We start from the raw sequence: 144,179 nt of genomic DNA on the forward strand, positions 1-144,179 counted from the left end.
TTTTATGTAACATTTGTATCTCCACTAAGAGCAAGTTTAGTATGTGGACTCAGTCACTATATCTGTATACACTGTAAGGCATCCCTCCATTCCCAGGAGTTTGGGGATATGATGTCAGGATTTTCCATGTTGTCATTCTCTAATGTAAATTGTATGGCTTCCATTCACATTTCCAAAGAACAAAAGAAAATATGTGGCAATAACCTAGATATATAAACTCCTTAGCCAACCCCATGAATAACTTAATACAGTAGTTGTAATGGATATATACATAAATATATCAAAAAATGTTCTGCTGGTTAAGGTTTTGTCCTTTAAAAAATTACATTACAGAAATTAGACATTGAAAGCTAATTGTTCTTTATTTCTTTTTACATTCAAAAAAGAAACACATGTCAGTTTGCATTCCTTTGTGTTGAAATATTCTTGAATTACATGATTTTACTTGTGACCCAAACAGGGCTGAACATTTACTTTACTTTTGGTGCCTTATTTGGAAAATTGAAAGATTGGGAAGATGAGAAACAGTGCGGGAGGGAGTAGATTTCTAAGATCATGGTATGTTTTTCTCTGATTAAAATGTTCCATATCTTTTATTTCTAGGGGAATTAGAGTCCACATAAGTTTGAGGTAGGTATTACTTGTTGAATGCTCAAAATAACATTATGCACCTTACCCCTTGTGTAAATATATTCCAAGACTCTATATCTTCTTTGAAAAGTAATTTGAAAATGCATCTATTTGACAAACCTGGAGCAGTTACTGTCTGCTGCTTAAATTTCCAGTTACAAGGGAAAAAGTGTCCTCTGGCAGCCCAGATTGAATAGGGGAATACAGGAGAAAAACATGGTAAGATAGGGAAAAACATGGAGAGAATCTTTGTAACTCAGAAATAAACTTGTAGACAGTGAAGAGTCTGTTTCACTCCAAAGGAGAATCTAAAATTTGAATTTACATGAGAGGGATTGGGACATTATTCTCTGAGCTCTCACTTTCTGATTGATTCCACTTTTAAAAGCTTAAGGGTTTCAACTAATTAAATTAAAAGCAAGCCAGAAAAAAAAAAAAAGAGAGAGAGAGAGATTGAATGCTTTGATATTCCATATCCAAGGATGCTGATCTGCCTTATTATTTTTGGGAGAAGATTAATGGGAAGAAAGCCCTTTGCTTCACTCCATTAGAAAATCCCATGACTAAAGGTTGATAAAATTTGAATTTTTATGTTTGGAAACTATTTTAAAATAATTCAATTTGTGAAAGACAGTATTTTATATTGCCTCATCCAGTGAATCCTAAGGCATATTTACCTTTGTTTTTCATTTAAAGAAGTTTTGAAACAACTTAAGACTTTCAGAAATATGGAACTAAGTATTACATATTATGGAAGTATGTATCTCTTATTCTTAAAGAAATATCTGTTTTCTCAGTGGGGAAAGGACTGTAACTTTTCTTTCCTCAAATAAGGCTTCTTATGGTCAAGGACCCACAAATGAAATTATTTAGTGTTTTTTTTTTTTATATACTCACACAGTTTAGTAGAATTTGATAACTATTCAGAGCATTCGTTAAATTCTATTTGGAGTTCTGGTCCTACAAAGTTAACAAGACGTTATGATGTCACTCTAGGAATATTGTGTGATAGGATTCATACAATCAGGATAAATCAGATAGTCTACCTGAGTCCAGGTGTGGAGGCTGCAGTCACTGAATTGAATAAGGACATGTCTGGTAACTGAAGGATTGTTCTTGATGATTGGAAGGAAACCTTGTCTTCAGTCTAAGGTTGTTTAAGGAAACACAGCTGATTTGTTTCCATTTCCTTTTCCTTCCTCCAGGCTTAAAGAACACTAGGGTAAATAAGTTCCTAAAACTCAGATCGACTGGGCAGAGAGAGTTGGTGGAGCACTCTGTGAAATACTGAAGATGATCTTTTTTTTCCTATTTGTGAGAGTCAGTGATTTTTGGAGTCTATCCTTTGTATTTATGTTTTCAAGACTTCAGTGAGATTTAGCAAGATGTTTAAAGCTGGGGCTGGGGTAGAATAATTCTTGAGAATTTAAGTTTAATTTCATACCCTATACAGTGGAGATTAGCATTCCAAGCCTTGCTTTCACAGAGAATCAGAGAGTTATTATGTGATATATTAGGGATCATCCTCCACACAGCAGAGAATCCCTGGCTTCCTGCCATGTCCTGAAAAAAGGGGGAATGCCACGGTTATTTACAGGACCATTTTTTCCTTTGGGAGGTTTTGTTCTAGTTCACCTTAGCTCATTACTGATTCATGGGCTGCTATTTTGGCTGAATGATGATGGAGGAGCAATATTAGGTGAGAGGCTAACCAAATATGCTGTAGGCTTTTCCACCATCCCTATCCTTATAGGGTCTTTGCTGTCAAAAAAATCCCAGTCAAGATAATGCCTTCCTTTCATCTCCTCCATCCATCCCCATGAATACTTTTCTCCTATTAAGGTTCACTTGTAAAAGAACTGCATTCACTATTAATGTGTCTGCATTTGCACTTTACAAGGTACTCTGCTTTTATTAAGCACCAGTCTATGAACTGTTTCATGTATGTGCCCAGAAGCCCATCCCTTTTTCTGCTCCCCACTGGCAGTTGGCTTTGACTTAGTGGGGAGATATGGACCCTTCCAACATGCCTAGCTCAAGTGGAGTCTTTGACCAGATGGCAAAAATACTACAGCTTTGAAGACACTTTGGCTGCATCATTAGACCAGTTTGTAATTATTTTATGGTTAGCTCAAGGTATTGAAACCACCATTTCTGAAAGTGGACTTAGAGTTATCTTGGCAGATAAGTGTTTGTTTATTGAGTCTTATTGCTTTAAAATTAGAGGCGACTTTTTTAAGAGAAATACTTTGAGGCTAATCCCAGCTGACTTCTGAGAGGTTATTCCTCTGAATAATAGAAACATAGACTTATAATATTTACTTAAAAACTGTGTTCAGGGCTCAGCAGATAAGGGAGTTAGTTGTACAGACAGTCCGTGGCACTTATATAGTAGATAATAGAATAAGAATTATTGGCTTATAGAAACCAAGTACAGGCTACCATTTTGCCTGGTGTTACTGATTTGGACTATGCAAGCCCAAACTTATTCAATAGAAGAAGAGCGTTTTTCTGTTCTTCCAAACACTACACTACTTTGGAACTTTTGTTTCATTCAGTAGCACCAGTCTAACCTACTATATACTGATAGAAAGTTAGAATATATATATAGTTATAGAGCTACATCTACAGCTACATCTATATAACATTTGTGCCCAAGAGTGATTTAATTAGCTTGTATGATCAATTCTCACTGCTAACAGGTCAGATGGGTGAGTGTAGGTGACAAAGGGAGAAGGGTTACAATATCAAATTATTGCACACAAAAGCATCTTTTTTTCAGCATCACCTTGATTTATTTTCCTAGTCTTTTTTCTTCCTCAGATGGAAAAATAATTTCATTAAGAAAACAAATATTTCTGCCAAAGCAAAATAATTTCATGTTTTAATGCTTTTCTTTTTAAACAAGTCAACATTGAACTAGGACATGCTCTGACCCCACTCCCCTCATTTTGCTGACTAAAATTTTTTTTAAATCCATTGGCAGAAAAAAAGATATTTTCCTCAAATAGGATGATCATATTTTATTGCTGCTTTGTTTAGTAGACATTTTTCTCAATTGGGAAAAAAAAGTCTAGGTGAAAAATTACCTAACAAGAGAAGTAGTTTACATGGTCATAACATTTAAATTGCTGCCAAAAATGTAAAAAAAGATTTTAAATGTAAAATATCACATAACTTCAAAAAACTTACCTCAGTTTTCTATCACTTATCATGTACTATAAGTCAACTTTCTAAATAGGATTATAGTCCTTTATTATAAGCCCCTAGTTGTACTATGGTATACATTTAAAAGAATGCTACTACAAAATTTTTCTTTTCTTTTTGTTTCTGCCTATTGTGTACTTAAGCTATAGATAATTTTTGAATAAAAAGCCTACGGTAGATATAAATGCAATAGTTAACTGATCCTGTTTGCTGATGTACTTTTCGTGGTCCACGGAAGGTGGCGTCTTTTAGTCCAGCATCTTCTCCTGTTTCTTGCCTTCCTTTTTCTTCTTCTTAGATTCTGCTGTGATTAAAAATAAAAGAAAGAGAAGAAGAAGCATTGCATTAGTAAGCTATGAGGGAGGGAGCCACTTGTCTTATAAATGGCCAGGAATGAAATGATTAGATACATAGAAAAAGTACGTGTGTATTGGGGTGGGGGGGCTCTGCTTTTGTGCTTTTGTCAGGAGAATGCCTATGAGAATAGGCAGGAGTAATACAGCTTACCTCCCTGTGTGAACGCATATAAATGCCTGTTATCTTACTGGTTGCCCCCATTTAATAAACAACATACTGTCTGGGGTTCCTACTTAGAAAATACAAACACAGCCAGAATCTCTGAGAGAATAAGCCAGATCACTGCTCAATGGAGAGCTACAAATGCTTTCTTAGCCCTTCATTTCCCACATTCCCTTTCCATGGAGAGTTGATAAGCATTCTTTACTGACAAACATTTTCAAAGTGCTTCCACTCCTTATTTGCCCTCTGTTTATACATTTAGCCAGCTATTCATATACAAAGGACCACCTTTGAACCTACCAGACATGGAGCTTTGACTCTACAGAGACTCCTAGCCTTGGATGAAGCAAGTGGAATGTACCAACCTGGGCTAAACCAGGTGAGTAAAACTATGAGGATTTAAATCAAAAGACTTTATCCTTTTCCATTCAATCATCTGCCTTCTCCCTTTTCCTAAGCATAGGAGAATGCAGTATAGAATAGAATATGACAGCTTTGGCTCCAAAGATAAGAATGGTCAGCATCACCAGGCTAAAATACTTCCCCCATTTGGTCCACAATAGTGGCAGAAATGTATGGATTTGGGGCTGGAGCCAGACTGCTGGAGTTTAAATTCTGGCTCCATCACTAGTTACTATAAGACTGAGAAAGTTAATTTGTGTATCTGTGTCTCAGATTCCTCACTTGTGAACGGGCACATTAATAGTACCACTTCGTAAGGTTCATATCCAAATTCAATGAGTTGTATAAAATCCACTGAGAACAGAACATGGCACAATGACATGTGCCAATAAAGGTAAGCAGTCATCATTAGTGTGATAAGAGACTAAGAACAAGAGGTAATTTCTCTGTAAGATTAATACTCTTTGTCATCACCAAGACATGTGCACTGAGCAGGTTATTGAATGTGCTAAGCAACAGAGGAATATCAGGACACAAACAATGGCCAGTAGGGATTAGGGCTTTGTTCATCAGATCATATGACATGTGTCCAAGAGGGTCAAAAGGCTTATGATGAGAGGGGACATGACACCAACCACAAATGGTGTACAAAACCCAGCTCATACTTAAATAGAGCTTGAGCTTTTTGCATTCTTACCAGCTCTTCAGATAAGTTCCAAAGTCCATTATATATTAGATGAAGTAGTATTTCTGTACAAAGTAATTGTCCTAAACTTCCTTTACTCAAGCTTCAAGGGTGCAACATACACAATTAGGTCAGGAGTTGCTAAAATTTTGCTAAAGTGCTGCTCACAAGCATTCATTTTGTTCATGTGTATCCTCAAATTTTCCCCTCTCCATACTGAAGTAACAATTTTTTATTCTTTCTATTTTTACTTGTCATTATAAAAGTCTCCCTTTTTTTAACCTATTAAAGGTGAGATGACCAGAACTTCCAAGTTTAAAGATACCTCTAAGCTCAAAGAAGGTTTTCTGTTCAATTTCTGGACAAGTAATGTCTGAACATTTAATAATTCCCGCTCTTTGGTTGACATTTGAAGTAACAGCTGTATATTAAAATGGTATCCTCAGGGAATAATCTAAGATGACAACTGAAATATAACTTTGATTTCCCTTGTCTGATTTTCTCCAGATCCCTTACTGGGGAAGCCTTAGTAATTTATAATCCTCTAGCTCTCCAGTAGAGTGGATGTTTGGGGCAATAATTTGCATATTTTGGCTAGCATGTCCCTATTTCATATGTAAGTAAATGGATCCCATACCAATCAGGTGTTTGTAAAATTTTATTTCATAACACTTAAAGTTATTCTGAATATTGAACACTATTTGATCCGACTGATGTAGGTTGTTCATTTCAGGGAACACTTTGGGAATGGGAATCTCTCCTCAGTTCTCCTTGGTAAAGGCAAGAGCACATCCTCTCTCTGTTACCTGAGCCTGACATTTATTTTATATTCATCAATTAACAACTGGCTAAATACCAAGAAATCAACCAATTGCCATGTAATCTGCATAACATCAATCAGTTTATTTTTTTGATGCAACTGACAAGTCATCATGGCATTCCTTTGACACACTATACACCTTAAGTCCACTCTGGGTTCAATATAAATAGGAAAATGAGGAGCCTCAGTAAAAGGTAGTGGGAAGAAGGAAGAGTTTGTATTTGCATAAGGTCAATTTGATTTCTCACATTGTGACTTTTACGTACATTTTACTGACAAAATGAGCTTTGTCACTACTTGTCTCTGTGGTCTCAAAAACTTGTGAACATCCTCTCAAGCTTTATCCTGTCTACATGAGGGTTTTTAAATAGTATCATGGAATCTATGATCAAGAAAGAACTTAATCCAACTCCCCTGTGTAATTGGTGCAGAAAGAGAAGCCAAAAGAGTGTCAGTGATTCCTCAAGGTCTACAATGATCCAGCAGTAGAATCAGATGAGGTGCCGTTCCCTGACTCTTGGACCTCTTTGCACAGCACAGCACCACATCCATTAATCATCACATCTGTAGTAAATGCCCATTGGTCTTATTTTGTGCTTATATGTTGCCCATTGTTCAGATCACCTCCCTTTACTAGAATCTCTACACTTAACGCTTATTTCAATTCCCCCAAGCACATCATTCCTTTTTCTCTCTCAGTCTTTGGCCTTCAAACCCACTCTTTATTCCATCAACTCCACACTTCCATGACCACCTCCATCTTGTTAATGCCTCCCATCCTTCAGGAACCACTTTTGACACCACTTCTAGTTTGTTAAGCTCTTGATCTGAGAAGCCTATTATCTTTATTTCCCCAGCAGAGCACTTATCTCTAGTACTGTAGTTGTCACCAAAGTATAAGCTGTGAGAGGGCAGAATCTCTACTACTGTTAACCCCGTAGCCCACAGCATGGTACCTAGTGCATTATAGCTGACTAGTAAATCTTCAGTGAACTAAATAAGTCTGCAGCATGGCAAGAACACATGCCTCATTGGCTTACCATTTTCCTTATGTACTCATTTTCCTTATGGAGGTTCCCTGAATTTTCCTTGGTTATTTCCACCTCAGTCTTTACATATTATGTTCTTTTTACCTGAGTGTTTTTATTCCTACTATCCTAGCTTTGCTTGGCCAACATCAACTCATCCTTAAGATCTTCAGTTTCACTTCTTCAAGGATGCCCTTCCCAAACTCCCAAGCTAAGCCTATTTCACCCATGGTTAGACACTTCCATTGTGCCTCTCATTGCTAGTAATATTGTATTGAATTATTTAACATGCATTTTCCCTTCCTACGAGGGTAGAGACTATGTTTGCCTTTTGCATCTGTGTCTTCAGTGCCTGGTACATGATAAGCCTGGTACATGAAATGCAAAAAAATATTTGTTGCATGCAGAGTGAAGAAATAAACACTTGAAGGGGAAGTAAAAAGAGTCAACTCATTAGTACATAGAAAAGTAGTATTTCTCGAGGAAAGTAAAAAAGTATAAATTCAATCAGAATCTTGTAATATTTCAGTGAAATATTTAAAGTTCTTCTTTAAATATTCTTTGAAGAATTTTTTACAAAGAATAATTTACAAACATATATACATGAAATTTATCCAAGCTTCTCAACATTTTTCTTGTCTTCAAAGTCCTGAATTAACTCTGTGGGTAAAAGTAGTGTCGATTTTAGTAGTCTTTCAAGGTTATGGTGAAAGAAACCTTTCCTCTAAGCATGAGGGTCACGAATTGGCCTAGAGCAGGGGTCTAACTGGGTAAAACAAAGTGCTTTATAATAAAGTCATACAGTGGCTACTCTCAAAGGTTTTAAGAGTCCATGTGATCATTGTCCTGACTTGAAAGAGTAGGGCACCTTAATTCACACTGAAAAGAGCCAAGTCCAGGGAAAGCAGTACACACTCACCATACCTCAAATAACACCCCAGGCTACTGTCACTCTTCCCCACCTGGACTGAAGTTGTGAAGCAGAAACGGGTGCAAACAGGAAATGAGCCATTGTCAAAACGTGAGAGCGAAGGGCTTGTTCTGTTCCCTTGAATGATCACTCCCGAGACATTGCTGCACCGGAAACTCACAGTGGTGCCCTTGGTGTGCTTTAACTTCCTGGGTTTCCAAACTTTCATCCTTTCTTTGGCCAGTTTTTGAGTTGATGGAGGAAAGTGCTTATCTCTCTCTCATGGTATATATGTAAAACTTTGTATTATTTGAATAGAAGCAGGATTTTTTGTTTGAGATATATTTGAAAGTGTTCAGAAAGCACTAAGACTTTCCTAAAAAGGAACACTCTAAACAATTCGGGATCTTCATATTGCTATGAATGACAGCACCTGGAGTGCCATCTTTGCCATATTCTATGTAGAAAACTCAAAATCTAGCCAGGAAAATTCTTTCAATGCATAGCAACTACTGATCGTAAAGAATAGAGGCAGTGAGAAGAATAAGAATAATATGAGCTATGCTAGAATAAATTCTGAGCTCATATATATACTTTAAAATCTGAATAGAAAACAAAATCTTGATGGACTCTGAAGAAATAAGTGGCACGGCGGCCATGTGTTTAGTCAGGCAATGAGGCTACAAATTCTGTTAGGAACGTCCTGAGAACCAAGTCTTCACCGAGAGGATTGGTTCAGACTGATGTCTTCCATTTACCAGCTCTGTGATCTTGGGCAAATCAATCGTTCTGCATCTGCTTCTGTAAACTGAGGATAATAAAACCTGGTATATCCTCCTCATAGGGCCATCGTGAATATCATATGAGATGATGACCTCTAAGATCCCATTTTACTACTACTAAACAAAAAAATTCATATAACAAATATTTACTCTATATCGACTACCTATCTGGTGCTGTTCTAGATGCTGGGATATAATAGCAAACAAGACAAAATTCTGCTCTCACAGAGCTTACATTACAAGTACTGTTCTCAAGGTTGCTTTATGTGAGGGTCTTTCAAAATTGTAAAGTACTCTGAAAGTGTATATTTATATTAAAGATCACGGCACCTATTTTTATGGCTTCACTCCGTATTTCTCTTGGTACACCACAGATGCATGTGATGTAAGAGAATTAATTAGTAGGAAGAAAAAGTATGTCTATAGTAGATTTGGCCTGAGGGGGGAGAGAGTTCCTCTTCTCTGAGTTATTTCATTCTTCTTAAAAAATATTAGTTAGCTTTTCAGTTTTAAAAGTAATACCAGGGCTTCCCTGGTGGCGCAGTGGTTGAGAGTCCGCCTGCCGATGCAGGGGACACGGGTTCGTGCCCCGATCCGGGAAGATCCCACATGCCGCGGAGCGGCTGGGCCCGTGAGCCATGGCCGCTGAGCCTGCGCGTCCGGAGCCTGTGCTCCGCAACGGGAGGGGCCACAACAGTGAGAGGCCCGTGTACCGCAAAAAAAAAAAAAAAAAAAAAAAAAAAGTAATACCAGCTTATATAGAAAATAAAGAAATATATGGTAAAGAAATTACCCATGGTTTCACAATATAAAGATAACACTTTTAGCAACAGGTTCTATTTATGTTTCCTTTCTATAAATATATGTAATATATACATTAAACTAGGAACGTATTGACAGTTGATAAAGTATATTATACTAAAAGTTCTATTGTATTCGTTTTCATGCCACTGCATATATTCTGAAACATGACCAAGTAGTATTCCTTTATGACATGCCCACCCTTATTTTTTGTAACCTTTCTTCTTTTGCTGCTCAGTTGGCGTGTTCCCACTTTCTGTTATTATGAATAATGGTGCAATGTGTGTTTTTACAGACAAATCATTGTATGTTAAAATTCTGCCTTAGTATAAATTATTAGAAGAGGATCTACTTGATCAAAGGACAGAGTGTTTTTAAAGCTCTAGGTATATACTGGCATAGTTCTTTCTTGAAAGGAAGTACCAATTTAAATTTTTATCAGCAACCTATATGAGTCTATCACAGCAAACTCGTTCTCAAAAGGCAAATAATCAAACAGGATGCATCATCTCTTTTCCATCTATTCACAGGCCCTTTTAGAAATGGGATTGCCATGTGGATGGTACAAGTAAACACCCACTTCCGTATCCAATATTAGGGAAATATGGAAGAAATAAGGTTGTGAGTGAGCATTGAAAGACATCAGTTTAAAGATTTTTTGAACACCTTGAGAGGAAATGTTATTCTATGAAGCAGAAGAGTTGAAAATTCTGGGATAAGCTAATCTCATTTTCTGAGCAAAATGTCTTGGTTTGATTTCTCTCTTTCACATGATGTATGGGGTAGATGGAAAACATAAGAAAATTAAGAGATGACAAGATTTGAGAGGCGCTTGAATTTTAACTGAGTCAACCTCTCTTTGTCACTGATTCAAATAAAATGGCTTTGGGTCATTAAATCGATGGGAGGAACTATTGATTAGACTAGGAAGAAGAGATTTGTACCTTCTAAGAGGTAGAATTCCTATATGAGGAAGCTATGAACACTCAGAAATGGACACTGGAGATTCAGAGGTCAAGATTACCAGCAGACAGGGACAGCGGGAGGCGTGCCATAGAAAGCCCTAAAGCTAACCTGTGGAGACTCATTCAATAAATCATGAAAACTGAGTGAAGGAAAGGGATCAGATTACTGACAAACAGTAACATCGCAATGTAAGTAAGTCCAAAATCTGGATACCACCAACACCCTTTTAATGCTTCATGAACCTATTTAAAGGAACTCACCTGTATTTAAGAATTAGCTGCCTAGTCACCTGGAAATATCTAATTCCTTGCACCATGCCAGCTGTGTCTCAGAACTGATAACAAGGCTTGCTGAATTGTAAATGTACAGCTCAGTGATCCACCAGGGATCCAGGTACTAGTTGGCTTGGCTTCCCGGCATGGCACCATTCATTAAACTTCCCAATATTAAGTGGCACAATACAGGAAGAAATTTCTATATATTTAAAAATCAAAAGTATAATCTGTTAGATTTTTGTTCTTAAGATATTATTCACAGATATGGTTTGGTCCAACATCTGTGTAATGATTTGTTGTTTCCTCTTCGATTTCTTATTTTGTAATGTCACTCGCTTCATTTCCTCTTTTAGGGACTCAGTGCATTTGCTTCTAGGATTATGTATGGAATACATACCTACCTCTATACATACATATCCACCTGCATACGGCTGCTACTCAGTGCTGCCCATGTGCTGACAGCTGTTCCTTCCCTCACTGTCCACCTTCCTTTTTGCTCATCAATTCTATTTCATAACAATACCTACAACTTCCTCCCAATTATCTGCCCTTCTACACATGTTTGCTTTCTGACATCAAGTAGATGTGCATAAAAGATAGTATACATCTGTGTCTAGACACAAACAAAATATGTCTGGACCCTCTGAGGAACCTCTGTTCTGCCCCCATTTACTTTGAGAGGTGACTCGGCACTTAACTGCACAGCCTCCAAATAGCAAGTTCAGCCATCAGAGCAGTGGTGAGTAATGTGGACCTAACAGAAGACTTAGTGGAGGTGAGGAAATTATTTCATCAGCCACCCAAAGCAAGCTTAGTAAAAGTCCCTAAGCATGTCAGTTATTTTCCAAAGCAACTCCCACTGGGTCAGTAGATGAAGCCCTTCTCCCTTCACCCAGAGACTCCTCTTTTCAGCCTCTTTTCCCGCTTGTCTCTCCGTTTCCTTTTCTTTGAAGGAAAATGTTGAGATAACTATTGGCTTCTCCAACCCATCTAGAAAGGAATCCTCTCTAGGATGCGCTTCCTTTATACAGTAGACATGAGTGTGATGGGGTCACTCCTACGTGCATGTGTGTACCAGGTAGAGAGTCACCAAGTCAAACCCCTCTTTTTAGCTCAGCACATTCACATTGTCCTTATGTATCAGCTACACCTATTCATGTGTTTGAAAATGTAAAAACAACTGAAAATTTTTGTGGATTTTTCCTCTGAATTCACAAGAGAGAAGATCAGTGAAGAAAGGAATCAGAGTTGTTTCATCTGTACATCCTTTAATCCAGGGCTTTCTCACTTATAGATAGTTACAGAAGGAAAACAAAAAGTTCTGTGCATGTGTGTGTGTGTGTGCGCGCGAATGCCTGTGTGTGTGTGTTTTTGTCTTTTTCAGCTTTGGCCAAAAAAAAAGGTTTTTAAGTGTTAAATAACATTGAAGAGAGGCAAATATAGCTAAAGCAAGTGAAACTCTTCAAAGAATGTGTGATTTTACATAGGTAGCTTTGAGAATGTAGGTTATGATTATGCCCGTATATTTGTGGGTACAATAGCATGCAAATCTGATACCTGTGTTAGAGTCTCGGGGTATGTATGTGTTTGGTTTGGCAGTCACTATATGCTGTCATGCTTGGTGATACTGCTGGCCCTAACTCCGGCCCACGCCTCCCAGCTACTTTGCAGAACTCTAGAAGCTAGAATAGAGTGATATAATTAAATCCACGTGTCTCTCTCTCTCCCTCTCTCTCTCTCTCTCTCCTTCTCTCTCTCTCTCTCCCTCTCTCTCTCTCTCTCTCTCTCTCCCCCCCCTCACACACACACACACACACACAGCCTTACAAGGGGGAATGAACGTGTAGGTTTCTTCTGTTCAGCAAAGCATCTGCCCCTTCTTCAGTCCTAGGCCACTCTCAACACCTTACACTTCTTGACAGTGACTTCCCCACACACAGATTAACTGCCTTCTTCTACATCAAAAGCAGAAAAGAAGAACGCTTATTTCTAATATGATATTTAAATGTTTAAAAGCTTGTTTCTGCAATAATGAAGGCATAGGTAGAAAATTTACCTTATTATAAAAATATTAAAATTTATATTGTAGCCCAAGTCAGAAATGAAATGTATCATTATAAACAATAAGTAATTCCCACTTAGCACATCATTATTTTTCTATTACCATATCTGATGTTTAATATTATAGGACTGGTGTTACTGTAAACTCAAATTATGATTTATGAAAAAGGGGAAAAGCTTGAACTCTAGAATATTTAAAAGCTCAGTAAGTACAGCTCAATAAATCATTTTTTATTCACTCTCAAATGAAATTTTTTGGTGTATATATATATATATATATATATATATGTATATATAAAAATCAGTTGTTTTATATGTAATATATATATATTATATATATATATTATATATATATATATGAATCAGTCGTTATGGGCTGAATTATGTCCCCCTCAAAAATTCATGTTAAATTCCTAACCCCGATACCTCAGAGTGTGAACATATTTGAGACAGGGTCTTTACAGAGGTAATTCAGTTAAAATGAGGTCACTGGAGTGGGCCCTAATCCGATATGACTGGGGCCCTTATAAGAAGAGGAAATTTGGACGCAGGTATGCACAGAGGGAAAACGATGTGAAGGCACAGGGAGAGGACAGCCATCTATGAGCCAAGAAAAGAGGCCTGGAATAGACCCTTCCCTCATGGCATTCAGATGGAATCAACCCTCCTGAAACCTTGATCTCAGACTTCTAGCCCCCAGAACTGTGAAAAAATTAATTCCTGTTGTCCATGGTATTTTGTTACAGCAGTGCTACCAAGCTAATACAGCAGTGAACTAGACCCCACACTAGGCTTCAGTTTTGTATACCCTTCAGGTCACCCTCATTAGTTGTAGAGATGCCAAATATACGTGTTTATTCTTATGTTTTAAAAAAATCTGTTCCCCACATTTTAAATAACATCATTTGAATATGTGACTTTGGTACTGCATACTCTAGGACTTTATGGTCATTCATGGTTTCACAATGCTCTCTGCATTAAGCCACTTACTTGTCTCCACCCTTGTCCTCCAGATTTCCAGCAGGTGAGCTACATTTCCCCATTACTTGATTCCTTCCACCCCCATCCACCCAACGCCCTGTCTACAGCAGCAGCAAAAGTTAGATCTGAGGAGATTCCTGTCGACTTCTCCACATTTCTTTAGACAGCAGCCTTCACAGCAGCTTAATTTATTACTCTTGTGCATCTGGGCGAAGACCTGAAAATAAAGTTGTCCTTTTTTCTGTAGAATGAGAATAATTCCTGAAATTATCTTTGCCTTGCGAAAGCGAATGCTGTGAATGTGTGAACCTGCGGCAAGGAGCTCTGGGCCTTGCCCCCTGTGTGACCCAGAAGGAGGACACCAGAAAAATGTTTACCTGCTTCTTGCTCTTTGGATTTCTGATGAGCTCTCTATAAATACTGTTCTTTCCTCCTGAAAAAGTCCTTTTTTCTCTTCCCTGCCTGTGCGCTGAGCAACAGCCAGCCCGCTTTGATTTCCCTGTAGGCTCCTGAAGGCTTTGCATCAGGGCCGAGCTGGCTGGAGTCACGGAGAGTGTGCAAAGTATCTCTGCTAGCAGCACTTGTTACCAGGACACCGGTGCCTTGGATCCTGGGGAAGCACCAACATCTCTACGAATCTCACAGTGGAGAGAAGGTAGCCCTGAATCCAGCCCTGGGTTGAGCCTTGGAGGCCACTGAGTGTAACAGGGTGCATTGCACTGCTGTGTCTTACTCTGGAGGAACTCAACCCCTTTAGAGGACCCCAGCTTGAGAACTGCAGCACTAAAAGTTATCATTTGCTCCCATCCAATTATTACACAAAGACAAGCTTGAGTCAAAAATTATCTGACATGACTCAATCGTAAATGACCCCAAACATGCTTATACCAATGTTTTAGAATTATCGTTAAAACAGAAACCAAAACTATTCATTTATTTTACAATACCCAAAGAGATCCCATAGGAAGCGCTCAGTTTAGGAAGAACTGGTGTAATAGAAAAGAACTCTGGACACAGTCCTGACTTCAAGTTCAAGCCTGACCCCTCACTGGCTAGTGACCTTGTGCAAGTTGCAACCTTAGTGTCCTCCTTTGTAAAATGCGAACCAAACTCCTTGGGGCTTTGGTGGGGACCAAGTGAGACAATGCATGCTAAGGGCTTAGTATAGTGCCTGTCATGTAAAGACTCAATAAATAGCAACTGCTTTTGTGATGCTCAAGAAATGCTGATGATAATAGCTAAAACCTAAAACACAAAGCAAAAGTTAGAAAGGAGAAATGCAGAAGCTTCAGGGGGAAATAAAAAGAAGGTCTCTCAACCCAGTATCTAATTAGTGCAAACATTGTTCTATTATGCAGCCTTCCTTGATACTAATTATTATATAGCTGTTTTGTGTGTGCACAGCTAATGAGCCTCTGAGCACGGAATTTACCAAGGGAGATGGAAGAAGACACACAGCATGAAGTAAACTCTACAAATATTTATAGTTCCTAGTCCTCACATCTGTCCCAGCATAGAAACAAAAATTCTTCAATAAGGATGGGAGTAAAACACCCAGGTGACTCTTCTTCCAGGTGAGTGTCTTGTGCTTTAACTGTGATTTCTGTATACATTTTTTGGCAGCCAGTGAATGAATGATGTGCTCTAGTGAGCCAGACCAGGACAGTTTAGTTGGATACATCATTCATTCATTAAGTCGGTACTATATGTTGAGCTCCTCTCAGGGACTAGGGACATGAGATGTAGTAACTTGCAAAGGGGAATGGGCTGTGGCTCCTGACCTCAAGAGGTTCAGGGTGGGGCAAGGCAGACATGCACTCATGGCAGAGACAGGGATGAATGTCTTACCAGAGGAGCCAGCCCTCGGAGAAAAGGCAGCAACTCAAGGCTCGGGAAGGGAAGTCTGGCAAGTTCTCATATTGATCTCTTTTCTAATCCTTGAACAAAACAAGCTCTTTTTGGCCTCAGGACTTTGAACTTCCCCTTGTTTCATTTAGAACATTAGTATGGCTAGCTGCTCTATGTCTTCAAGTCCAAGTTCAAAAGTTGCCTCTCAAAAGAGCTTTCCCCAGTTACTCTATCTAACTTAGCCCCCTTCCCTTTTGGTCACTCTGACACTTGGCTCTTTAGATTTTAAGACCACTTACTCTAATATGTAGTTCTAATTTTAATTACTAGTTATTTATTTTGGCCACTATTATCTACCCACCACCACCACTAGAACATAGCAGTAAGAGGGAAGGAAACTTGTTTAATATCAGCAGCACCTAACATACAACCTTTACCACTGTAGGCTCTTAATAGATTTTATAAATAAATGAATAAATTGGAAACAATGCCCAAGGACAGCATGCTGCTCTCTTTCATAGCCTTTGTACTCTGAGCGGTACATTGGGATTTATCCTCCTGTTTTTCCTATTGCACTATAGGTCCATATAGGTCATTGATTTGTCCCTGGTGCTAACTCTAGCCTATAGAACCCACTCCATAAATACTTGCTCAATGAACGAGCTGGGTTTTACAGAATGAAATGTATGAAGTATAGAAGAAGGAGAACAAGTTCCAGGTTTCTACAATCATAGGTGCAGAGAAATGGACATATAAGAGTTCATGGCCCGTTCGGCCATCTCTGGGAGTTTGATGTGGCTGAGGCAGAGTATACGGGCAATGCCAGGAACAAGGATCCGGCAAGAGCCAAACTGGATGATCACGTCCTGCTCACGAGCCAGGATCTGATTCTGTTGCTGGTGGAAGTGATGATAAAAGAGGGATTTTAGGAAGAATAAGTGGGTCTGAAATTCATTACCTTTCTTAGATAAGAAACTGAGATGCCCATGTTGAATAGATACAGGGGTAGGAGCTGTACATAATGCAGGAGATCTAGAGTCAGGCTGCCTTGTATTTAAGTCCTGGCTCCTCTGCCTATTAGCTGTATCACCTTACACTAGGCGTCTCACTTCTCTAAGCCATAGTTTCCTTATACATAAAATTGGGGATGATCATAGTAACTATTTCACAGAGTTTTTATGAATATTCAATGACACAATGTATGAGCAATGTACCCGGCTATAATCAAAACCTACTAGGCTCTCATGAAATATTACCTATAATTACTATCGTTGTAATCACCATAATTCTTTTGCCTGAAAAGGTGCTGAGGGAAACGCCCACCTCAGGAAATCCATTTGGAAGGAAGGAAACAGTCTGAAAAACACTGCACATTTATCAGGTATTTTTACATAAATTACTTCATCTTTACAATAGTGCTATGAGATATTCATTGAAGACTTTAGTTTACAGAAGACAAAACAGATATTCTAATAAGAAAGTTGCAGAATTAGATTTTCTCACTTCAAGAACAGTATCATGGATGGGAAATAAAATAGACATTCAAAGATTTCCACAAGCAGAATAAAAAAGAAATGAAAACCTTAAGGCCAAACTGAACAAGAGTGTTTCCCTCTGATCAAAAAGAACAAAATCCCCATAAGATGCCCCAGGCTGCCTCTTTCTGGTCAAATGCAAGGGCAGCAGCCATCAACCCCATCAGGGGTCTTAGAGGGGAGGGAGCCCATTCCAGGCTGGCCTACAGTGGGATTCTGTGCATTCACCTCTCTCAACACAGTTAGAAGTCTCTCAGCCTAGCAAAACTCATCCACAGAGGGCTGCATGCTCATTCCCAAGGGATGTCAGAGCCCAGAAAATAGAAAGAAATGTTGGGGAGCATCTTTTATCTTTAAAAGAACTAACAAAAGAATCTACTTAGCGGGAGAGAATCGTGAATGCTGGTAATATCACTTTACTGACCCCCTTTCCCATTTAATGATCAGTTGCTAAACGCTGTGTCCTGCACACAGCTGAATCTCACACTTAAATGGTTGCTGTCCTTTTGATTTTTAAAGATGAATTGCCAAACCTGAGAGGGCTAGGAAATCATCCAAAAAGAGAGAGCAGCGACATGGCAAAACTTTTAGAAGTAGCTGGGAAGAACTAAAAGGAATTAGGGTTATCGATAGCAGGGAAGTTTAACAAGGGCTTGGTACGAGCAGAGCATGAATTGGTGGACAGGACAGCAAGAGGGATTAACACTGTTGCCTGGACCACCTGTGACACAGACATCCATCCATGTGCTTCTCCCTCTGCCTACCCCAGAAACCATTTGTGAATACCCTTCTGTCAGGCAAACTTGGAAGCAGATATATGCCAAGCTGGCCTGTCAGTATAAAAAGGAGTTTCACAATACTTCACAATATTTATGTATCTTGTTTATAAAGCAACTAATAATTTCCAGGTCAATGATAACTCAAGATTCTAGAACGATCCAAGATGATCATTAGGCTATATCATTTATGGCACCTAGGAAAATCTCAGTTCATCTAGGTGCCTTCCACACAAGCCCCCACCTTGGCCTCATCTTTGACTCTGCATTCTGGTGATAGCTACCAGCAGCCTGTTCCCCTGGGCTGTACCTGCTCCCACAGACAGCACTGCCTGGAGGACCACAGCTTCCCCACAGAAGGGCCCTTCCTGAGTCCCATTCAGCTCGGCCATCTTCTAATTCTACAGTGAGTCCATCCTCCAAGGGGACCACTGAGAAACACTTGTGGCTTGGAGAACAGTTATTTGCCGCCCCCCCCCCCCGAAGGGTTCTCTGCTCTGATCTTTGATATAGCGCTGTCAGCCCAGGCTGGCCACAGCTCAATTATTCCTGTGCATTATTTTCAAACTGAAAAGGCTGAAATGACTCAACAAAGAATGACTGGTGGTTCCAATAAGGAAAGACCTAACTCTCTCTACAGTTGGGTACTCAACTGGCCCAATATGATTACTCCGGGCAGCTTTCTCTCCAAGAAATGTCATCAGTGCCTCTTCTAGCCCGACAGGAGAGAGGGGTAGGTCTTGATGATATACTCCAACACATACTCCCTGAAGGATCACTCACTAAGGAGCAATTCAAATCCCTTTCAGCTTCTCTTCTCATATTTACAGGCAGAGTTTGGAAAGTTATAGACATTTCCCAGACCCTCTTACAACATAATTTTATATGTGACCTACTTTCTACCATGCAGGCACTCTTAAATGAGTCTTAGAGGGAGAAGTGAACAAGTAGAAAATAAGGCCAAATTTGGGGATATTGGACATTTTGGCAAGAAAGGAGGTGGACGTGTCTGGTTTTAGGGGTACAGGGAAGGTGAAGTTTCCAGTGTCCAATTCTTAGTATTATATGTGCTGAGCAGTGGGTAATTTCAGCAAGAGGGTCTCTGCTATATCAGTCACGTATGGTGTGATTAGACATTTCTCTTGAATCTCTTGCCTTCTCTGCAATATTGTTGGATCCAAGTCAAATCCTCTGGCCCTTGTAGAGATTCTGTGAGCTATATAATACTCTCCAATCAACCCCTTTCTGCTTCACTAGCTAGAATAGATGTTGCTGCGGCTAAAAACTCTGACAGATATGGGATTTTCTTAATGAAAAATTTTAATTAATACTCTCAATCTCTTTTCCTTAAAATCTCAAGTGCCCACACAATTGCTCACCAATTTCTCCCTGCCAGATTCTGGCAGCAATTAAGCAAATTCCAGTTATAACCTTTCAGTCAATCATTGACCTTCCGCAGAGCAATCTGTCCCCATCCCCAGGAAAGCTACATTCCAATTTTGCATCTTTCAATTCTTATGCCTACATTAGAATATCAATAGTCTCCCTTCTTCTGTATACATAATATAGAAGTGAATGACTAAAACCTCTCTTCAGATTAAGTGGGATTCCAACACAAGAGAACCTTTAGATAAGGATTTCCAACCTGATATCTGGTATTACTGAAAGTGTGGACCAAGGCTAGAGAATAGAGTTTGTACAATATTGACACAGCCATAGGAAGGACCACTTCTTTACCTTCAAAAGCTAATGCTGTTAGAATGGAGTGTAATGAAGTTTAAGGCAATTTTTAACCAAAGCAAGTGGGATATTTAGTAATTTAGTAATTTCCCAAAGTTTAGATGGCAATTCTAGATATTAAGTGCCTCCTCTCCCCAAGCACGTCTTTTTTTTTTCCAGTACTTTATTTTATTTTATTTTAATTGGAGTATAATTGTTTTACAATGTTGTGTTAGTTTCTGCTGTACAATGAAATGAATCAGCTATATGTATACATATCTCCCCTCCCTCTTGGACCTCCCTCCCATTCCCCACCCCCGACCATCCCATCCATATAGGTCATCACAGAGCACCGAGCTGAGCTCCCTGTGCTATACTGCAGGTTCCCACTAGCTATCTATTTTACACATGGTAGTGTATTTATGTCAAAACTAATCTCCCAATCCATCCCACCCTCCCCCTCTCCCCCTGTGTCCATGCGTCCGTTCTCTCCTCTCCCCAAGCAAGTCTTTTAATCTTTTAGCCTTGTTAATAATCAAGTCACAACCATCATCCCACAAGGGGTATGTTTTCCTATCTCTCCTCAATTTCATGGTGGGTTGTCACAGCCTTACCAACATCTTTATGTTCCATTCTAAAATTTAAAGAGCATGTTTTTCACACTGAAAATCATGCAGTTTGCGTATTGATCCACTACCATTTCCCAAAACAAGAGGCCAGTAACCAAGCAAAAGAGTTTTATAAAACAAACAAACAAAAAAACAGACAAAAAAATCCCAGAACTGATGATGTGTTTCATGAGAAGGATAATGATGTGTGGGGAAAAAAAGGTACATTCTAGCTATAAGTTCAGTGACTGGGTTTAAAAAGGCAGAATGATGATGTCAAAAGAGAACAAAGCCTGGAGCTGATTCTGCTTCTCAACAATAGGGGGACTTGGATGAATCACTGATTTTTTTTGTCCTCATTTGTTACATGAGGGTCCTGTCAATCACAGGCAGGGTCCCCAGAAGCTCTACCATGTAATGAGTCTAGGAATTGAGATTTATCTAATATTACCAGAGTTTCATGGGTTTGTAAAACCTAGTGGCAGCACGGTGCAATTGAAAAGGCAGTGGGTCTTCTGAGTCAGTCTGACTTTGAATTTGAATCCTCGTTTCAACACTTACAAGCTGTGAAACCTCGGGCAAGCTGCTTAACCTCTCTGAGCCTGTGTTTTCTTATATATAGAGTAGGATAAATAAAATGCAGTACATAGTGTTGCTTTGAAGCTTCAATTAAGCTTCAAGTTAAATTAAATGATGAGGTAAAAAGGAACAAAATTGGGTCATTTGTAGAGACGTGGATGGACCTCGAGACTGGCCTTCAGAGTGAAGTAAGTCAGAAAGAGAAAAACAAATATCATATATTAACGCATATATGTGGAATCTAGAAAAATGGTACAGATGAACTGGTCTGCAAGGAAGAAATAGAGACAGAAGTAAAGAACAAACGTATGGACACAAAGGGGGGAAGGGGGGTGGGATGAATTGGGAGATTGGGATTGACATATATGCACTAAGATGTATAAAATAGATACCTAATGAGAACCCGCTGCATAGCACAGACAACTCCACTTCGCTGTACAGTAGAAACTAACACATCATTGTAAAACAACTATATCCTAATAAAAAAAATAATAAAATAAAATAAATTAAATGATGAGGAGTGCCTATGACAGTGCCCGAGTCAAAATTAGTGGGTCCCCTACCTCCCTCTGTCTTTTTCATGTCCTGAGCTAAAATAGGAGACAGCATTGATGACTTATTCTTTCCTGAATAAAGGAAGAAACTAAGTTATTATTGTATAACTTTGAGAAAAATTTGCTTAAATGACTTCTTTACTACAGCTTCCACCAGTCTTTGGTGGATCTAGTGTACAAAACCTTTTTCTCCTCTTTTAGCATTTATTTATTTTACAAATATTTATTCAGCACTTAACTACGTGCTGCTCCATGTTCTAAGCAAAAGGGATACAGTGGAGAACAAAATAGACCAGGTCCCCATCCTCCTGAAACTTATGTTCTGGGAGATGTCTTCTTTCATAACAGTTTTAGAAATAATGTTCTAGAAATTGTCTTCTTCCATTTGGTCATCATCCCACACATCAATATTGGGCTTTACAAACCTCACCTTCTCCTATTTCAAAGGAAAATAAACTCATGGAGGTTACCTTATACTCATATGAGATTAAGTGAGAAATCCACAGGGTATAAAAGAGAACATGAATTTAGAGTCAACCAAATGTGGACTCTGTCATTTATTAGAGATGTGACCCTGGGCAAATATTGAATAAATTAACCAGGGTTCCTCAGTTTCCTTCATACCACTATTTACCTGCAAGGATATATGGAATTTGTATGAGATAATATATGTTAAACACTTAAAGCAAGGCGTGAGATTAGAAACAGAACAATACTAATCATAATAGAGATTCCATCTTATTACTTATTTTTCCATTGATCAGAAATAAAGGAGCTATCTTAAGTGCAGAAGTTCACACAGGGGAAGCTGTAATACCCATTCATGATTATTTGAGAAAAATGGTATAAATATATGTGAAACCCACACATGCCACTTGTTACATTTTACTTAAACCAGGAAACATATGTCATGAAAAGTGTGAGTGAATCCCATTAAGAAAATCTTCTATCTGACATGTCTCCCTAGCTCAACTCGTAGGATAAGATGATTCTTTGTGCAGAGTTCCTGGTGCCAAAACAGGATTCATAGAACCCTCCATTGTTGAGAGGGAAAAGATTACTTTTAACAAAGGTATGTTAGGCACAAAAAGAAGATTACATTTTAATGACCTACGAAATGCATAACTGGTAATGTTGTGAAATACAGACCTCAGGGTAATTCCATTTTCAATTAATTATCTACCTTAATTTTTGACATAAAAAATTACAGACTGTCTACACACTTGAAATATTTTTACCACTATTTTTCAAGTCTGAATCAGACTTTTAACCTTCATTACATATCACTAAATGGGAAATGTAAAAAGGTGAACTATTCACCAGTCCAATTAAAAAGGAGCCTCACTTAACGTATTTATCAAATATCCTGAGGAGTCTTTTTTAATCACGTTCCCATTTTGTCCGATATATTCCAAACTTTTCAACATTCTCCATATTCACCCAGCCCCACCATCATCCACCACCTACTTAATCACGATCCCATTTTTTTCCTCCCCATCCATTAAGCTGCAGTTTCTCTCACCACAGGAGAGAACAAGGATGGCATGTGTGCTTCTATGTGTGTGTGTGTGTGTGTGTCTATGAATTTCACACTAGAGCAGTAAGTCTCAATTTTAGTTGATACTGAAATCTCCTAAAGAACATTTTAATTTTCAAAACGACTGATTCTGACTTAGTTGGTCTGGGTTATACTTGGGTACTGGGACTTTTATAAGTTCCCATAGAAAATTGTGTGTGCAGCCCAGGTTGAGAACCACTGGACTGGAATATAGAGATGTCTTCAATCCCTTTTCTTTTCCCACTCTATATTTATGCTGAAGATTTTGGTTCTCTGACTAGGTTAAAAATCAATTACTTTGAAAACTGTATCTGTTAGTTCTTCCAGTTTGGGGACTATCTCACTGAATAGATGAGGCCACCGATTTCCATTAGATCTGGGTAGTTGTCTCCAGGTGAGTGACATTTGTACAGTTGGCACACGAACTCAGTGCACTGACCCTAGCCCCACGTCATGCCTTCCAAATATGCACTACAACCAGCAGAGGCTTCCATGCTCTGGAAAGAGCAGCCTGAATCCTAGACATTCACCTGCAGGTCTACCCTGCTTCTAACCATCCTGAAGTTGGAGGTAACCATTTCTATGGACCACCTCATCAGAGGCTAAAAGAGTGAGGCCTGTGAAAGGGGTCCTTCCTGACCATCAGCGGCAAGTCAGCCAATCCTTCCCAGTTTCTGGGGATATTCTTGTATTCATTTATTATGGATTTCATGTTAATTTTTCTGAGTTTCTCCTTATAATTAATCTAGCCAGTATGAATTTTCAGGTCCACTTTAGAATCAAAAATGAGCAAAGGCCAAGGAGATATTTTAATGCAGAGTTCACTGAGGCCCACTGTATTCATTTGCTAGGGCTTCCATACACCGAACCAAAGAGTACATGGCTTAAATAATAGAAATTGATTTTCTCACAGTTCTGGAGGCTAGAAGTCCAAAATCGAGATGTCAGCAGGGCTGATTTCTTCTGAGGCCTTGCTCACTGGCTTGTAGGTGGCTGTCTTCTCCCTGTGTTTTCACATGGTCTTCCTTGTATGTCTGCCTGTGTCCTAATCTCCTCTTATATGCCAGTCATATTGGAATAGGCCCACCCATATATGACTTCATTTAACTCTAATCTCCTCTTCAAAGGCTCTATCTCCACATACAGTCATATTCTGAGGTGCTGTGGGTTAGGACTTCAACATTTGAATTTTGGGGGAAATAACTCAGCCCATACTACGATGAAATAAAAGAGTTTAACACCTCTTTGTCTTCCCTCCACTGGGATTCTATTTATATGAAACCATGGCCGTGATATTTGGTTTGGCTTACTTTCTCCAGCATGAGAGCAGAGTCTGACTTTCTGGGAATGGATAGAAAGATAGCTCTACGCAATTCTGAAATTCCATGATAAATGTAACTGGTAAGCTAATGTAACTAAACAAATATAAAGGCTCTAAAAAAAATATTAGAAGTACAGAACCTATCAAGTTATGTGGTAAAAAAGGAAAAATATAAAATAATTTAACTGATTTCATGAAAACTATATATGTTGATAATCTAGGAGAGACTTGATTTTTAATTTTCAGCCTCTTGATCTTTCTAAGTTTGTCCATACTTGTCAGGATGTAGTCCTGATTTAGGGCTTGAAATATATAGTCACCATGCAGCTGTCTTAATTGGCCTGTTTTGCTAAGTTGTTTATTTGTGCGAGGAGACTGTTCCTATCCCCCCATCTGTGCAGAGGACTTCAATTTGAATTCATCAATTGCCTGCTGAAAAGTACTTGTATGATGCTCAATATATGAGCTTTTTTCAATCCCTTTCTAAAGGTAATTCACCCAAGTTTTCCTTCTGGAAAATTTGAGTGTGCACATCTGAAGATCCTGCCTGAGTCCGTCAATCCACTCAGATTAAAATTATGGTTCAAAGGCAGGAACCTACCTTGAGGTTTGGTCTTAGTCAGTTTGCCACAGGGCTTGGAGATGGTGACTGTCTTCTGACAGTCAGCGTTGTGGAGGGCTCGCTTCAGGCTTCCAGTTCTGGTCTTCAAGGCAGTATTCAGGTCACATTCTCCCCAGGCCTGGAACTGGTATTTGCACTCCGCTAGAGGCAGGGTAGGACCAAACAGAAATCTGTGAGTTCCTCTTGGAGTGCCATGAAAATAGACACTTTTGTTAACTTTTTGTAGTGAGGTAATTGTAGGTTCACATGCAAGAAATAATACAGAGAGATCCCATATACCCTGCACCCAGTTTCCCTCAGTGGTGATATCCTGCATAGCTATAGTCCAATAGCACCACCAGGAAATTGATGTGGACACAGTCCATAGACGTTATTTAGGTTTCCCCAGTTTCACCTGCACTCATTTGTGTATATGTACGTGTGCACATTTAATCCTCTGTGACTTTATCACATATGTAGGTAAGAGTGAGTACCCCCACCGTTAGTATTCAAACAACTTCTAACACAAGGGTCCCTCGGGTTGTCCTTTTACAGTCAGAACTTAGCTTCCTTCTTCCTTTCCTACCTCCTTAACCCTTGGCAATTACTAATCTGTTCTCCACCTCTGTAATTGTGTCATTTTACGAATGTTATATAAATGGAATCATACAGTATGTAATCTTTTGAGGCTGGCTTGTTTTGCTCAGTAAAATTTCCTGAAGGTCCAAGTTGTATTAATCAATAGTCTGTTCCATTCATTGTTGAGGAATCCTCCATGGTATGGATATACCCCAGTTTGTTTAACCATTCACCAGTTGAAAGATATCTGGGTCATTCCCAACTTTTGGTAACCGCTAAAGCTGCTATATACATTCATGTATAGGTTTTTATAAGAACATAAATTTCCATTTCTCTAGGATAAATGCCTAAGAGTGAAACCACTGCATTGTATAGTAAACACAAGTTTAGTTTTGTGAAAAACTGCCATACTTTTTTCCAGTGTGGCTCTACTATTCTGTCTTCCCATCACCAATGTATGAGTGATCTAGTTTCTCTGCAACCTCGCTAGCAATTGATGTTATTTCTAATTTTAGCCATTCTGATAGGTGTGTAGTATATAGTGATGCCTCTTGGTTTTCATTTTTATTTTCCTAATGGAGAAAAGATGTTGAACATCTTTTCAGGTGTTTATTTGCCACCTATATATCCTCTTCAGTAAAATGTTTGTTTATGTCTTTTGCCCACTTTCTAATTGGATTTTTAGTTTTGAGAGCTCTTTATATATTCTAGGTATAAGACCTTTAAGACACACTTTTTAGGGCATTTTGCATGTAGTTCTTTAGGGTACCCATATACAATTTAAGATCAAATGTATCTGAATTTCACCATGCCTTTATAGAATTAACCTCCATTCATAAAAAGTTATAACCCCAAAGGTTATAGAGAATGAAAAATATATAGTGCATATATTCATTATCCTTCCCCATTGAGCAATAGGCCAAAGCACATTTCTGTAAACCAGTGAGAGTATTTGGGGCATTGTGTCCCACTATGGCTGAGAAAGACAAAGAATCTAGAATGTGAAAAAACAGGCAATTTGGGTGTTCAGTGGTGGGTTTAAAGTTGGCAGTGTGAAAGATTCCTTCTCAAATAAGGAGATGAGGTCAGCATGAAACTGGTAATAGTCAGTGAGAGAAAATCTGTGAAAAGTGGCTCATAGCAGCCCTGCTGGATCTGATAAGTAAATCTATGAAACAGCGTGGAGAGTGGGGAGGGAACAAAAGAGAGAGAGGGACTGGAAGTAACAGAAAGAGATCTGGAGGAGGAGGAGAATAAGTAAGAAAAGAGGAAGGGAAGATCAAAGGAATCTAGAAATAGAAGAAGGAAAGAGAGCACTGCTAGGAGGGCTCAAGGGCATATTTTCTGTCCATTTTGGTAAGATAGTGGCCTCAGTCAGGGACTATGCTGACACGCCCACCGAAAGGAAACATGCAGCAGTATCTGGAGATATTTTCAGTTGGTGCAGTTGGTGAGGTGGGGAGTGCCACAAGAAACTAGTGGGCAGAAGTCAGAGATGCAGTTATTATCCTACAATGCACAGGACAGCCCTCCCTCCAGAACAAAAAACTGTCTGGCCCCAAATTCTGGTAGAACTGAAAATGAGGGACCTGGGGTTAGGCAAGATGCTTGGTTATTTTTCATCTGATAAAATAAACTTGTTAAAATAATAAATAGAGTCAACCTCAAAAAGATGCTTGATGGGAGAGTGACAGAATTATCTCAGGGTGGAAAATTAAATCAATAGGACAGAAGGGGTGGGATTTACCTCCAAATTGCTTTTTCCAGTTGCAGGGGATCTTACATCTCTGGGTCTTCATGGTTTGTTTACACTCAGCTCCGGTCCGGGTGCCCTCCCGGGTGCCCAGCCCACAGTCCCCACTGGTGGGCACACACACACTCCACTGCCATTCTCCACAGTCGGACTTCTTCACTTTCTTTTCTGAAAGGGAGGAAGGAAAAACAATCAACGTCCAGAAAACTCTTTAACTGCTAGATATAACCAAGTTAATTCCTGAGCTCCATAATTGCATGGTTGTGCTTTTAACCTCTATCTTCAGTGTCCAGTAAAGAGTAGGAACTCAATAGGTGTTAGCTGAATGGTTGAATCAACCAATGACCAAGAGAATGGAGAAAGAAACCAAAGGAGCTAGAACTAATATTCATTTAGCTCTTACTATGTGCCAGGGACTGTGCTAAGTGATTTACTGACATCTCCTTTTAGAAGCAAACATTTCTGAAAAAGAGAAGATGATCAAAGTCAGTTAAACCTAAAAAATGAGAAAATATTCTTTGAGAAGTAACAGCTGTCAGATTAGCCATTTCAATGCATGTCAATGTTCCTTTCTCTGTCTTATAGATGGAATAGCATAAATTAAATGTGGTGGACCACAGATGTAATAGACTCTCAGCTCCACAGCCTCCTTATGATGTTGGGAGTGACACAGAAAAGGTGCTTTATCCTCTCTATGCTTCAGTTTCCTCCTTTGTAAATATGAGATAAAACTTGCTTGCAGGACTCTTTTTGAGGAAGAGTGTCAACATAAGTAAAACACTTGATTGCTGGTCAGTTTCTGTATGTTGTAGCTGTTAATATGATTATTACTATTTCAGTCAGTAGTTAATGATCACCACCTATACTTCAGGACTTAGAGTGGGGGGTGGAATCAGAGGGGATGTCACTTAGGCTCCTCTGGGAGGGAAGAAGGGAGGGAAGGAGAAAAGACAAAAATCAGGTAGTTGGATTAGATGGACGTTAATCAATGAAGAGTTTGGTGTTCATAACTGTCTTGCTTACCTGGTTTCTCTTTCTTTCCTGCTTCAGCAGTATCCACAGCTGCTAAAATGAAAATAAATGCCAGGAAGGCAGCTGCAAATTTTCGACGCTGCTGCAGGTACTGTTGAGTCTGCATTCTAGGAATAAACAGAGAAACAGAAGAAGGTGGTGTCAACCTAAGTAACTATAGTCATCCTTATAACTCCTGACAATTCCCAAAAACAGCCACGGTGTTGTAGCCCATGTGGATAATCTGAATGGACACAATGAATGGATTACCTGTGCAAGTATATGTTTGCTGTTATCTTCAGATGCATCAGTAATGACCAACATCTCAGACTTTTTTTTTACTGTTTCCATCATCATGATTATCTTATCATCATAATTCTATTATTCATTGATCCACTGAAGAGTAAAGCCCAAAACAGAAGAAGAGCTAGCACACCTTCGATCTATAGCAAAAACACTTCTAAACTCACATGTGCTGAAAATCCACTAAATTCTAGGATGGAATGAAGAGTTTACACTTACTCATAATTTGAAATTCTCCACATCTGATATGAATAAAAATCCCAGGATAACATTATGAAGACTCCCTTAGAACTTAAAGTCATTTGCGACAGCCTAGTGTCAGTATGACTGCCTTGCTAAGCAAATTTGGGAAGTCTCAGTTCAAGCCCCAGGACAGCCCACTTCTTGAAGCTACACCAAGTCATTGGCTGCAGCAAATCACCTGGCAGTCATTTATCTCTATCTGGTATGTTCATGGTGTTTTATACTTCATATAAAAATGACAGTAATAACATATGGTCATTAACTCTGAGAATTTTTCTTCCAGAAGTATAGATTGTTTAGATAATTTTACATTCTCATGAGTGTAAACAATAAAACGTCACACATATAAGGGATTGAGATCACTCTATTCTGCAATTTGCTTTTCCTCATTCAAACACATCTACGAAATGACGTCCTTGTCCGTGAATTTTTCCCCTTTCTGTGACATTGGAAATGCTATCCCTTATTAGTGTTTTTTAAATTTATGACTCTAGATTCCATTGTATGGATGAAGCATATTCCATCTATCAGTTAAAGTTAGTATTTTGGTCATTTGGTCCTTTCAATGAATCTTACATCCTAAATAGCTACTCAGCATCTCCATTACTTTCTAAAATCTAAAATTAGGTGTTTTGTTCTTCCTCTTAATGCTAAATTTTTATAACTATACTTCACTGATGGTCAGACGGAAGAGTTCCTACTGTTGCTGAGACTTTTCCTATGGCTCTCATTGGACATGAACTATATGAGAAGCCAGTCTGGATGTACTGGTTGGCAAGTCTTCTCAGAGTGCATCTACACTACTATACATATGTCACTTAGCCATGCGTCATTTACAATTATTAGGTGTAATGTGAACCAAGGTGAAGGTCTTCTGTTGTTCTCTCCAAAGGCTGTCCAAGAACATACTCTCAGTGACAAACAAACCACTTTGGAGGCGGAAACTTTTCACTTGAACTTTCTTAAAGGGTAAGTTAACTTTTAAATTCAGAACTTTAAAATTTTAACGTATTTCTTTCCAAGTTGGAATACACCTTTATGTTTCACAATTACCTTTGAATACCTGAAATATTTAGATTGTGAATTAGATGAGAAATCAGAAATTTCCATCATGAAAGCACAGCTCTTGAGAGAACTTTCTGATCAAGCAGTGGAGAGATGCTTGCACAGCCTTGTAAAGAAATGTCACTGAGGAAACATGGCCACTTGGCAGAAACAGAAAGAACTCTTCCATAAATAACACACACACACAGAGTTATTAATAGAAAGGTGCTATTGCTGGCTATTTTAACCTCAGCATTTCTAGTTTGACATTGCTAAGTTCTTACTTTTATAATTATTTTCAAAAAGCTTTCTCTCAATCAAGTTAAATTCACTTAATTTCAAGAAAAAAAAATCCCACATGGGCCAGAATTTCCTGACCAAAAATTTCTTGTGAGTCATAGAATGGTCTATTAAACAAGTGATCTTAACTATGGTGGGAGCAGAGAGGAAGGAAGGAGAGAGGAATTGGGGTGAGGGTTGAAGAGTTGGTAGAACGGAAGTGCACTCTAGTCTGTTATTTCTCCTATTGATTCAGAAAAATTCGGAATCTTAATTAGTGGGCAAACGGTTAACTTCAGCTTTTAGATGTTCTAAAGAAAAATGCATGCAATTCCATGTGCACAGGGAAAATATGTAAAGTATGTGATCAGCAATAGGTGTGAGTTGGAGAATCTTCTCAACCTCTTTTCCCTTCCCTCCTGTTTTGCCTACCATTCTGCTTAAGCCTCTATTTTGATAGCTTAAGATTTTGGGGGGTAGAGCAAATGAAAAAAAATGGTTATTTAAAAGAAGAGAGTAAGGGAGTTTAGAAAAGAGATGACTCAAATTATCCAAAAGCCCAAGTAGTATGCTGGTGCCTTGGTACCGTGGTAAAAACTTGGGTAATTAAACATGTGTAGATAACAGTTTCCCTTGCTTGTGGTATTTGCATAGTTGATTGTTTATTTGTCCTTAGCATCAAACAAAGGCAAAAGCATCTGTATATAGTTTAACCCTGCCTGCTATCCAACAGATGATAGATGAGCACGGAGGCAAGAACATTGACCTTAAGGAAGTGGTCAGGATCATGACTTACTTTTCACACGGAGGGAAATAAAACAGTGGCAGAATAAGCCTTGCTAAGTCAGCTCATTTCTTTTGAATAATTTACTTATTTTCACCCCCTCCTACTGCCATCTTGTGTTGTACTTGCTCTGACAGATTTAATTTCATAGGGTTTAATGGTTAAGTTGAAGACTACCCTAGATGTCTGTTGTCTGGAAATTATTGTTGAGTTATCTCAATCACTAATAAGTATGAAGTTCAAAGTTTCCCCTGAGTTGGTTTCTGAAACCAACTCAGGGGAAAAGTGTTAATTTATTAAATCCTGGTCACTTCTATAGAGAAATCTCTGATGAAAAGGAAAAGAGAGCTTTACTTTCCTTTAGCATTTTAATAGGATCTAGAATAGGATAGGATCTAGAATTTTTTAAGATGACTAACATCTCGTGTAAACATAAAACAAGAATGCTGGAATCTGTCTCTTAGTGATCTGTTTGGAATGACTAATATAGGATTTGAAGGCAGAAGCTTTGGCTTAAACTTCAGCTCCACCATATAATTTTTGGAATGTGTTTGGCAAATCACAACCATTGGAATCGCTGTTTTGACATCTACAAAGTGGTTTTGATTATAACAACAACTTGAGAGGTTTATTGTGAAAGTGCAAGATGTAGACACAGAGCTAACCCAGAATATCAAGAAATATATTATTAGTTGTTGAATAAAGTTAATTCACCCCTACACTCGATTACTTACTAAAAGGAAGTACTTCTTTTTATTAAGACATAACAAGCATGACACTTTAAGCCATCTAATATCTAAAATCAAAAGATAAAAATTTTAAAAAACAAAAAAAGAGACAGAGATATTATTTAATGCCAACTAAAGATTTGTTCAGCTTTCTAAGGATACAAATTTGTTCAGCCTTTTGACTTCTTAAAAAGTTAAAATAAACTCAAGGACCTTCATCCCCAGTATTTCTTTGGAGTTTGCTGAAGTAAAGAGACTCCATGTTGAGAATTAGGGAAACTGTTGATGTAATTTAACATGTATGAAATGAAAAAAAATCTAACTTTGCAACTGCATGTTATGCCTCTTGTGTGGTGAAACTGTTCTACTGCTCTCTTTATTTCAAGTACCTAGGATAGGGCCCCAGCACTTAGTTGCCACTCAGTAAAATTTTTGCCAGGAAAAATTACCACCAAAACATGGTATCAAAGAGAGGAATTAATATTCATGCTAAAATGATGTCTCAGCCCTTTGTCTATACCATGGGATGTAAAATTCACTGAAGAAATTGGGCTGGAAACAAACAGAATCTAAAGCAGTTTCATACATACAGGAATAATCAGTGAATGATTTGCAATGCTTCTGCATCATATATTACACATCATCAGACTTTTCTAGATATTTTGTGGTCTACCTGCCTAAATCTCTGTGAAAAAGTAATTTTTTTCCTTTTTATAGGTCACTTTTCTTTATTTTCACCAACTCTTCTTCAAGCCGTAATCCTCATATTGATTTATTTTCAAATGGTTTGGTCATTGCCTTAGATTCCTAAAGTCTCATATAAATAGCCATTATGTTTACAATGGAATCTTTTGCTATATCAGACCTTCACTTTGACCTTGTTAAGCTTATTTAAACACTAAACCTTGAAAAGAATGTGTCCCAAGCACGTGTGTGCATGATGACCTCAGGTACACTCTACTCACACCCCAGAAATGAGTTCAACAGTGTTCCATCTTTGATTTTAACTAAGTGCATTATCAATTAGATGGATAAAGAAGGAATTCGCTTAATTTTGTATGACTCAATAAAAACAGGCAACTTTAAGGCTGAAATATTTTCATGGCATGGTGGCACCTGCTGGGAAAATGTGATATTTTAAGACATCTTCTTTAGACATCTATTCACCGATTTTTAGAGCACCTACTAAGGGCCAGGTGTATTCTGGGCATGGGAACATGATAAAAGAATATGATTCAGCCCTCCCCCTAAAAGAGTTCTGTCTAACTGGGAGAAAAGGGAGAGAAACGATTCACTATGGTAAATATCATGAAAAGTTTATACACATAGTGCTAGCTCAGTACATAGGCTCAAGTGATAATTTTGCTTAGCAAGATTGAGTGAGGTAGAGGGCTGGGTATATTTTATCTTTTTTTTTTTTAATAGTTGAAGTCTTCTACATAAAGAAAAGAGGGAAGGAAGGGAAATTCAGGCAGAAAGGACCAAATAAGTGAATATGTGGAGATGATGTTTATAATACATTCAGTGACAGAATGTGATTAGAATAGAGTGTACAGTAGCAAGTAACAGTGGGTGGACCTCAAAAGGAGAAAGATAAAATGAGTTAATCCTGGGAGCTGTGAGGGAGGAAGGTAGAGTTATTAACTGGTCTGGAGAAGTGAAGCAACGGAAGGTCAGGGAGGGAGGAAAAGGCTGCATGTTGTATAAATGTGACTAAAACCCTAAATTACCACCAAAGGGGCAGCCACCATACTCAACAGTTCATCCAGATATCTTTAATATAGTACATTTTAAACCCTTTTGGCTTTGTTTTTATTTTTGTTTATCAGTTTTGTGGCTGTTCTATGTACTTTGATTCATTTTGGGGTGTTTATTACCAAAGTACTATAATTGGAGTCAAGAATGAGCTCCAAGACTCAAAAACTTCATACTCAAAAAAAAAAAGTTCATACACACATTTAAAAATCCCTTCTGATTTTCATTAGAAAAATAAAGCTGGGCTAAAGCAGTGATTTTTAGAGCACCGGTGTTTCCAGGAAGAGGTCAAAGGCTGCTGCCAGGTGTTAAAGGATCCTGAAAATGTGTGTTGAAAGCCACCCTTCTGTGCCCATAGCTCCCACCCTTATCTCAGCTTCAGCTGGAGCAGCTCCTCTTTAACTACTTTCCTTAGTGGCTTCCTTGTAAGTTTTCATTTGTCAAGAAAGAAAAATGTATTTAAAAGTCACTGGTCTGGCCAATATCAAGATCTACCCAGTAGGGGGTATGATGGTACAAAACAGTATTTTTTTCAAAAGGTAGAAATGGAAAAATGTCTCAAGTAGCTAATGTAAATATGAAATATATTCGAGTATGCAAAATGCCTTGCTTGTGGTAGCAAAAATAGGAATTTTACAAGTGTGTATTTTAACTACTCCATACCTTACAGTAAAGTTGGACATGATTATATCCTCTTATCAAAGATCAAACACACAGTATAACAAGTATGATTACAAATATGAGGAAAATATGTCAGAAAATCATAAGGCATTAAAAACAAAATTTTTAAATCTGTGGGAAGAGGACCTTTGGAGTCAGCCAGATTTCTTCCATATAAGCTTCGTCACTCATTATATCTATGATGTGGACAAAGCAGTCACTCCCTTTTACTCTCAGTATCCTCCTGTAAGAAAATTTAGAGTTTTATCGTGCAGCCTCGTTGTTTGTTTAAAGATCACAATGAGAGGAGACCTTCAAGATGGCGGAAGAGTAAGAGGTGGAGATCACCTTCCTCCCCACAAATACATCAGAAATACATCTACATGTGGAACAGCTCCTACAGAACACCTACTGAACGCTGGCAGAAGACCTCAGACCTCCCAAAAGGCAAGAAATTCCCCACGTACCTGGGTTGGGCAAAAGAAAAAACAGAGACAAAAGACTAGGGACGGGACCTGCACCTCTAGGAGGGAACGTGAAGGAGGAAAAGCTTCCACACACTAGGAAGCCCCTTCACTGGCAGAGACGGGTGAGGGGAAAGCTTTGGTGCCATGGAGGGGAGCGCATTAACAGGGGTGCGGAGGGCAAAGCGGACAGATTTCTGCACAGAGGATCCGTGCCGACCGGCACTCACCCGCCCGAGAGGCTTGTCTGCTCACCCGCCGGGGCGGGCGGGGCTGGGAGCCGAGGCTCGGGCTTCGGTCGGAGTGCAGGGAGAGGACTGGGGCTGGCGGCTTGAACACAGCCTGAAGGGGTTAGTGCACCACGGCTAGCCTGGAGGGAGTCCGGGAAAAAGTCTGGAGCTGCCGAAGAGGCAAGAGACTTTTTCTTCCCTCTTTGTTTCCTGGTGCGCGAGGAGAGGGGATTCAGAGCTCCGCTTAAAGGAGCTCCAGAGATGGGCGCGAGCCGCGGCTAAAAGCGCGGACCCCAGAGACGGGCATGAGACGCTAAGGCCCCTGCTGCCGCCACCAAGAAGCCTGTGTGCGAGCACAGGTCACTGTCCACACCTCCCCTCCCGGGAGCCTGTGCAGCCCGCCACTGCCAGGGTCCCGGGATCCAGGGACAACTTCTCCGGGAGAACACACGGTGCGGCTCAGGCTGCTGCAACATCACGCTGGCCTCTGCCGCCGCAGGCTCGACCCGCACTCCATACCCCTCCCTCCCACCGGCCTGAGCGAGCCAGAGTCCCCGAAGCAGCTGCTCCTTTAACCCTGTCCTGTCTGAGCGGGAACAGACGCCCTCCGGCGACCTACATGCAGAGGCGGGGCCAAATCCAAAGCTGAACCTCGGGAGCTGTGCGAACGAAGAAGAGAAAGGGAAATCTCTCCCAGCAGCCTCAGAAGCAGCAGATTAAATCTCCACAATCAACTTGATGTACCCTGCATCTGTGGAATGCCTGAATAGACAACGAATCATCCCAAATTGAGGAGGTGGACTTTGGGAGCAACGATATATTTTTTTTTTCCTTTTTCTCTTTTTGTGAGTGTGTATGTGTATGCTTCTGAGTGTGATTTTGTCTGTATAGCTTTGCTTTTACCATTTGGCCTAGGGTTCTTTCTGTCCCTTTTTTTTTTTTTTTTTTTTTTAGTATAGTTTTTAGCACTTGTTATCATTGGTGGATTTACTTTTTGATTTGCTTGCTCTCTTTCTTTTTTCTTTATTACTTTTTAATTTATTTTTAGTAATTTTTATTTTAATAACTTTATTTTACTTATTTTATTTATTTCTTTCTTTTTTTCTCCCTTTTACTCTGAACCGTGTGTCTGACAGGGTCTTGGTGCTCCGGCTGGGTGTCAGGCCTGTGCCTCTGAGGTGGGAGAGGCGAGTTCAGCATATTGGTCCACCAGAGACCTCCCACCTCCACATAATATCAAACGGCAAAAACTCTTCCACAGATCTCCATCTCAGTGCTAAGACCCAGCTCCACTCAACGACCAGCAAGCTCCAGTGCTGGACACCCCATGCCAAACAACTAGCAAGACAGGAACACAACCCCACCCATTAGCAGAGAGGCTGCCTAAAATCATACTAAGTTCACAGACACCCCAAAGCACACAACCGGACACGGTCCTGCCCACCAGAAAGACAAGATCCAACCTCATCCACCAGAACAAAGGCACTACTCCCCTCCACCAGGAAGCCTACACAACCCACTGAACCAACCTTAGCTGCTGGGGGCAGACACCAAAAATAAATGGGAACTACGAATGTGCACACTGCAAAAAAGAGACCCCAAACACAGTAAGTTAAGCAAAATGAGAAGACAGAGAAATACACAGCAGATGAAGGAACAAGGTAAAAACCCACCAGAACAAACAAATGAAGAGGAAATAGGCAGTCTACCTGAAAAAGAATTCAGAGTAATGATAGTAAAGATGATCCAAAATGTTGGAAATAGAATGGAGGAAATACAAGAAACGTTTAACAAGGACCTAGAAGAACTAAACAGCAAACAAACAATGATGAACAACACAATAAATGAAATTAAAAATTCTCTAGAAAGAATCAATAGCAGAATAACTGAGGCAGAAGAACAGCTAACTGACCTGGAAGATAAAATAGTGGAAATAACTACTGCAGAACAGAATAAAGAAAAAAGAATGAAAAGAATTGAAGACAGTCTCAGAGACCTCTGGAACAACATTAAATGCACCAACATTCAAATTATAGGGATCCCAGAAGAAGAAGAGAAAAAAAAAAAAAAAAGGGACTGAGAAAATATTTGAAGAGATTATAGTTGAAAACTTCCGTAATATGGGAAAGGAAATAGTTAATCAAGTCCAGGAAGCACAAAGAGTCCCATACAGGATAAATCCAAGGAGAAACATGCCAAGACACATATTAATCAAATGATCAAAAAATAAATACAAAGAAAAAATATTAAAAGCAGCAAGGGAAAAACAACCAATAATATACAAGGGAATCCCCATAAGGTTAACAGCTGATCTTTCAGCAGAAACTCTGCAAGCCAGAAGGGAGTGGCAGGACATATTTAAAGCGATGAAAGGGAAAAACCTACAACCAAGATTACTTTACCCAGCAAGGATCTCATTCAGATTCCAAAGAAGAATTAAAACCTTTACTCAAACCAGCTTTACAACAAATACTAAAAGAACTTCTCTGGCAGGAAACACAAGAGAAGGAAAAGACCTACAATAACAAACCCAAACAATTATGAAAATGGTAATATGAACATACATATCTATAATTACCTTAAGTGTAAATGGATTAAATGCTCCAACCAAAAGACATAGACTGGCTGAATGGATACAAAAATGAGACTCATATATATGCTGTCTACAAGAGACCCACTTCAGACCTAGGGACACATACAGACTGAAAGTGAGGGGATGGAAAAAGATATTCCATGCAAATGGAATTCAAAAGAAAGCTGAAGTAACAATTCTCATATCAGACAAAATAGACTTTAAAATGAAGACTATTATAAGAGACAAAGAAGGACACTATGTACTAATCAAGGGATTGATCCAAGAAGAAGATAGAACAATTGTAAATATTTATGCACCCAATATAGGAGCACATCAATACATAAGGCAAATGCTAACAGCCATAAAAGGGGAAATCGACAGTAACACAATCATAGTAGGGGACTTTAACACCCCATTTTCACCAAAGGACAGATCATCCAAAATGAACATAAATAAGGAAACACAAGATTTCAATGATACATTAAGCAAGATGGACTTAATTGATATTTATAGGACATTCCATCCAAAAACAACAGAATACACTTTTTTCTCGAGTGCTCATGGAACATTTTCCAGGATAGTTCATATCTTGGGTCACAAACCAAGCCTTGGTAAATATAAGAAAATTGAAATGGTATCAAGTATCATTTATGACCCCAACGCTATGAGACTAGATATCAATTACAGGAAAAAAATCTGTAAAAAATACAAACACATGGAGGCTAAACAATACACTACTTAATAACCAAGAGGTCACTGCAGATATCAAAGAGGAAATAAAAAAATACCTAGAAACAAATGACAAGGAAAACACGACGACCCAAAACCTATGGGATGCATCAAAAGCAGTTCTAAGAGGGAAGTTTTTAGCAATACAATCCTACCTCAAGAAACAAGAAACATCTCAAATAAACAACCTAACCTTACACCTAAAGCAAGTACAGAAGGAAGGACAAAAAGACCCCAAAGTTAGCAGAAGGAAAGAAATCATAAAGATCAGATCAGAATTAATTAGAAAAAAGTGAAGAAAACAATGGCAAAGATCAATAAAACTAAAAGCTGGTTCTTTGAGAATACAAACAAAATTGACAAACCATTAGCTAGATTCATCAAGAAAAAAAGGGAGAAGACTCAAATCAATAGAATTAGAAATGAAAAAGGAGAAATAACAATTGACATTGCAGAAATACAAAGGATCATGAGAGATTACTACAAGCAACTATATGCCACTAAAATGGACAACCTGGAAAAACTGGACAAATTCTTAGAAAAGCACAAGCTTCCAAGACTAAACCAGGAAGAAATAGAAAATATAAACAGACCAACCACAAGCATTGAAATTGAAACTGTGATTAAAAATCTTCCAACAAACAAAAGCCCAGGGACAGATGGATTCACAGGTGAATTCTATCAAACATTTAGAGAAGAGAAAACACCCATCCTTCTCAAACTCTTCCAAAATATAGCAGAGGGAGGAACACTCCGAAACTCATTCTACGAAGCCACCGTCATCCTGATACCAAAACCAGACAAAGATGTTACAAAAAATGAAAACTACAGGCCAATATCACTGATGAACACAGATGCAAAAATCCTTAACAAAATACTAGCAAACAGAATCCAGTAGCACATTAAAAGGATACACCGTGATCAAGTGGGGTTTATCCCAGGAATGCAAGAATTCTACAATATATGCAAATCAATCTATGTGATACACCATATCAACAAATTGAAGAATCAAAACCATATGATCATCTCAATAGATGCAGAAAAAGCTTTTGACAAATTCAACACCCATTTATGATAAAAACCCTCCAGAAAGTAGGCATAGAGGGAACTTACCTCAACATAATAAACGCTATATATGACAAACCCACAGCCAACATTGTTCTCAATGTTGAAAAACTGAAACCATTTTTACTAACATCAGGAACAAGACAAGCTTGCACACTCTCACCACTATTATTCAACATAGTTTTGGAAGTTTTAGCCACAGCAGAGAAGAAAAGGAAATAAAATGAATCCAAATCAGAAAAGAAGAAGTAACACTGTTACTGTTTGCAGATGCCATGATGCTATACGTAGAGAATCCTAAAGATGCTACCAGAAAACTACTAGAGCTAATCAATGAATTTTGTAAAGTAGCAGGATACAAAATTAATGCACAGAAATCTCTTGCATTCCTACACACTAATGATGAAAAATCTAAAAGAGAAATTAAGGAAACACTCCCATTTACCATTGCAACAAAAAGAATAAAATACCTACAAATAAACCTACCTAAGGAGACTAAAGAACTGTATGCAGAAAACTATGACACTGATGAAAGAAATTAAAGATGACACAAACAGATGGAGAGATATACCATGTTCTTGGATTGGAAGAATCAACATTGTGAAAATGACAATACTACCCAAAGCAATCTACAGATTCAATGCAATCCCTATCAAACTACCACTGGCATTTTTCACAGAACTAGAACAAAAAATTTCACAATTTTTATGGAAACACAAAAGACCCCAAATAGCCAAAGCAATCTTTAGAAAGAAAAATGGAGCTGGAGGAATCAGACTCCCTGACTTCATAGTATACTACAAAGCTACAGTAATCAAGACAGTATGGTACTGGCACAAGAACAGAAATATAGATCAATGGAACAGGATAGAAAGCCCACAGATAAACCCACACACATATGGTCACCTTATTTTTGATAAAGGCAAGAATTTTATTGTTTTAAGGATTTTTTACATAAAGTGATGTAATGTTCATTTTGAATAGGAAGTTATATGTCAAAGATACATATGTCAATTCCTAGAGCAACCATTAAAAGAAATAGTTCAGAGTTACAACTTAAAAGAGTAGAAAAATTAAAGTAGGAAACTTAAAATAAGGTTTGATTAACCTAAAATAATCAGAAAAGGAGGGACAAAGGAACAAGGAACAAATGGGATAAAAAGAGATAGCAAGAAAGTATGTGTAAACCTACACATATGAATGATTGCATTAAATACAAATAGATGAAATGTATTAATCAAAAAACACAGATTGTCAAACTAAAGAAACAAGCAATACTGAACTGCATGCTATCTACAAAAGGCACACTTTAAATATATATATATGTGTATATATATATATATATATGTTTTTTTTAAGTTAAAAGTTAAAGGATGGGAAAAGTTATTCCACAAAACCAGTCATCATAAAAAAGCTAGTGTGGCTATAGTAGTAATAGTCAATGTAGACTTCAAGTCAGGAAGAATTAACAGAGACATTTCATAATTAGGAAAAGTATCTATTAATCTAGAAGGCATAATACCAAATGGATTTATATATAATAAAATTTCAAAAGACATGAATTACTCACTGACAGAACTGAAAAAAGAAACAGACTAATCCAGAATCATAATCTAAGGTTTTAACCACTCTAATTGGTATAAGTGAAAAAAATTCAGTATGAATGAACTTGACTTGATACCAAACCCTAACAAGGACATTTCAAGAAACTATAGACCAACACTCCTCATGAACATAAACATAAAAATCTTTAAAAAATATTAGTAAATCAAATCCAGTAAATGTTAAAAAAAGCTAATAAATCATAACTGTGATGATGTTTATTCCAGGATGCAAGGCTGTTTTAACAGCTGAATGCCAATGTATTTCATTGCATTAGCAGAATTACCAGAATAATGGAGAAAAATCATGGGATTATTTCAACAGATGCCATAAAAAACCTGAATCAAATCCAACACTATTTCATGATAAAATAATGATGCACTAAAATTAGAAAATTGCTGTAATAGTTTTCTTCTTCTTCTTCTTCTTTTTAACGGGCATAAAAAAGTTACCTAAGTATGTTCAGAGTCTTTAAGGAAAGCTTCCAGAGGAGACTAATTTTGAGTTTAATCTCAAATAACAGATTAGTTTAGAGAAAGAAGAACATGCAGGCAAAGGCCTGCAGGTTTGAGTAACTGTGATATATTCCAGGAATCAATGATTAGTTAAAAATTGCTCAAGCATCAGTGAGAAAAGTTGAGAAACAGAAAAGAAACTAAGAGATGGAAGAGACTAATCTTGATGTTTCTTGCTTGTCATATATAAGGCTCACGTGAGAAATGCAATTATGTTTTACTTTAGGAAATACGGAGCTATGAAGAATTTTGAGAGAAGGAGGACCAAGACCAGCTGTGAATATGAGAGAGCACTCAGCAATCGGTAAGCAGAGTGAATGGAGGATGTGAGCCTAGACTCAGGGAGGCTTAGACAAGGGCAGTTGACATAATCCAGGTGAGACACTGAGAAGACTTACACTGTGACACTGGAAAAGGGATAGAGAGAAGACCAAAAAAGTTATTTAAGGGATAAAATTTATTGGACTTATCACATTAATTGAATGTACTGTGGAAGGAGAATCTAAGACATCTCCCAGATTCTAATCTTCAATCCAGAGGTAGGTGCCAACATAAACAATATGGTTTTAAACAGATTCATAAGTAATACACACTCAGGTTTGTCCTAAGGACAGTATTCTCAGCAACCGACATATATTAAATCTCAGAATTTGTATAATAGATATTTATATATAATATAGTTAATATAATATCTATTAATATATTAATTCGCAGACATCTGATTATTTAGGTTCTTTCACTAGCCTGACTTTTCAGATCAGTAAAAAAAAAAAAAAGCTTAAAGATGTTAAATGACTAAGGTTAAGTAAGGAAAGGTAGCAAAGATCTGTTTGGACACACTGAGTTTGAGGTACCAATAGGATATCTGAATTGAAAGAGATAGTAGTTATCTATCTTAGAGACCACAGAGTAAGAAGACACAGAGTAAGAACTGAAGACGTACACAAGACGTGAGAATTCTAATTCTTACATAAGTGAATCGGGGGTAGCAACAGAGCAGTAAGAGGCAAGCAAAGGAAGTTGAATCATGGAAACCAAGCAAACAGGAACTTTCGAGAAGTAAGAAATGATGAACAGGGTCAAATTCTAGAGATAGGTGCCTATGGGAACTAGCAACAATGAATCACTGGTAACATTGAGGTATATTTTAGCAAAATTGTGAAGTTAAATAAAAGCACATAGCTGCTTCTGAAACAATCATTAAGTTAACATTAGTTTAGAGACTGTTTCTTGGCCAGTGGGTATCTGTGTGACTCGGCCGAGTTATTATGTTAGAATAGCCTAATAAATATTCAATGTGACATAATGAAAGGCCCTGAGAACTGCCGCAGTGTAATGGAAAAGACTCTGTCCAAGAGTCAAGGGACCAAGGGTCTGCTCAGGGAACTGCTATGACTCAAAAGGACGGCAAAGACAATGACTTGTGTCAGAAATAGAATTCCATGGAACTCTTTCAGGTAATTTGGATTAAAGAAAGGAATCTTTTACTCATAAAAGAATAAGAGAAATAAGACACCATCTCACTGCTCTTGGTTGCGAGTCAAAGTGTGCTAGGCACTGGATACTTTATGTTTTTATAAAGCTCCAAGCCGCTCTTCTGAACCCCTTGCTCCACAAAGCACTCCTCTAAGGACAGCAGCATCAGCATCACCTGGGAGCTTGTTAGAAATGCAGACTGTCAAGTCCCACCCCAGACCTTCTGAACTAGAATACTCATTCTAACAAGGTCAAGATCCCCAGGTGATATTGAAAATTTGAAAACACTTCTTCTAAACCATAATTTCTTTAGGAATAAAAAACTTAAATATTTGATTACTATTTGATTACTTATTTAATTTATTTATGGTCCAATTTCTTCCAATAATTTTAAGGTACCTTTTAAAATATATACATTCTAGAAAGATGAAATAATAAAAGTAAAGAAAAAGGCAAAGGGAAAATAAGAGTAGGGAAAGATAATAGCCATCATGGATTAAAGGCTTTGCTCTGTGCTAAAAGCTTCCTCTTTTATCCTCTCAACAACATTAGAAAAGAGTCAATATTATTTCAGTTTTACAGGTGAGTAAAACATAAGTTAAAGAATCTAGGTAACTTGCCCAAGATCACAAAGTGTTAGAAGCAGAGTTTGTAAGTCAACTATATTTCAATTAAAAAAAAATAGAATTTGAACCTAGACTAGTTAAAACCAAATTAGGTCTGTGCTCTTAATCACAAAGTTGAATAGAGAGGTTAAAATACAAAATGCCCATGATGTACTCTTTTATACTTACTAATAATTTACCAACATTTGGTTCTATACTTTCTAGAAGCTGATATGGAGAGAGAATACAAGAACCACATCCGTATTTAATTCTCTGACCATCACAATGCTATTTGTGCAGTAGAGGAGAGAGCTATCACTACTTTTTTGAGGAGCTATACATCCTTGTAAAAATGTGAATTATGTAAAATCTCTAGATTACATTTTCCACTTTGCAGGAATTCTTGAATATACTTAGTGACAGTCTAAAAATGAATGACTTGAGGGCAAGTCATTCATTGACATTGAGGGCAAGACAAAGAGATCAAAATGGTTCCTTCATTAAAATAAAATTTCTAAAAGCAAAATTACAAATAATTTTACCCCCCAAAATATATGCATATGGAAATAGATAGATGTAGATGTAGATACATAACTCCTGCAAAGATATTAGAAATCCTTGTCCTTAGTATAGGTACCAAAGTGGATGGAGCTGCCTGACTTCAGAGCTCCTAGTTTTCTCCTCTGTCTGTAGTTTAGGGCCTATGCTAGGTTAGGATGGAACAGGAAAGATGAAAGAGCCTGAAGGTTATCCTCTCTACACACCCACCGCGAACCCATGAGTGATTTAAAATCCCTTCCTACACAGTTCCCACACTGCTAGGAAGTGTCCAGATGGGTACTAAGACACCTGAAGGTAAAGATGTGATGTATGTTTTCTTGGTTTAGCTTGCAAAGTCTGGGTTATTAATGCCTGGTTCCATACTAGGAACAAAGCACTAGAATAATGAAACAATTGCCCAGGAAGCCATTTGGATTGAAGTTAGCCTCTCCTTCAAGAACGGAAGAGCTGAAACTTGCCAGCTTTGATTTGCACGCCTTTCAGCTACTATTTCCAGCCAATTCAGTTCATACAGCTCCAGCTTTCATTTAGAGCTGAGCTCATTGACTAAAAAAATAAAGAAGAATGGAAAAAAAAAAAACAAGAAAAGAAATCAAGGAAAGGCTTAATTGATTATGCAGAGTGTTGCTTTGGGAAAGAGGAAAATCTTGTTAGAAGCCTAGCAAACTCACTTCATTAGGGACCTAGTGACATCTTCCAAAACCAGAACATTACATCAGGTTAGTTTAAAACATCAAGTGACATTGTAGTTTGGTAGAGATACCTCACCCCCATTCATTCTGTCTGCCTCATTCTTTGCATTCTTCATCATATTTTATCAACGGTGAAAAGTCTGCTACTAAAAAACATGCTGAAAGAGATGTAACACTGGAAACTAGAAACATTAAAATCAGGCGTTGTGATTCTGCTCACTCGCCTTGTCCTCTAAAAGCCCACTTTCTGTTTCTGCTTACATGGTTATTTTCACCTCATTTCCACATCCTCTTCTCTCATACACAGAGTTCCTTCCACTCATTCTTCTTTCATCTAATGATTCACTGAATGCACTGTTGGTAAAGGAATGTGGACATGAGTATCACATCTCATGATGGTTCGTGAGAATTGCTTCTTGTTCCTTCAGAGATCCTGTGAAGTCCTTCTGCATGGTTTCCATGTCAAAAAAGGAGGTTGTCGATTTTTTTTTCCTTTTTTTGGAAGCATCAAATGCCCCACTTACTGAACTCCATCCTTTCTAGAAATAATTAGCCTGAGGGCTAAAACTACCATTGAAATTTATAAAAGAGTGACAAAGAGATCAAAATGGTTCCTTCATGCCAAATAAAACTTATTTAGTTGTGTGAGAAGGTGGCTAATAATAGTGATCTTAGGGCCATAGAGTATCTGGGTTTCAGGAAATTTTGACACATTCTGAAAACATACCTCTTGAGTAAGACAGCGAAGTTCCAGTCAGGCAATAACTCTGTGAGGTGGGTACACTGTGATGTAACTACCCATTCCACCAGAGAGTGCTTATATTGAAAGGGAAAAAAATCTAAAATCAGTAATTTAATCTTCCATCTCAAAAATCTAGGAAAAAATTCAAATCCAAATTAAATACAGGTAGGGACTTCCCTGGTGGCACAGTGGGTAAGAATCCACCTGCCAATGCAGGGGACATGGGTTTGATCCCTGGTCCAGGATGATCCCACATGCTGCAGAGCAACTAGGCCCGTGCATGGCACTGCTGAGCCTGTGCTCTAGAGCCCACAAGCCACAACTACTGAAGCCCGCGTGCCACAACTGTTGAAGCCCGCACACCTAGAGCCCACACTCCGCAACAAGAGAAGCCACCGCAGTGAGAAGCCCATGCACCGCAATGAAGAGTAGCCACCACTCGCCGCAACTAGAGAAAGCCCACGCACAGCAACGAAGACCCAATGCAGCCAAAAATAAATAAATAAATAAATAAATTTATAAATTAAATACAGGTAAGAAATAATCAGGATCAGAATAGAAACTGACAAATAGAAAAGAGAAAAATAATAGAGGAAGTCAATGAGATGTCCACAAGAAATTCACAGAAGTTTCTCTCTAACTCTGTTCTGTAAAAATATGTGCAAATACTTGGAATGAAAACATGAACAGGATTGCAGTTAATGTGCAGGCCACTTGAAACTGGGGGAACTATCAAATTACACTGATGGTAAATTCAAGATTAATTCTGTTCTTAATGGACTACAATGTTGACTTGAAATAAATGAATTAAAAATTAATAATGATAACTGGAAAGTCCTGCATTTGAATGTATTTAAATCAATAACTTAAGCAAACAGCAATAACTTGCTTCACAGTGCTTCACAGGATACAGTGAAGTGTTTATTGGACCACAAGCTTAATATATACAAATGGTAAATATGGGTGGAAAAATGAAGCTAATGAGCAATCAGTACATTCTATTTTTAAGAAGCTCAAACAGAAAATTCTTCTTTATATGAGCTGGAATCTCTCCACCATAAATTTCATTTAATTTTTCTCAGAGGTAAATGAGGTGAATTCCTGGCAACTCTTACATAGACAATAGGATACAAAATTAACTCTGATTATAATATGTCTAACATGACGATGACATCAGGGAACAACACTCAAATAGGTTAGAGATTATTACCTTGCAGCTGCAAATTTTAACTAGATTTAAAGTAGTTGCTAACCTAGATCATATTATTTCTTTTAAACCATAAAATAATATCTTGTTCTACTAGCAAATAAATCCAGAAATTGTATATATCTATAAAACTGTGTTCTATACATCTTTCAATCTCCATACTTAGTAACTACCTAGGTACTCAGCAAATATTTACTGAATGAATAAATGAATAGTGTTTAAAAGACTGACCAGCCCAACCCAATGAAACAGCGTCACATGGTTGATGCCCTTAGGATATTGATCATTATCTTTTGAATTTCATATATAATTCTACAGGTTTGGCTATTTCGTTTTCAGGTCCGTAGTAAATTAGAAGGAAGAAAATAAATGCTATCACCAAGTACATCAGTATCCGCATAAAGATAAAAGAAAATATGGGAAAATTATTTTTAAAAACTCATATGCACATATGAGTCATTTAGGATAGAGTCAAATAGCCCCAACAACTCAGTTTTCCCTGATTGGAGCACCCAGATGTCACAGTATTGATAAGACAGCTAATATCATCAATGTACACCAATGTTTCTTATATGTAATCAGCAACATAGAAAAGTATGCACAGTAGCTTTACAAGGCTACATCTGCAAAGCTAATGAGCTGAAAGAATTAGTACATAAAGGCATAAACTCTCAGGCTCTAAAAAACACTCTAAACTCCACTATTCATAGTTAGTTGCTTCCTATGGGAGGCTGACAGCCTCAGTCTCATCACAGTTTTAGAAAACCCCCATAGCAACTTAAGTTACTAGCTTCCAGCGATTCTTATTTTCACCTCAATTATCATAACACATCAGAGCTGTGGAATGAGAACATTAACTCCAATTTATGGACATGTAAACCAAATGAACACAAAAGAAAGTGAATCAGGGGCCTCCCTGGTGGCGCAGTGGTTGAGAGTCCGCCTGCCGATGCAGGGGATGCGGGTTCGTGCCTCGGTCTGGGAGGATCCCATATGCCGCGGAGCGGCTGGGCCCGTGAGCCATGGCCGCTGGGCCTGCGCGTCCGGAGCCTGTGCTCCGCAACGGGAGAGGCCACAACAGTGAGAGGCCCGCATACCGCAAAAAGAAAAAAAAAAAAAAAAAAAAAAAGAAAGTGAATCAGGAGAAACTGAGACCAGTCTACTCTTTAAAGGTAAAGATGTTGTTTTCCACTCAATCATTCACTTAGACTGAATAAACTGATGGTGTGAATGTGTACAACACACCAGGCACCAGGTCAAGTGATGCAAATGTAGAGGTAAGGCAACTCTCTTCAGAAAACAGACACATAAACAAATTTGGAGGAGTATTTTCAGAATGAGTTAAAAATTGAAAGGTCTGATATGTTTAAAATACTATATATATATGGTATTAAATTTTTTCCTTTAAAGTGCTTTTCATTTTTAATCACTAATTAGACTAAATAACTACTAACTACTTTTCAACCCCAAAATGGTGTGATTCTATCTTGTTCAATTCTGCAAAACCACTGTGGGATAAACAATGGCAGGCACTGTTAATCTGCAGTTAATAGACTATGAGATTGAAGATTTAATAGATTGCATAACTTACCTCAAACCACACAGCTAGTTAGTAGTGAAGCCAGATAAGAAGTTAACTTGATTTGAATCCTAATTAATTATTCAATATACTATATAATATGTCTCTTCCATGTTTTATGACAGGAAATCATCAGCTATCCCATCTCATAGCTTGAAATCTCATTCTAGTCATATGTTTACAAAGGAGCATACTGAATAAACAAGACTTGTTCCCCATATGGTATAATAGCTGCTGTTCTGCTAGTAAAGTTTTTCTCTCTCCTCTCTTGACATTCCACAGTCACAATTTGTGAATGAATTCACTGTTAATCTCTACTTGCAGTGCTTCTTTTAAATAAATGCTGTTTCCAGAGGACTTATAAAAAGGAATTTATGAATTACCAAATGTAAAGCTTGTCAGCTATTTTTGGGTCGACATGGAGTTTCTTTCTGTTTAGGATGTGATCTAAGTACAAACAAAATGTACCTTTTTTCAGAGAATTTTAGAAAGAGGAGTGACCTTAAATTGATCCTTCAGCTCCTAATCCATCAACTAGAATTTATGTAGTGTTGTTATGTACAAGACTCTGTGGACATAAATAAATAAGTAAGTAAGTAAGTAAGTAAGTAACATGTGACCCTTATCCATAAAGAAAGTAAACTAAAACTTGAAGGTTTTCATGAAAATGTAAATGTAGCTCCTTTGCTCAATATGACAAAGTGTCCCACGGAATTAAAAGCCTTATGCTGTATATGCTTCTCAAAATGCTTACAATGTGGTCCATTCTGAAGCCAGGGAGACCTATTTACTAGATGATTTCTTTTCTTTAATACATTTTTCCAAATTATAAAAGGTGCATATGATAATTATTATCACCTGTGGACTCTCCCCACAGAAGACCAAATAGAAAAATCTATTAACTAAGCAAAGCTAATTTTAAACCTACTACAGTAAGGAAGATATAACCTTGACCACATCTCACTGTCTCAGAAGGAGTGGATTCGGGAGGATATTTATAGATTTGGGGGATCTGGTCTCAAGTAGTTGAAGTCAAATCTTTGAAGGCAATGGATTGACTAGGACTGAATAAAGTTCCGCAGGCCTCTCACTGCTGTGGCCTCTCCCGTTGCGGAGCACAGGCTCCGGACGCACAGGCTCAGCGGCCATGGCTCACGGGCCCAGCCGCTCCGCGGCATATGGGATCCTCCCAGACCGGGGCACGAACCCGTATCCTCTGCATCGGCAGGCGGACTCTCAACCACTGCGCCACCAGGGAGGCCCATAAAGTGAATCTTGATAAGTGAACTGTTGTTTAATATGCAAACTCTTTAACCAGGTAAGAAATCTATTGCTGGGGCTTCCCTGGTGGCGCAGTGGTTGAGAGTCCGCCTACCGATGCAGGGGACATGGGTTCGTGCCCCGGTCCGGGAGGATCCCGCGTGCCGCGGAGTGGCTGGGCCCGTGAGCCATGGCCGCTGAGCCTGCGCGTCCGGAGCCTGTGCTCCGCAGCGGGAGAGGCCACAGCGGTGAGAGGACCGCGTACCGCAAAAAAAAAAAAAAAAAAAGAAAGAAAAAAAAAAGAAATCTATTGCTCTAATGGGAGAAAAATTTGCCCAGAAAAGTAAACTATGTATTTGGATATACTGGCTTTCAGGAATTTTATGAAGCATCAAAGTTATGACTTGGTTTTATAGCCCTATCTTCCTGGCGAAATATTTCCCAGAAATACAGGAGTTAATCAGAAGCTCTGCCTGGCTTCGTTCTCAGTGTTGCTCCTCACTTCCCAGTTCACTTATATGTGAATTATGATTTGTGATTATTTTTTATACTTTAGAGGCTATTTGACCACATTCTAGGGGCCTCCAATGAAAATCAGTATACTTAATTTGGTGTGGTGACCTAAAAATCAGGAATAAATATTTGCAGAGATGGAAAGAAACATTTATTTGAGGAAAACAAAATTTTCATTTGCAATTTGGAAAATTTAGACGTATCATCTCTCAAGAAATCTAAAAATGCGTATAAATTTATTTATTTTATTTATTTATTTTTGGCTGCATTTGGGTCTTCATTGCTGCACGTGGGCTCTCTCTAGTTTCAGCGAGCGGGGGCTACTCTTCGTTGCGGTGCGCGGGCTTCTCATTGCGGTGGCTTCTCTTGTTGCAGAGCCCGGGCTCTAGGCGCACGGGCTTCAGTAGTGGTGGCACACGGACTCAGTAGTTGTGGCTCGCAGGCTCTAGAGCGCAGGTTCAGTAGTTGTGGCGCACGGGCTTAGTTGCTCTGCGGCACGTGGGATCTTCCCAGACCAGGGCTTGAACCTGTGTCCCTTGTGTTGGCAGGCGGATTCTTAACCACTGTGCCACCAAGGAAGCCCCAAAATGCATACAATATATTCATTAATACTGATATTATTACAGGATATCATTTTCAGTAACAGCACAAAAACAGCAGAATCAGCCCTTCTGCTGGTGGATTTAATTTAAAAGAAAAGAAAATAATATAAATCTGCACTTTCTCTTGCTTTCCTCCCCACTGAAACAAGTTGAGATGACTATTTATTTTGCATTTAAATGCAGGTGCTATACTAAAGCTTTGTATACACATATTCTTACTTAATAGTCACAGTGATCTTGCAAAACAGGTAGTATCATCACCATTTTACAGGTAGAAAAAACAGAATCAAAGAGGTTAAGCATCTTGCCCAATTCATATAGGTCTTGGTAGAAACATGAATTTTGTATATCAGATTTCTAGGCCTGTTCTCGTAGGACTGGTAAGAGTAGGTTAACATGACTGTCATTGTGAAATTAGAACCTCAGTAATGAAATGGGATCTCCTAGCTTTCTATCAATAGAACTCGGATCTACTAATGACTTCCACACTGGAGGGTCTGTTTTTACAGAAAGAACAGTCCTCTGAATCATTGGAAAAGAAGAACCTCGGCTTTCGGGGGTATGGCAAGCAGAATTCTAAGATGTCCCCAAGATTCCCGGGCCCTGCTGTAATATACCTTCTCCTAATTACTCAAGCAAACACTAAGTGTTGCTGTAAAGGGATTTCACATATGCAGTTAGATCCCAAATCAATGACCTCAACATAGGGAGATTATCTGTGTGGGCCTGACCTAATCACCTGAGGCCACTAAATTAGGATCATGCAGTCAGAGACAGGGGACATGTGAGGGGGATTTGGCACAAGGAACATTCTCCTGCTGGCTTTGAGATGGACAGGTCACCTGGCAAGGAGAGTGGATGGCATCTAGGAAGCCAGTGGCCTCCAGCTGAGAGCCAGCAAGGAAACAGGACCTTCAGTCCTACAACTACAAGGAACTGAAAATGACTAATAACCTGATTGAGCGTGGAAGCAAATTCTTCCTCAAATCCTCCAGAAAGAAACACAGCCCAGCCAACCCTTGATTTCAGTCTCAAGACCCTGAGCAGAGAACGCAACCACCATGCCCAAACTTCTAACCTACAGAACTGTGAGCCAGTAAATAGGTGTTGTTTTAAGTTTACAGTACTTTGTTACATGGCAACAGAAAACAAAAACAAGGGGCTAAACACTTTCATAAAACAAGTGCTAACCTTTGATTAGGACTTCAATGGATACTTCAGTTGGCTTGAAAATGAGCTTATCTATTAATAGTCTAATCAATTTTCTACAAACTCATAAGTAAATTGCAGGACCTTCAAATTCCTCTGGTCCTCTAATCATGTGGACTTATAAATAATAATAATAATAGTAATAACAAGTAAATACTGCTTTAGGGTTCAATGTACTTCCACATTCATTATATCATTTGAGCCTAACCCAGTGGAGTATACAAATGGTAATTATTAGTATCCTTTCTTACAGTACAAGAACTGAATATGTAGAAAAGGTAAGTTACCAACTGAAGGTTAATCACAAAAATTTGGGGGTGCAAAGGGGTGGCCAAAAGGTGACAAAGTCTTCTGATTTCGCTCAAAACAACTTTTTTTCTCTGGGCTGACTTAAAATATTTTGGCAAAACAACGGAGTTATGTCCCCCTCTCCAACTCTCTTCCTATTTCAAGAAATAAAAGAATAATAATTTTATATTTGAAATAATTGCTTTGCTTCCCACATCAGATTTTCCTACTCTTCACACAATGTGAGCCTTTAAAACATTTATTTTTATGTTTTTAAAAACACTTTAAAAACATGCAAACTGATTTTGTAAAAACTTGAACTAAGCTGCAAAATAACATGCATGATAACAGAAAATTGTCAATACTCAATATGGATTCACTAACTACATCTATAAAATGGAATTCTATGTAGCCATTCAAATGTGATCTATCGCTATGCACATGAAAAGTTGTAATATATATTTATTTACCTTAGAAGTGGCTGATTCCATTTATACAATCCCACTTAATAAAAAAATATATACATATACACACACACATATAATATACCAAATTTTTCACTGAGGTCCTGTGGTATGTAAGACATTTTAATTTGCTTTTAATGCTTTCTAAATTTTCTGCAGTCCTTATAAATACTGTATATTATAGTGTATTTTTGCCATCCAAAAAATACACTAAAGTCATTTTCATTTTACAAAATAATTTGATCCACACTCTCAGCCTAGTCATATCAAAGCAATGTAGTTACTATTAAATATCCAGAGTCTATATGAAGGTTGAGAATTAAATATGGAGCGAGGCTCTCATCTTTAAGAGATTACGCCTCATTCCCATTAGTGTAGCTGGGCACGCACCTCTACTTCACAGGCTCAGCATCTATAGCTTCATGACCAATGCCTACAAATCCCTGACTGTTCCTGACCACCAGTTTGGGCTTAAGTCACAAGTGCCAATTAACGCTTCCAATAGCATCCTAAACCTGGCCAGGTACTCTGAGCAAACAAACAGGCCTTGACTCTTCTTCAAGGCTCCAACTAAAGTAAGTTGAAGGGAATTTTCTTCCTTCACTTTCTCTTTCATGGGCTGTGAAAATGTCAGACTCTTTAAATGGAGCTTCCAATCAGAGTTGCTGAAACCTATAAATTTCCAGACAAAGGCAGTGGATAAAAATGACTGTGAGTTCTTTTGACAAACTTGAAAAGTAGGTGTAACTTGGCCAGGGTTTCAACCGCCCACTCTTATTGGGATTACATCCTTTGCCTTCCTCCTCTAGAGACCTAATGTCATTCACTCCCTGTGTCCCTTTGTGTCTAAGGAATAAGACTAGGATTCTAATAAAGCATGAGGACCCTTGGATCTTTGGCTGGCTCTGAACCAAAGAAAAGGCACGTGAACTTTGTAGTTTTCCACTGCCACCACTGGAAAATATTCCACGTAGGGTCAAGTGGGTAACTTTTGGCAGGGTCATCTTCAAAAAGGGAAAAATGAATAACCAAAATGTGGAATAAAACAATATTTTGACAATTAAAAAGAAAAAAACTGAATCCTTAGTCCTAACACCCTAGCAAAATTGTTTTAATTTTTAATTACCTTTAATACTTTCCTCACCTTCATATTTATTTTTACATAGTCACTTATGATACTCACAATTTTGGTTGTTATTCTCAAAATTTAACAAGTCATAGGCTTTTTTTAAATAGTTCTTTGTTATGTCTTAACTTCTATTTTTAACGGCTGCATAATTCCTACCAAGTAGATGTGCCACAGTTTGTTTTTTCCCTTTTTGTCAATTCCCCAAAATGAAGATTCATACCTAAATGTTAGGCAAAAATATGCAAGTAGCAAAGCCCCATCCTGCAGCCCACTTGCCTCAGACTAGCTCTTCCACATGTCATCCTCCGGGGAACTTTCCTTTTCTGGAGCTATTCCTGGTTCTATAAACGGGTTAACGTAAACCGGGTCTCGTGAGGAGCTCAACAACAGAGTTTGTTTAGGCCGTTTTTGCTTCACATCCAAGTCAAAAGATAAGAGAGAAAAAGAAGAATCCATAAATAGATGGCGAGGAACCAGCTCCTACTTTCTGACTCATGGGACTAGAAATAAGTAATTGAAACTGGTTTGTGCTGATATGGGACAGGCATTTTTTCATCTCCCAAGCAGTATAACTACTTACTGGGGAAAAAGCAAAATGCCAGCAGACCTAAATACCTTTACAAGCCATGCTTCATACAATCGATAAAGTTTATGGGCCAGCATACTAGAAATGCTAGTAATTAAGGGTGGAATTAGTTGTGTGGGGTGCTGAGGGAAGATAGAAATACGTTATCTTGGGAAGTGGAGCTTTGCATGATTCTACAATGCACAGCACCATGAAGGCGGCAACTGACGTCCTGACCTTACTTTTTCTACTGAATGATTTATTATAGAAATAGAGATCATGTTAAGAAAGGGAAAACAGTGAATCTTAAATGTTATTTTTATTAGATGCGATAACAGTATTGTGGCTATAATTTTTAAAGAGCTTTAATCTTGGCATTTCAGATGAAATAATAAAATGTCTAGGATGTGCTTTAAAATACTTAAGGAAAAGAGAAGTTTTGGCATACCACCCAAGGAAAAAGAGTTCACAGAGCATTGCAAGTATATCTCAATTCTGTTCTTATGTATGTACTCAGTTTTGTCGCTTTTTGTTTCCTTTTATTTTATTTCCTAGAAAGAAATAATACTCATATTTAGTCCAGTTTTGGGTATGTAAAGTCTTCCACATTTTAGGATTTATCTGCAAACTGATTTTTTTTTTTTTGGTCGTTGTTGTTGTTACTTTTTTATAGCTTAGCCAAAGGGAGTTCTTCCTTCCAGCCGTAGTTTGAGTGCTGACTATGGCCGCTTAAGTCTTAAAGTGGGCTGCTGATGGCCAATAAAGTGTCCTGGTACAAAATTTAACAATGCTTCTCTCCCTGCAGCTGAATGCAAGCCCCCAGCAGGGCACAATTGGTGTGCATTTTACTACTCACTCTCCCCCTGGGACGGGCACCCCTGTGCAGGGCACAATTTTGCATTATGTTGAATTACGTGCAACAGTCTTGGTTCTGAACATTTATGTTCTTTTTGTAAAAAATTTTAATCTCTGACTTCTTTGCTTGACAGTCAAGTATCTAGTCAGAAGCCAAATGAGGATCACTTGCTCCCCACCAGGACATCTCTTGCACCACCAAGAGAGTTTGGCCGGTTGGTAAGTTTCTCTGCCATCTGCCCCAGTCTCCAGAAAACAGGCCAAGCTGCAGTTACTGAAAAGCCCATTTTCTATTGTGTCGTTAATTTCTCCTCAGTGTTTCTAGTTATGTGTCCTTGTGGTATTTGTACACCTTGGGGAGGGTGAGGAGGCAAATAAAAATGTATCCCATTTCCATTCGCCAAACTGCTTGGATTGCTCATGAAGGTAATAGTAATTGTTTTGGTCAAGTAGGGGTAGGATTAGATGTGAATGTCATATATCTTGGCTATTGTTTCCTCTATTATAAGGCAATTCATAATTCTAAATTGGAACTCATGCTTCCAGAGAGATTGGCAAACAAAAAACAGAAATAAATTAACTTTCTGTAGGTCATACATCTGGTGATTGATGTTGGTGACTGAGTCAGTGGTATATCCCAACAATCTATACCTATCCTGTCTGATACAATAGCCACTAGCCATGCATGGCTACTGAGCACACAAAATGTGAATGGTCTGAATTGAGATGTGCAATAAATGTATAATATACATCAGACTTTGAAGACTTAGTATGAACAAAATGGAATGTAAAAATATCTCAAATATAGTTTCATTCATTCTATCAGTAATTCATTTATTCAAGAGTTGGGCAAGTGGACTAGTCATTAAAAATAGAGCAATGAATAAGACAAGCTCAGTCCTGGCCCTCATGGAGCTTAAAGTCTAGTAGACGTTATTTAAAATTGTCTTCCTTTATTGGTTGGCCTTTTGCATGAATACTCTGACTGTACTTCTGATATTCTCAAAACAGACATGACTGTAGTGCTGCTGCAATGTCAAGGACAAGGATATGTGCTAAGGGAACATCTCAACTGCCAACTGGCAAAGGTGCCATTTCTCAATGCTCTAGAGCCTCACTGTTCAATAAAATAGCCACTCATCCCAGATGAATGTTTGAAATGTGACTAGTCTGAATTACAATGGGCTGCTAAGTGTAAAATACACACTGAATTTCAAAAACAGTATGAAAAAATGAATAAAAACTATCTCATTCATATTTTATATTGAGTATATGGTAAAATGGTAATATTTTGTATATAGGTTTAATAAAATGTATTATTAAAATTAATTTCACCTTTTTCTCTTAACTTTTTAATGCGGTTACAAGAAAAATTAAGATTACATATTGGCTCTCATATTATTTGTATTGGCCAGCACTTCTCTGTACTGCTGTTTTCCATTCCACCAGTGCAAATAGCCACACCAGATGCCCTGCAGAAACCTGTGGAACAGCTGATGGAGGAACTTGAACCAAACTAGGGCACTAATAAGCTGCCTCAGCTTCTTTCTCTTTTCTTTTCTGTTTGAGGATAACTTGTACCTTGAGTGATTAGTGGACACAATTCAAATGTCTAAGCAGCGTGATGCAATGGAAAGGCAGTAGCTGTTAATCAGAAAACCTTATTTCTGCTGGTCTCAGAGTTCTTATTCACTTAATGAAAAATCAAGAGTAAATCATGAGACGTTGCAGAATCTCCATCTCTTTAGGTATAAACTTAAAAATAATCTGTTCTCAACAAATACTTAGAAAAGCACAACCTTCCAAGACTGAACCAGGAAGAAATAGAAAATATAAACAGACCAATCACAAGCACTGAAATTGAGACTGTGATTAAAAATCTTTCAACAAACAAAAGCCCAGGACCTTCACAGGTGAATTCTATCAAACATTTAGAGAAGAGCTAACACCTATCCTTCTCAAATTCTTCCAAAATACAGCAGAGGGAGGAACATTCCCAAACTCATTCTACGAGGCCACAATCACCCTGATACCAAAACCAGACAAAGATGTCACAAAGAAGAAAACTACAGGCCAGTATCACTGATGAACATAGATACAAAAATCCTCAACAAAATACTAGCAAACAGAATCCAACAGCACATTAAAAGGATCATACACCATGATCAAGTGGGGTTTATTCCAGGAATGCAAGGATTCTTCAATATAGGCAAATCAATCAATATGATACACCATATTAACAAATTGAAGGATCAAAACCATATGATCATCTCAATAGATGCAGAAAAAGCTTTTGACAAAATTCAATACCCATTTATGATAAAAACCCTCCAGAAAGTAGGCATAGAGGGAACTTACCTCAGCATAATAAAGGCCATACATGACAAACCCACAGCCAACATCAGTTCTCAATGATGAAAAGCTGAAACCATTTCCTTTAAGATCAGGAACAAGACAAGATTGCCCACTCTCCCCACTATTACTCAATATAGTTTTGCAAGTTTTAGCCACAGCAATCAGAGAAGAAAAAAAAATAAAAGGAAGCCAAATGGGAAAAGAAGAAGTAAAGCTGTCACTGTTTGCAGATGACATGATACTATACATAGAGAATCCTAAAGATACTACCAGAAAACTACTAGAGCTAATCAATGAATTTGGTAAAGTAGCAAGATACAAAAGTAATGCACAGAAATCTCTTGCATTCCTATACACTACTGATGAAAAATCTGAAAGAGAAATTAAGGAAACACTCCCATTTACCATTGCAACAAAAAGAATAAAATATCTAGGAATAAACCTACCTAAGGAGACTAAAGACCTGTATGCAGAGAACTATAAGACACTGATGAAAGAAATTAAAGATGATACAAACAGATGGAGAGATATACCATGTTCTTGGATTGGAAGAATCAACATTGTGAAAATGACTATACTACCCAAAGCAATCTACAGATTCAGTGCAATCCCTATCAAACTACCAATGGCATTTTTCACAGAACGAGAGCAAAAAATTTCACAATTTGTATGGAAGCAAAAAAGATCCTGAATAGCCAAAGTGATCTTGAGAAAGAAAAACGGAGCTGGAGGAATCAGGCTCCCAGACTTCAGACTATACTACAAAGTTACAGTAATCAAAACAGTATGGTACAGGCACAAAAACAGAAATATAGATCAATAGAACAGGATAGAAAGCCCAGCGATAAACCCACACACATATGGTCACCTTATTTTGATAAAGGAGGCAAGAGTATACAATGGAGAAAGGACAGCCTCTTCAATAAGTGGTGCTGAGAAAACTGGACAGCTACATGTAAAAGAATGAAATTAGAGCACTCCCTAACACCATACACAAAAATAAACTCAAAATGGATTAATGACCTAAATGTAAGGTCAAACACTATCAAACTCTTAGAGGAACACATAGGCAGAACACTCTATGACATAAATCACAGCAAGATCCTTTTTGACCCACCTCCTAGAGAAATGGAAATAAAAACAAAAATAAACAAATGGGCCCTAATGAAACTTGAAAGCTTTTGCACAGCAAAGGAAACCAGAAACAAGATGAAAAGACAACCCTCGGAATGGGAGAAAATATTTGCAAATGAGCAACTGACAAAGGATTAATCTCCAAAATTTACAAGCAGCTCATGCAGCTCAATATCAAAGAAACAAACACCCCAATCCAAAAATGGACAGAAGACCTAAATAGACATTTCTCCAAGGAAGATATACAGATTGCCAACAAACACGTGAAAGGATTCTCAACATCACTAATCATTAGAGAAATGCAAATCAAAATACAATGAGGTATCACCTCACACGGGTCAGAATGGCCATCATCAAAAAATCTACAAACAATAAATGCTGAAGAGGGTGTGGAGAAAAGGGAACCCTTTTGCACTGTTGGTGGGAATGTAAATTGATACAGCCACTATGGAGGATAGTATGGGAGTTCCTTAAAAAACTAAAAATAGAACTACCATATGACCCAGCAATCCCACTACTGGGCATATACCCTGAGAAAACCATAATTCAAAAAGAGTCATGTACCACAATGTTCATTGTAGCTCTATTTACAATAGCCAGGACCTGGAAGCAACCTAAGTGTCCATCAACAGATGAATGGATAAAGAACACGTGGCACATATATACAATGGAATATTACTCAGCCATAAAAAGAAACATTATTTGTAGTGTTATTTGTAGTGAGGTGGATGGACCTAGAGTCTGTCATACAGAGTGAAGTAAGTCAGAAAGAGAAAAAGAAATTCTGTATGCTAACACATATATATGGAATCTAAAAAAAATAATAATAATGGTTATGAAGAACGTAGGGGCAGGACAGGATAAAGACGCAGATGTAGAGAATGGACTTGAGGACATGGGGAGGGGGAAGGGTAAACTGGGATGAAGTGAGAGAGTGGCATGTATATATATACACTACCAAACGTAAAATAGATAGCTAGTGGGAAATAGCCACATCGCACAGGGAGATCAGCTTGGTGCTTTGTGACCACCTAGAGCGGTGGGATAGGGAGGGTGGGAGGGAGATGTAGGAGGGAGGAGATATGGGGATATATGTATATGTATAGCTGATTCACTTTGTTATAAAGCAGAAGCTGACACACCACTATAAAGCAATTATACTCCAATAAAGATGTTAAAAAAATCTGTTTTCTCTAGTTCAGATAGAATTGTACTAAGTGAGATAAATATATGCATACAAAGCCACCTGATAAACTGTAAGCCATTTTGTCATTATCATCATTTATAATAATGATCAAAATAAAATTCTTCCATAAGCAATCAAGAAAACTTTTGAGATGTAGAAGATTAAAATACCCTAATTCTGGGGAAATTCCAAAAGCAGCAAAAATTCAAATAGAAATATTAAAACACAAATGTTTAAATAGTAAAATTGGCAAAGGAAGATGTGAGTTACAGGAGTAGGGACTCCTAGTGGAGGCACGTATTATAGAAGGGTAGGGGCAATTTGGTTTTGGAGCTCACATCTAAATCAATTGCCTGATGCCAAGAGATAACTTTGTTATTACTTGTTTTTCCAATGAACATTTTCTTATACATGCTACTGATTCAAAACAGCAACAGCAAATTCACCCTATGTATATTGTAGCCAATCATTTGAGTATTTCTGCAGTAGCAAAAGGTGGGTGGTAGGTTTCTGATTTCACGCTGCCTAAGTTGAAGATTGTTGAAACAGAGGGCACTTTGTACAACTTCTGGCTTAGCAACACCAGGCACCACACCACTTAGCCCATAATTGCACACCAGTGAGACACAGAGACACGATTATTTTTCTAGGTATGTGAGCTGGTCCCAACATTCCTGGTCTCCATCAGACCCTGAAAATCAAGGCAGATCCGATGGCCTCAGAAGTCCTAGTTTGGTTGTGCTTGCTGTAGTCTGGGAAGCTTGTCACAGTGTGGATATGGAGCTCTTTCATGCTTACTTGACTGCACAAACAATTCAAAAAGTAGCCCAAGTCAGAGCTAATTTTAACCAGTAAATGCATCTTCCAGTGTGCATGACAAAGAGGCTGACATGGGGAAATGTATAGAACTGAAGGAAATGAGCTTTGCCCAAAGAAGCTTCCTTAAGACAGGGCTAGATGATAGTGTTGAATAATATTTTTTTAATAAGGCATTGTGGTAAAATAATACATGATCTTTTTTTTTTTTTTCCAGAGAATCTGTACCACCACTTTCCTCTGGAGCAGCTAGTCAGGTGAGCATGGTTAAGTTTGGCTTAAGTCTGATTTTGTGGTACGAAGGGGCGTGGGACTTCACCCACATGGAGGTGGAAAAGCCACAGAAGACGTTTAAGATACAGTGAGCAAGCCCGTCTGAATGGAATGGAGGTTTCGTGTAGTGGCACAGAGAGGGGCCTCACAGAAAGCAGATGGCACACTCACACTCATGCATTCACTGAGGAGAGTGTAATGACTGCGTTATTTACAATGATGTGAGAGGAGTTAAGTGAAACCAAGGGGAGGTGTTGAAACCTCCTGAGGTGAGCAACAAGAAGGTGCCTCCCCCTTTCCATCTGAGGTGGAAAGTGGAAGGAATCATTGTCAGAACCTCAAGAAAGCTCAAACTGTAGGAGACCACAGCCGAAGAGGACCAACCTCTGCAAACTCAGGAAACAGCCGAGACCCCTTTTTTCCTCCTCTCTGATCTCCTGACTGTGGCTTCACTGAGCAAACCCTACCAAAAGCCAGATGGCAAAGGAATCTGCTGATGTTTCCTAGAAAGTTCAGCCTGCTGGTATTCGGAGCAGAATAGAAAATACTGGAGAGGGGAATTGAAGGGACGAATAGAACATATCCCAAAGAGCTGATAAGTTAGATCAAAAGGATACTGGGTGACTAGAAGCTTTCCTCTGGTGGGCTGGGCTGGGGAAGTGTCTATGTTTCCTGTCCATCCCGCTTATCCTGTCACAAGTTTGCTCTGAATCTATTTCCCATTGTCCACATGACAGCTTACACTGCAGGCCGCAAAGAACTGTGACAAGCAGCTATTCTACAGACGTTCAACAAGAAATACCTAAATCAAGGATTAAGGAGCAAGAATGAACAAGAAATAGGCCCATGGGCAACCTGAAAAGTTCAAAAAAATAATTCTTAGGTATAAAAACATTATTGTTTCTAATCTTGAGTTTTTGAAAATCTTGAGATTTGTGTTAATCCAAATTTTGATTAAATTTTTATTGAACTAATACCAAACTCTGTATTCATTAGCTGAGTAAATATGCTTTAGATTTTCTTTTTCCTGACTCAGCCAGATATTGATCTGAACTATCCAAAAGCTTTCTGAGTCTGAGCAGACATGAGACAGAGAAAAGTGTCCTAGTCATTTAATATGGCAGATTCTTTAATGTGAATTTTTTTTTCAAATTTTCTGCTCCTTCTGTAGGTTTTAACATAAGAATGTTGCTAATTAAAGAGCTATCAACTTCTTATTATAATTCATGTTAATAAATACATGGCCACTGGGTGGCTGGCCACTGAGACACAGTGAGACCCAGTCAAGATTCTGTGCACATTCTTGGTGGCTCAGCATACCGTGTTGAGAACAGCTTGTTTTCATAGAATCCCTGCTTTATTCCTGGCCCTGTTGCCCATAATTATTGTAAATCAGGACTATTTCCTGCCTTCCTGCCCAAAATAGCAGGAAGCATCCAACTCTTTCAACCCACTTTGCTCATGGGCACCACCTCTCTGCAGGGGTTAGGGTTCACTGCCAGGAATTTCAAAAGAGCTGACTCTGTTTTGGTTTCTTATCCAGAACGTAGCTTGTGAGCAAAGAAATGAAGCAAGATCTGTAATACATCCAGGGATTTAGAGAAATGGCACAGCTTCAGGCCTGGTTAATAGCCGCGAGCCACTGGCAATATAGAGCTCTTGCTCTTTTCCAGATTCATTGTGGGATCAGTTCCAGGTGAGACTCTGTGAGCCTGTGACTAATGGGAAACAATTGGAGAACTCTGGAGTGTGTCTTATGAAGTCCTAAGAGCAAAGAGAATGTTCACTGCCCCTTGGCATTTAATACAAAATTGCACCGAGCCTTCCTATATGCCTCCTCTATGGGTCCATGCTACTTGATGGGGGCATTCACAGCCAGAATACTATTCATGCACAATATGTCTAGCCTCACGTCCAGCCTTTGATAGCCCCTGGGGGTCACTTTATTCAGGCATCCCAGTGCCTAGAATGGACTACTTCTACCTATAGTAGTTAACACTAACTGTTACTTATTGTTGTTGTTGTTTTTCTTTTTTTTTTGGTTCTGGGCACAATACTAAATGCTTTGTATGCTTTTATCTCAATTACTCTTCACTATAAGCCCACTAGCCATCCCTGTTAACCCCACTGTACAAATGAGAATACTGAGTTTTAAAAAGATCAAGTCAAAGAGCTAGGGTGCTAACTAGGAGGTGCTGTACCAGGAGTGCAAAGTGCACCTTGGCCTGCACCTTGGAGAGGCCTCTGAGGGACACAGAATAGCACCATGCATGACAAATAGAAGCATCCCGACCAGACCACCAAATATGGTGGGCAGTCATCTCCAAAGAGGAGGCAGACATTAATATAACTCAAAATCATGCTCTGGTATGAAAAACACACTCCCATCAAATGTACAACCTTTGACCTTGGACAGGGAATCTGCCCTGACTCCTCATCCCTGTTTCTGCCCTTGTGAGAGGGATAGATACCAAGAAACACAACCCTTCTAATTCTAACTTCTCTGCTTGAGAATCAGCCTTAAAGAACTAAACTTCTGACTCTTCTGCCAGAGACCCTGTCCTGACCCTAAAATCATAGGGGACCCCAAGTAAAAGGTACTCTTTACTTAAAAGGCCAGAGAAGCCCCAAATTCTACCATAGGAGCCAAAGCCTCACAAATCCCCTTCATCGGGGTTAATCCTTTCATGGAGCACCCATGCCCTTTTACCCTAAACCTTGTAGTGGAGGCAAAGTGTGGACCAAAGGCCTTAAGTGAGATGACTGTCCCCCTCTGAGGTAGCAATGTCACCTCTTCTCTCTTTAAAATTTGAATCTTCTTTCTTTCTTGATAGATAGATAGATAGATAGATAGGACATTAGTATTGCATTAAAATTCACTATTTAAACACTTTTATATCTTTTATGCCATTTGACTTAGAACTTTGTGACCATCAGGGTGGCCATAGGACCTAAGGCAGAGGTGGTTGATCCCAGCAGGATAATCTGAGAAACATAAAAATGCATCAGCTATGTTAAATGTGCTCAACAATTTTTTCCTTATGTCTTCATGCATTTATTTTCATTAATATTTATTAAGCATTTTGTAGGTATTGGCTATGGTGCTAGAGAACAGAGACTGAGAGCAAAACACAGCATGGTACCTGCCCTCAAGGAGACCACAACCTGATAGAAGAAACTGACAAATAAGCCAGCAATGATAGCGAAGATATCAGAGCATTATGGAAACAGACAAGCAAGGATCTCACTCTTCTTGGGAGCTGGGGTAAGTTATGGAAGGTGTTTCAGAGACACTAAAGCCTGGTGGACCCTGGAAGGGATGAGCAGGCATCAGCATTAGATGCTCTGATGGCAGAGACAAGGAGACACTAGGGCCTGGCAGGCCTGCTCACCACAGTGGGTCTCCTGACTAATAAAGAAGGACTATGGGGCTTTGGAGAAGGGTGCTGCAGTAAAAGCATGAAGGCAGACCTTCTCTGTGTCTCAGATTATCTTCACAGGGCTTTCATTTTTTCCTGAATTCATCAGTTCAACCCCAAGGGATCATAACTCCAATTCCTGAGCACTACTTTGCCCAGCTAAAGATTCCATTTCCAAAATCCTACTCTGAATATAGTACAAAGTTTGTCTAACCTATTCCTGCCATGTTGTTAGGGATTAGCCCTTTTATAATTTAATCCTTCCACCTGTACCTTAAACTGAATTCTCACTCGTTCCCCATTTTTAATGTTGTGGAAATAGGCTCTTCAAGGATGTTTTGGATATTTGCAAAGGAGACAGGCTGAGGTTCTAGAGAGAAAAAATGTAAAAGCTCTTGCACTGTATATGCTAAAAACGTGGCTTCTGCAATCAACACCCTTATATAACTAGAGTTTCCTAAACAATACCCTAAAGATTTGCAAAATGCGTCAGAGAGAGAAATGAACCACGGCAATTTGGGAAATAGAGTTGACATGTGAAAGTAAAGCACTCCTGCCGTTAAAGACGGACATGGTAAAGAAAGCAGGAAGGGGAGAGCCCTAAGTTACAGTGAGGAACCCATGGGTGGTATAAAAAACACTGAAGACGGGGGGATGCGGCAGGCTGTTTACAGGACCTGCACTATAAATGTCCAGTAATCCACCAGGAGAGAGAGCAGTGAGGGTTGTCACAGTACTGGAGGTGAACCAGCTCACATACGATTGGACTGGATGCCTAAAAAGAGGGAGGAAGAGTGAGCCTCTTGGTCAATTCACATAAGTAATAAAGAGAAGGGTCCCGAGTTTCTCTGAAGGAGGCCAAGAATGGCCGAGGCTTATGTATATAAAGTCAACAGAAATGCATAACACGCCTACTCAGTGCAGAACACCATGTGTAACAGAAGTTTACATTTTGGATTCTCATGGAAAAGTACCAATGAGCTCCCTGACAGGTGCAGAATAAGCAGAATTCTGGGAACTCAGATTAAAGCAAGCAAACATGAAAACTACTTTTTCTTTGAACGCTACATGTTTTTTACTTTATATTGTAATTTTAAAATATATCTTAACATTTGAAGATCAAGACCTAACAAAGTAGAGGTAACCCAGAATGCTTTACTCTTGGTCGTCAAAAATCCAGGATAAGAATCATAACGTTAATATATGTCCCTTAAAAGTTCTAGTAATTTCTTGTTTTTGTTATTTCTTGGGTTTTCAAATAACACATCTTAAAGGCATTCTTTTTAGAAGTAAATGTTATAAAAATTATTTTTGTGTAAAATAAAAATTATACAGAGATTTAAGAGAAGTCAATACAGGGACTTCCCTGGTGGTCCGGCGGTTAAGACTCCGCGCTTCCACTGTAGGGGGTTCGGGTTCCATCCCTGGTCAGGAAACTAATATCCCACATGCTGTGCAGTGCAGCCAAAAAATTAAAAAAACTAAAAAAAAAAAAAAAACTTTTTTAAGAGAAGTCAATATAATAAAGTAAAGCCTAAAAGGTCCCTACATTTATTCAGTAATTTATAATTTACTTAGAATATTGTGCAGATTTTCTTATTTGATCCCAACCATTTTGTGAAGCAAGCGGGGCAATCTGTATTATCCCCATACTCCAGAGGTGAAACCTAGTTCTCAGAGAAGCTAAATGCCATGAAGAAGTTTGACACAGCTAGTAAGAAACAAAGCAGAGGCCACATACCATGTCTGCCGGCCCTTAGTTACCGAACGGCCCAAATGTTGTTGGTATTGTAACACAATATTTAACTAATGGTAAAAAGAAGAATTTGGTTGCTTTTTTTTTTTAAATAGATTTATTTATTTATTTATTTTTGGCTGTGTTGGGTCTTCGTTTCTGTGCGAGAGCTTTCTCCAGTTGCGGCGAGCGGGGGCCACTCTTCATCGCGGTGCGCGGGCCTCTCACTGTCGCGGCCTCTCCTGTTGCGGAGCACAGGCTCCAGACGCGCAGGCTCAGTAGTTGTGGCTCACGGGCTTAGTTGCTCCGCGGCACGTGGGATCTTCCCGGACCAGGGCACGAACCTGTGTCCCCTGCACTGGCAGGTAGATTCTCAACCACTGTGCCACCAGGGAAGCCCCGAATTTGGTTGCTTTTAAAATGAAAATAGACAGTTCTGGCCATCAGGTGAAATTCAGTGAAAAAAAAATTCAGAACAGACTAGATAAAGAATAGACTTCAGACTAGATTCAAACTAGATTCAGAATAACTAGATAAAGCAAAATTCAGAATAGACTAGGAAGTCAAAAATGGAAAAGGAAGTTGAATTTACCAGCAACAATGCCAAATATCACAAGGAGTTTTATGGACCATCAGCGCACTCTCCCTCCAATCACTTCTGGGTGTGAGCTCCAGGTTAACGTTTTTGATAAGGAATTTCACAAGGTATTCAATATTGTGGTTGCTGTCCTTGACATGAAATTTTGTTAGGCAGAATGTAATAGTGGACTCCACCTTACACTTACTTGGTTGCTTTTATAATTTTAAGCCATTTCCACTTGAATTATCTCATTTTATTTTCTTGATAGGTGGTTGGAGTATATAGCATGTGCTATTTAATGGTAGGGCACAGATGCATAAATATCTCAAAATAACTCAAAAAGTATATCAGTTCTGCTCTGCTCTCCCCACTCTCAATGTAAACTGTACGCAATTTAGTTCCTTCATGAAACAATAGCTATTACTTATATGGCTTCAGAGAGAAAGCACTTGATGTTCATGTTTATTCATTGTATAGTATTTATTGTAATCATATCAATAAGGCACTGTTTCTATGGGCCAGCTGCATGAGGCATGGAAATAGCTTTGTTTCATAACACTCTCTTTGTATTTTTTTGTTGTTTTTATAATGGAATTTTGTTGTATATGGCTCTGAATTCTACTAAGTGCTTCAGATTGAAGAGTTTATTTGCACAACTTATTCCTTCTTTACTTTCCCAGCACTATGATAGTAGTTTATGGAACAAGTCGCACACCAGAATCATCAGTTATGAAGCCCAGGAAGAATTTTAAAGTTTCCCAAGTGATTCTGATGAGTTGCCAGACTTTAAAATGACTGTGCTATGGACATCCTTTTATTTTATCGTAGACTCAGGTTGAATGGTTATATTTTGAGGATTCCATCTGATTATTATTGTATTATTAGAATGAAAGCCTTTCCCCAGACCAAAGTAAAGCCTAATCGCATGAAAACTTCTCTTAGGCTGACTCCCAATTTGTATTCGGATCATTTGATATAAACCAAGTAATAGCCTAGCATGTAAAAAGTACTTAAGATGACAAAAAATTCTTAAATTCCCCTTGTTTAACATCCATTCTTTCCATACACAATTACTGAATACTGCTGAGGTTAGTACTATGTGCATAAAGATGAAATGAATAGAATAGAGACCCAGCCCTTAAAAATTCAGTGGGAAAATTACAATTTCATCCTGTTGTTAATCCATTCCTCACCACAATTATATATGGGGATGTTAAAACGCACATATGAGTGAAAAACCGAGCAAATATCACTCACTGATCTACATCTATAGAATTTCTTGCAGTTTACCCAGGAGGCAGTCACTAAGAAACTAAAACAGATAAACTTAAGGGCATATGTAATGCCAAATAGGGCCAGCAAAGGGCCTGTTGAATGCAAAGTCTTGCAAAGTCTCTAGGAAGTAAGGATAAATTTAACATGTAGCATTACCCCTCTCCCACCAAAAAAGCTTTGATGTTGCACAATAGTTTGCCACCTAGTTAAATAGTTTTAAATAAAGCTGTCTACAAGGTAGGAAGGCTGTAATCTGTATACAGGCTGCACAATATATTCCAGGTCCACCCCTTGAGAACATACAGAGAATGATACAAAGCATAATGGCCCTTGCATGGAGTCATGAAACACGATCTCAAAAAACACTGCAAATCATGTTAACTGACCCCAGGGTTTGCATTCCTCCCCTTCTCTCTGATCTTTCCCCCCTTTTTTCTCCTCTCTCCCTTTGCTTTGAGCCTTCTGACAGTCAAGTACTTGCACAGTTACTTTGGGTGACAATATGTTATCCGCAGTGGAAATCAGAAGCTTTAATTCAAAAGGTGACCACTCTTGACCTCTGACCCTGGTGCCTCCTACCCTGCTGCTCCCCTCCATTTTCTGTCTCCATGGAACTGAGTAGTCAAGTGGAAAAATGGGAGCAGGCAGAGCCTATAGCTATTCATAGACCACCCCACTCCCCTTCGCTGCCCCCCCAAAAAGAGAGAGAAAGATGAATGAAAGTCATTCATCAATAAGCAGGAGATGAAGAAGAAAGCCCTACTGGCTGAGAAGCAAGCTAAGAAGCAGAGAGGGCAAAAGAGGAGGACTGCCAGGAAAGAAAAGGGGAGGAGTAAGGAGCTGGTATGGAGGGCAAGTTGTGAGTTCACGAAAATAAAAACCCAGGGCCTGAAAAGCAGCACTGCACATTTCCCGAATCAAGTTAGCTGAAAGGGGCCAACTGTTTGAAAAATGAATGCCTAGGGCCTCCCCTGGTGGTGCAGTGGTTAAGAATCCACCTGCCAATGCAGGGGACACGGGTTCGAGCCCTGATCCAGGAAGATCCCGCATGCCACGAACAACTAAGCCCGTGCGCCACAACTACTGAGTCTGCGCTCTAGAGCCCGCGAGCCACAACTGCTGAGCCCATGTGCCACAACTACTGAAGCCTGTGCGCCTAGAGCCCATGCTCTGCAACAAGAGAAGCCACCACAGTGAGAAGCCCACACACCGCAACGAAGAGTAGCCCCCGCTTGCCACAGCTAGAGAAAGCCCACGCACAGCAACAAAGACCCAACGCAGCCAAAAATAAATAAATAAATTTATTTTTTAAAAAAAAGAACGCCTTTTACTTGTGTCACACCTTCGTAAAATAAGAATGCAGCTAAAGGAGAACCAAAGGGAGAAGGCCTGAGCCTCTGGGATTGTTCTTTAAACATCTTGATGGCACCGTTGGGAGCCAGGAGATACAGCAGCTGGGACACCTGCTCACAGAGTTGAGAACTGAGACCCTAAAATCTACACTCATCCAGAGGAAATGTTTTTATGTGTCAGAAAGCAAGTGACAGCAGATATATTATTTGTTACACATAGAGTCAATCTTTATTTCAACTATCTTGGCTGAGCAATCTGACGTCCCCAAGATCAAACTGCAACCTAAGAAAGTGGCTCAACTCCGACTGGCCAATGGCCTCACAGTCAACCAACGTCGTAACAGCACAGAGGCTAGAGAACAGAGTATTTCCTCTCAATCTAAGAATGTTAGGTGTGAAGAAAAAACAGCATTAAATTCAGATCAAAACTAGATAGAGTTCAGTGATTCTGCAGCTTTCACCATATTTCCTCCTCCCTCACAAGATGTAAACATTTAATAACTTATTAATCATCTATCTGAACACCTGTTTGTTTTTTTCCATGAGTGCCGTCTCTGAGATTAGCACTCCAAAGTAAAAAGTTTTCATTTTATGTGAATCCAAGGCAATGCCACATGCATCCAGATAAAAAAAAGTTAGGGCAAGAAAATGTTTCTGCCACCTGTGATCCATTTCTCTCCCACCAATGGGACATCACCTGCACCCATGTAGCTTGATAAGAACTGTATTTGAGGGAAGCAAAGTCCCCTACTTGCTGACATATTCCAGCTACTTTCAAATAGAAATCTAAAACCATTTTCCCAGAAAATTTGGCATTAGTCCTAAATAACTGTTGCATGTTCCCTAGTTTTTCCATCTGTCAATGATACTTTTCTGACCATCTACATTTTCTAGCACTTAGGTTTTGAGCATAAGAATACAATTGAAGGAGGTGATGTATTGTGATTAGGGAAAAAAAAAGATGAGGCTGATAGTAACACTGGCAAATTCACACGAGCTCGAGTGGAAATCTCATGAACTTCAAACATACATACTTACCACTGTCAGGGGCAAGGCCCTTGAACATCTCACACAAAATAAGACTAGAGATGAGTGTGGAAGAATCTCTCATAGAAGAAACAATCAGAGGCTCTATTGTCAGTGTTCTAAGCAAGACAGAGACTAACCTGCAGCTAATACTCTTGTGAAGACCGCCTCCCTGCATGGCTCCTTTACCTCCTCCTTTACAATTCTACAGCTTCTCATGAAAAGCCCTGAAATGGGGACTAGAATGCAGAGGCAGAGTGGATTCAGCTCCTTTTGGGCCTCTGCCAGATTCTCATTAGGTCCTGGACATGTGAGCCAATGCTGATTTCCATGGCTGATCTACCCTAAATCTGCCCTTCCTGAAACACTAGGCTTTGTCCTTCCAGTCACCGTCTCTAAATGGGGATTTGGGTGAGAGCAATACCAAGGGGACCATCATTATACACTCATTATTATGAAATTGACGGCTTCTAAGTCTTTCTGGCTGAAAGCTCTGATGGGGTGAGATCAATGGATTGTAGAATCATTGCTTTCCCTGGTAATTCGGGTTACAAATGAGTACTAGAATGGGAGGGAGGGTAAGGAGGAGGATAAAGGAAGAGTGTTTTTCCTCAAATTCACCTCACTTCATGCTGGAGTGAGAGGCCATCTATACTCACGAAAGGCTAATTATATAAATCAGATGCCCTGGCTAAGTTTCCAACCCCCTGGGAGCAGAGAGAGCTAGGAATAAATGAGGTCTTCTGCAAAATGAAAGAAACCCTTTGAAAAAATGCCAAAACCAATGGTTATACAGCTTAACTCACAATTTTTTTTATAGAAACAGAAAAATCTGGACCAAGGATAACAAAAATAGCTGAGTTTTCATCTTCCAGCAGATTTGGAAATGTACTCTGAATTTATTTACCTCCTTGCTAGTATGTACTTTACTTTGCATCGCTAAATGTGACAACTCCTGAGATGTTCAGATATCTAAATTCATCCTCAAAATAGCTGACTTTTGTTTTAGGAAGATCACATTTGTGTTAGGATGCCATGATAAAAAGCCATTGTTCAAGTAGCAGAGCTAAATAAGGTGGGAAAAATCATAGCAGTAAGAAAAAGGGATCTAGACGTTTAGTTTGGCTTTACCACTTGCGAACATGCAATCTTGGACAATCACTTCAATTTTCAAGGCTTCAGACTCCTCATATGAAAATAACTGGATTGATGTACACTAGCACCATTTGGTCTATGATGTCGCACATGCTACAAGTAGTCAATACTCAGAGGAACAGCTAAAATTCACCAGCTATCAATGGTGGACATGTCAGTTACTTTGAACATAAGAGTTAAAGTTTGGGCTTTGGTGGATGTTAACATTTCCCTATGGTTAGTCTTAGCTTCCATGAAAGTTCATTCCTTTTCCTGTCCCAACTCACTGATACTTGCATCCTGCTGGATCCACTGAAGTACAGCATCTGAGAGCTATTTAATTCCTGACAATGTAAATTCCTTTTTAGGGCAGGACAGGAAAGGTACCAGGATTCCCAAACCTGGTTCCTGGAAATTACTCAATATATGTCTCTTAGAATAAATCATTACATAAATGTGTGAATGGAAAGGCCACTTAAATATTTTAAAGAATGCTTCTAACTGGATGGAGAGCTGACTTGCTCATACTGATTTTTCTTTTCAAACAATCCATTTTTTATAATTTTTATTTCTGACCAGACCAATGCATTAAAATTCACTCTTGCCTGATTAAGAACTCAGACTAAACATACAGGCGTAAATTTTCAAAATCATAGTTATCCAGAGATGAAACAGATTATTGAGGCCATCTGGTCTTTCTCCTTTTAGTTTTCAGAGGTAAGAGGCTAAGAGAGATGAGATGAAATGTCTTGCTCAAAATCATGTAATCATAGTAGGACTGTGGTGGAGCTGAAACCAGGACCCATATTTTAGGATACCTAAGCCAATGGTCTTTCTATCATGTCATATCCTGATTCTACTAAAAGTTTCTCTTATTTGAATACAAACAAATACAATATAAAATGTATACATACTTAATATATGTGTATATGTAAGATTTGCTCTGTTCTTCATAAGTGAGAAACAGCTTCACCTGTTCATGGAACCTCTAAACTATCTAGGATTATGTTTCCTATCCTCTTTTCCCAAAGGGAAGAGTTACAAAATCCCTACTGAGGACATGCTTAGATCTTAGCAATCCTACTCCCTCTGACTTGCTTTTCTTACAGGCTGTAAAATCTTTCGTCCAGGGGGAGGAAAAACCATCCCTTACTGAACCAATTCATTGTTTGTCATTATAACCTTTATCCCCTGAGTCCTGCATGGCTTTGGAGGCCCCAAAATTGATTACTATTCAAAAGTCATAAATTTTGTTCTTTTTTCCTATCATCTGCTATATGTGTTCTCTCTTGAGGGTTGCATTATGGTTTTGTCTAGCAACTCAAATGAAGAAGGGATATAGGGAAACTGGATTTACCAGTAGGAAAAAAAAATCAGCACAGAACTATTTCTTCTATTTCACATCATTACTTCATAGAAATACATGCATTCTTAGGTACAGTCCTACATCCTACCAGTGGTGATCAGATTCTCAAATCAGTTGACCAAAACCTGTTGAAATCACTAGAAGGATTAACCATCTGCTTTCTTTCCTTTTCATGGTAGGTTATGCCAAACTGCTGATGAGTTTGGGGTTCAGAGCTTGGTAAGGCAAATTTTTGTTGAAAATATCACAAAAGGGACTTCACTGGGGTGATCTGGTCATGATCACAGTTTATATCCTAAGATAAGAGAAGATTAAAATCTTTACAGAAAACAGAATGACCAAGGATAAGATGCTCCTGACCCAAACTCCATCTCGCCATCTCTCTCTAGGACATTCCCCAGGTTCCATGGAACTGAGACACTATTCTAGGAACTATAGAGATTAGGGAAGAACAAGAAGGTTTGAATCAACTGGCTAACTCGAGATTTACTGGATTACCCTGAATTGTCTGAGATGGATATTTTGCTCCCTAACAGGCTCAAGTGGAAATTGTTACCTCTAAACCTGAGAGGATGACTTTTTCTGTTAATTCAAATGGCCCAATGAAGTTGGGACTGAAAGATAAAGAGGATGGGATCTAACATAGACATTGAAATGGATCTGAAAGCAAAGAGGGTAAGTTGGGTACAATTTCTCTGTGAACTAGGTGGTCAGGATGCCCGAGGAAATGGGTTTATATCATCCATTAGCCATGTCATACAAAGATAGATAGACCTGATTTTAAGATACAGGTGGCAATTCTGAAGCTCTACAAAATCTATTAAAACTATCAGACATTGGCAACATGGGAGAAGTGTGATGTTTTCTGGTTTGAAGGACAGGATATTAATTATTGTCTGTTTTGGTGCCAGTAGTTTTCAAAGCCAATTTTAAAATTATACAGTTTTAATCATTCTACAGTGAAAAATGAATATAAATTAGGGTGTGCAGCAATGAGGCAGACAAATAAATCCATCCATTTCTCTTTGAGGAGTCTCTGCAGTGTACATTTCTTAGGACAGTTTTACTTGCTTTTCTACCAATGAAAGAGAGAAGGGTAAATGGGACAGGAAACCAGGCAGTGCGATGCCTACTAAAATGAGAAATGGGGCTTCCCTGGTGGCACAGTGGTTGAGAGTCCGCCTGCCGATGCAGGGGATGCGGGTTCGTGCCCCGGTCTGGGAAGATCCCACATGCCGCGGAGCGGCTGGGCCCGTGAGCCGTGGCCGCTGAGCCTGGGCGTCCGGAGCCTGTGCTCCGCAACGGGAGAGGCCACAGCAGTGAGAGGCCCGCGTACCGCAAAAAAAAAAAAAATAAAAAAAAATAAAATAAAATAAAATAAAATAAAATGAGAAATGGAAGATGCTTGAAGATAAACTTGTCTGGCTTGACATCTTGTCTGGGTGGTTTGTTCTGCCCATTTGCTTTCTTTGCCTGATGCTAAGCTGAAATCTCCACAGTTTCTGAGACATACTCTTTATCTCAGCTTTCAAATTCAGTTTAAATACCTACCTTTTGAAAGATTGTTGCTATTTATTTTTTTAACTACTTCCCCATCCCTCCCTCATATTTAATGAAAAATAGAAGCTGTTAACACAGGGGAGATTTTTAAAATCTGGTCCAAGGGCAGACAAAAATGTAAGGTAAAAAGAGAGCTAGAAAATTATATTTGTTTTTTAATAAAAATTTTAAAATATTGAATTTTAAGTAGAGTCATACTCTAACTTACTGTAAAACAAATGTGTAAAACATAAATTATGGAGTAAAGGAATTAGTTGATATTAAAACTAATTCACTTACTTTTTACCTACCTCACAAGATTGTTCTGAGAATCAAATGAAAAATCAAAGATTGAGCATAATAAAAATGCTGAGATAATTTTATACTGTGGTACATGTTATTTATACTATGATATTGTTACAAAATGCTTCTAGGTATTTTACCACAGGTATTTTAGTAACACTCTCTCTTTTTCTCCCTTTTGGTTACCCATCCCTCACTCATCCTGCTGAAGCCAATAATCCTCCTGGTCACCCTCACTCCCCACTTAGGTCTCCAAACAGACTTCTTCAAGAGTCATCTGACTTGTCTATGTCTCAGTCCACATCACGTGTTGTCTTGTTCCACACCCACCCCAACCCTCTTCCAAGAAGCAGAAAATGAAAAGGAAAAAGCAGAAAGAGTAACAAAACCAAACAATTTTTTTGAAGAAAATTATATTTCCCAGCCCATCTTAGAGCTGTTTTGCAAGTGGTTTAGGGAATTGCCAGTCCAATGCACTCATAAGAGACTTTGGGAATTAAGTCATGAGGGGACAAAGGTAAAGGGTGTGGTATCTGGTTTGTGGGTGAGGATTATGACAGGACAACTTGATTCTGGAGACAGTAGCTCTGTTATTTGCCTAGTGGTTTAGCCAGAAATCCTGATTCCCTTCCTTCCTGTTTGTGACAGAAATGGTGTGATTCCTGAGTAGCAGCTTCCTGAATCTTAGTTTTTTGATTATGACAAAGGCAGCAACTCCTATAGTGACCCAGCTATGCAGTGTGTTTTTAAGAGTCATTCCCAGGAGTTCAACCTAGAATCTATTTCTTCAGCTCTCTCAATAATTGTGGGAACTATCTCTACCCCTTAATCAATCTCTCACTGCTTAAACTACCCAGATGGGATTTTGTTGTTTGCAACTAAAAAAAAATTTTTTTAAACTGACCTAAACTCACTCTTTCCCTTGTCAAATTCTGCTCTCAGCCAACCCTTCCATAACTGTCAAAGGATGAAATAAACTCTCACTAAGATTTTTTATTTCAATTCACACGCAAGAACTATTCTGAAAATTTACAAGCAAGTATAAATCTTGCCTCTATCTCCAAAAAGATTGAAATCTAGTGTACCAGATATCCTCTTTGTTTGGATTGAGAAGCTTCATTTAATCCACTTAGGAACCCAACAAGAACCCATATCCTCTTGGAACATAACCTCTTCTTAGCATTGGATGCTCATCATGCATGGTCTTACTGGACTGGCATAGATGTAGGTTTATTATTCAGCCTCTTTCATTTAGCTGCTGAGAAATCACATTAGGAAGGTAGAAGAAAGTATCTATTTTGGAGTCATTTAAGCAGAGCATTAAGCTATACAACAGAGCCAAAAATTTCAGAAGGCTATATGATACCCTAAAGATAGAATCCCAAGACAGGCCCACTCTCTAGAATAGGGTCTACTTTGAGTACTCTATTAATTAAAGCAGGTTCAGCATTATCATGACTTTTTATTCTCTTCTATATTTATTGACCTACTTTGTTCCATGTCTTAGGGCATATAGCAGAGATGAGAGTCACCATTGAGGAATCTATTGTGAACAGAAGACACACATGTATAGAGATATTAGTAGCACAATGCAAAGATGCCATTGTAGAAGTAAGTAAAAAGTGCTATAAGAATACAGACTCAGTCTCAGGAGATTTGATAGGCTTAGAAGTCAAGGAAAATTATATATACATGAATGTGCAGTATACATTATACCAATTTTTATGTTCTCTTAGGTCCAAACCCATCCTTCTATATGCTGCTTTGGGATACTTCATGATTCCTTAGTGTTTTGTTTGCAGTTACCTAGTTAATAACTTTGTATATAGTTAACCAATATTTATATTCATTCTCTCTTAAAATAATGTGTGGTTTTTCTCATGGCTGGTCCTGATTGATACAGAAATTGACAGGTATGAAACAGGGAATCAGAGCCTCATAGATGGTATTTAGGAATTGGTTTGGTTGTGTCCTTAGGTTTGAACACAGTGATGGGCTCCATGCCAACGGAAAATAGGATGCTAATAATTATGCAATGCAACGGCATCACAGTTAATCAAATGAACACCTGTGGTTGATTGTGATAAAGTGCCTACTGAAGAAAGTGCCTTGAGAGCCCAGATGGCTGATGTTCTTGACCACTGTGGCAGCCATGATAACTGTGAGGACCGTGGTGTGGGCTGGATTCTTCTGAGTACTCTGCAGTGATTAGAGAAAGAAGTGGCAAGCTCAAGTCTAAATTCTTATCAATCACAAATCACAAAAGAGAAGTTATGTGGCATCCCTAAAAGAATCTCTTATCTCTTGTAACCTCTGGGCTGACATCTCTGAAAATCAAACACAACATTTAATGGTGTGTGTTACAGAATTACAAACTATGTTGAAGTCACAGCTTCACCAGGTATCTAATGTTCAAGTCAGGACATTGGGAAGTAGAGTTCCTGATATTTGAAAAGGAGAGATCTAGCTGGACTCAGACAAAACCCAGACACTTAAACCCCTGAGTTACTCTGAATTTCCCTCTAATACTCATTACTGACAGCCTAACCTGGAGCCAACTAGCAAAACAGAAATGTGTCTGCAGGGTCGCGACTCCAGCACCACAGGGTAGACTGTAGAAGGGTAGGTTTGGAGCTGAGAGACAAGAGTCTGGAACAAATGTGCAGCTCAACTGTATAGTGTGAGAGGTAGCATGACGTACCAGAAAGACCTAGTTATGCTGTTCTGTGATCTTAAGTAAGTCTCTGCCTTTGTTTCTGCATTTGCATATTGAAAAGAAAACATTGGACTAGATTGGTAGTTTAGTTCCACTTTTGTTTTGAGTAGCAAAAACCTCTTATCAAGTAAAACCATGTATAAAACTCTACTATATAAAACATATAAAAATAAGCTGCTCTGATTATATTTTGTACCCAACTGGGGAACCTCCCCTTGCCCACTGCATCCACCCTGAGGTACCTCTTCAGGGCCCTAAGGCTCTACTGAATACAGTCAGTAAACCTCTCAACAGGATAATCTCTCAAGATCCTTCTTATTCTAAAGGTACCTGATTCTGAGATTATTCATGTCTAACGTACCTTGTTCTTAAACTGCAGTCTCTGACCAGCAGCATCATATCACTGGAGACTTGGCAGAAATGAAAATTGTCAAGGCGCTGAACTCAGACTGCCTGGGTTCACATCTCAGTCTCCCCACTCACCACTGTGCACCCTGGGAGCAAGGAGCTTACCCTCTGCTTTCATTTCCACCCCTGGAATTTCCATCCGGAGAGCCCTTCGTAGGAAGGAAGGAACTCAAATAACATAAGAAAATCCCTTGGGAGGACAAACAAGTCACGTTCCTGAGAAATTCAGAGTGAGGCACTTCCATAACTACATATGTCAGGTGACCGCATGGAAGAAACCTTTATAACGACAGGCCAAGGTCACCTCACGTTAATAAGAGAGGTCTCACGTCTTTCAAACAGGAGGGAGCTGATTTCCAAAATGACCAATGGCAGATACCAAAGGATCAAGAGGGCCCAAAAGAGAGTGGAAAGCACTTTGCTGTAGACACTGGCTGGCAATTCATCAAGAGCAATAAGCAGGGGCACTAAAGCCCTATGGGGGGTCTCAGAGGGGGTTCCCAAAGCATCACCTTTCCTACAAATGAGCCAGCTGCCAGATTTGGTAAATGTCGTAAATCTCTAAGAACACGGCTGCACTCATGAGGTAACCCAGGTGTGTGGCCACGGAGGATGTTGGAATATGCAAGGCCAGCACTGCCTGTGTGCCAAATGGGTCACAGCCGCCCCTCTGGGCACAAGTTTCCCAGGCCCCTTAGTGGAACTGCTCACAATTAACTGCTTTGTCTGTCCCCAAGCCCGCCTCTCTGTTGGACATGGGGTTCCTCTCAGGTTGGTGGTCTCTCTCTCTCTCTGTCTCCCTCTCTCTCTTTATTTCCACACATGCATGGCAATCTTAATCAGAAATCACATCAGTCCCCTAGAGCTTTTCTGAGACTATGTTAGTGAATCCATCACTTAGGATGTCAGGCTTGATGAAAAGAAGCCCTGGGTGAGTGGGGAGGGAGCAGGGGGCTGGGAATGTGGACGCAGGCTCCGGGTGCTCTCCTCGCACTGGCCTTCGGATCTGAAGTGCTTTCACCATCCTGGCCTCTGGTATCCTCAGCTCAGGGATCAGAATGTGATTTTTAGATTTTTTCCCATGTGGTTATGGAGAATATCATATAGGTTGGAATATCAAGAATTTTATAAACGTCGAAGTACCTCCAGCATCATACTTTCTTCTTTAAGCTTCCTAACAGAGCAGTGGGTGTGAAAATGTGGGTAAAGAGTACGAGAGGAGTCCCAGAGGTCCCCAGTGTGGCAATCGTGGTGGCCCAAAACTCCTGACCACATACGCAGGAGTCTCAACTTTGGGAAATCCTGTAGGCCTTGAAACTTCACTGACTTTCTTTCCATCCACCAGAAACTTCCAACTGTTCCTGTCCCACACCAACAAATGCAGTAACAGATAACCATGTGTGTCTTTTCTTTCTGTCTCTGGATTTTATAGGGCCTTACTGAAAGAATACCTTAATTAAATACAGTACAATAATTATATGTAGAACAGTGATGGCTTGCAGGGTACTGTGCTATATTTAAAAAGATAGGCAGAGTCCCTTCCTGTCTTTGCAGAGAAGAGATGCATCAACACACACTGAGTGGTATAGGACCTGCGAATAAGGGCTGACATGACTAAGTACCCTAGTAGCTCAAGGAGTGGATGTTGAGCTTGGCCAGAGGTTTAAAGAAGATTTCCTGGATAAAATGGACTTGAGCCTTTCTTCACAAGAAGCAGTCTAGTGCAGAGAGCCCACTGGAGATGAAGGTATGAAATAGACCAAGAATTTCAGCACCTCACATTTCCCATGCTGGCCCTGCTAGTAATTCCAGCAATTCCAGAGGCTTTAAAGCATAGAAATGAGTTCTTTTTTTTTTTTTTTAACATCTTTATTGGAGTATAATTGCTTTACAATGGTGTGTTAGTTTCTGTTGTATAATAAAGTGAATCTGCTATACATATACATATATCCCCATATCTCCTCCCTCTTGCATCTCCCTCCCACCCTCCCTATCCCACCCGTCTACGTGGTCACAAAGCACCGAGCTGGTCTCCCTGTGCTATGTGGCTGCTTCCCACTAGCTACCTATTTGACATTTGGTTCCTTTATACAGCGTTTTACCACATGTGGCTCCACATTAAATATTAACTTTTATATATTTTACATCTATTTTTATGTTTTTGTTATAAAAATATATTTTATACCTATATTTTACGTTACATATATTTTATGTTACATGTATTTTAATATAACATATTTTGTGTTACATATATTTTATATTTTGGGCTCATGATAACATAATTTTTAGACAACAAATGGTAAGCTCTAAGTTTCATTTAACCTTGTGTTCCATTTCAGAGACCTGACTCACAGATGTGTGTGCTATGACTGAATGAACACGTGAGTGAGCAGCATCCACAGACATCTCTGAGTGGAATGCTTCCTCTCCTTTATCTTTCAGGGCGTTCATTTCATTCACTGTGAGTTTATAAACGGCATGGATTTTGGAGTCAGACAACCAGAGTTCAAATCCAGCCTTTGCTCATCACCTGGCTGATGACTTTCAGAAATCTACTTAACCTTCCTAAGACCTCGGTTTCCTTATTTGCAAAATGGGATAATAACCCTTCAAGTGAAATAAGGTATTTGAAAGCAGTAAGCATAGCCCTCAATACATAGAATTAACTTCCCCTCCATCAGCACCCAAGTTTCTTTGTTCTCTGGCATTTTAGGGACTAGTGTCATTGTCTTTCCCTTTTACCTAACTAAAGGGAGAAGCTTCTAATCCCCCTATCTATCTACCCACCTATCTATTTCTCTATATATCCGTCCCCCCCACTAATATCTAAGCTATGTGAGTTCTGGAGTAACACACACTAGCTTTCAGACCTCGCCTACTAGCCCAAAGACCTTGTGCTTTACTTAGCAACAATTGTACTTAACAACTCTCAGCCTCAGTGTTCTCATCTGTAAAATGGGATTCATTAGTTTCCATTCTTTATAGAATTATTGTAAGGATTAATTGAAGTCATTTACATAAAGGATTTATCAGAGATCCCAGCTCAAAAAATGTTAGCTATTGCAAAGGTTAGCTTTTTCTCCCTTCCATTTCCTCTCAGGAAGCTTAAGTCTCTAGAGGGCATGAGCTGAATACCCATAACCTGAGAGTTCTTTCTTGAGTATTTCCTTAAAACTTGACATTGAAGCAAAGCACTCCCAGGGACTGAAAAAAAAAACATCTCTGTCATTTCACTGAGACAGCCACTCTCCTCACAGAGCTCATAGTTCCTTTTTTGGCTGTTCAGCTTCCTCTGTAATCACCGAAAGCTCAGGATTTCTCCCCTATAGAGTTTTGTTTTCCATTTTATCAGAATCTGACTGAGATCTCAGACTGTTTCTGGGCATCCACAAATGGTATTCAAACCTGCCCAGAAGAGGAGAAGGACAAACTGCCAAGATCTCAGGACTCAGAGGCTGGGCGCAAGGCCTGAGTTATCTTGCTGATGGGGGCAGTGCCTGCTGCGTGGTCTCCAGCCTCTCACAGCTTTGCTAGGACTCACTGACTCTATATTTTTCTACATTGAGGTTAGGGTTTAAGTGACATCAAAGGGTCAGAGGGAATGTTAAGATGGCCTAGGTCACTGTTTCAATCCATACTCAATACTACTGCCCTCTTTGATACCCCCCGGATACATAGTCCACTAATTAAGAATCCACATGGAGGAGTTCCCATGACATTCTAAAAGGCAGAAAACAAATCCCTCCCTTTTTCCAGCTCTGAAATTCCCTTGCACACATGTATACATATGCTCGACATGTGCTTGGAAAATACAAACACATGCATTCATATCTAAATGACAACCACTGAGCATCCTCAATTTTACTTTATTATTATTAATTATTATTATTTTATGCCATGAGTGAATAAGATAGTCTTATTATTTCTTTTCCTATTCACCTTTCATCATAATTCACCCACACACTCATACACAGCCCTTTCCCATGCTCACACTCACTCCTCACTCACCTGATAGAAAAAATAAAAGCCGTACGTGGGGTCTAAAATCTCTTTTTAAAGCAGAAAATTTTAGTGTCCAATTTAAAATGCAAACTGTATTTTCTAACTATTCTGTTCTGCTGTTTTCCTCTTAGAGTTTAATATCTGGCCCTTGCATTAATAAATATATATTTATTATAAGATTATGAACACTTTTACTCCATATACAACTTAAAGCTATGGCTGGGAGAGATTTTTAAAAAAAGGAAAAAACTTCTGGAATGTGTTTAGATAGGAGAAAGAGAGCTAAAACAGGAATCAGGAGTACTGTAGAAAAAAAAAATATGACGCTGGACACTGAATAGAGAAAAGTAAGTAAACTTTTATAACATCGTGGGGTTTTCCCCAAGTTTGCATCATCCATTTTCTCTTGATTTTCTGACATTAGCTTGTCAATTGAATTTCATTCCTAACAGCAGTAGCCTTACACAAACCAGCACTCTGGCCTCTCTGGGGCCCTGCAGCTCATTGTCAACCTACCCCACAGGAGACCTTGTTATTCCTCTTTAGAGGTCTGAGTGTGATGGTTATTCATCTCGCAGAGCAAGCTGGGATTGGGGGAACCCTCTGTGTTAGAACTTCTGGCTTGATTTTCTGCAGACTCAAAGTCAGCTCTGAGGTGAACTGTATGCGCTGTGGCTCTGTAATGAGCATTCAACAATGTGCTTTGTGTCCACAGGTGTCCCATTCAGAGCATCCAAGCTAATGGACAGTTAAGGAAATGACTCAACAGCTGGCAGGCCTCCCCTGCTGTTGCCAATATTGTTTTCATGCTCCAGGCGGTGCTGAGTTATAACACACGCGCAGCAAAACTAGCACAGAAGCCCACGTCCACCAAACTCTAAGGTTAATACCACGTATCAAGCTGGCTTGGGGCAGCCTTCTACCTGCCCACAGCTTGACTAAGAATCAAAGAAATGTTTGCTTGGCAAGAAGAGAATCCTTTAAACCAAATTTGGCTTGAAGTTGTTTGGCTTTAAAATAGTTTTTAAACTATTCTCTCTCTCTCTCTCTCTCTCCATATATATATATATATATATATATATATATATATGCATATATATACACATATACATGTATATATACACATATATATTTTATTCCTATTCATATATTATTAATATATGAATAAGAATGAAATGAATATATATTCACAGTTTCATATTTCACCACCTAAAAAGATAACCCCATGTCTTTGTTTATGCCCATGTGCGAACTACAAAATTCCTATGGCAGTAATGGCAGTATTTCTCTTGTCATTAATAGTGCTTATCACTGATGCCAAGTTCTTACATGATGGATGATAAAAAATGTTTTACATGTGGGTTTGTAACTTCTCTATAGCAATAGTATTTTTGCTAGGTATTTACTAAAGCTTGAGCAACTTTTTAAATGAACATTAGCATATGGTTCCCTCTCCTTGTCTAAACCCTATTTAATATTCATTTCTCAGTTGAGATACAGCCACAGCCTTTGGAATTCAAACATGTGATCCCAGATTTAAATACATGTAATCAGTAAACATAAAATATTGTTTAATGCTTAAGTCTTGAGTTAAGGTTCTATTCATAAATTTATTATTAGCGTTTTTATTTGTTTTTTTTAAAACAGACCATACGTGTAAGTAAAACAGTATGTTTAACATTAATAACTGTTTAATTTTCATAAATATATTGTACTTCAAGTTACAGAATAAGAACTTTAGACTTAGTTATTGAAATTGTATGAGATAACATTTTAACAGTTGTTTTTATCCCTGCCCAGGAACAGAAAAGAATTCGGTGGAAACTCAGTAGGCCTTTCCTGATACTCTCCTCCCTAAACCATCCCTCCTTCCCTTGACAAGCACAATCATTCTCCATCTAACTACCCTGTTTTATTTTCCTCATAACTTACCATTAACTGAAATTGTGTCTACTTATTTGGGTCTTCCTTCATCAAGAATAAAAGCATGTACCCTCTACATTTTCACCCTTGTGTTGCCGTATAGTATAGTATGTGGGCATCCTATAAATATTTGATGAGTGAATAAATGGGTAGATGTTTTCATATATACTCTATTTTAAAAATACAAAATATATAATCTCATATCATTATTTCTCAGAAGTGATATATAGACAGATATATACAGGCAGTCACTGCTTTACACAGAAGTGTGAGACAATAAAAATGGTCACGTAAAGTGAAACCATGGAAAGCAACCTTAATAATCATTGGGAATAATTATGATTGTTTCTTGAGCTTCAAAAATCTTTTGCCAAATCATTAAAAAATCTTACTATCAGAGGTAAATGTATAGGGAAATAAAGAAATATAGCAAAGCTCATACTTATTTAGTATACGGTAACTTACAACATTAGAAATGTTAAGATTTAAAGTGTTTCATTTTTTTGGTAAAATACTGATCAAGACTACTTTGAACAGCTTGCTTTCTTTTTCTCACTGTGTAAATTACAATACAGAGTGAGCATCTTTTCTATGCCTTGGCCAATTGTCATATGCCTTTCTAGGTCTGGATTGGCCTCCGACGTTTTATTCTTCATGCTTTCAACATCTTAAAATATACTTGAGAATTCCATTAAAGTGAGTTTCTTGCCAGCATCAGTCCCTTTGGGACATGTTCATCCTCTTTGTTTTCTCTGCCTTCCTCATTTATACAGACAAGCGTGGCTCCACTAAGTGTCTTAGGATGCGTAATTCAGAGCCTCTCAACTGGCAGCAGTGTCAACGTTCCCACCTACAGGTATTTCTTTGCTAACTCCATTTATGTTTCATTTGAATTTCACTTCCAGTGTTAAATCACCTCTCATTTCTTGCCTGCACATTCATTTCTGTTGGCCAATTTCTTCTTTAAATTGTCTGTTTTTGAAAAATGTCATTGGGTTTATACTGGGAGACAACGAGGCAACAATACTCCATGCTTCACTGTCTGTGCATAAAGTGAATAACAGATGCAGAGGGACCAATGATGGGCAAAGGATGAAGGAAGTGATGTGACTGGTCACTGATTAGAAAGCAAATCTGTTAATTATGGAGTGATTTGTGGACTGAGGAGCTAGCAGTTTAATTTGTACTTTATGCAATTATTTATAGTTAATATACTCAAATTTGAACCATGCTGCTGGGGAAGAGGTGCTAATTAACTAAACCGTAGTAACAAAAATTCATGCACATTGGAACCATGCAAAGCAAAAACTGCCTGTAATTGAAAGTACCATTGCTCTCCCAAACTTTCATATGACTTCTATCTCTATGTATGAGAGAAGCTACTTTAGAACCGTGCAAAATCGGGTTTTTACCCTCAGAAGTCACGTATTAAAAACAGAGGGATCATACTTTCCTTATTGCCTTTCCCTGAGGAATAGAGAGCTGTAGATTTTTGGTTATTGCGTAGGTCAAAGAAAACAAGATGTTGTAATTGTACTACTACATATTTGCATGTATTAGCCAGGATCAGAAATGCATAAATCAGTGGTTTTCAGACTTCATCATGTGTTAGAATCACCTAGATGGATTATTAAAACACAGATTGCTGACCCCACCCTCAGAGTTTCTGATTTAATAGGTTTGGAGTGGTACCTGGGAATCTGCCTTTCTAATGAGTTCCTAGGTGAAAGTGATGCTGCAGATCAGGAACCACATTTTAAGAACCACTGACTTAAGCACATTCAGAATCATGAAGAGAAAGAAAAGAATCGGGAGACTGAAATCTGGCAAGAGCACAGAAGCTAAATCAAAGTGCTTTGGGTATCTTAGACATCCTTTATTTTAGGCTTCTAGTTTTACAATTAAGGAAGTGGAAGCCTGCAAAATTCAAATTATTTAATTCAAATACAAAATTAACCAGACTTAGAGTCTGGTCTAAAACCTAGAATCTATAACCAATACTTTCTGGAAGATAGCTAGCACCATAAGAGACCCTATTCTCAATAGCTATAAGGTGAAACTATGACACACACACACACACACACACACACACAAAGAGTTTCTCAAACTTTGCTGCATATGAAATGGCCTGGTTAAAAATAAATATTCTGATTAATTAAGGTTCTGATTTCAAATGGAGGATGCAACCCCATGAGATCCAAATGCATGTGAACTGTTCTTTAAGAAAATGCTTTAGAATTGTGTAAGCCAATGTTTTAAAGCACAGAATCTATACACAGGAGAGAACAGAATGCCACATTTTTTTGGAATTAATTTTACAAAATACTTTTACAGACTATGAAAACTCCCCAAACTATCCTATGAGGTAGATGAGGCACCTTCTTGGAGAAACCTTGGTCAAGCCTCCTCCATTCTAGAAGCTTCCTTTTCCTCATCTGTATAGAGGTAAAATTATTAAAACTGATCTCATACAATTGTTCTGAGGATTAAATGAGATAAAATATATGAAGGCAATTTGTGAAGGGAAAAATATTACATGGGTGTTAGTTGTTAGCTTCATTATAGAGAAGCCTAAACAGGATATGATTTTTTTTAATATCAAGTGGAGAATCTGCAGAAAAAAGATTCTGAATTGTATTACAATAGGCTCATCCTGGCAGAAGCTTACTTATTGGTCAAAGGAACCAGAAGAGGTAAAACCTCTGTAAAATCACAAGACATCACCCTTCACAGGCCCCAAATTACCTGGAACAGGACTTGGAGACTAAATCCTAATCTGGAACAATAAAAAATATAATATATCCTAGGCTCAATGGTTTTCTTAGAAAACATCTTGTCTAATCTCTGTCCCCAAGACATTTCCTGCCTCTTCTGACTCTCCAATGAACTGGGGATTGGAAACCAGACAATTTTGACTTCCCAAGCTTTCTTTTCTTTTAGCAAAGCTGAAAGAATAATTTTTAAGAAAGGAAAATGAAAATGATCCATTTACCTCAACTCTGCCCTCACTATGAAGGAAGATCCTGGAACTGGAGAAAGAAAATATCAGAGAGGGAGAAAGAGTCTGCCTTCCCGCAGAGTGTTGAACATAAGACACTTTCTCCCTTTGAGGGCCCATCACTTGTTTTTCTCCACATATTTTAATCAATATTCGTTGAGCCATAACAATCTGGCTTCCACGGTCACTCTGGTGTTGAGTTTCATGAGTAACTACTTTTTCCACTGGCTGCAGAAGTAATGAGTCTGTACATGCTGGCAGAAGATCATTCCTTTGAGCAAAGCAAAATCAGCAGTTTCAAGGGAAGTGCGGGCATCTCAGTGTGGTGATCAGCCCACATCTAAAATGTAAACAAAGTACAGAAAGCAACTCACAGGCCAACTGATCTCTTTTGGAAGGTGTGGCTTCAAAACATTCCATGTGCATGTGAAATGCCTAGACCTCATTACAGAGTTTTCCTGAAAGCTGATGCATCCAAGGAAACCTTAAATTAAGGAGCAAAGTAATAACATATATTCCCCAGAAAACTGTTAACACAGCCTTGCCTCATTCTAGCAAAAGTATGTCGCAAGATCTCTTGAGGAGGAAGGTATAGTACTGAGCTCGGGGATTTGAGTTAGATTGGAGCCTGGTCACCACCAACCACCACATGCCTGAGGCTCCTTCTCATGAAAAGGTCTCCTAGACGTTGAGGGTGCCCATGAAGGTCAGAGACCTGAGAAGCCTGAGTCCGGCTCACACTGCGTTCTGAGGATAATCCAGTCTCTCCACAATTCCTTCTAGCCCAGAACACTCCCCTCTTCCCCCCATATCAGCTCTTTTCTCTAGATTTCTTCCATCAGTGGCACTGGAATTCCTTCAGATTGATCAACATCTCATTTTTCTCTACCCTTTCATGCCCCTACCTTCCATCCTAACATCTAGACTTCCATCCTAATGTCAGATAGCTTTTATTTTCCTTTGTAGTGTCTCCAGAAAGAATTCCTCCTAAGTACCTACTTATGTCAAGGCATCAGAAATCCATCCATCCATTCATTTATTCATTCTTTCAGACATTTGGTATCATGTAAAGCATTGGGCTAGTTAAGTAGGGGAGAGACAGTGATTTAAAATAACCGCTATATGATAAGAATGAAGTCAGGATTCACACTCTTGTCTCTACCAAGAACTCCCACTCTCCCTTATCTTTTTCAGTCTTTAAACACAAGTCAGGAGACACTTCTTCCTGGAAGCCTGCCCTGAATCCACCCCCAGCTGAATTAGGTGTCTCTCTTATGGGCTTTCAAAAGTGCCTATCTAGATCATTGCACTGATATTGCATCCATTTGCTGTTGATGTGCCTGGCCCCCAACTAGACTGTGCGCTTTAAAGACAGAGACTGTGTTGTATTCATCTCTGCATTCCTAGTACTTAACATAGAGCCCAGTAGACTGTGCTCATTGCATATTTTTGAATGAATGAATGAATGAATGGATAAAAACTATGAAAGAAAAATCATAGAAAGTTGTGAAACAGAATAAGGAATAAGTATTCATTTTTAACTAGAGGAATGAAGACAATTTTCATGGAGGAGATGGTATTTAAGCAAAGCACTGAAGCGTGAACAGGATTTCCAGAATTTGGAAAGATCAAGGGCTTGGGGGGAGGGGTGGTACACAGAGGATTACTTTTTAAAACCTAACGGATTCTCTCCACCTCTAATATGTTACTTCTCTGAAAATAATCTTTCTTATACTCTAGCAAAGTTTTGTTTTTTCCTTCCTTGCTTGTGGAGAACCTTCAGTGATGCCTTACTATCTATCAGGATAGAATCCGAGCAGATCAGCTTGCCCTTCAAGGGTCTTGCTATTGTTACCCAAAACTTTTTTCTAATCCTAACTTTCACTCCTTGGCCACCCACTGTCTGCACAAATCAGGCCCTTCTGCTCTCTGTCCCCCGGTATCTTGCTTTTTATCATCTCTTTGGCATTCCTCTTTCTCCATCCCTCACCTACAATGCCTCCCCCATGCCTTCTTGCCATAGACAATACCACTCTGTCTTTGAAAACCCTACCGCCTTCATGCAGCCTCCCTTTCCACTCCAGATTGGAATACCTTCTTCTTCTAGACAATTTGATAACCACTCGTTTACCATTTAATCATTGTATGGTTTTCTAACTATAAGCCTGCTTTGTCGCCCTTATGAGGACTGAAATAAGGTACCTACAAGCTAGGATAATGGATGGTGGCTTTTTGTAACATTCACAGTGTTCCAGACAAATATTCTATTGATGAAAAATTCTTGATAACTTAACGCACTCCTCTAAGGATGTATGAGGAGTCTTTCCTTTAGGCAGACATCTTATTATTCAGCTACCAGCAGATGGGGGTGCGTACCCTAGATATCATATTTAATTTAATGAGAAGAAATAAATTATCTATTATCAGTGTGTCTACATTATGAAATCACTAACTTTGCCTATGTTTTGATATACAAACTTGCTACTTTCCTCCTTCATTGATAGAATTATAGTTATTTTTACCTCTTCCATGCAGCCAAAGTAATGGCATTTTTTAAACTGTGTGACTAGCCCTTTAAGATAGGTGCATCTTTTTCACTGTTTTTACTCTTACCCTTGTCAAGGGCTTCTTCATGCTTTTCAGCCTTCCAGGCTTTGCCCTGTCAAACCACATCAATACCAGTCTCAAACCTTAATCGTAAACAGGCTCAATACTTCACGTAAAGGAGCGACTTCATCACACACAACAGGCTGCAGGGCATGGAGAATCCATCACCTAACCTTTCCCAGCCTCTATCCATCTGTGCCCCACTGTTGGATATCCAAGCTTGACAGTGAATGCTTTCCAATGGGAAACTGTAGCAGGATTTTTTTCCCATCCTTTGGTCCCTATTGTATGTTCAGCTGCACTGAAGCTAGCTGCTAATCAAAGCCAGAGACTCTCATACACAAACAAACAAGGCATTGTGGCCTCCCCTGGGGCTGGAACACAGCAATCCAACAAACAATTTGGTCAGGTGATAGCAGCCTGGAGGAACAGACAGAGCATTGCCCAGACATCCTCCTGTCTTCACTCCCCACCTCCCCTTCCTCAGCACGAGCCAGTCGAACCACCAGGTCAGGCAAACCGATGCTTGAGAAAGCAATGGAGAATAAAACAATATGCACTAATATGCAGTCAAAAAGATCTGGTCTGACAACAGGATTCTTTGTCCAAGAGAGTGTATTCTCTAGATCATAGTGAGGTAGAAATAAAATACATAGCATGAGAGCATATTCCTGGACACAGGAAAGAGGAAGAAGGAAGGGATTGGACCAAAATATCTTCAGATGCTCACTGGGCCCTTGTCATAGGCCAGTGGGGTGGCCGTGGAAGAGTGTGATTTAGGAGCTTTGTGGTTAGATATATTTGACCTACAATCTTAGTTCTACTTCTTACTACCTCGTGACCTTGGACAAGTTACTTAACCATTCAGAGACTCGGTTGCCATTGTTAGTAATGTTGGGGAATTGTGCTCAGAAAGGAAAAAGGAGGGAAATGCTAAGAAAAGAAAGCAAGGTCTTCAGCTTCCAGAAGTAGCTAGTGATAGAGGATGACAGCTCCTCCCTGGCCCTGGCAGTTCCTAGGAACACAGCCTCAGAGGCACTGGTAGCTTCTGAACTTTGACATACTGCCATGTGTCCCCAGAGCACATCAGGGAAACTAGGGATGCCCACGGCCAGCATGAAGCCTGGATCAAGATGTCTTCATACAACAGCAGGAGCTGGGACTCTGGGTGCCTGCACATTGATAATGGAAACATCCCTGAGTTTGAAAGACGGAGCAGAAAAGCTAGAGATGCCAAAGAAAACGATTGCTCACATCACAGTTTTTGGTTAGGGCAGCCAGTTAATGTTAAATCTTGCCAGGGTTGGTGGAGATTGCAGGAGAGAGGGGAAATTGAGTAGGAACTAGGTGAAAGGTTATCTTAATTCTATGCAATGATAAACGTGAACTGAGTACCTACTATGTGCCATTTGTTATTTGGGTAGTGGTAACGTGAAAGAACTAGAAACAACTGTCTAGCAGTACAGTATAGAACAGAGAGGTTCAGTGAGAAGATGGAGGACCACTGAAACTCAGAATTAATATAGTGACTTCCTTTAAATACAAAGGGGAGACAACCCAAAATGATTTAATAATTGAAGCATCTTCATATGGAGACCTACAAATGGAAATAAAATCAGTTAGATGCTATCTTGAGGAATCTATTATAAGATCTGCAGATTTACTTCAGGAAACACCAGTCAATATTTCCATGTCTTATCCTTTCTAGGATGTACCTTAAATGTCCCTCAATTGCACATGGCACTCCTCATTGGGTATGTCCACATCCTCATTTCAGTAAAAGTCAAATTTATCAGATAAGCCACAGTCCCATAGTTTCTCCATTTCCACCTTCTGGGAGAGAATTTTTTTACTTGCTCCTTAAAACTTTACTAACTGTCCTACACTCAACTGTCACATTTCTCACCTCTTCCAATTCAGAGGTTCCTGGCCTCCCCACAGGAACTCCAATCTCACTGCAGCATTAGGAGTCACAGTAGATACAAATATTTGAAGATTCTCAAGGGACAATGTGTGATTTTGCTTAAATTCCACCAAGAATAGAGATAAGCAATCCCATGTCGCATTAGATGAGTAGTGAAATCTATTCCCTTTTGAGGAAAACAGCCCCTAATACTTAGGCTGATCTTCCTCACCAAAGAAACATTAAAATCACCTTAAGAAGAGTGGTCACACCTTCCTCTGTTCTGTACTTATTTTCAATAGTTGCTCAAGTTCCAATAGATGATGATAAATCTGGCTATACCTTGGTATGGACTTGGAAGTTAGACAAGGAAAGGGGTCAATTTGAGATGGGAAGGAGGCAAGGAGATAATATTTGTTCTTCAAAATAAAATTAAACAATTTTTAATAGAAATGCCCAAGTCTAAACTTTTTTCTGATTTCAACAAGATATTTAATGTTACACATTAGAGGCGGCAAATGGAAGTCAGGGTAGAAAACTAACCCAGGAAGCTAACTAGTGTGTGTGTAGCTAAGCCCTGGGCCTGGAGGGATCCTATTGTGCCCATGAAAGGGAGCCTCTGGGTCTTTTCCTTGGTCTCCTTTCATGATCCCTCCGCAAGAGTGGGGGAGATATGAATGGAAACAATGGGGTGGAGAGTGTAAACTTTATGGATGAGTTGACTCCAGTGACCAGGTTGTCTAAGTCATGGCCCTGCATCCAAGATTGCTCAAGTCCTATTTGAGGCAGCAACTCTTCACTAGAACAACTGATTCTGTTTTGCCTTCAAATACTTCCTCTGCGAGGAACAAGGAGGGGACAGGCTGGTTCCTGTCCTGGAATGACTTCTTGGCATTTTTATACTAAGAGGCATGTAGAGCTTAAGAGATTTAGAAAGCAAACAACACAAATCCACTGGAGAGAAATCTCCTAACGAACCCCACCAGAGCCGGATGGGCCAAAAGGGCCCAAAGAGAGTTGCCGAGCCGTTCATCCGGAGTGGAGGAAACCTCAGCGCTCTCTAGTAGAGTTTTCTCTGAGGTCTGAAGCTCCTCTCCCCAAGCTCATGCTTGGCTTCTGTCTATCAGATTTTTGGATGTTTTCCCTAAGGTCTCAGTTCAAGTCCACTTCTCTTTCTTTTGTCTTTTTGGTTCTGCTGCCTTTGAAGTTAACTGCTCTCATTTTAACCTCTTGCAAGAGAACATCACTGGATGAGATGTTGGAAACCCACAGTTAGCTTGCTTTTAGGAAATCTGGATCTAGTTAGAGAGAAGTTGGTAGAAATCCACCTCTACCCACTTATTCCTGCTAAATTGCTTTTGATCTGTTTCTCCAAACCACATTCATTTATGACAGCCTTGAAGTGCATCTTCAAATCCCCAGATATCATATATCAGAGGGCAAACTCTGTGATCCCTAACCATCAGACTCAAACCACTGTTTTAAAAGGCTAGAAATCATTTCAGGCTCCAGTTGGTGGGAATCCCAATACTGGCATGGACAGTAAAAGCCTTCCACCCCTCCTCTACAAACAAGAGTGCGGTTGACAAACCCAAATTTGATCTGACTCACTTTAAACTAGAGCCAATCTGTACACTATTCATTCCAAATAATAATAGAGCAAATAAATAATTCCCCAAAGGGTGCCAAGCCCTGGAGTGACGTGCATCAAAGAGGTTTGCTGCCCCTGCAGGTTTCATTAGGCCCTCTCTTCTTAGCCCAGAGCAGCTCAGAAGTTCCCCAGGTTCCTGGGACCTGCTAAGGGGGTGAGATTGGACCTGGGTGGGATCAGGCAGCTGTGGCTTCCCTGGGGAGACTTTTACTCCTGGATATGCATCTGGAAGGGTCCTCAAGGTTAAGAATGGAAGATAATGTTTACTCAGCTTGACCTTTCATTTGTACACACTAAGGTCCACAAGATTATCTGTTCCATCTAAACAGCGCATCCTTTGCTGGGAGATTTTTTGTTTGCTTCATGGGATTATGTTTGTTTGTTTGCATTTTTCTATTTCCAACTTTTTAATGAGAGTCCATCAGATTAATTTACTAAGCTTTTCTTAATGATTCAAATTTACCCATGTCAAGGTAAATAAATTGAATTTCCATCTTAATTGGCCCACTTAGCAGAAACAAATGCACATGTTAATGTGTGAAAGCTATAAACATATAGCATACATCGATTACTATGTTGATCTAAAAAGCAGGACACACAATTATTTGTACAACTATTTTCAAAGGTTAAATCAGAAAAACTATAAAAGTGTATCAGAGTGTTAACAGTGGTGTCCATTTTGAGCAGGATTATAAGTCAATTTTTTCCTTCTTCATAACTTAAAAAATTTTAATATCTTGTAGCATGGACATTTTTCTAGAATGAGAAAAAATAATGTGTTTCTCCAGGTATATATTTGTGTTTTCCTAATAACAAACATAATAATGAAAAAACCCTATTGTTTTTCACATCATTAAAATTAATCAAACTTTTCACAAGTTTGAAATGAATTGAGCTGTATGTAAGATTCTGCGTTTTGCCAGAGACATTGAATTTAACAGTTAACTATATATTGTAATCAAGAAAAGAGGATGAGAAGAAAGGCTTTATATTATTGTTTCAAAACTTAAGTACCTCCACCAGTTAAAATAACGTAATAAACTCCCTGCTTTCTTTCCTATAGCAGCTTCAGGCTTCCTCATTTGATCACCTTGGACCATATCTAAAGAAATATACTGTACCCAGAAGGCAATGTTATTCTATAGAAAATATTTTTTGAAGAACTAAATTGGCCCTTGCATAAGATTCTCCAAAGCTGCAGGATATTTTTTTAAGCCAAAGATCCAACTTCTGACTTAACATGGACACCCCATCTGGCCAACTGGAAGATGCCCAGTGGAAGCCTTCGGATGTTCTAATGCTCAGAAATGAAGGTCACTATGTGTTACAACTTTAGCGATGATTCTCTGCCATGGGGAGCAATAATCCCATGGGCAGGTTTAGAACAGGCCATATTATTAGCAAATAAGGAAGGCCATTATGAAAACATTATTTTAAAGTTTTACATGGTCTCCATTTGTTTTATCCTGAGTGGAGACTTTCTCTGTCACCTAAGCTTGTTACTGAGATATGTTCCTTATTGACTGAATTTGAACTCCGAGGCAAGAGTCCTTGGCTCCTTCCTTAGGCAGCCCAGCATCTCCCAGGAAGCCACACAGATGGATGGTCCCTGCTTTACTTCCCTTATGGTGTGGAAGGGCACATCCAAGGGAAAAACAGATGTTCAAACCTTAACTAAGAGAATACTCTAGCATTCAGAAAGCGTATTACATTCCATCCTTCTCATCGTAAGAATGAAGTTTCCTAAACACTATTACGAAGGCAGTATTTGGCTCACTTACACCCTCGCAGGGGAAGGCTCCACAAGAAGCACAGGTAAGAGGCCTGAGATCACACCTGACAGAGGGCCTTGTATTCTTAAGGGGCTCAGTCAAGTCAATAGCAATTTGGATGGTGACTGCAAATTTCTTTTATAAATAATCCAACATTGTAAATATGACTTGCACATGAAGATACAGGAGTGATCAGCTTTTGCACATAGTAGGAAGTGTTATTGTCAATGACCTTCGTTGTGTGTTTCAAGCTATGCATCTCATGATTAGAGAGTTCTGATTTCTTGCCTGCTCTCCCAATTTATGGAAATAAACACTAGTGACTGGTCACTCAAAGTGAGGTCCCCAGGCCAGCAGCTGCTATCGCCAGGGAGCCTGTTAGAAAGGCAGACCCTGAGAGTCCACCAGAGACCTACTGAATCAGAATCGCATTTTAGCAAGATCTCTAGGTGACTGACACGCATATTGAAGTGTGAGAAGCACGGCTATAGTGTAAACAAAGTGCTGCTAATGAATTGTAAAAACCTAAATTTAGTGAGAATAACCGATTGAAATTTTTGGTATGCATCCTTTACAACTCTTAGGAAGCCCTATAACACAATATTTAGTAAAACAATTCATAACCATTTTAGTTTAACCTTTTTTAGAATTGTCTACTCACTTTTTTTTTCACTCTGACTCCGATTTCCTTTTCTTCACACCTGTCACACATCTTTCCTCCTACTCACTTCATCTGGTCAAACTTACCTTTCAGCATCTTAGGCAATCTCTAGGGGTCCTGAGAAAATGATAATGACAAGCAGCAGAGCTGGGGAAAGAGACAGGCAGGACTGGCTCCGCTGATTTTATTAACAGTAGCTTATGTTTAGTGTAGCAGTTTACAGTTTATAAACAGTGCATTGTTACGATCTACCTTTACCACCAGCCCATGAGGCAGGCAAAGCATCTATCATCACCATCGTCATCAACACCATCATCATGAACATCATCACCAGCTTACAGATGAAAACCCTGAGGTTCCAGGAGATACAGGGACATACTCAGCATCCGGCAGAACTGCGATGAGAAAAATGCAGGCTCCTGAATCCAAACCTGAACGCTTCTTTCCTCTGAGCTGACGGCTCCATAATGGCAGCAGGGCCAGAGCACATGGCTATGGATGTCACCAACATCAGCAATGAGATGGCTGCACCTTGGCTTGGGAGTGCCCAGTAGGCAAAATGCTCTCCTAGACACTATAGGAAAGGCCAAGGTCAACAGTCTTATTTGGGGACCTTACATGTCAAATTCCCTGGGGCCTGGAGCACGATCACATGTTCCGTGTGTTTCTTTTCAGAAGGGGTTTTGGATCTGCATTTAGAGAGAACAGTCTGAGAGTATAGAGGGCAGAAGCATTTCAAGAAGAAGAAGGTCTCAGCTAGGTTTCTGTTTGTTTTCTCATGCCAGCTGGACATGAGAAATAGAGCAGTGGGGGAGGGAAAGCAAGGGTGGACTTTCATGGGGGGGGCAGGGCTGCATCCCCATAATCAGCATTTCCATTATCCTCATCAGACTCTCCGTAGCAGTCAGACTCTGGGTTCTGTCCTTCACACTCGTTTTCTAGATTAATATTCATGTCAATCCTAGGAGGTATTAGTGCTGTCATCTTAGGGATAAGGAAATTGAAGCAAGAAAGACCACGGTATTTGCTAATGGTCACACAGCTAGTAAGAAGCGTAGCTGTGGTTTACCTTGACTTCTTTAAACTTAGAGCTCAAATATTGGAGCCTTACAGCTAATGTTTCTAATACATCACCTGCATCCAGGTGCCCTGTCACATGTCCATCTTCCTTGACTCCACCTCTTAAATCAGAATCTCTGGGGATGGGCTCCAGGCATCTGGATGCTAAGACATGACTCCAGTGATTCTGATAAACACCGAAGAAAGGAAACCACTATGCTGGGTGATTTGGCCACTTACTGTACATACACTGGAGTTTAGGTTTGACATGAGAGGCAACTGAGAAAGAAAATTAATTAGTCAGAGGAAGATATGGCATTATACCATAGAGGGGAAAAAATATCCAAACTAGGAATTTTAAGATCTTTTAAGATCGTCAAGATTCTTGTATTAAATAATGGGGTCATCTTAACCTCTTTAAATTTGTATCCTTATCAATTAAAAAAAATCCTGTTCAGCCTACCTAAGTAGAATTGTTATGAAAATATGATGAGAAAATAAATGTTATTAGTTCTGAAAAGCAAAGGCCTATAACCACAGTGAAGTTATGATGAAAATAATGTCCCAAGTGCTCAGTCTTAAGGCTTTGAGTAACACAGTTTGTTAAAGAAGAGGTAAGGTTTCCTTCTCCTTTACGCAGGTGAGTCAGAGACCATGCAAGGTCGAGAGCCTTAAAATGAACAAGGTGAAATATGATTAGGAAGACACTCCAGAGAACTGGCAGACCTATATGATGTTTGCAATTAAGGAGGTAGAGGAAAAGACAGGAGAGCCTTCTTCTAGAGGTTCAAGGTTGAGAATGGGGTCCTTGGGTTTAAACAGGAAATTGGTACCAGGTGATATATAGAGGGATTGAGTATAGAAGGCAGTCAAGGTCCTTGGAACATGAGGAAGAGCAGAGAAAATGGTATTCAGAGTCATTTACTTATTTTTTCACTCATTCATCAGATATTCGTTGAGCATTTCAATGGTCTCACTCTAGATATGCTAGGGTTCTGAGAGGAATGAGAGAGTCCCTGCCTTCTAGGGGTGCATGGTCTGGGTGGGGTGGAGCTGGTGGTAAAAGTGAGTAATTCCAAGAGGTAAATGATGTGCTTTTCCAGTGTTGGCGCTGCTGGGAAAGGAGGAACTGAAGTCGCCGGAAGGGTGGGTGGAGGGGAGAAATAGAGCGCCACTAGAGGGAGGATTTGCCTGGGAAAACCCTCCCTTGGCGCCGTTAATCTCAGACTCATTCAGTTTCACCTAAATTCCACAGCTGAAGGTAGAAGACTGGCTATCGTTCCCTCCATGTCTGTGATTTCATTGAAGGACAGTCATCTCATATCTCAGTATAAAAAGTGGAAGAAGTGGGAATAAAAGGTGAGAGATACAGAATGCTATTTGTGCCTTACAATGATGTTTTGGTTTTTAATAAGCACAATTCTTAGAATTAAGAGCCCAAGTGTCAGTTACTATGACTTACTTCATTCAAGATTAATATGTAACAATAGATTTTTTTCACTAGCTATGAAGTTTCAGAATCTAAGAACTCTGCTTTTAGGAAACTCATTATGATGATGTTTTTATTTGAAATATCACTTTATCTAAACCTACTATGAAGAAATGGCTCCGAAATAAAACCCAGTAGAAAAAATTAAATTATTTCTCAAAATATCTTAAGCATGAACTATTCACTGTATTCCCTGTTACTTTGAAGAAATAGGGATTTGTGGTGAATGTGATCTACATAATCAAATCTGCAATATTACCATAATCATAATGCCCTCTGATATGTTACATTATAGTTATCCTTCTAAACCACAGAAATCTTAACTTGTCATTTACCAAATACTAAAATAGGGAGGAACAAAAGGCTTGTTATATTTGACAATCTAGAAAGATCGTATGACATCTATGCCATGTGGAAAACTATTCCACATACAAGACTGGCAAGAAGTGCATGGAAAAATGGCCCAGTGGATAGAAAATTGAATGGGCCATAAACGTCAAGAATGGAGAACTTTCCAAAGTGAGGCTGTGGCCCAAATTCCACTCAAGCCAATTGACTCTGGAAGGAAAAAAGCTGGCTCAGCTTGTAAAGAGAAGCTCCATATCTGAATATTATTTTACCCCAGGGCAATGACATGGTTTTGTGTCAAAAGGAAACAATAGTTCTCTGATTATTCATTAGAACTGCAGCCAAAAGAGACAACATTCATCACCCTTAGAGAAGCTCCACTCAGCATCCAAACAAGGGCTGTTGGGAGGCCTGACTCACCTGATGCTTAAAGATGAGCATCTCTTTAAACGGGACTGACCTGCACGCAGGTGTAAACCAGCTTGCTCCCTGATCACCCTGGGAGGTCTCAGTTTGGGCATTACCTTTAGGAGGGAAGTCAAGGACAGCCATCCTATTCACTATGTCACCATATTAAAAAGTGTAAGTGTTGGGAGAACTGGAATTTAGAATCTGAATTCTAACTACTGGCCCTCAACCCGCCATTAACTCATACACCATTTCAAACAAGCCACCCAAACTCAGTCTCCTGAGAAAATTTTGAATAGTAATAAAATACCACATGGCAAATAAGAATATGATCAGAATTCACATGAGAATGTCATTTAAATAAGAAAGCAAGAGTATCTTCAAAAGGAAAAAAATAGTTAAGCCCCAAATACTTAATTTCTAAGATTGATTTTATTGATAAAAGTGATTAAATTATTTGGGGACCTTATTTCTCTCAAGTTATTTCCAATAATCAGGTTCTGTGAAAATTCAAACCAGGCCACTAGCTTTTCTAGAGTAAAAACATCAAAAATGTTCATTAAAAAATGTGGGTTCTGCCACATGTTGCTATATGTGAAGACTAAATAGGTACATGGAATTTTTCAATAAATCAGTAAATTTATTATACCCAATACCATGAAAAGAGGTCTAGGAAACCACAAAGTAATGTATTATAAACATAATATATTGTACTATAAGTATTTTAAATATATGTTATCATCCTCATTCTCTATAATACTGCATCGAAAAGTCAGATAATAAAAAGTCACATATTAACTGTAGTTTCTTTTCTCTCACACTCTAGCTTTGAAAATATAATACATTTGTACCGACAAGCAAGCATCTGGAACACAGCACCTAATGCGTTAAGGATGGCTTCAGGTGGGTGTTCCTTATAGAGGCCTTTCCCTAAATGATTAAAAAAAAAAAAATGTCCTAAAAGAGGGCTGGGAACAGGAGGAGAGGAAAGACGAACTTCTACAGATTTAAAATACGATTAGAGAATAAAAAGCACCAAAGTTTCTTACAGCACAAAATAATGGTATTAGAGGTTTTTTTCACGACATAATTTTTCAAAAGCCCATCCTCTAATTTAAATGAGAAAGTACAAATATTGCCACTCTAAAATAACTCATTTCCCAAAGGGAGGAAAAAAGAAAATATCCAATTTTCTTTGAATTTAACTGAACTATAAAATTTTTTTAAATGATTTCGTCTTTAGAATGCATAATTTACTTAAAAAGGAACATAATGAAGATGGAAAATAGAAGCTTTATTTTCTACGCTGGGAGACACCTCTTTTGTTTCACTCCCATTACCTTTCAATATTTCAAATATCAGTTCATCCCCAGAAGATCAAGGGGCTAAAAAGGGCTTTGCTGTTTCGTCAACTCCACACTTGCCTGAGATCATGAAATGGCTTCGTTATATCATTAGTTCGAAATCTCCTCTTGATAGTTCCTGGACCTCCTCCCAGGCCCTTCCCTCCAACACACACCGGTAGGTCACCTTTCTCAAGTTGTTAAAGCAAAATGCCTAAATAACCCTCCAGGTGAAAGCAAAAGATGCCAAAAGGCTGGAACTTTGATTTCTCTCGAATTGTTCATTCTCTCCAACCATCACCTCCCCCCACCACATGCCACTCCTACTTTTTCAATGTATCCCCCAGACTTACAGAGCAGCTGTTACCAGAGGTAGGGGTGAGTTAACAGGAGTGTAGATAAACTCAGTGTGTGTTCTGGTGTTCCTGCGTGTTCTGTTAAAGAAAAAGGTGTGTGTGTGTGTGTGTCTGTGTGTGTGTTGAAGAGGCAGCAAGTATTATGTTCTGTGTGTTAAGTAGAGAAGGGAAGGAGTTGAATACATTCCTCCCTTTTAAAATATTTTAACTTATTAGAAACATCAACTCAGAAACTAAGAATCTAGCAGATTGGTAATTAATATACCCTAGCTTTATGTGGGTGAAATAAAGTTCAAGTGTCTCTGTATAGGGCAGTTCTTAAAATTATTCAAATGAGAAATGGGATTCAAGGTGTGTCTTTTAAACTTTGGACGTAACCATTTCTAGAACCATTCCTGGGCTGGCAGGCAGGACAAGGAGTGCCCGGATGCTCTGCGAGGGACCCGCAAGGTCAGCTGGCGCTGGGAGGCACAAGCCCCCACTTGGTACCTAGAAATGCCAGCTAAGACGCATCAGCTGGCAAGCCCTGGGGCAATCCAGGAGGCAGGGGAAGGATGGGAAAATGAGCCCCGCTTGCTCAGGCTGCCTGACTTTCTCTCTCTTCTCTACCCAGCCACAGTCACACCTACTAACTCAGGTTTTACAAAGAGCAAAGCCCCTGCATGTTCTCCATTCCGCTGGAAGCAGGAACACAGTCCAAATGCGCACATAACATCACAAAAGCTTCTTTCCTTCCACCCATCTATAGGCACCCTGACCATCCTGACCAGACGTCCCCAAAATATGCCTCTGGAGCAAATCAGTTTTGAAAGCAGCCGCACCAGCAAAGACACCAGCAGCCCCTCTCCCACTCCTACCACGGTCATCCGCGGGCACCCAGAAAAGTGGCGGAGGACGAAGGGGAAGTCGATCGGAGAGCCCTCGGAGGAACCGCGCATTCCCTTCCACTTACTCGGAGTTGCAAACGTGCCGCGTGCGCTCAGGCTGCCTTTGTTGGTCGGGGCGAGGTTTTCTGCCCGGAGTCCAGGTACCCGAGTCACTGCTGCTCGCGGCCGCGCCTCTCCCTGCCGCCGGCACGCACGGTGGCTCACTGGTCTCTTTCTTCCCCTCTCCCCACTTTGGCTTTTCCTCTGCTCTGCGGCTCCCTTGGCGGGATTTTCGGACGGGAAGGCGGGGAACCAGACAGATCCTGCCTCGGAGTGGAGCACGCCCTGCCGGGGAGGGGACGGAAGGGAAATGGAGAATGGGAGGGAGGAGAGGAGCTGGCAGGGAGAATGCGAGGGCTGGGCGAGGGTGGGGGGGCGCGCCTTTCCCTCGAGAGCTGATTGGGAAACTTATTAAAAGCTGGGTTCACCAGGGGCAGTATCTCCCCACCCGCGCCGGCACGCGGATTTGAACCCAGAGGCCAGAGGATGAAGCCCTGTTTCGTTTTTAGCAGAGACAGATGCAATATCTCTTTCCCAAACTTTGTGCATGACCTCTCCTTTAGGTGGGTGCGTACCCCATTTTATCAAGTAGCGCATCTTAAATGGACGGTTGATGGCATCTTAAACTACAGTTTGGGCCCCCGGCGATTCTTTTTAAATGATACTCAGGGTGGAAAAGCAGTCTTCAAGACCAGGCTCTCATTTGCCCCCACGCCTATCGCCCTCCCCCCCGCGCAGCTTGTCACTTCAGCTGTCAGTCCCATCCCACCTGCGCGTCACCACATGAGCAAAGGACTTTTTTGCGCTTGTCACAGAGTGACAGATGTCTGAAAGTTCCCAATTAAATGCCACGTTCCTTTAGGGGGCTCTTTCCTTTTCTGGCTTCCTTGGTACATTTAGTGACCTATTTAGTGACATGCCTTTGACACCCAAGAATTTAGGGGATTAACGAACGTAGCTCGAACTCCGAGTTTTGTAAAACTCAGAGGCTGGGCTTCCGTGTCTTTCTGGAATTACATTTTTCTTCGAATGAGGAAAGAAGCTAAGGTAATATACCTAGGATTGTTTAAGTAACACACAGATGAGTATCTGTGATACAGATGAAAGTATTGCACAAACATGATTAAGTATAAAACAAATTTACCCAAACATTCTCAAAAAGGAAATTTTGAGGTTCTCCTCCACTCATCCGTTTTTTCCTGCTCTTCGTCTTGCTCCTTTTACTTCCTTTCAGCTTATCATTTGATGGCGCCCACCCCAAATGTGGTTGCAAAATATACTTCCATTTCCTATAGTTCTGAGGTAACATCCTTTTAATTCAGTTTGATAAATATCTATTAAGTGCCTTATATAACTCTTTTTAATTAATTTTTATTGGAGTATATATAGTTGCTTTACAATGTTGCATTAGTTTCTGCTGCACAGCAAAGTGAATTAGATATATATATAGATAGATAGATACATAGATAGATAGATAGAGAGATAGATATAACCCCCCTCTTTTTTAGATTTCCTTCCCATTTAGGTCACCACAGAGCATTAAGCAGAGTTCTCTGTGCTATACAGTAGGTTCTCATTAGTTATCTACTTTATACATAGTAGTGTATACATGTCAATCCCCATCTCCCAATTCATTCCACCCCCCTCCCTGCTTGGTTTCCATAAGTTTGTTCTCTACATCTGTGTCTCTATTTCTGCTTTGCAAATAAGTTCATCTGTACCATTTTTCTAGATTCCACATATAAGCGATAGTATACCATATTTGTTTTCCTCTTCCTGACTTAGTTCACTCTGTATGACAGTTTCTAGGTCTATCCACGTCTCTGCAAATGGCACTATTTCATTCCTTTTTATTGCCGAGTAATATTCCATTGTATATATATAACACATCTTCTTTATCCACTCCTCTGTTGATGGACATTTAGGTTGCTTCCATGTCCTGGCTATTGTAAATAGTGCTGCAATGAACACTGAGGTGCATGTATCTTTTTGGATTATGGTTTTCTTTGGGCATTTGCCCAGGAGTGGGATTGCACGGTCATAAAGTAGTTCTATTTTTAGTTTTTTGAGGAACCTCCATACTGTTCTCCGTAGTGGCTGCACCAATTTACATTCCCACCAACAGTGTAGGAGCGTTCCTTTTTCTCCACACCTTCTCCAGCATTTATTGTTTGTAGATTTTTTGATGATGGCCTAAGTACCTTATATAACTCTTAAAATTTACATGTACTTTGAACTCAACCTAAACCCCAAAATAAGAAACATTGTTTTGTGGGAAGTAGTTCTTAGGGACTTAGGGACTCTGAGGGCTATGTAGACAAGTGTACCATGGAGGAGCTGGGTGGGGACGAAGAGCTGTCTCTACAAGCAGTGCTTTGAATCAGTCAATCAATCCATCCATTTTTTCAAAAGCAGAGGCATCAGAAATTCACTTACACACCTCTAGTCTGTCCCCATAACCAAACTCTCCATACACCTGCCACACACCATCCTCAAATGAAATAAATGACTAAGGAACTATCTTCCTTCTACACACAGACTTCCTGTTGCCTGTTTCCCTTTTGTGATCCCATTTACCCAATGAAATACAGCAATGTTTGTTTTAATCTGATTTTACCTGTATAAATTGTGGAGGAATGGACATTATCACTTTTTATTATTATTTTTCCCAGACCCTTTACTGAAAGAGACTTTCTATATTCACTCTCACTCCATAGGGGTGAAATTTCCAGGCTATTAAACAAGGAGTTATCCATTTTCTCTACCTTCTTAAACATTATCTTAACATCTACAAATGTAACATGTTGCTACCAGTTATGGTGTTTATCTATAGGGTTGATCAAGTAAGCATGAGATCCCCACGATTTCCACTCCATTACATGTTATATCAAAAATATAACCCTTTATTCAAATAGGAACATATGAAAATTATTTACGTGAGTGGTTCTCAACCAGGAGCAATTTTGCCTTCAAGTGAACATTTGGCAATGACTGGAGACATTTTTGGTTGTCACAGCTTAGGGGAGGGGTTGTTACTGGTATGTAGTGAGTAGAGGCCAGGGATGCTGCTAAACATCCTACAATGCACAGGACAGCTCCCACAGCAAAGAATTATTTGGCCTGAAATGTTAATAGAGCTGACATTGAGAAACCCTGACAAACATTATTAACCATTGCATTTTTTTAATTAAAAATTTTTTTATTTATTTTTACTTTTTTATTGTGGTAAAATATACAATGATTTTTAAGTGTACAGCTCTCTGGCATTATGTACACTCACATTTTTCCACGACCATCACCACCATGCTTCCTAGGCTCTTAATTAGAGATGATAATGGCTGGAAGGAGCCATAATTACCATTTTTAACCACTGTATTTTAAAAATATAAAGGAAGATTAAAGAGAGTTTCTTTTTAAGAAATAGAAGTCTATGAGATTGATATTAGCCCAGCACGTACACCAAAGTTTAAGAGAAGATGTTTTCTAATGCACTCTAAAATGTGCAACTTCAAATCCAAACTTCGTCCTGTGTCACAGTCATGGGTCTGTTGATCTAAGATTTCAAGTCATTTCATTTATTTAGCTGACATTCCCTGAGCACTTAAGTTTTTGAGTGAATAGAGCCATGGACAGAAACAGATGAAAAGCCCTACTCTCATACAGCTTACATTTTTGTTTATATAAATAAACAGGCAAATGAAATTAATTAAGGAATTAAATTTTTTTAAGGATGTGATAAGTGCCATGGAAAAAAAGACCGTGAAGGAAGATGAAATCATCAGTTTGGGGGAGGAAAAACTTTCTGGTGCGAAATGTGAGTGAAGACTTAAAAGAGGTGAGGGAGCTGACTAAGCAAATACTGGGGAGAAGGACCTCCAGACAAAGGTCAGCAAATTCGAAGGTCTGACTTTGCTGGTTGTGATAGAGGACCCGTGGGGAGGTCACTGGGGCAGGAACGTAGTGCATGGAGGTGAGGAAAGTAACAGGCCAGATCATGCAAGGCCTGTGTCCACCGCAAGGACACAGGAATTCCACTTTTATTCTGAATGAGGTGGGAAGCCGTGAAGAGTGGCAGAACGGGACTCTGGTCCAACAGGGTCTCTCTGCTGTGTTGAATGGACCACATGAGGGCAAAGGTGGAAGCAGAGATCCCAGTTAGGAGGCTACAGCAGTAATCCACTGTCCAGACTTCTTCCGCGTGTCCCTGTTTCTCGTGAAGAATAACTAACCCCAAACTTACCCTTTCATACTTTCTCTGCCCCCAAAAGCGCCTGTCAGCAGTCACCTTGGTTTGCTCATGCCAGTTCCCAGCCTCTCCAGGGGTAATTAATGAGCCCCCTGCATGGGTGTTACCAGGCTAAAATATAACTAAATGCAAGATGATTTGAAGTCATAGAAATCATAACATGTCCTAAGGGTGTTTTGAAAATGAGGCCGCTGATTCTGCAGTGACAACTTCAAGGAGAAGTGTGATCAGCATGAAGTTAAAAAATGTGAAAGAACCTGCTGAAAAATTGGCCAGCAAGTCCCCTGGATTGCCTGCTTGGCAGGATGTTTAGATTCTTGATTACCACCCTGAGTTCTTCAATATGGCTAGAGGCAAAAGGACAATTCATCATGCCCTCAGTTTGACAGAAGTCCCATTAATACATTTCTCATCCTCTCTCTGGAATAGTTGAAAGGTAATTTTTTTAAAAACCTTTTATTTTTTGTCCCCTGCAACTATATTACAAAACTTACTTCAATTTCAGGTAATTTTTTAAATGATTTTACTGTTTTTTGATAAGAAAACAGAAAACTCAACTAAGAAGGGCTTAAGTAATTCAGGAATTTATCTCACAAACAACACAGGTTAGTAGACAGTGTTTTAAAGTCTTCAAGGACCCAGGTCTTTCCATCTTTTGTTTGTTTTGTTTGTTTGTTTGTTTTGCAGTACACGGGCCTCTCACTGTTGTGGCCTCGCCCGTTGCGGAGCACAGGCTCCAGACGCGCAGGCTCAGCAGCCATGGCTCACGGGCCCAGCCGCTCCACGGCATGTGGGATCTTCCCAGACCGGGGCATGAACCTGTGTCCCCTGCATCGGCAGGCATACTCTCAACCACTGCGCCACCAGGTTAGCCCTCTTTCCATCTTTTGACTCTGCATCTCCAATTTGTGAACCACTTCTCTTCAATATGGGGTCAGGGAGCTTCAGGCATATGTGGCTTAAAATAAAGAAAGCCCAAACCCCAGTGGAGAATAGACCTCTAGCCACACAGCCATAGACTCTGCCAGCAAAAGGAAAAGGTGGAAAGGATTTGGGAAGCAACCCACAATGCCTGCTAGAGTTTCTCCCTGAAATTTTTTAAATGTGCACTTTATCACTCAGTCTCTTATGAATCTAAGTAGCTTGACTCAAGCCCCTCAGTCTTGTCTTTCTTGTCAAGAACTGCTAAAAATCAAGGTTCTAAACTGGCAAAGCTGAGGAGCAGGACTTGGGCAGTGGCCTCCCCCAGACTCATCCAGAAAATCCAGCCTGAAACACACAAAGGAGCTTGATCACACGTTACAAGAAAATAAAATCTACAGACCAATATCCATCATGAGCATGGATGCAGAAGTCCTTAACGAATATCATCAAATCAATACTAGTAATGTAGAAAAAAATATAATACTGTACATAAATTGGATGATTATCCCTGGAATGCAAGTTTGGTTTTACATGTGAAAATCAAACAATAGAATTCGGGCTTCCCTGGTGGCGCAGTGGTTGAGAGTCCGCCTGCCGATACAGGGGATGCGGGTTCATGCCCCGGACCGGGAAGATCCCACGTGCCACAGAGCGGCTAGGCCCGTGAGCCATGGCCGCTGAGCCTGCGCGTCAGGAGGCTGTGCCCCGCAATGGGAGAGGCCACAGCAGTGAGAGGCCTGCGTACCACAAAAAACAAAAACAATAGAATTCACCATTTTAACAGATTAACTAGAGAAACAAAAGGAACACATTAAATATACAGGAAAAGCATTTGAAAAAATTCAACACCCATTCATGATAACAATTCTCAGCAACTTAAGAATATAAATGAATATCGTTGTTCTGATAAGACATATCTGCAGAAAGCCTCCAGCTAATGTGATACTTAATAGTGAAAGTGAATGCTTTCCATCTAAGATTAGGAACAAGGCAGGAATGACCACTCTTACCACTTTTATTCGATACTGTATTGGAGACTTCAATCAGTAAAATAAAGCCAGAAAATGAAAGAAAAATAATGAAAAGGAAGAAGTACAATTGCCTTTATTCTCATATGACATGAGTATGTACATAGAAAATTGTCAGGAATGCACAGAAAAGCTTCTAGAACTAAAAAGTGTCTTTAGCTGGATACAAATTATAAAAATCAATTTTATGTCTATATTCTCGCAATGAACAATTGGAAAATGAAATATTAAAAAGTACATATCAAAAGCATGAACTACTTTGTGGGATAAATTTAACAAAACATGTCAAAGGCTTATACACTGCAAAACAACAAACATTTCTGATAAAAGTTATAGAACACCTAAAAAAATGGGAGAGATTCGTTATGTTCATTGATTTGAAAATTTTAAATTGTTAGGATGAAATTCTCTCCATACTTATTTATAGATTAAATGCCATCCAAACCCAATCCCAAGAGGCTTTTTTATAGAAATTGACAAAGTGATACCAAAATTCCTATGGCAGTGCAAAGGATCTCAAATAGGCAAAACATTTAAAAAATATTTTTAATTAAAAAACCTTTTTTCCTTGAAGTATAGTTGATTTATGATATTATATTATTTTCAGGTGTACAACATACTGATTCAGTATTTTTAAAGATTATACTCCTTTTAAAGTTATTATAAAATAATAGCTAGGGCTTCCCTGGTGACGCAGTGGTTGAGAGTCCACCTGCCAATGCAGGGGACATGGGTTCTTGCCCTGGTCCGGGAAGATCCCACGTGCCGTGGAGCGGCTGGGCCCGTGAGCCATGGCCGCTGAGCCTGCGCGTCCGAGCCTGTGCTCCGCAACGGGAGAGGCCACGACAGTGAGAGGCCCACGTACTGCCAAAAAAAAAAAAAAAAAGGTAAATTTCCCCATGCTGTACAATATGTCCTTGTTGCTTATTTATTTTATACATAGTAATTTGTATCTCTTTTTTTTTTTTTTTTTTTTTTTTTGCGGTATGCGGGCCTCTCACTGTTGTGGCCTCCCCCGTTGCGGAGCACAGGCTCCGGATGCGCAGGCCCAGCGGCCATGGCTCACGGGCCCAGCCGCTCCGCGGCATATGGGATCCTCCCAGACCGGGGCACGAACCCGTATCCCCTGCATCGGCAGGCGGACTCTCAACCACTGCGCCACCAGGGAGGCCCTAGTAATTTGTATCTCTTAATCCCATACTCCTATCTCATCCTTCCCTCGCTCACTCTCTCCACTGGTAACCACTAGTTTGCTCTCTATATCTGTGAGTCTGTTTCTGTTTTGTTATATACATTCTTTTGTTTTATTTTTTAGATTCCATATATGTGATAATATGAAGTATTTGTCTTTCTCTGTCCTAGTTCAATAAGCATAGGTCCACATACATTGTTCCAAAGAGCAGAACTTCATTCTTTTTTATGACTGAGTAGTATTCCAGTGTGTGTGTGTGTGTGTGTGTGTGTGTGTGTGTGTGTGCGCGTGTGCGTATGCCACATCTTCTTTATCCATTCATCTGCTAATGGGCTCTTAAGTTCCTTCCATATCTTGTAAATAATGCTGCTGTGAAAATTGTGGTGCATGTATCTTTTCAAATTAGTGTTTTCATTTTCTTTGGATATATACCCAGCAGTGGAATTGCTGGATCATACGGTAGTTCTATTTTTAGTTTTTTGAGGAACCTCCATACTGTTCTCCACAGTGGCTGCACCAATTTACAATCCCACCAACAGTGTACTGGGGGTCCCTTTTCTCCATATCCTCACCAACATTTGTTATTTGTAGCCTTTTTGATGACAGCCGTTTTGACAAGTGTGAGGTGATATCTCATTGTGGTTTTGATTTGCATTTATCTGGTAATTAGCGATGTTGAGCATTTCTTCATGTGCCTCTGGGCCATCTGTATATCTTCTTTGGAAAAATGTCTATCAAATAGGCAAAACATTTTTAGAAATAAAGAACAAATTTGGAAGACACACTGCTTGGTATCAAGTCTTACTGTAGAGTAAAAATAATCAAAATTATTGTTCAGTACTGGCATAAATATAGACTTATGGGTCAATGAAGAACAAAATCATCAATTCACAAATAAACTCAAATGTATTTTAGTGGAGAAAAGATGATCTTTCCAACAAATGGTCCTGAAAGAACTGGATATCCACATGGAAAGAAATAAACTTTGACACCACAGAGAAAAATTAACTCCAAATAGACCTAAATGTAAAAGCAAATACTATAGAATGTCTAGATAAATAGTAGGAGAAAATCTTCGTTACTCTGGAGTAGGCAAAGGTTTCATAGATTGGACATAAATAGCATGAACTATTATTAAAACATTGAGAAATTGCACTTCATCAAAATTAAAATTTTGCTCTTTGAAAGCCATCATAAAAATAATGATGCAATCCTGACAATGAAAATAAATACAATTTTCCCTCAACATTTGCTGGAGAGATTTGTTCCATGACCCCCATGATACTAAAACCTACCCATGCTCAAGTCCCTTATATAAAGAAGCATAGTGCAGTTGGCCCTCTGTATGCATGGGTTCCACATCCTCGGATACAGGAGGGCCAGCTGTCTTCTCAAAATATGTGTCTGACAAAGATCATGATCCAGGATATTAAAGATTCCATATAACTCAATAATCAGGTGTCAGCCATCCTAATAAAAAATTGCCAAAAGATCTCAACAGACACATCACAAAATGAAATATGTAAATGCCAATAAGCATAGAAAGAAATGCTTAACATCGTTTGCCCTGTCAAGGAAATGCAAACTCAAACCCCAATGAGATACTACTACCTACCTACTCAAAGAGCTAAAATTAAAAATATTGACAATCCTAAGCATTGGTGGTAATATAAAAAGATGCAACCAGTTTGGAAAACAGTTTGGCAGCTGTTAATAAATTTAATAAATTAAAAATACATCTATCATATGATCTAGACTTTTCACTCTTAGGTATTTACTCAAGTTAAATAAAAATATGTATCCCACACAAAATTTTGTATATAAATGTTCATAGCATTTTTATTCTTAATAGCCCCAAATTGAAAATCCATCAGTTGTTGAATGTGTTAATAAAATGTAGTAGATCCATTCAATGAGATATTACTCAGCATTAAGAGAATAAACTACTGCTACATGGCGACAACATGGATTAACTTCAAAAACATTACACTGAGCAAAACAAGCCAGACACTTGTGAGCATATACTGTATGATTATATTATATAAAATTCTAGAAAACCTAGCCTAATCGACATTGACAAAAAACAGATCAGTGTTGCCTGCAACTGCAGTTCAGGTTGGGAGAGGTTGATAGAACCACCAAATAATCTATTGATGTGGTGATTGCATGGAAATATACATTTATTAAAAATCTTAAAACTGTACACTTCACATGAGTGCATTTGATTGTATATAACTAAAATTCTTAAATGGACCTCAAGAAAATTTTTTACAAAATCAAATAATGAGGTAGCTAGCTGTAGTGGTTAACGACATTGACTCTAGTCAGACTTCCTGGTTTCAAAGGCTGGGACTTTCACTTACTGGCTGTGTGATCTTTGGTAAGTTATTTAACCCCCCGTGCCTTGGTTTACCATTTGAAAAATAAGGATAATAACAGTGCCTGCCTCTCAAGTTTGCAAAGAAAACTAAGCTTTTAAAATGTCTAGAACACTGCTTGGTTATTAATAAACACGATATCATCATTCGCTAAACTAATAAAGAACCTTTAAAATTACTACGTAAAAATCTGGGGCAGACACTGCATTACATTGGGACTAGATCCATGTGTAAAGGAGATAATATGAAGTAACAAGTCCTTTAAATATGTACTTTCCCTTAAATAAAAGCTGTATCCTAAGACTCTCAAACGTAAACCACTTTATTTTAAGAAATCAGTTTTTCTTTGCTCATTTCCCAAATTAGATTGCTAACCCCTATTATTAACAGATATTTTGTTGATAGTCAACAAAGAAGGATGTCTGCAGTGTGTAGGTGCCTGACTAGTCAACCCTCAGATTCTGCTTCAACACCAGCTCATCTAGGCAGCACTTATGCTCGGGATACACAAAGACAAAGCAACATGTGAAGACACGTGCCCTGTCCTCAAAGAGATTACACATATGGCATTACTGACAAATGTGTATGAGTTTATAATGAAGGGTTGTTTCCTCAGTTCAGGAAAAAGCATCCACAGCAAAAGTCAGGAAAAATTAAAGAACACTTAATAGAAATGGAAAATTTTTTACTGGTTTTGAAGAATGGGTTTTATGAGTCAAGTCAGAGATGGCAATTATTCTAGCCAGGGAAGCCCATGAAGTCCAGAGAAAATGCTGGGTATGGTTTGTGGGCAATTTTGGCTGAAGCAGAGGCCAGACCTGGGAGCAAACTTGAATTGGAGTGAAGGTCACTTTGGGGCAGATCTTGAGTCTGCCTTTATTGTCAACCCTGCAGAGACGTGGCGGTGTCTGAAACTGACACGGTGCAAACAGTATTTAGGAAGATTAATCTGACAGATGTATAAAGCATGGAGACAGACTAAAAGAAAATCCTTTAAGAACTTGTCACCTTGTCAGTCTTTGATTCAATAATTCAAACTTTTACAGTGCAAGTAAAATGTATTTGAATGACATCGTCTAAAGTTTGGCCGTTAATAATGTGCTTCATTTCTCATCGTCTCCAATATCCATTTCTACTGTAGCCAGGTAGCTCTCCCCAGCAGCCTCTGTACATAGCATGCTTCTTTACGCCTCATAGTTTCTTGCTATTTTTCTGGACTGATAAGGTCTTCCCTGCTCTACTGCATTTACCCAAACCCTATTCTTCAGTCAAGTTCCTCCTGCACCATGAAGACTTTCCAGGTTTACACAGTGGCAATGAACTGCTCCATCACCTCCAACACCTCTCTCAGAGCTCATTGTTTAAAAAAAACAAAAACAGAAACAGTGAGTTGTCATTTGGAAGGAATGCAGACTCAAGAATACTGGGTTAAAAATGAGCAGAATCAGATTCCCTTGATCTGTTGCTAGTTAGTTTTCTGACGTTGGATAAACCACCAATGGCTCTTGACCTTCATGTTCTTCTCTTTACAGTATAGTAGAACAAGTAATCTAAGATCCTGCTATTCTGAGTATGGGATTGGATATTTTATTATATTATTATATAATTGGATATTTATTATTATAATTTTAGGAATTTGGAAGTCCATAGTTAATGTGTCTTTTTTCTGAACAAAATCCATCTTTCTTTTCATTTTCCTTCTTATACATTGCCATCTTCAAGTGCTACAGCAACTCCACTTTCTTTAAATACTGTAAGTTTTACAAAGTCTTTCACATATATTTTCTCATTTGATGCATATCAGGAACCCATAAGGATAGATATCATATTACTCTGTCAGAGCTGAGGAAGCAGAAGTTTAATCCTCTGATGAAGATGGTGACAACTTTTCACAGAGGCTTTTCTATCTTGTCTAGGGTTCTTTCCCCACTCCCTGCCCCGCTTCTGTCTGCCTGTCTGTCTGTCTCTCACTGACTCCCTCTACCACTTCCAGAAAATGTACATATTTTATACTTGAGATGAACAAATTTCTCACTAATGGCAGTTCTGCAATATACTGAAAAGGAGCAAGGTTATGCCCATGCGCTCAGCTGAGACCCTCCTTCAGACATTAGTATTTCCTTTCTTGTATCAGAAGATTTTTTTAGGGGAATCAGGCAAAGGGATGTGAGCCTGAGTCATCCTGTTCAGATATGTTGGGGCTCTGTGGTTTATTTTAAGATCAGTTGTTATTTAGTAATTCATGGCCCTAGTTTTATTTTGGAAATGACTTTCACTTCCATTGGGCATGAATATTTAAGCCAAGATTATTATTATTTGAGACCAAAGTTTAGCCTATGGAAGTCAGCAAAATATTTTCCAAGACTCAAGGAGAAAGTGGCTCTAGGACATGTTAGTACAGATGGTCTGCAAAGCATCTACCACACACCTACACACAAATACACAATCACACACACACGTAAGGAAGGAATCAAAGGAAGCCTGTCAACAAATGATATATTACATATGACCTTTTGGCAAAGGGTACACACACACACACATCTAGAAATGAAAGGAAATGTGCCCACAAATTATGTTTACCAAAATTGCTCCTTGAGATGAAATTTCAGAATAGTCATTTGTTCATTAGAGAGAAAGAGAAGGAGAGGGGAAGGGAGAGGGAGAAGCAAAAGAAGCCTGGAGATACTGAATACCTTGTTTGTCCAAGGCTAACTTGCAGTAACTTATGCGTATAAAGCAATTTTTCTTTCAAGGATACACCAAACTATCCATTTCCTGCTAAATGTGCATAAAGAAATAGATGCAGATGTTGGATAACTGAGTTGGAAATGGAAATGTTCTTCTTATTCCTGGGGTACAAGAGCTCAGAGTTTGCAGCATTTCTGCTTCTGCTGTCTCCCCCTACCCCCGCACGGGTTTGGGTTGTGCATGAAAAGGGAGATTCTGTGACTAATATCAATGAGACAAAGAAATGAAAGCTCTCTAATCCCTGGGCCAGGCGCCAGCCGTCCCACTGTACGGGGCCACTGGCCAGAAATCCCACTGTATGCTGGGCCCCAAGCCAACCACGATTGGATACAATGAGTTTCACAGCCACTTTTTCAGAGCTGACAGCAAATGTCGGGGCACCAACAGCCTTTGATAAGAGCTCCAACTTTCTCTCTAACATTTCTACCCAATAATACTAAAGCTTTTTTTTTTTTATTTATAAAGCGGTACTCTCTTGAAGATTGCTTAGTGCTTTTAGAGACACAAACTCATTCATCTCAATGCTTATAGTGAGAAGGGGTGGGGCTGGTGGCCAAGACTGGGAAATCAATATTCTCTTCCTGTTGAGAGAGAGAGAGGGAGAGAGAAAGAGAGAGAGAGAGAGAGAAAGAGAGAAATAGGCATATTACTTTGTGCAACAGTTCCTTCTGTTATTGAAATTTCTAGACAATATCTCACATGAATATTCTTCCTTAAATTGAATGTGTGTATCATGAGCTAACTAATACTTGCTCTGTGATTCCTAATGAGTTGTTTACTTAAAATGTCTTCTCTCTTCTTAAGACTGGGGGCTTTTGAAAGGCCAAACACATACACAAACCAGTTAATACGGGCACCTCTCATTGAACTTTCTGGCTGTTTCAGATTTAAATATTGATTTCTTTCTTTTGCTCTCTCCCTCTCTTCACAATGGCAGCAGCTGTCAGGAAGTTGGGAACTTCATGCCAAGAAAGCACCCAAGAGAATATGAACACCATTAAAATCTTTTTTACCTTTTACTTTATTGTTCTCAAAAGCTCTTGAGTAGCTAGCTGAGTATTGGGTGACCAAGAAGGGCTGCTCCTCCACCGAGGAAACGTTGGATCTGATTTCCATTAGAGATTCTGAATTATTTAGTGGGAATTGAGTGCCCCAATCAGCTGCTTTCTGAGTGGTTGCCTTTAGGCATCCATTCACATTCACTGTGCCTTGAGGTCTTCTTCTCTTGAAAGCAGAGTATGCACAATTTGAAACGTGTTCATTTTTATCTAGAATGGTTGGGGGAAAACTTACTTTCCAAGAAGTAGGTTGAATATAGTATGCAAAGTGAGGCCTAGTACATTGAAAGTTAACAGAAATGTGAGGATCTCATTTAATCACAACCTGCTGTCATTTCAGACTCTTATCATAATGGATTCCGGCATATAATTTTCAGATTCCGGCATGTAATTTTCAGATTTTTCATTCTTTCAAACTGTAAACGGATGGTAATTGCTGTAAGAAGTTAAATTCCTAGCACTCGTTACCCTGCTGACTTACTGGTATATATTTAGTGGATTGACATTTTTGATTGACACTAGTGGAAATTTCAGTGGAAATCTAGACAAGAAAATAAAAGGTTGGGTTGAAGGAAGAAGCCAGTATATAAATACCTATATATCCCTTTCTATCTCTGTGTACATGTGAAAGACTCATCAAAACTGGAACAATAATACCAATGACTTATTATAGGTTTGCTATTTTTTCATTACACAGCATGCTTAGAAAGATATTATAGGGGATGAATTTGAAGAGATGAACAGGGGTCAGATTTATGGATAACCTTGCCAACATTCTTAAGGAAGCTAGACTTTATTTTATTGTTATAGGCCTTCCTTGATTCGTTTTAAGCCATAGAGTGCCATATATCAGACTTCCCCTTTAAAGATCTTACTGCATTGGGTAGGTAGAATAGAAAGAGTGGAGATGAAGCAAGGACACCAGCTGAGATGATCTAGGTGGGTAACCACGTGCTTGAATAAATAAACCAGCAATGGTGATGGAGGAACAAGAGATTCGAGAGAAAATCATTGTCAAGAAGCAGTGGCTGATTGGCTATAAATGGTGAAAGGAAAAAATTATCAAAAATAACCCCTAGGATTCCACGTTTGTGGATGATGATGCCAACTTTTGAGACGGGACAGGATTGGACAACTAGAGATGAGTTCACCTTTAGAAATGTTGAGTTCTGAGGTTTATGCAAGATTCAAGTAGAGAGTGTATTATTTGAGCAAAATTTAGAAGTATATACCACTGTACAAACCGACAATTTAAAATTCCCCTTTTATGCATTTTTAAAGAATGATTCAAAACTATGGGCCCCTTGCTTTAATTAGTCCATTTATAATACTTCCTTAAATCAGTTTGTGCAAGAAGCTCTTAACCCTACAATAAAAATCTTTTCAAGCTAGAGTTTGCCCTTTTAAAAGGGGTGTTTGATTTATCTTTCTGATGCTTCTATGTCCAAAGTAAAAAAGGAGAAACTTAGCTAATGACGAATTCTTTCATTTCTCCCAGACTTGGAGGTAATCATATTTTGGTAGTTCCCCATATCAAAGTGGCTGGAGGAAAGGGAAATCATGCCTTTTAAAGAAAAATCTGGTTATCTGCTACTTAAATGACAAAATTGGTAGCTTAACTAAGTCTTCTTTCCCATCTCATTCCATCCCTCCATGTCCCTTCTCTTATCCATTAAAACAATCATACTAATGACTCTTTAGTAAACTTGCAAGGAGATTTTTGCTATTACCCAAGCTTACAATTTCAGTGTCTTAGGTTCTGCTTGCTTTTTGTTTTGTTGCGTACATGTTTGTGAATATTCTTTCTTGTTTTTTCATTATTTTGTTCTGTTTTGGCTTTCTGTATGTATGCATGAGAGCATCAGTGCCACCTTAAGGTCAGCACTATTTCCCTATCCCAGCTGGGTGAAATTTCCCTGACATTAATTTTACATGTGTTGGGCTGGGTACTTGTCTCCGGTTATTTTGACATTCCCATGCTCTTCCCTCCCCCCGCGTTCCCTTGCACTACACTGATTTTGGCCTCATCCTAGTTAGGTGAATGAGGGAGAGAGTTGGTGAGAGGAGTACAGTGTTTGCTTTGTTCATGAAAGCTAAAGGATTGGAATAACTACTGAGAAAAAAACTTTGGCACCAATGAGAATTTTGTCAAAAAGGAAAACTGAGTATCTTTGAGAAGTAATCATAGAATAAATATTTCCCAAAAAGCTGGGAAAGTGTAAGGTGATATCAAAAAGATGACTATAAAAATTGAACATTTATTTTGCAAATTAATTCAGGAGTATATAATAAAAACAGGCTATAATCATCTTCATCTTCCAGGCACTGGGGTAAGCAACTTACAAATATCACATGTAATTCTCACAAAAACTCTGTGAGGTAAATGACTCATCCTATTTTTTGGATGAGATCACACAGTTAGAGGGGGTCAAGTTGAGGTCTGAGCCAGTCCTGACCAAGAATATACTCTGGTCTTTTTCAGTCTTCATCTTCCCAAATTTTTCATTACGTTTTTGCCACATCCTATAACATTTTGATCTCTGGGAAATGAATTATTATGATTACTCACGTTTTGAAACTGTAAATTGCTAGAGAAAAATCATGATGGAATTCAGATAAGGAGATTACTATCTAAAGTGTGGCCTCCATCTTTAGGGATAATTAGGAATGCTTGCAGCTTCAAATAATAGAAAACCTGACTGACAGTATCTTGCATAACAAGACTTCTAGAAATAGGTGGTTGCTGGCATTGATTCAGTGTCTCAAAGATTTGGGTTCAGTCTGGTGTCTCTGCCATACTGCTGTCCTGCACTTATGTCTACAAGATGGCTATGTCTCAGGGATGGTTCTGGACAGAGGGTTTCTCCTTGAGTATCTCTTTCTCATGGGGAAAGGATAAATCCTTCCAAAGGCCCCCAGAAGACTCCTTACACATTATTAGCCATGACAGTGTCATAAGTGATTGACATGGAAGGAAGATCAGTAAGTTGAAGATGATAGGATTTTTTTTTCAGCCTCTATATGGTAGAGGAAAGGAAATGGAGGCAAAGGAAATGGAGGTTGCAGAAGGCTATGGGGTAGCCAACAAACACTTCTGCTACAACTATTACATGAGATGCATAGATTGTTCCCCCTATGATATGACAAACAAATTGTAATTACATGATCTCTCCCCCAAAGACCAAACATAGTTACTTGCACCTCCCTGGGTTTTGGGTTTTGTTTTTTGTTTGTAATGCTGAATTTCAGCATCTGTACTGAGTTTTAGGAACATTCTTTAATTTCCTTTAACTAGCTCACTATTAATAAAGAGCTGTTGCAATGGAAAATAGTTATTTTACTCTGAATTTCCATCAGATCACATACTTCTGCCTGTGCCAACATTCTATTCTCTCCCTTATACCTTTTATTTTCTACTTCAGTCTCTTCCTTTAGAGTTTTTGGTTGCTCTCACCTTATAAACTCAGGATTCCTTAGCAAGATCTATTGATAACTAATTTGTGTACATTGAAACTGACTATGTATTTTAGACATTAACATTTTGTGTCTCTGGATCAAGGAGGAAAAGGTCAAATTAACAGCTGAGAAATACACTGCTTCAAACATTTTTTCTATCATATTAGTTAGAATAAGAAAACACTAACAGCATAAGATATATTTTCAGTAAGTCACACTAATGCCTTATTCAGCCAAATATTTCATCTCTAACAGTGGCACAAAAGATGTGTAGTGTGGCCAAATGTTATTAAAGGAGGGATGTGTGTTCAGGAAGATGAATTTTTCCTGATTAGCCAATTATATATTTCTTGTTGATGAGTTTTCTAAACCCCAATTGTTCCCCTTCATATTTCTTTTCCACTTCAAGGTGGGGAGCTTTGAGGGAACCACATGCAATGTCATCCTTTGGGCTGTGTCACTCTAAAACCCAGTAATAGGAAGACTACTTGTCCTTCCATATGAGCCACATGTCCAATATCAGATTTTTCAGTAATAAAGGCAATATTTGGGGCTCTCATTTGCTTTGTCCCTTTTCATTTTTTTTTTTTTTTTCAGTACGCGGGCCTCTCACTGTTGTGGCCTCTCCCGTTGTGGAGCACAGGCTCCAGACGCGCAGGCTCAGCGGCCATGGCTCACAGGCCCAGATGCTCCGCGGCATGTGGGATCCTCCCGGACCGGGGCACGAACCCGTGTCCCCTGCATCGGCAGGCGGACTCTCAACCACTGCGCCACCAGGGAAGCCCAGTCCCTTTTCATTTTTATTTATTTTTCTGAATAGGCTCAGAACTTGAGCTGCCATGTAGTGTGTCATTTACTGGGTTCTTCTTGAACCCCATCAATAAACAACTTACAAACATAATTCCTTCTCTTTCACTCAATAGCTATCTGACTTTATATAAGCCCTTTATCTCACCCTTTTTCTTCTTAAACACTTGATTATCACCATATCCTATGTGCTCTGATATGGATATATATGATATAGATGATACTATATCAGAGGACATAGTAAGGATCTGGAGGCTTTAGATTAACATTAGCAGAAAAAGTGTGATAATGAAAAAATTAATGCACATTAACATAGCATTTACTATGTTCTGGATGTTGTTAACAGTGGTCCACTTCCTTGAAAGTGTTGAAGATCACTGTAGTCAACGTGGTACAGATACTGAAAGAATCACAAGACTTGGATTCTATTCCCAGCTTAACTTTTCTGGACTCCATTTTTAAAAAAATTTTCAAAATGAAGAGTTTGAAAATATGCTTTGTGAGGACTCTCCAACTCCCTAATTCTATGATTCTATAGTGTAGTTTGGGCCACTCCAATACCACAAATTCAATTATTGATTGGGCCAAAAAAATTATGTAACAGTCCCTCCTCCTGTCCCCTCTCACGTAAGGGAATGGATCGCAAATGATCAAGCCAATTGGGTTGTCTCTTTTTAGAAAGCGAGGTTCTGATTCAATTATCTATTGCTATGTTGTAATAGGGAAGAACCTTTGTTTTTTTTTTTTTTTTTTTTTTTTTTTGTTTTTTTTTTTGCGGTATGCGGGCCTCTCACTGTTGTGGCCTCTCCCGTTGCGGAGCACAGGCTCCGGACGCGCAGGCCCAGCGGCCATGGCTCACGGGCCCAGCCGCTCCGCGGCATATGGGATCCTCCCAGACCGGGGCACGAACCCGTATCCCCTGCATCGGCAGGCGGACTCTCAACCACTGCGCCACCAGGGAGGCCCAGGGAAGAACCTTTGTATTCAATTACAAGTTAATCACCAAAGGAATGTTGCCTCTAAGCTTAAATTATACATAATTGCCCATCTCTGGGAACCCTGCCTCCCAGGTAATAAGCATTAAGCTAAAATATCTTTGTGTAGCTCACAGGGCCCACCTGTGAATGCCTGCAGGGCGGAGGAAATTAACACATCTCCTCCGGGGGCTGACGGGAACCAGGAAATGTTTGGCTTTACTCCCTCCCCTTTCAGTAAAAAGGAGAGTGAACCTAACTCAGGCAAGATGTTTCTTTGGGAGACAAGTCCGCCATCTTCTTGGTTTGCTGGCTTTCCGCATAAAGTCGCTATTTCTTGCCCCAGCAAGTCGTCTCTCAATTTATTGGCCTGTCATGCTGCAAGCAGTAGGACCTTGGACTTGGTAAACAAATTTTGGTGCAACCAGCCAGGAGCCTTGCTGGTAAGGCCCTAGCAGCTGCCGGGACCACTTGCCTGAGCCTGAGGATCTCCCCTTCCAATTCCCCAAAGCGGCACAGGCTGCCCAGCATTGGCAGTTGGAGCAAAAGCCCGTGACAGTAAGGTAAGTCACTCCGGTGTGTACACCCGGGAATGTTATTTCTCTCCGTTTGGGGCTTTTTCTCTGGAATAAGCCGATTTGTTTTCTATTTGAGTGGGGTACCCTGTTGGACAGAGGAAAGAGTTGCATTTCCTCTCTGTTTGGAGCTTTTTCTCCGGAATAAGCGGATTCGTTCTGTAGTTGAGTGTGGTATCCTGTTGGAGAGAGGAAAGAGTTGTGGGACTTTTACTCAATTTGTGAACTGGTTCATTTGTTTCTTTGAATGCTAGCATTTGTGTGTGCAGGTTGTATTTTGTTTTTCTGGAGTTTGTCTTTAAAAATGGGTAATATTTCGGGCTTTCCTGGTGGCGCAGTGATTGAGAGTCCGCCTGCCGATGCAGGGGACACGGGTTTGTGCCCCGGTCCGGGAAGATCCCACATGCCGCGGAGTGGCTGGGCCCGTGAGCCATGGCCGCTGAGCCTGCGCGTCCGGAGCCTGTGCTCCGCAATGAGAGAAGCCACAACAGTGAGAGGCCCGCGTGCCGCAAAAAAAAAAAAAAGGTAATGTTTCAACTATTCCTAAAGAAAATCCTCTGAGGCGCATTTTGAATAAGTGATCTGATTACAACTATGAACCCATGGGTGAGAGGAAGATATTTATTGAAACTATGTGTAGCCACAGTACCTGTTAGGATCTCCACAAGGGGTTTAGGCAGGGTTATCTTGGGACCCTGTATACTAAGTACTGCTACCCTTACAGTGTTAATTATGTTGTTTATGGTCTCCTGTGTCGTTGGTATACGTAAAACCCCAAGACCAAACTTGAGCGTTTATTTAGGATTTTCTGTTTGTTCTTTGGGTTTTTCGTTTTATTTTGTTTGGTACTGTTTCTTCATTTACAGCCAAATCCGTTTTGTGATATTTGAAACTTTTACTGATGTCAAATGGAGGAAAGAATTGGGAAAAAAAAACAAACCTGTCTGTTCTTGCCCAAGAGTGGGGCATTCCCAGGAAGAGGAGACAGGTTCCACTCGGTTCCTAAAATCAGAAAAAGCTACAGATGGAAATAGAAGTGTCTTTTCCATAAATATTAGTAAAAAAAGGGTTAGCCATCTAGACAGGTGACCTTGATTTGTCCCATCTGCCAGAAACCCAGTTTGAATCCAACGTTTTTTTGTAACTGATGGGTTTTACATTGTTGTACCTGATTCATGGCTGAAATTTTGGAATGGGAACCATGAGGTCTGTATGTTTGTTTGTGTGTTTTTACACGTGTTATAGATGTGTGGCATTGCCATAATTAATTTGTAAAAGAGCTCTGTGTAATTGACTTAAAGGAAAGTAAGCACTTACATAAATACTCAAATATAAAAAACTGGCCAGAATGTATTTTGGATTCACATGATCTAGGAAATATTCAGTATTGAATTAATATTTAGTACTAAAGTTAGATTAAGCTTGTTGGTTTGATTAATACAGACATGTCTTTACAGTCATTTACATTAAGTATAGTGCTTTTATTGTACCTAGGTTTACTAGAAATCAAGTAAGATCTTATTATTCCTGTTAGAAATGTTGTCAGCAGGAAAAATAACATTATGACAAGATTTTAAGTAAATGAGGTAAGAGTTTTAGATGAACTCTATAGGAATGATTATGTTTTGGGAATGTCTATTTAAGATAGTCTCTGGATTTTCATAACTTGCAACTAAACTAAGTTAAATGGAGAGAATTCATTGAATACCTGGGTCCTTTCACACAGGATGAAATATTAGAACATTAATTGCTGGGCAGGTCTAAATTTACATACCTTTAGGAGAGGAAGACTAAAGCATAAGTTTGTCAATCAGGAAATGCTGGAACAACCATCTACAAAGACTTGCCTCTTGGTTTTCATTAGAGGTTAAGGTTTTAAGGTTAAGAATTATAAGGGAAACATTTCAGCATACAAAAATAGAGGATGTGTGTTTTCAGCAAAGAAGGTATGAGGAATGAAAATGCATTTTGTTAAAGGGGGAAAGGTGACTTGGTCCTAAGCTGGTTGTTTCTGAATGGAAAAAAAAAAGTGAGGGACAGATTGATATGGAAACAGAAAGTTGTGGAAGGTTATTGGAGGAGGAACACTGAGTTTTGTGCATGGTCAGGATTGGGTAAGATTGAACCTAATTAAGAAAATGAATTTTTAAGGTAAAGTGGTACAAAACCTGAATTTGGTTCTCTAAAAGGACAAAATTTTCTTGAAATATTGAACTGCTTTTGGTAATAGATTGTGAGTTTCTTTAAGTGATCTGTATTTGCCATTGAGATCTTTTATTATCACTGGTTAAAACTTTTCCATATTTTTGTCAAATTTCCCGAAGTTCGAATTCTAAATGAAGTTCATTTGACTTCTAGCTAACTTTGAGTTTTTCCAAAGGGTCCCTGGAAAACCTCTAATTATTTGTTTTCTCTCCATCTCAGAGAGGGGACTATTAAACTAATTAGGCTTATTTGGTATGGTAAATTACATAGGAAGCATTGTCAAATAAGTGGTGATAAAACTTCTTAGATTGTATCATATGGGTAAACGTTATTAATATACACACTCTAGAATTATATGGAGCTCCTAAAATTCTGGTACATCCTGGAAAATGGTATCAGTTATAATTTTAGTAGTTATCTTAAATTTTTGTATGTCACAGCAGTAACCAAGTTTCTCTTCAATTGCATTGTAGTCCCAGTTGGTTGATGCCAAAGCAAAAAGGCATCCTTTGGGCTTCCCTGGTGGCGCAGTGGTTGGGAGTCCACCTGCCGACGCAGGGGACACGGGTTCGTGCCCCGGTCTGGGAAGATCCCACATGCCGCGGAGCGGTCCGTGAGCCATGGCCGCTGAGCCTGCGCGTGCGGAGCCTGTGCTCCGCAACGGGAGAGGCCGCAACAGTGAGAGGCCCGCGTATCGCAAAAAAAAAAAAAAAAGCCTCCTTTTAATGGTTAGAGATGATCAATTGCTATTTATGGTTTTACAGTGGCTTTTTAAAAATTGAAGTGTAATTGATTTATAATATTGTAGTAGTTTCAGGTGTACAGCAAAGTGATTCAGTTTTATATATATATTCTTTTTCAGATTCTTTTCCCTTATAGGTTGTTGAGGTTATTTATAGGTTACAAAATATTGAGTAGAGTTCCCTGTGCTATACAATAGGTCCTTGTTGGTTATCTATTTTATATATAGTAGTGTGTATGTGTTAATCCCAAACTCCTATTTTATCCCTCTCCCCACACCTTTCCCCTTTGGTAACCGTAAGTATTTTTTCTCAGTCTATGAGTCTATTTCTGTTTTGTATATAAGTTCACTGCATCATTTTTTTTTAGATTCCACATATAAGCAATATCATATGATATTTGTCTTTCTCTGTCTCACCTCACCTAGTATGATAATCTCTAGGTCCATCCATGTTGCTGCAGATGGCATTACTTCATCCTTTTTTATGGCTGAGCCATTATCTACATATATACCACATTATCTATATGTAGTCCATTATCTATATGTAGATAGTCCATTATCTACATACATACCACATCTTCTTTATCCATTCATCTGTCAGTGGCCTTTTAGTCGCTTCCATATCTTGACTATTGTAAATAGCGCTGCAGTGAATATTGGGGTGATGGATCTTTTCCAATTATAGTTTTCTCTGGATATCTGCCCAGGAGTGGGGTTGCAGGATCACATGGTAACTTCCATAAAATCTTACGGAAAAACCCAAATGAACTTTTTGGCCAACCCAATAGTTTTTTTAAGGAAACTCCATACTATTCTCCATGCTGGTTGTACCAGTTTACATTCCCACCAACAGTGTAGGAGGGTTCCCTCATCTCCACACCTTCTCCAGCATTTGTTGATATTATTTGTAGACTTTGATGATGGCCATTCTGACCGGTGTAAGGTGATACCTTTTTGAAGTTTTGATTTGCATTTCTCTAATAATTAGCGATGTTGAGCATCTTTTCATGTGCCTTTTGGCCATCTGTCTTCTTTAGAGAAATGTCTATTTTAATCTTCTGCCCATTTCTTTACTGGGTTGTTTGCTTTTTTGATATTGAGCTGTATGAGCTGTTTGTATATTTTGGAAATTAATCTCTTCTTGGTCACATCATTTGCAAATATTTTCTCCCATTCTGTAGGTTGTCTTTTCATTTTGCTGATGGCTCCCTTTTCTGTGCAGAAGCTTTTAAGTTTAATTAGGTCCCATTTATTTATTTCTGTTTTTATTTCCATGACCCTACGAGATGGATCCAAAAAGATATTCCTGCAATTTATGTCAAAGAATGTTCTGCTTGCTTTCCTCTAGGAGTTTCATAGTATCTGGTCTTACATTAAGGTCTTTAATCCATTTTGAGTTTATTTTTCTGTATGAAGATAGAAAATATTCTAATTTCATTCTTTTAAATGTAGCTGTCCAGTTTTCCCAGCACTACTTATTGAAGAGACTGTCTTTTCTCCATTGTATATTCTTGTCTCCTCTGTCATAGATTAATTGACCAAAGGTGCATGGGTTTACTTACTTATCCTGTTCCATTGATCTATATGTCTGTTTTTGTGCCAGTACCGTACTGTGTTTTTAAATATTTTAATTTTATTGGAGTATAGTTGATTTACAGTGTTGTATTATTTTCAAGTATACAGCAAAGTGATTCAGTTATACATATACATATATTCATTCTTTTTCAGATTCTTTTCTCATACAGATTATCACGGAACATTGAGTAGATTTCTCTGTGCTACACAGTAGGTCCTTGTTGGTTATCTATCTTATGTATAGTAGTGTGTGTATGTTCATCCCAAGCTCCTGATTTATCCCTCCCCCACCTCCAGTTTTCCCATTTGGTAACCATAAGTTTGTTTTTTGATATCTGTTAAGTCTGTTTCTGTTTTGTAAATAAGTTCATTTGTATCTTTTAAAAATTAGATTCCAGGGCTTCCCTGGTGGTGCAGTGGTTGGGAGTCTGCCTACTGATGCAGGGGACGCAGGTTCGTGCCCCGGTCTGGGAAGATCCCTCATGCTGCGGAGCGGCTGGGCCCGTGGGCTGCTGAGCCTGTGTGTCCGGAGCCTGTGCTCCACAACGGGAGAGGCCACAACAGTGAGAGGCCCATGTACCGCAAAAAAAAAAAAAAAATTAGATTCCACATATGGGTGAAATCATATGATATTTGTTTTTCTTTATCTGACTTACTTCACTTAGTATGATAATCTCTAGGTCCATCCATGTTGCTGCAAATGGCATTATTTCATTCTTTTTTTATGGCTGAGTAATATTCCATTGTATATATGTACTACATCTTCTTTATATTCATTCCTCTGTCGATGGACATTGAGGTTGCTTCCATGTTTTGGGTATTGTAAACAGTGCTGCAATGAATATTGGGGTGCATGTATCCTCTCAGATTATGGTTATCTCCAGATATATGCCCAGGAGTGGGATTGCAGGATCATATGGTGGTTCGATTTTATGTTTTTAAAGGAGCCTCCATACTCTTCTCCATAGTGTTAGTACCAATTTACATTCTAACCAACAGTGTAGGAGAATTCCTTTACTCCACACCCTTTCCAGCATTTATTGTTTGTAGACTGTTTGATGATGGCCATTCTCACTGGTGTGAAGTGATACCTCACTGCAGTTTTGATTTTAATTTCTCTGATAATTAGTGATGTTGAGGATCTCTTCATGTGCTTTTTGGCCATCTGTATGTCTTCTTTGGAGAAATGTCTATTTAGAACTGCCCATTTTTTGATGGGGTTGTTTGTATTTTTGATATAGAGCTGTGTGAGCTGTTTATATATTTTGGAGATTAATCCCTTGTTGGTCTCTTCATTTGCAAGAGTTTTCTCCCATTCTGAGGGTTGTCTTTTCATTTTGTTGATGGTTTCCTTTGCTGTACAGAAGTTTTTAAGTTTAATTAGGTCTCAGTTGTTTACTTTTGTTTTTATTTTTGTTATTCTAGGAGGTGGATCAAAAAAGATATTACTGTGATTTATGTCAAAGAGTGTTCTGCCTGTGTTTTCCTCTAAGAGTTTTACAGTGTCCGACCTTATGTTTAGGTGTTTGATCCATTTCGAGTTTATTTTTGTGTATTATGTTAGAGAATGTTCTAATTCTAATTTCATTCTTTTACATGTAGCTGTCCAGTTTTCCCAGCACCACTTATTGAAGAGACTCTCTTTTCTCCATTGTATATTCTTGGCTCCCTCATTGTAGATTAATTGCCCATAGGTGCTTCAGTTTATTTCTGGGCTTTCTATCCTGTTTCATTGATCTGTATGTCTGTTTTGTGTCAGTACCATACTGTTTTTGATTACTGTAGCTTTGTAGTATACTATGAAGTCAGGGAGCCTGATTCCTCCAGCTCCATTGTTCTTTCTCAAGATTATTTTGGCTATTTGGGGTCTTTTGTGTTTCCATACAAATTGTAAAAATTTTTGCTCTAGTTCTGTGGAAAATGCCATTGGTAATTTGATAGGGATTGCATTGAATCTGTAGATTGCCTTGGGTAGTATAGTCATTTTGACAATATCAATTCTTCCAGTCCAAGAATATGGTATATCCTTCCATCTGTTTGTGTCATCTCCAATTTCTTTCATCAGTTTCTTATAGTTTTCAGAGTAGACGTCTTTTGTCTCCATAGGTAGGTTTATTCCTAGGTATTTTATTCTTTTTGATGCAGTGGTAAATGGGATTGTTTCCTTCATTTCTCTTTCTGATCTTTCATTGTTAGTGTATAAGAATGCAAGAGATTTCTATGTATTAATTTTGTATCCTGCAACTTTGCCAAATTCATTGATGAGCTCTAGTAGTTTTCTGGTAATGTCTTTAGTATATTGTATGTATAGTATCATGTCGTCTGCAAACAGTGACAGTTTTACTTCTTTTCCAATTTGTATTCCTTTTATTTCTTTTTCTTCTCTGATTGCCATGGCATAAAAGTGGTGACAATGGACATCCTTGCCTTGTTCCTGATCTTAGAGAGAGTGCTTTAAGCTTTTCACTGTTGAGAATGATGTTAGCTGTGGGTTTTTCATATATGGCCTTTATTATGTTGAGGTTAGTTTCCTCTTTTCCCACTTTCTGGAGAGCTTTTATCCTAAATGGGTGTTGAATTTTGTCAGATGTTTTTCTGCGTCTATTGAGATGATCATATGGTTTTTATTTTTCTGTTTGTTAATATGATGTATCACACTGATTTCTGGGTATTGAAAAATCCTTTCATGCCTGGGTTAAACACCACTTGATCATGGTGTATGAACCTTTTAATGTATTGTTGGATTCTGATTGCTGGTATTGAGTATTTTTGCATTTATATTCCTCAGTGATACTGGCCTGTAATTTTCTTTTTTGTGGTATCTTTGTCTGGTTTTGATATCAGGGTGATTGTGGCCTCATAGAATGAGTTGGGAGTGTTTCTTCCTCTAAAAGTTTTTGGAAGTTTTTCAGAAGTATAGGTGCTAACACTTCTCTAAGTGTTTGGTAGAGTTTGCCCGTGAAGCCATCTGGTCCTGGACTTTTGTTTGTTGGGAGTTTTAAAATCACAGTTTCAGTTTCAGTACTTGTGATTGGTCTGTTCATATTTTCTATTTCTTCCTGGTTTGGTCTTTGAAGATTGTACCTTTCTAAGAATTTGTCCCTTTCTTCTAGGTTGTTCATTTTAGTGGCATATAGTTGCTTGGAGTAGTCTCTTGTGATCTTTTATATTTCTGTGGTGTTAATTGTAACTTCTTTTTCATTTCTTATTTTATTGATTTGAGTCTTCTCCCTTTTTATCTTGATAAGTCTGGCTAAAATTTTATCAATTTTGTTTATCTTCTCAAAGAACCAGCTTTTAGTTTCATTGATCTTTTCTATTGTTAGTCTCTATTTCATTTATTTCTGCTCTGATCTTTATGATTTTTTTCCTTCTAACTTTGGGTTTTGTTTGTTCTTCTTTCTCTAGTTACTTTAGGTGTAAGTTTATGTTGTTTATTTGAGATTTTTCTTGTTTCACGAGGTAAGCTTGTGTCACTATAAACTGTCTCAGAACTGTTTTTGCTGCCTCCTGTAGGTTTTGGATAGGCATATTTTAATTTATTTGTCTCTAGGTATTTTTTGATTTCCTCTTTAATTTCCTCAGTGATCCATTGATTGTTTAGTAGCATATTGTTTGTCCTCCATGTGTTTGTGTTTTTTGCAGTTTTTTTTTCTTGTAGTTGATTTCTAATCTCATAGATTTGTGGTCAGAAAAGATGCTTGATATCATATCAATCTTCTTAAATTTACCAAGACTTGTTTTGTAGCCCAGCATGTGATCTATCCTGGAGAATGTTCCATGTGCACTTGAAAAGAATGTGTATTCTGCTGCTTTAGCATGGAATGCTCTACAAATATCAGTTAGGCCCATCTGTCTAATGTGTCATTTAAGGCCTGTGTTTCCTTATTGATTTTCTGTCTGGATGATCTGTCCATTGATATAAGTGGGGTGTTCCCCACTATTATTTTGTTACTGTTGATTTCTTCTTTTGTGTCTGTTAATATTTGCCTTATATATTGAGGTGGTCCCGTGTTGGGTGCACATTAATTTACAATGGTTATATCTTCTTCTTGGATTGATCCCTGATCATTACTTAGTGTCCTGCTTTGTCTTTTGTAACAGACTTTATTTTAAAATCTATTTTGTCTGACAGAAGTATTGCTACTCCAGCTTTCTTTTGATTTCCGTTTGCATGGAATACCTTTTTCTGTCCCCTCACTTTCAGTCTGTATGTGTCTCTAGGTCTGAAGTGGGTCTCTTGTAGACAGAATGTATACGGGTGTTGTTTTTGTATCCATTCAGCCAGTTTATATCTTTTGGTTGGAGCATTTAATCCGTTTACATTTAAGGTAATTATTGATATGTTTGTTCTTATTTCCACTTTGTTAATTGTTTTGGATTTGTTTTTGTAGGTATTTTTTCTTCCTTTCCTCTTCGGTTCTCTTCTCTTGTGATTTGATGACTATCTTTTTTTTTTTTTTTTTTTTTTTTTTTTTCTTTTTGCGGTATGCGGGCCTCTCACTGCCGTGGCCTCCCCCGTTGCGGAGCACAGGCTCCGGACGCGCAGGCCCAGCGGCCATGGCTCACGGGCCCAGCCGCTCCGCGGCATATGGGATCCTCCCAGACCGGGGCACGAACCCGTATCCCCTGCATCGGCAGGCGGACTCTCAACCACTGCGCCACCAGGGAGGCCCGATGACTATCTTTAGTGTTGTGTTTGGATTCCAATTTCTTTTGTGTGTGTATACCTATTATAGATTTTTGGTTTGCAGTTACCATGAGGTTTTCATATAGCACTCTATATATACATGATTGTTTTAAATTGCTGATCCCTTAATTTCAAATGCATTCCAAATATCCTGCATTTGTACTCTCCTCCTCTCACAGTTACTGGTTTTGATATCATATTTGTGTGTGGATGATTTCCTACCTTTACTGTATGTTTGCCTTTACCACTGAGTTTTCCCATTTTATAATTTTCTTGTTTCTAGTTGTGGCCTTTTCTGCCTAGAAAAGTTCCTTTAGCATTTGTTGTAAAGCTGGTTTGGTGGTACTGAATTCTTTTATCTTTTGCTTGTCTGTAAAGCTTTTGACTGCTCTGTGAAATCTGAATGAGAGTCTTGGTGGGTGGAGTTATCAGTTGATAACTTTATGGGGATTCACTTGTATATTGTTGCTTTTCTTTTGTTGCTTTTAATATTTTCTCTGTCTTTAATTTTTGTCATTTTGATAACTATGTTTCTCGGCATGTTCCTCCTTGAGTTCATCCTGTATGGGACTCTGAGCTTCCTGGACTTTAGTGACTGTTTCCTCTCCCATATTAGAGAAGTTTTTAGCTATTATCTCTTCAAATATTTTCTCAGGCCCTTTCTCTCTCTCTTCTCCTTCTAGGACCCCTATAATGCAAATGTTGGTGTGTTTAATGTTGTCCTACTGGTCTCTTAAACTGTCCTCATTTCTTTTTATTTTTTCTTTATTCTGTTCAATGGCAGTGGTTTCCACCATTCTGTCTTCCAGCTCACTTATCTGTTTCTCTGCCTCATTTATTCTGCTATGAATTCCTTCTAGTGTATTTTTCATCTTAGTTATTGTATTCTTCACCTCTGGTTCTTTATATTTTCTAACTCTGTGTTATAAACTTCTTTTAACTTCTCACTCTGTGATCCATTCTTTTCCCAAGTTCCTGGTTCATCTTTCTGATCATTACTCTGAACTCTTTCTTGGGCAGATTGCCTATCTCCACTTCAGTGAGTTGTTCTTCTGGGGTTTTATTTTGTTCCTTCCTCTGGAACATATTCCTTTGCTGTCTCATTTTCTCTAAATTTCTGTGTTTGCAGACTCATTTCCACAGGCTGCTGGATTGTCATTTTCTTGATTCTGGTGTCTGCCCTCTGGTGGTTGAGGATAGTCTAGAGGCTTATGCAGGCTTCTTGGTGGGAGTGGCTGGTGCCTGCCCACTTGTGGGTGGACCTGTGTCTTGGCCCTCTGGTGGGCAGTGGTTTGTCATGGGGTTTGTCTAGAGGAGTCTGTGGGCTCAGGAAATCTTTAGGCAGCCTGTCTGATGATGGGTGGGGCTGTGTTCCAGCCCTGTTGTTTGCTTGGCCTGAGGAATTCCAGCACTGGAACCTACAGGCTGTTGAATGGGACCAGGTCTTGGTGCCAAAATGTCAGCCTCCAGAAGAGCTCACACCAATGAATACTTGCTGTTTCATCTGCCACCAGTGTCCTTGTCCTCATAGTGAGCCCCAGCTTCCCCCAATCTCCCCAGGAGACCCTCCAAGACCAGCAGGTAGGTCTGGCCAGGCTCCTATGGAGTTGCTGCTTTTGCCCTGGGTCCCAGTGTGCATGAGACCTTGTGTGTGCCTGCCAAAAGTGAAGTCTCTATTTCCTGCAGTCCTGTGGCCTTCAAAGTCAAGTGCTCTGGGGGCTCCTCCTTGTGATGCCAGACTCCCAGGCTGGGGAGCCTAATGTGGGGCTTAGAACTCTCTCTCCTATTGGAGAACTTTTGCAATATAATTATTCTCCAGTCTGTGGGTCAGCCACCTGGATGGGGAGTGGGAGCATGGAATTTGATTATATCATGAGTTTGCCCCTCCTAACATCTTGTGGTGGTTTATTCTTCATGTCTTTGGATGTAGAATATCTTTTCTGGTAGGTTTCAGTCTTTTCTAATCAATGGCTTTTCAGCAGTTAGTTGTGATTTTGGTGTGCTTGTGAGAGGAGGTGAGCTCAAAGTCCTTCTACTCTGCTGTCTTGTCCAGGAACTCCAGCCACTTTAAAAAATCTACAGTGGCTTTTGAAGGACTCTATAGCTATTTGGTGAAGAAGTGGGGAAGAATGGTGACATCCTTTATGCACAAGCATTTGTGCTATTACCTCAGGGAAAACAAGAAAAGAAAGGGAATGAGAGCGAGGATATGTTTCTTCAAGTTTGAACTCCTCCAGCTGAGCTAGTTGTCCCAGCCATTCTGGCTGTCATGCCAGTATATCCACCCCTTCTACCACCGTCCATTCCTTTCCAGCCCCAATTCCTGACATGGGGCCTCAGGACTGTCCCTGCTTATAGGAATCAATTAGAAAATCTTCTGTTAGTTTCTGGGGCACAGGGACTTGGTCTGGTATCACCATCTAAGACCAGACAGGGCACCCAATTTGGGCCTGGAGCCACTCCCAGGGCAAGGCAATTTCCATCACTGTTATCTCATATAGGGGACTAAATGCAAATAACCAGCCAGCTGGGTATCTCAGACTTTAATTGGAAAGAATACAACCCTACTTTATAGGGAGGATCCTCTACACCTGAAGCCTGCTTGGCAGTACCCACAGCTGAACCAAATTGGGACCCCAATGAGGGAAGAATACCCTTACTAAAGCACCCCCTATTAGTGCATCTTGGCAGAGCTTTGAAAAGAGGAACCAAAGCAAAAGACTTTGAACACAATTCAAGAAACACAGAAAAAAAAATTCAAATGAAGACTTTCTTAATTTTTCAAAAAGATTTATCAGGCCTACGGATGTCATACTAATGCAGATCCCAAGGCCCTTGAAAATAATATTAGAATGGTAAATTTGACATTTTGGGGGGCAAAGTGCCTCAGATGTCAAGAGAAAGTTGCAAAATTTAGATGGTGCATTTGGAATGAACCCTTCTCAATTGTAGATGTTGCTTTTAAAGTGTTAAACAGGGAACAATAACAGAAGAAAGACGATGCAAAAGGAAATGCCACTTTTTTGGCAACAAACAGGGAACAGTAACAGAAGAAAGAAGATGCAAAAGGAGATGCTACTTTTTTGGCAACAATATTGGGTTTCCCAGAAGGCAAGTAACCCGAAGAGAGGTAAGCCCCTATTGGGGAAGGAACAATGTGCTTACTGTAAGGAAGAAGAACATTGGAAAAGAGATCGCCCTAGGTTAAAACATAAGGAAAACAATAAAAGACGAGAGCCTGTCATATGGTAGAAGGAGAGGAACACTCAGATGAATGTAGAGGTCCAGGAACTCCCTTGGACTAGAGACATCTAATTTCCCACAGTAGCCCTGGGTAAAATTGACAGTGGGGAATGAGCTGATTAACTTTCTGGTAGACCTTACCCTGAACTTTTTCACCAGAACAGCTTGACATCAGAGTCCACCAGAACGTGATGTCAGCTGACAGATAGCACTCTTGAAAACCCCAGGAAAGGAGACGGAGCTCTTTCCCCCTCCCTCCACATCTACAGAAATGTAAGACCATAAGTGTGTACTAGCGGCATTCCAGGGAAGCCCAAAAACACACGGCCAATATGAATCCCATTAAAAAGGTATTCTAGAATGCAAACCTCTTAGTCAACCTAAATAATAATTTTAAAATATGTAAAGTAAAATGAGATTTTTTTAGTAACCAGTTAGATTAGCAAAGTTTAAAAATTATTTTTAATTCCAACAGTGTTATGGAAAAAATAGTTTAGATTTTAAATTTTTTAAGACTTTATTTTTTAGAACAGTTTTCAGTTCACAAAATAAAAGGGTTGGGGGGTGTTGCTGGGACACCTAACCTAAAACAATATCTTCTGAGGCAAGAGGATTACTTCTCCCACAGATTGACTTGTCAAAATACCAGCCAGTGTATTCAGAAAAGGACAAAGAGAGGGCCAAACTGTGAAGATTTACTTGGATCACACCTTGGACACTGTGCTGTAGCACATTCATAATAGTACCCATTACAGGAGAAATGCCACCTTATGGTGGATTCAAAAATATAGATAATGGGGCCTAACCTACAAAAGACCATCCAGCCACTCACTCAGAATTGCATGATTTAAATGACCCAAAGACTGCTCTCAGACGTCCCCAGATGGGGAATCAACACAGAGGAACCTGCCCCACTGAGGACTGGAGAATAGACTTCACTGAAATGCCTCAAGCTGCAAGAAATTTCAAATAACCTGCTAGTGTTTGTGGATACTTTTGAGGATGGGTGGAAGCATATCCCACCTGGAGAGAAAGTCTCTGAAGTGATTAGAGCCCTTCTTAGGGAAATTATCCCTTGATCTGAATTAAGGCATTGAAACTACACTCATCCTATAGACCACAACAGGAAAAAAACAAGAAAATGAATCATATGTTAAAAAGGAACATCACTAAAATATGTCAAGAGACTAATTTAACTTGGTATAAGTCCTTGCCAGTTGCCCTGCTACAGATCATTGGCTCCCAGAAGCAGGCTTAAATTAAGCTCCTTTAAAATATTGCATTGTAGGCCATTCCAGGTGTCAGCTCAGGCAGGAAAATCTATAAATGCTCTAAAAGACCTAGCAGTTTCCAGTTAGGCTAAAACTTTGTGAACTATACTAACCTCTGTGCATGAGTTTGCCTCCAACAGGTCTATCCAGTTGAAGTAGATGGTAATTTCATTGCAGGTGGAGAAGTGTCAACCAGTTTGTTTAATTTTGTCCAAATAAATAGCACAGGAATGTAGTATGTTTATTGGGAACTAGAACAAAAACCCCAAGTTCAATTACAAATTAGACAACAAAGTGCTAAGGGGTTTCATCAGGTTCAAATAGTTGTAGATAAAAAATGACTGACTAAAGAGTCTAAGGAACATTCGTTGCCTCTGCAGGAAGTAGCCAGAACAGTCTTCATCTCTCTCCCACAAGATTGTAGAATGGACATTGACAGTGGGGAGTTGTAATAGGGAAAAAACTTTGTATTCTACTGCAAATTAATCACCAAAGGGATGTTGCCTGTAAGCTTAAATTATACATAATGGCCCATCTCTGGGAACCCTGTCTCCAAGGTAATGAGCATTAAGCTCAAATACCTTTGTTTAGCTCACTGGAAACATCCTGACCAGGCCCACCTGTGAATGACTGCAGGGAGGAAGAAATTAACATATCCCCCCTGGAGGCTGACCTGAACTAGGAAATGTTTGACTTTACTCCCTCCCCTTTTAGTATAAAAGAACCTTGAATTCTAGCTCAGGCAAGATGGTTCTTTGGGACACGAATCCACCATCTTCTGAGTCTGTTGACTTTCCAAAAGAGTCGCTATTCCCTGTGCCAAGAACTCATCTCTTGATTTATTGGCCTGTCTTGTGGCAAGCAGTATGATCTTGGACTTGGTAACAGTGTTACAAACCACCCAAAACTCAGACATTTACATACTCATGATTTTGCAGTTTGGACTGGGCTTGTCAGGCCAGTTCTACTCTGAGTCATGCTGGGACTAGAACATCCAAGAAGTCTCCTTCAATCATGTAACTGATGGATGCCTCAGCTGCAGTGGCTGTACATCTCTCCCTTTCTGCACACTTCCCCACGTGGCTAACTTGGGATTTGTCATAATGGTGCCGGGTTTCCAGAAGGAGCATACCAAAGGGACAAACCCAATGTGCAAGTGCCTATCAAACCACCACTTAGTTCACACCAGCAAATGTCCCATTAGCAAAAGGGTCAAATCCAAAGCTAATGCTGGAGGGGACTATACAGGACGTTAATAGCAGGAGACAGGGTTCATTGGGACCATAAAAAACAATCAACCCAAGACACCAATATGGGATTTCTGGTTCAAAAAATTGATACCAATGAGTATACTAGGCCAGCTTCTGACCCAGGCTCCTACAACTGATGAACAAAATCTATGTTTTGTTCTTTGAAAATAAAAATCACAACAGAACTAATCTCTGAGAAGTTCATTTTTCTTGAGTGGACCTACTAAATCAAATGACTAGTTTGTTATTCTACTGCAAACTATGTGGATGACATTTAGCATTTGTTGCTCAGCTAACTTTTACTCCCTAGTTCTTTTTAGACGAGATAAATAGAATGGAAAATATGATCTGGTTTGAGTTAGAGCTAGAAAATTCCATTCCTTCAGTATCAGCCTTTCTCTTGACAACCTAAATGGCTATTTCAAATTTGGTGATTAAGAATGTACTTTTACCAGAGGCTATTGCTAATGGAGTTCAGACTCCGGCTCCTGATTGCACCTGTGGAGGAATGAGTGTGTCGTTGGCAGAGCAGCTGTAACCTCTTCCTGCAATAATCCGGCAGCTCACTGACCCAGCACCAACTGCCGCCATTGATTTTTCTATACAGATAATTGAAAACAGCTCACATGCCTGTATTTCATACCCATCATCAGTGACATTGAAAAGGCCTTAATTCCTGTGAATATATCATGGTCCCTGTTGCAAACTTTAGGTTTGAGCTGAAGAAGCATTTTCCTTTCTGTGGAAGTACCAAAGAAAAAGAAACCCAAAAAACAAACAAACAAAAAAACACCTAAATTCAGAGGAGCCAGGCCAAACATAATTTCAGAACTGAGATGAAAAGTTATGGATAGTGAAAATTTAAAGAGGCTTCAAGCAATGGGACTAAACACAGAAACTGAAACTGAACCTTTGCAGTATGTGGAATACCTACAGAATATCACTACAACTTAAATATTGTCAGAGGTTTTAATGTTATGAAAGAGTCTTCAAAAGTTTGGTTCTATAGCATCCGAGTTAAGAACTTTGGTGGTTTTCAGAATGAAGATAGTTTAAAAACAGGTAAATTTAAAATGAGAAGACTAATCCAAAGACTTTTAAACAAATTGTTAATACACATTGAGCGTGTATGCATGCATTTCCAAAAGGACAGCACAGTGGTTTCCTCTTAAGTTGTCAATACCCACTGACTGACATACTATGAAACCAGACCTTAGGTCAAACTGATGGAATTTTTTTCCATTTTCATTTCAATTTTTTTTAACTTTAAATTGAAGTATAGTTGATTTACAATATTGTGTTAGTTTCAGGTGTACAGCACACTGATTTCAGTGTGTGTGTGTGTGTATATATATATATCTTTTTCTGATTCTTTCCCTTATAAGTTATTACAAAATATTAAGTATATTTCCCTGTGCTATACAGTCGGTCCTTGTTGGTTATCTGTTTTATATATAGTAGTGTGAATGTTAATCCCAACCTCCTAATTTATCCCCTTTACTTTCAGCTTTGGTAACCATGAGTTTGCTTCCTATGTCTGTGGGTCTCTATCTGTTTTGTAAATAAGTTCATTTGTATCATTTTTTTTAGATTCCACATATAAGTGATATCATATGATATTTGTCTGTCTGGCTTACTTCACTTTGTATGATAATCTCTAAATTCATCCAAGTTGCTGCAAATGGCATAATTTCTTTTTTTTGTGTGGCTGAGTAATATTCTATTGTGTATATACCACATCTTCTTTATCCATTCATCTATTGACAGACATTTAGATTGCTTCCATGTCTTGGCTAATGCAAATAGTGCTGCTGTGAACATTGGGGTGTGTGTATCTTTTTGAATTACAGTTTTCTCTGGATATATGTCCAGGAGTGGGATTGCAGGATCATATGGTAGCTCTATTTTGGTTTAAGTAACCTCCATACTGTTCTCCATAGTGGCTGTACCAATTTACATTCCCACCAACAGTGCAAGAGGGTTCCCTTTTCTCCACACCCTCTCCAGCATTTATTATGTGTAAACTGTTTTATGGTAGCCATTCTGACCGGTGTGAGGTGATACCTCATTTCAGTTTTGATTTGCATTTCTCTAAATAATTAGCCATGTTGAGCATCTTTTTATGTGCCTGCTGGCCATCTGTACACCTTTTTTTGAGAAATATCTATTTAGATCTTCTGCCCATTTTTTGATTGGGCTGTTTTGTTTGTTTGTTTGATATTGAGCTGTATGAGATGTTCATATATTTTGGAAATTAATCCCTTGTCGGTTGCATCATTTAGAAATATTTTCTCTCATTCTGTAGGTTGTTTTCTCGTTTTGTTTATAGTTTACTTTGCTATGCAAATGCTTTTAGGTTTTAATTAGGTCCAATTTGTTTATTTTTGCTTTTATTTTCATTACTCTAGGAGGTGGATCCAAAAAGATATTGCTGTGATTTTTGTCAAAGAGTGTTCTGCCTATGTTATTCTCTAGGAGTTTTATAGTATTTGTTCTTACATTTAGGTCTTTGATCCATTTTGAGTTTATTTTTATGTATGGTGTGAGGGAGTGTTCTGATTTCATTCTTTTACATGTAGCTGTCTAGTTTTCCCAGCACCACTTATTGAGGAGACTGTCTTTTCTCCATTGTAAATTCTTGCCTCCTTTGTCATAGATTAATTGACCATAGGTGCGTGGGTTTATTTCTGGGTTTTCTATCCTGTTGTATTGAAATATATGTCCATTTTTGTGCCAGTAACATACTGTTTTGATTACTGTACCTTTGTAATATAGTCTGAAGTGAGGGAGCCTGATTCCTCCAGCTTCCTTTTTCTTAAGATTGCTTTGGCTATTCAGGATCTTTTGTGTTTCCATACAAACTTAAAAATTTTTTGTTCTAGTTCTGTGAAAAATGCCATTGGTAATTTGATAAGGATTATATTGAATCTGTAGATTGCCTTGGGTAATATGGTCATTTTAATAATCTTGATACTTCCAATCCAAGAACACAGCATATCTTTCCATCTGTTTGTGTCATTTTTGATTCCTTTCATCAGCAACTTTTAATTTTCCGAGTACAGGTGTTTTGCCTCCTGTACAGGTATGTTTATTGCTAGGTATTTTATTCTTGTTGATGAGATGGTAAATGGGATTGTTTCTGTAATTTCTCTTTCTGATCTTTTGTTGTTAGTGTATAGAAATGCAAAAGATTTCTGTGTATTAATTTTGTATCCTGCAACTTTACTGAATTCATTGATGAGCTCTGTAGTTTTCTGGTAGCATCTTTAGGATTTTCTATGTATAATATCATGTTATTTGCAAACAGTGACAGTTGTACTTCTTCTTTTCCAGTTTGGATTCCTTTTATTTCTTTTTCTTCTCTGAATGCCATGGCTAGAACTTCCAAAGCTAGGTTGAATGAACGTGGTGAGAGTGGGCACCCTTGTCTTGTTCCTGATCTTAGAGGAAATGCTTTCAGTTTTTCAGCATTGAGAATTATGTTAGCTGTGGGTTTGTCATATATGGCCTTTATAATGTTGAGGTATGTTCCCTCTATGCCCACTTTCTGGAGAGTTTTTATCATGAATGGATGTTGAATTTTATCAAAAGATTTTTCTGCATCTATTGAGATAATCATATGGTTTTTATTCTTCAATTTGTTAATGTGAAAAATCCTTGCATCCCTGGGATATCATGATCATGGTGTATGATCCTTTTAATGTATTGTTTGATTCAGTTTGCTAGTACTTTGTTGAGGATTTTTGTGTCTATGTTCATTGATGATATTAGCCTGTAACTTCCTTTATTTGTGATGTCTTTGGTTTTGGTATCAGGGTGATGGTGGCATCATAGAATGAGATCGGCAGTATTCCTTCCTCTGCAAATTTCAGAATAGTTTCAGAAGTACAGGTGCTAACACTTCTCTAAATGTTTGGTAGAATTTGCCTGTGAAGCCATCTGGTCCTGGACTTTTTTTTGTTGGGAGTTTTTAAATCACAGATTCGATTTCAGTACTTGTAGTTGGTGTGTTCATATTTTTTGTTTATCCCTAGTTCAGGCTTCGGAGATGGTAACTTTCTAAGAATTTGTCCATTTCTTCTAGGTTGTCCATTTTATTGGTGTATAGTTGCTTGTAGCAGTCTCTTGTGATCTTTTGTATTTCTGTGGTGTGGGTTACAACTTTTCCTTTTTCATTTCTAGTATTGATTTGGTCCCTCTCCTTTCTTTCTTGAGGAGTCCAGCTAAAGTTTTATCAATTTTGTTTATTTTTTCAAGGAACCAACTTCTAGTTTCATATTTTCTATTGTTTTATTAGTCTCTTTCATTTATTTCTGCTCTGACCTTTATGATTTCTTTCCTTCTGCTAACTTTGGGCTTTGTTTGTTCTTCTTTCTCTAGTTGATTTAGGTGTAAGGTTAGGTTGTTTGAGATTGTTCTTGTTTCCTGAGGTAAACTTGTATCCGGATAGACTTACCTTTTAGAACTGCTTTTGCTGTGTCCCATAGGCTTTGTATCATTGTGTTTTCATTTTCATTTTTCTTTCAGTATTTTCGATTTCCTCTTTGATTTCTTCAGTGATCTATTGGTTATTTAGTAACATATTTTTTAACCTCCACATATTTATGTTTTTTACAGTTTTTTTTCCTGTAATTGATTTCTAATCTCATAACGTTGTCATTGGAAAAGATGCTTGATAAGTTTTCAATTTTCTTAAATTTACCAAGGCTTGATTTGTGACCCAAGATGTGATCCTGGAGAAGGTTCCATGTGCACTTGAGAAGAAAGTGTATTCTGCTGCTTTTGGATGGAATGTCCTATAAATATCAATTAAATCTATCTGGTCTAATGTGTCATTTAAGGCTTGTGTTTCCTTATTGATTTCCTGTCTGGATGATCTGTCCATTGGTGTAAGTGGGGTGTTAAAGTCCCCCACTATTAATGTATTACTGTCGATTTCTCACTTTATGTCTGATAACATTTGCCTTATGTATTGAGGTGCTCCTAGGTTGGGTGCATATATATTTACAATGGTTATATCTTCTTCTTGGATTGATCCCTTGATCGTTACTTAGTGTCCTTCTTTGTCTCTTGTAACAGTCTTTATTTTAAAGTCCATTTTTCTGATAAAACTATTGCTACTCCAGCTTTCTTCTGCTTTCCATTTGCATGGAATACCTTTTTCTATCCCCTCACTTTCAGTCTGTATGTGTCTCTAGATCTGAAGTGGGTCTCTTGTAAAAAGCATATATATGGGGTTTTGTCTCTATTCAGCCAACCTGTCTTTTGATTGGAGCATTTAATTCATTTACATTTCAGGTAATTATCAATAGGTAGGTGTTTACGACTATTTTTGTTAATTGTTTTGTATTTGTTTTTGTAGGTGTTTTTACCCCTTTCCCTTTTGTTCTCTTCTCTTGTGGTTTGTTGTGTTTGAATTCCTATTTCTTTTTTGTGTGCATATCTATTATAGATTTTTGATTTGTGGTTAACATGAGATTTAATATAACAGTCTATCCATGCATGATTTAACTTGCTGATCTCTTAATTTCAAATGCATTTCTTTTTTTATAATTAATTTTTATTGGAGTGTAGTTGCTTTACAATGTTGTGTTAGTTTCTACTGTACAGCAAAGTGAATAAGCTATACGTATACATATATCCCCTCATATTTGGATTTCCTTCCCATTTAGGTCACCACAGAGCACTGAGTAGAGTTCCATGAGCTCTACAGCAGGTTCTCATTAGTATCTATTTTATACACAGTATCAGTGGTATATATATGTCAATCCAAATCTCCCAATTCATCCCACCCCCTTCCCTTTCCCCCCTTGGTGTCCATACGTTTGTTCTCTACAACTGTATCTCTATTTCTGTTTTGCAAATAAGATCATCTATACCATTTTTCTAGATTCCACATATATGCATTAATATACAATATTTGTTTTTCTGTCTGACTTATTTCACTCTTTATGGTCCATCCACATCTCTACAAATGACCCAATTTCATTCCTTTTTACAACTGAGTAATATTCCATTGTATATATGTACCACATCTTCTTTATTCATTCCTCTACTGATGGACATTTAGGTTGCTTCCATGTCATGTCTATTGTAAATAGTGCCTCAATGTACATTGGGGTGCATGTGTCTCATTTGGGCTGTGCCAGGTCTTCGTTGTGGCACGCTGGATCTTTAGTTGTGGCATGCATACGTCTTAGTTGCAGTATGCAGATTTCGTAGTTGCAGCATGCAGACTTCTCAGTTGCAGCATGCAGACTCTTAGTTGTGGCATGTGGACTATTACGACATGCATGTGGGATCGAGTTCCCCAACCAGGGATTGAACCTGGGCCCCCTGCATTGGGAGCATGGAGTCTTACCCACTGGACCACCAGGGAAGTCCCACATGTGTCTCTTTGACTTATGGTTTTCTCTAGGTATATGCCTAGTAGTGGGATTGCTGGGTCATATGGTAGTTCTATTTTTAGTTTTTTAAGGAACCTCCATACTGTTTTCCACAGTGGCTGTATCGCTTTACATTCCCCCCAACAGTGTAAGAGGGTTCCCTTTTCTCCACACTCTCTCCAGCATTTATTGTTTGTAGATTTTTTGGTGATGGCCGTTCTGACCAGTGTGAGGTGATACCTCATTGGGGTTTTGATTTGCATTTCTCTGATAATTAGCGATGTTGAGTATCTTTTCGTGTGCCTGTTGGCCATCTGTATGTCTTCTTTGGAGAAATGTTTATTTAGTTCTTCCACCCATTGTTTGATTGGATTGTTTGTTTTTTTGATATTGAACTTCATGAGCTGTTTGTATATTTTAGAGATTAATCCTTTGTTGCTTCATTTGCAAATATTTTCTCCCATTCTGAGGGTCGTCTTTTGGTCTTGTTTATGGTTTCCTTTGCTATGCAAAAGCATTTAGGTTTAATTAGGTCCCTTTTGTTAATTTTTGTTTTTATTTTCATTACTTTAGGAGCTGGATCAAAAAAGGTCCTGTTGTGATTTATGTCAGAGTATTCAGCCTATGTGTTCCTCTAAGAGTTTTATAGTGTCTGGCCTTACATTCAGGTCTTTAATCCATTTTGAGTTTATTTTTGTTTATGGTGTTAGGGAGTTCTAATTTCATTCTTTTACATATAGCTGAGAGAGTTCTAATTTCATTCTTTTACATATAGCTGTCCAGTTTTCCCATCACCACTTATTGAAGAGGCTGTCTTTTCTCCATTGTATATTCTTGCTTTCTTTGTCATAGATTAGGTGACCATATGTGTGTTGGTTAAACTCTGGGCTTTCTATCCTGTTCCATTGATATATATTTCTGTTTTAGTGCCAGAACCATATTGTCATGATTACTGTAGCTTTGTAGTATAGTCTGAAGTCTGGGAGCCTGATTCCTCCAGCTCCATTTGTCTTTCTCAAGATTGCTTTGGCTATTCGGGGTCATTTGTGTTTCCATACAAATTGTAAAATTTTCTGTTCTGGTTCTGTGAAAAATGCTATTGGTAATTTGATAGGGATTGCATTGAATCTGTAGATTGCTTTGGGTAGTAAAGTCAATTTCACAATATTGATTCTTCCAATCCAAGAACATGGTATATCTCTCCATCTGTTTATGTCATCATTGATTTCTTTCATCAGTGTTTTATAGTTTTCTAAGTACGGGTCTTTTGCCTCCTTGGGTAGGTTTATTCCTAGGTATTTTATTCTTTTTGTTGCAATGGTAAATGGGAGTGTTTCCTTAATTTCTGTTTCTGATCTTTCGTTGTTAGTGTAGAGGAATGCAAGAGATTTATGTGCATTAATTTTGTATCCTGGGACTTTACTAAATTCATTGATTAGCTCTAGAAGTTTTCTGGTTGCATCTTTAGTATTTTGTATGTATAGTATCATGTCATCTGCAAACAGTGATAGTTTTAGTTCTTCTTTTCCAATTTGGATTCCTTTTATTTCTTTTACTTCTCTGATTGCTGTGGCTAGGACTTCCAATACTGTGTTGAATAATAGTGATGAGAGTGGACACCCTTGTCTTGTTCCTTATCTTAGAGGAAATGCTTTCGGTTTTTCACCATTGAGAATAATGTTTGCTGTGGGTTTGTCATATATGGCCTTTATTATGTTGAGGTACATTCCCTCTATGCCCACTTTCTGGAGTTTTTATCATAAACAGTGTTGAATTTTGTCGAAAGCTTTTTCTACATCCATTGAGATGATCATGTGGTTTTTATTCTTCTATTTGTTAATATGGTGTATCACATTGATTTGCATATATTGAAGAATATTTGCATCCTTGGGATAAATCCCACTTGATCCTGGCGTATGATTCTTTTAATGTGTTGTTGGAATCAGCCTGCTAGTATTTTGTTGAGTATTTTTGCTTCTATGTTCATCAGTGATATTGGCCTGTAATTTTCTTTTTTGTTTGATATCTTTGTCTTCTTTTGGTGTTAGCGTGATGGTGGCTTCATAGAATGAATTTGGAAGTGTTTCTCCCTCTGCAATTGTTTGGAAGAGTTTAAGAAGTATAGGTGTTAGCTCT

At 39.0% G+C, this 144,179-nt stretch overlaps 1 protein-coding gene across 2 annotated transcripts; it reads right to left on the reverse strand.

The window, feature by feature from the left end:
- Positions 1-3,415: 3,415 nt before the first annotated feature.
- PTN (pleiotrophin) lies at positions 3,416-101,581 on the reverse strand. 2 transcript variants are annotated; one of them, XM_082632497.1, is made up of 5 exons: positions 101,322-101,581; positions 28,522-28,637; positions 27,493-27,666; positions 25,167-25,328; positions 3,416-4,138 (listed from the first exon to the last, which is right to left on the reverse strand). In XM_082632497.1, exons 2-5 carry the CDS (start codon positions 28,634-28,636, stop codon positions 4,086-4,088), a joined length of 504 nt encoding a protein of 167 aa, XP_082488623.1. In that variant the 5' UTR covers position 28,637; positions 101,322-101,581; the 3' UTR covers positions 3,416-4,085. The 2 variants fall into 2 exon arrangements, with proteins under 2 accessions (XP_082488623.1, XP_082488622.1); XM_082632496.1 differs by having other exon boundaries at positions 3,416-4,141; positions 101,322-101,580.
- Positions 101,582-144,179: the final 42,598 nt, after the last annotated feature.

This window comes from Mesoplodon mirus, assembly GCF_964341445.2.
Source record: "Mesoplodon mirus genome assembly, chromosome: 9".
NCBI classification, from domain to species: domain Eukaryota; kingdom Metazoa; phylum Chordata; class Mammalia; order Artiodactyla; family Ziphiidae; genus Mesoplodon; species Mesoplodon mirus.

What these genes read in the sequence shown, in the direction of transcription:
- PTN (XM_082632496.1), bottom strand. Translation starts at nt 28,636, where the DNA reads ATGCAGACTCAACAGTACCTGCAGCAGCGTCGAAAATTTGCAGCTGCC. An exon ending in CTGGAAAAAGCAATTTGGAG is followed by an intron (nt 25,329 to 27,492) that starts GTAAATCCCACC and finishes CCCTGCCTCTAG; the next exon opens with CGGAGTGCAAATACCAGTTC. An exon ending in GACTAAGACCAAACCTCAAG is followed by an intron (nt 4,142 to 25,166) that starts GTAGGTTCCTGC and finishes TTTTAATCACAG; the next exon opens with CAGAATCTAAGAAGAAGAAA.